The sequence below is a fragment of the Pagrus pagrus genome (genome assembly GCF_965226575.1).
Source record: "Pagrus pagrus genome assembly, chromosome: 13".
In the NCBI taxonomy this organism is placed as follows: Eukaryota; Metazoa; Chordata; class Actinopteri; order Spariformes; family Sparidae; genus Pagrus; species Pagrus pagrus.
The window spans coordinates 10,687,135-10,826,955 of record NC_140197.1 but is presented as its reverse complement, the minus strand read 5'-3'; the positions used below and the strand labels follow the sequence as shown (position 1 = coordinate 10,826,955).

Genomic DNA, 139,821 nt, shown 5'->3' with positions numbered 1-139,821 from the left:
CCCCAAATTATGCAGGACTCAACCTGAAGCGGTTCTCTCGTACTGAGGCGACGCTTTCCTAATTGGACTTATGTGATCTCTCTGTAATAACAGGTTGGCTGCAGGAGTGAGAGATTACAGGAGATGGAGGGAGGGAGGACGAGACACAATGCAGCTGTTTGTCTTCGACAGCGTTCAGCCGGGCGTCTCTCTTCATCCCATCACCGGGATTTGAAGATTTGTTTGTGTGAGTGTGAGGAGTTATTTGAACAGGATCAGGCTTGGAACTGTGAGTGGAACACAATCCTTGCAGAGTTTGGAGGAAAGGCTCGTCCTGATGATAAGAGTGTATAAATGTTATGAATCAGTTGATTCCGCCAAATGTATTTCTCCTCAGTCATGCAAAACCAGATATTATATTACATAAAATGATCCCAGCTGTTCTCTATCAACAGCACTGGTTAGCATCCAAACCTGCACTGGTTAGCACTAAATGTACTTTGGGAAAATAAGGATCATTTTTGGCTGATGGGCAAGTTGCAAATGTACAGTAAAGAACACATCCAACATTTTGGGAAATATGCCCATTTTCAGTACAGTATGGTAAATATGAAACTATAGCTGGTTAGCCTAGCTTAATTTAAAGAAAGGCCATTATTCTGAAACCACAAAAGTCAGAAAAATGACCCACTGGATCAAAAAGTCCAGCAGTCGGTTATTCCACAAAAAAAAAAGGCAATTGCTCCGTTGTTCTGAAAATACACACTCTGGTAGCAGCAACTTTAATAGGCAACTTAACTAAGCGCCAATTTTGTATTGTATGGTATGATTTCCTGGAGTACAGAGAGGGAGTATATTTTATTGTAATGTTGAGAAATATTGTGGGATATTTGATGTGATTTCTGTACATTGTGACTTCTTTGGATCTTTTTGTCGGCCTGTGTGGCTTCTGTAGCCTACTCATGTTACAAAATGAACAGGAAGTGAGATTTCATTGTGAAGTGTCCAGTTGAGTAAACTACTACACTGCCGACTCAATACGTAAAGCAGTGTCATGTTGTCCAAGACTGAAAACGGTCTTTAAATCAACTGATGTAACTAATGTACTTTTAACCTGAGCCATGACCTTTTCCTAAACCTAACCAAACTGCAACTGTTTCACAACGTTAATGTGTTTATAATGTTTACCAATGATGTTGAAGGTCACTGAAGTGACTTTGTCCTTTCCTGCACGTCCAAACACACTTAAATAAGGTAAGGGAAAGAAACTCAAGAGAAAGTGTGTATTTTCGTAGCAATGGGCTTTTGTTTTCAAGATAACGGGCTTTCGGGCCAGTGGGACACTTTCACAGACTATTGGGATTTCACAATAAAAGGGCTGTTGGGAAAATGGAAAGTCCCCAACATAGCTAGCCTGGCTCTGTTCAAAGGTCCAAAATCCACCTACCAGAGGGGATAGTCTTGCTATTTCATAAAGTGAAATATAAGATACAGCTTCACTCCCCACCTCAACAATGTTTGTACAATCCCTCACCAGCTGCCGGCTCTAGCTACATATTTACCTACAAACATGAAAAAGATATTGATCTTCTAAACTCCAGGACAGAAAGCACAAACCGTATTTCCCAAAATGTCGAACTATTCCCACAATGCATTAGTGTTCTGGGTTTCCTCCCGTCTAGATGAAGGTTACAAAGCCAACTCCTTATTTTTTCAGCACAGTGAGCATGGAGGTGGGGTCGGGGGATGGTGGAGAGGTGATGACAGGTGAGAATGGACTACAAAGAGCTACATGATCCATGTTCACCACATGCTCAGTCTGTCTGTGTTCCCCCACATTTTGTTATCAGATGATGAAGCCAAGGAGGGAAGCCAGGGCAAATAAGACCTGACGGGAAAAACTCCTCCTCTGCCTTTCATCTCAGCTGACTTCCCGAAATGACAGATAACAAAAAAAAAGGATTCTATGTTTGTGAAATCACGCATATTTAGATCTTAATCAATAACAACAAACACAGGCATGAGGCTGCATGTGTCCTGCAGGTTGACAGTGCTATACAACACCCATAAATCCCTGTGAAGCTTTGGTTGGCGTGCATACGGCAGAAATCACAGCCGCAGGACAACAGGAGCATCAGAGGCTGAGAGGAGGAGGACAGTCCTGAGTAATGTCTGTCCTTCATCCAGTCTGGCCGGAACTGCCTCCATCCCACAGATGGAGCAGCGAGGGAAGCAGCTTCGCATCACATGATGTTTTCTATCTGAGTCACTCGCTCCTTCATGTGTCTGCTGTTTGCAAATAGAATTTTTAAAAAGGTGAATCACAGCAATGGCCGTTAAGAAAATAAGACAAAAATAGCATGACAGCTGTCTAAACTCTTTTTGGGGAGTTGTTGCTGGATCAGTGTTTGTCTGCGTTCAGTCCACTCTGACCGACTGAGCCACAGAGTAGCCCGAGGTGCACCTACTCAACCGCTGGGGGAAATACGAGCCTGTCCAGACAGGTTAGAGAAGCTGTTTTTGCAGACATTATTGGGATAGTGTACACACCTGTGGCCATGCCCTATTATGAAATTAATGTGCTTTCCTTCATTTTTTTTTTCTGTATTAATTCTGTCTGCCAGATGCTCATTCTTTCCGTTCATGTTTCTTGCAATCAGCCTGAACAGAGTCAGCCTGACGAGAGTCTGATCCAGGAAATTTTCCACTCCATGGTCGTATCATGGCCATCGCTTCCTCCTACCTGCCTCCCTTGAATTGGCCCTTTATCGCCTCCTGCTCCTGTAGTGACCTTTCTCTTCAGTTCAAGCCCTGATGTACCCTGCAGGTGCGCTCTGTTAGTCCACCATGCTCAGCACCGCCGGGCGTTTCACATCCTGTTTTCCACCTCCCTCTGTTTTTCATTTCTCATTTATCTGGGCCTCTGGCACACTCCGCTGCTCGCAAAAAAAGATGTTTCTGGCCCTCTTACGTGCATTCATAACATTTCTCAAGAGACAGATATTTTGTTTCACCGCAAAGACATGGAGAGGCTGAGGGGGTGGCTGGTCAGAACAGGACATTAACTGCATAAGAGGGAGTGAGAAAAGGGAAAAGTACTAAAGTAGCACGGAAGTGAAGAGACGGGGAAGCCCATGAGGAGAACAGAAGAAATATGACTTAAAAGATGGGCAGAGAGAGGGCATAAATAAGAGTTGGGAGGAGAAGGGTGAAAAAAACACTGTTTGACAGTTTGTTTCCATGCAATCACCCTCTCCATCTTTTCCCATTCACCCACTCCTCCCGCCAGTCTCTAAGTTTAGATTCAAGCTGCTTAACTTAAGTGAAAAATCCCCGCCACCAGTGTAAACATCAGTAAAATCTAAAGAGAAAACAGCCCCCTTGTGTTGGTATCTGCCTGTGGAAATTGCACATTGAATATCTGCGTTAGAGAACCCAACCGCTGCTTAGTGGTCCCACAGTTAACAGCCTCATATGACCACATCACTGAATAAGTCTGCGGCTCCAACGCCAAAAACATCAAGACGGCAACAACATGTGCTTTCTCTCTCTCTCACTCCAGCTGGCTCCATCTCTCTGACTTCTCCTGTATCTTATCTGTCACCGGGTTTATCTCCATCGTTATGTCTGACTTCATGTTTATCTGTCTGTCTGAGTCCTGCTGATTTCTGGCACAGCTTGTCTACCTATTCTGGTTTGTTTGCTGTTGGTGAGGGTCTGCTTTCACACAGCTATTCACAGAGTGTTTCGGGAGAGCCAAATGTGATGCGGTGTTACATAACTCTCAGATATACACCAGGGGATGTTGTTCTGAGTGACTACAGCATTGACTTTAATATACAGGAGGGGTTCTGAAGACTTTGTTTCAAGGTAGAATAACTTGCACCTCACGAATATATGTTCTTAAAGGGATAGGTACCCCAAAACACACAAATACAGATTTTCCCTCTTATCCATATTTATTTATTTATTCATCCAGATTGCTTTGGTGTGAGTTGCCGAGTTATGGAGATATCAGCCATTGAGATGCCTTCTCTTGAATATAATAGAACTAGATGGCACTCGGCTTGTGGTGCTGAAAGAGCCAAAAAAAAAAAAAGAATTCAGAAAAAAATGTTTTATGTCACTTTCCAGAAATCATGACCCAGTTACACAAGATAATCCACACCGACAACCTCCAACCACATCGCCGCAAAGAAGATAGCGTGCATCTACTCATGGACGAGAGGCATGTGCTTGTGACCATTAATGCCTCCATTAGCTAGCTAGCTTAGTTAGCTAGCCTCTATGTGTACTTCTCCCTTTTAGTAAATACCAGAAAGTAAAGTTTCTGTCTTCTGTTGCTAGAGTACCGGCAGTGATAGAGTGCCGCAGGGATGACATATTTTTGTAAGCTAACCCGGAAGTTAGCATCGCCCTGGTTCCCTCAACAAAAAGCCTACGGGGTTTTTCAATTGGATGTTGGGTTATTGAAGAAAATTAGCTCTGTGGCAAACACAAGTCATTCTCAGAAAGATAATCATCACAAATGAATACAACTTTTATGATTTTGAAGCGTAATTGCGACCCCAAGAAGTAAGACGCTAACGTCAACGTAAACGTAGCTACCGCTAAGCTTCCCACGACACTATACTATGATCAATTTACTATAAATTAATTAATATACAAGTTGTAAGTAAGGTTGAGTTCATGAGTCTATGTTTTCGGCGTCATAATGTTTAATGTCCCTGACAACTTCTGTAGTCTCATTTAGCCACTTGCAAACGCGGGGCATCAACTGACGTATTTCATGACATATATCAAAAAAGGCTTTTAAGTCCCTGTTAACCGCAAACCTTATTTCGGCATTTAACCGAAAACCCATTCAGAAAATTCCATTCCTGAGGCACTCTGGACAGGCGACTGACATGTTGTTTTATACTCAGAATCATAGAGTTTATGGTCTGTGCAGTATGAGATCACAGCTTCCATTCATGAAAGATAAAGGAATAGTCCCTCCTTCAAACAATGATCTGTGCAGTCTGCTCTCTGAAACAACAGCCAACATACCAAACTAAGTATCACTGCACATGTTTTCCAGAACATATGAGGGCCAAAAGGTGGAGTCAGTCCATGTTGTATCTGTTTGCTGGATGGTCTTTTCATATTGCAAACAGCAGCGAATATTATCATGTACCTGCTACGAAGCAGGTTTGTTGTCCCCGTGCCAACCTCCCCTCACCTTCCCTCTCTGTCTCTCTGTTTACCTCCTGCTTGTTTTCGTCTGTTCCCTCTTTATGCCTCGGTGAAGGCGTGGGAGTCGGGGGAGAGAGTGAGCTAATACCCTGGTCTGATTAAATGGTGGAAAAGAGGACTGATAGTATGAGGAGGGAGGAGATGAGGGCGAGGGCTGAGGGGAGGTGGTGGGTAGAAATGAAGGGGTGGGGGGAAGAGAGGTGAGTATATAAAAGCCTTGCTGTGAGGAATTAGGAAATATTCCTCGGGAGAGAATACACACAGAGAGATATTTTCAAGACTTCTCGCTCCATAATTATCTTTTTACGGTGAGTACATTAAAGCAAATAATCTCTTAAAACTAACAGCAGGTGAAAAGTAGACGTAGTTTACATCTTTTGAACAGGCCAAACGAGGGAAAAACTGCTGATTTAATGCATTAGCTGATGCTCTAGAGATGCATTTTTGTCATTTTTTTAGTATAATGCTGCCGTGCTTAATCCTTACAGCACAATAGGCCTACAGTACTCGTCTGTGTGTGTAAAGAGTACTTCATATGTTACCTCTGTGCTTGTCGAGCATCATGCCTGTGGCTTTTTCCAATGAGGTGGACACATTCTGCCTGCAGGGAAAATGAACCCACCGGGACCCCTGCTGAGAGTCAGACAGGCATAAACTTCATAGACACTTTTGTCAGCACCTCTCTCTCTCTCTCTCTCTCTCTCTCTCTGTCTCTCTCTCTCTCTCACTCACACACACACACACACACACATCTAAAAGTCGTCGCCAGCCTTTGGAAGTTGCTTTTCTGAACCTGGGGCCTGAGGCTCGCTGTTTCTGTGCCCAAGTCTGGGTTCAACTGAAGCCAAGATATGCCTGAGGGGCTGATGTTATGAGATCTGTGTGTGTGTATGTGTGTGTGTGTGTGTGTGTGTGTGTGTGTAAGCATAGGCCAGTAAGTTGTATGTGTGTGTGTGCGTGCGTGCGTGTGTCTGTGTTTATGTATAATGAAAGCTGCTATTGATGGGGGAGAGGAGAGCTGCTGAAACAGAATCTCGTCCAAATCCCACAAACAGTAGATGGGGTTGAAAGCTTTTCTGCAGTGCAGCCATGCAAACTAAGCACGCACGTGTGTGCACGCGTGTGTGTCAGGGGTTCTGAAAAGACATCTGGGATTGCTGTTTGTACAGGTGTCACACACCTTACCGTAGGCCACTTGTGCATGTGATTGAGAGCAGATGTGTGTGTGCAGAGCCACATGGAATACCTGTATCTTTATAATTACCACTTATCTCCCTGCGTAAGTCAACAGCTATTCTCCTATATTACAAACTAAGCCTCCAGCTATTGGATGGTGTTTGTGGACTGGCTCTGACTTCAATCCAGTGCACTGAAAGTGCCTTTAGACATTTATATTAATACATACATATATATGTATATGAATATATAAAACTTTGGTTTGTGTTTGTGCCTCCAGCGTGCCAGAATGTACAGATGTATGTATACAGGGCAGCTCATTATAGAGCAGTTCTAGCCTTCTTATGCACAAAACCACAGGAAACAGATTTAGAAAGTTTGCCACTTACAGCTTGTGGTACTTTGTTGTTTGCCCACAGTTTCACAATCTCAACCACTTTCTCTTTTTCTCTCTTCTTCTCTCGTTTTTCTTCCTCTTTCCCCTCTAACTTTGTGCTGACATGACTCACTGAAGCACCTTTCTCCTCTTTTCCAGCCCCAGGATGAGGAGCCTTCTTCAGTTTCTGGCAATCTTTGCTGCGGCCTCGGTCTGCCTCTGCTATGGTACAGATCCTCCCCGACATCCTCACTTTTAGATCATCATCATTATCCATTCATAACATGTAATATATCCGATTTACACATTTATGATTAACCCGGTTCCATGTTTTTCCCGTAGAATCTCATGAAAGCACAGAATCCATTGAAGGTGATTAAAAGTTGTCTCTCGTTCAAGGAAAAACATGCATGCACTTCTAACAAATCTGACTCAGCTTCAGTCGAACATGTATTTAATCCTCGTTTTACCCTCTGCTAACATTCCCCCACCCTTTGTTTCACCTGACTCAGATCAGTTGCACGATGGGCATGCCTGACCTGATTCAAATAAGGGCTTTTGTCTAGTAAAGTTTTGTGGTTCCAGATATGATTGTGACCCCGAACCAAGCCAACTCATTCATCACGCCGCAGAGGGGCAACGTATACAGCCCACCCAGAGGGAATGGCCTCAACCATCACAACCTCATGAGGTAAAAGACACAGCCGCAGACATGCACACATGGCACATTCCTTTATCTTGTCCATATGTAAGACCACAGAAAATGCACACTCAGGATAGAAGATAATTAAGACAAAACTTAACTAGACCATTAAACATCTGCATATGCTTCAGACATTCGCAGAGCCTGAAGCTGAGGGAAAATGCAGCAAAAGAAAGACAAAAAGTCTGTTTGTGATTACAATTCTCATCCTTGTCCTCACCATCCTCCCCTCTAACTATCTCTGTCTGCCTGAATATCCGCTCTCCCCTCCACTCTCCTCGCCAGGAGGGTGAAGTCGCCAGCGGAGAGGCGTGCAGAGGCCTGTGAGGACTACTCTGCCTGTCGCTTCTACGCCTATCACCACGGCTTCCAGCAGGCCTACCAGAGATACTTTGGCGCCCGAAATACACCTCAGAAACCAGCCGCCGTTCGCCGATACTAGAGTATCTGTCTGTCGAATGCAGAATTATCATTATCGTCTGGAAATGAATGTGCCTTCCTTCATTCCACTTATTACAACTTTTGTGTAATTTATGGAGCTGTTTCTGTGGCATCTTCTGGATGTGAAAACCCATTTTATAATCAGAGAGGCATCCAGCGTGGCTCATATGTTACAGCAGCCCATCATTATACACATATATAACTTCTTGGCTCATCTCTTGTGTAATCTCAGGATAACTTTTATCCACTATTATCACACCTGCCCAGCATTTATCAACTTTATGTGATGTTTTCCGTTCTATCCACTAACCAATACTATCCGCCCATTTATCCGGGCCAACACCGCTGTCAGTGATTATTTTCATTGCTTTCAGTTGAAAAAATAAATGTCCCTTAATTGGGTTTTGTCTTAATCCTGTTTATGCCATTTGTTTACCACATGGGTGTGCGAGAACATGTGGTATTCAGCGCCAGTGCCAATTTCACACTTAAAGGCTAGACTGACGTGGTATACCAGCTAGACAAATATGTAGTCCTTGTTTGTTTTCAGGGATTTACACAAAGGCTTGTGAGTTTATACTGATGCATCAAAGCATAAGCAGCATTTTTCTGCTTTATATACCATTAGTCAGTGGTGAAATGCAACAAAGAACATTTACACAATTTCTGTGAGAGTTATGTAACACCGCATCACATTTGGCTCTCCCGAAACACTCTGTGAATAGCTGTGTGAAAAAAACAGTCCATGTACTTTTACTGTAAATGTGATATTTCCATTGTATGCAACTCACTACTGCGATACATCTCAGAGGGAAATATTGTAATTGTTACATGACATCTTTACAATTTTTCATTCCCTTCCTGTTCCGTGAAAAAACAACAACGTGTATCTCTAAATGTGTTGATTTTGAATGTCTGTGATTAACTGAAGGATTAAGTGTTCCTTTGTGGGTTCAGAAATGTATTATACTACTACAGCTAAATAAACTAATTAAAAACCCTCTGGGATTAGCTGGAGAATGCATCATCACAAAGCTGGAAACTGTTTTACTGAGAAAAAGTTCAATGCTACAAACACATGATGTTCCCATATGATACAATATATTGCTGTACACTAAACTACCCAGCAGTATGGTAAGTAGTTAAAATTAACCAGTGTTGTAAAAGGGAACCCAAAAGTCATACCTGAATAAATGTAAAGATATAGTGTTAAAAATGACTTTGGTAAAAGTCAATGTCACCCATACGAATAGCACTTGAGTTAAAGTTGTAACATATCTGATAGTAAATGTACATAAGAATCAAAAGTACAAGTAAAATTATACACATATTTACACAATGTGCTACTCTGATGCAGCAGACAATCTGCAAAGTAACTAGTAACTAAAGTTCAAACAAACGTAATGGAGTATAAAGAACAATATTTGCCTCCAGATTCAAGTAGAATGAAAGTATAAAGTAGCAGAAAATGGAAATACGTAAATGAACTACAAGAACCTCAAAATTGGACTTAAGTACAACACCTGAGTAAATGTACTTAGTTACAGTCCATAACTGAAATTAGCTCAACCTTAAACATCTACAGCAGTAAAATGTAACATACACATTAGTGCAGCAGTAATATTGATCCAAAAACAGGGAACACTTGACAGACTTGCCCAATGAATAATTTTACTTTTGTTACTGATTACTGATACTGATTTTATGTCCATACTTTTACTTTAGAAAGGTGTTAAATGCAGGACTTTTACTTGTAGTGTAGTATTTAATAGAATTTAATAAGGGACACAGCATTTTGAGTAGTTACTAGGGGACGAACTAGTAACCAATGAGGAACTATCTGCTAGTAAACTATTAACTAATGATTTACTCCAAATCTGATTTTATAGAGTTACTAATGACTAACGAATGAAACGAATGAAAAATTAGTGAGGATACGAAAGGGAAAAGGACACTTGTTCTCTAATGGACAGGTACTCATAAAGTAATGATTCAGACCTCAACAACCACTCAAGACCACGTTACTTGAAGGGGAACAAGTAATAGTACGATAATGATGAGGTAATGAGGGATGACTTAGTATTTACTCAGTATTATGTATGACTACTCGGGTTGAACACAAACAGTAACTAATCTTTAAGTAATTAGTAATGAATTAGTTGTTACTGGTTTTGTGCTGTTCACCAGCTGGTAAGAGTTAATCACAAACCACTGACGAAACACCATGACGAAAGTGGTCAGTATGATCAAGACACTGATATTAATGACTTCATTATTAACTAATGATTCTTTCATGTAGGATCTCCAGGTCTGCCCTCCAGTTATTAATTATTATCTATGATTAAAGTCCTCAATAGGAATAATCATGGAAGTACTTGTTAACTATTCTCTAATTATCAAGTTGTTCTTCATTTGTTTCTCACTCATTTATTTATAACTAATCATTATCTACTCATTAACTAATGTTAACTATCAGTTAGTGCATTCCTCATTTATTAAGTGAGAAATCTGTATACTTCTTCCACCACTGCCATTGGCTATGATTGCATAGTCCAGTGGTTGTCGGTAGATGATAAATGGGGTGGGAAAGAAGAAAAAATGTTCTATTGCACAGATCTCCATTAATTTGTATATATATACACTTGTTTGAGACCCAAAGCGACTGAAGAGGAAATGTGGTGGAGCTGCTGACAACTTACAGACATCTGAAACAGCCTGAAGTAAACACACCTGTAAGCCAAATAGCTTCAGACACACTGGTTTCAAAATGTTTGACTTTAAAAGCCTATCATACGTGTTCAATTTTAAATCTGTATATGCAAAATAACTGGAAACTATATTTGTCAAATACATAGCAGAGTAAAAAGTACAATATTTAACTCTGAAAAGTGCATTGAGTTTGTATCCACCTCTGGCCTGTTGAGGGATTAAACAAGAACACTTATCACTGGAAGCACACAATTGCTGCTGATTTCATTATGTAGTCGAGATCTGGTTTTCTGTAATGTGTGAAGGAATCTGAGCGATGCACCACACATCTGTGTATCAGTGTCCTCACTGCTGCAGACAGTCACACAAAAAGGACAGGTCAGCACATTGTAGATGTCAGCATGGCACAGTCCTCATGTTGGATGCTTGTTTTCCTATGCAGCCACAAGGCCGCAAATGTGCACAATTAAAGTTGTCCTGAGGTTGAATCCTTGATGTCTGTCCTTGAAATAAGACAAGGCACCAGCATTGACCCAGACGGTGAAATTACACACCATATAATACCGTCAGGACCGGTCCAGAATCTAAATATCCAGTCAAAAAAAGCAACAAGAAGAGCAGGAGACATTTTCATATCATAAATTAAACAAGATTAAAGGATTGGTTTAGGAAATTTAACAGTACAGTTTAACTGTAATTTAGTATCAACATTACGAGAATTTAGCCCTTACTAATAAACCAAGCAAATACAAAATAATTAAAAAAGATGACAGAAACACAGTTTCAGTGTTGTGTTGTGTTTTAATTAAGATGAAATGACATGTTCCACTCTGCTCTGGTAGCTCTCCGCCACTTTATTGGCAAACCACCCACTTGTTTTTGTAAAAATATCTTCCCACATTTTAAAATTACCCTCCTACTAATCTTCAAACACTCTGGGTTTGTTTCTAAATGTTGCTTTTCTTTATGAAGGAAATCACTGCGGCCTGCAATAAAAGAGAGAGGCCTCAGATTAAAATCATGTCACATGCTGTGGGACGGTGGTTTCTCCCTTTCAGTTTGCATTACACAGTTTTCTCTACCTCATGCTCTTATTGACCTACGTGTAAAAGTCTGTGGTTGCGCTGTAAAACTCTGACCTCTCCAGGCTGCAGGCTGGCATTGCATTCCTAAGATTTCATCTAACTTTTTATTTGTATCACTTAAAACTCACAGGAAGTATTCTGGTGTTATTTTAGCGTTGCATGCATTTTTTTACTGCTTTTTCTTCGTCTTTGCACAAGATGTAGAAGACGGAACATGCAAGCAATGATTCACAAGGACAATCTGGTGTCTGGTGTAAAATATTTTTCATTGAAACACATCCCAGTCTCTGATATTTATGGCTGTGAGTCGCCCACATTTGTTGTCTCATCACCTATGCTTTAAAACAAATACCCTCCTTTTGGAAGCATTCTGTGTGTGTGTCCATTGATGCAAACGCACATATAAAATCAGTAGTTGTATACATGATGTTTGTGGAGGTGTGTATCTCTGCATCTGTGTGGGAGTGTGATACATGATTCCTTAACCAATCACATGCCCATGTCACAGTGAGGGCCACATCTATAAAGCGAGTGTGTATTTATGTATATATATGTGTAAGAGAAAGAGAAGGAGAGGAGTGACAGAGCTGGAAGTCCGACTTATTGCTTGGTATAATACAGACGGTAAAGAAAGAAGCTGAAAGATGAAGACTCTGGCCATCCTGGTTCTCTGCTCCCTGGCAGTCATCTGTCTGACCTCAGGTAGGAACTGCACAGCAGTGTTTATTAGAAAAGCTCTTCATTAAAACAGTTGTAGAAGTTGCATCAAAAGGAAGGAAGAGGAAAAGGAACAAAAGAAATCATCATTATTCATATTTTTTCCCTCAGATGCCTCCACTGGCTCCCAGCCTGCCAGTGACAACCCTGCTGATGAGGGTAAGACCATGATTTTTGACTATATCATCAGTGTTACATTAAAGGGGCACTATGTAGTTTTGGAGAGGAAATTCAAACTCAGAATTTAAATATTTACAATATTAATTAGTAATAATACAAACGAAATATTTATTTTATCCATATATGAACAAACAAGCTGTTCTCAGAGGAAAATAAGGTCCCCAGAACACTTTCTGAAGCTAGAAGATGGCAGGGTCTGCCAAATACAAACAAAGTAAAACAGTATGAAACTGTGTTGTCCTTTAAGGTCAGTTTGTTTTATTGGTTTGTTTAGGCAGAAGAACATCACCCAATGAAGATCTTTCTCTTCTGATGAAAGTTTCCTCCCCAAAACTACATAGTGCACCTTTAATCTGAGTCCATTTAACTCAACTTTAAATACTGAACTTGAAGATTGGTTAGAAAATGTCCAAAGGTTTTCAGATGCTGCCTCTATTAAGGAAACTTTTAAGTGTTGCTGAAACAGTCTCAACTTAAATCTGATCCCTCTGTTTGACCTACATAAGCAAACGAGACCATCAGTGAGCACACTGGCTGTTTCTGTAGAATTGTTATAGATATCCTTGCTATTTTTATGGCTGAGTGCAGAGGATGAATTGAGGGCTCTCACAGTAGTCTGGTAGCACAGCACTAATACAAAGTTTACTTTGTTTCACCATCGTCATCTTTTGTCCAAAAGATGTTGCCAAAATCAAAAAATGTAAGTTCCTGATTATTAGATTATAATTATTAACCCAATATTTTGTTTAATACCAATCTGAAAAACAGGCTTGTTACTTTAGTTTTTGATGCATCTGAGGGATATCATTGTACTTCAGTGTGTACTTTTGCCACCTCTGCTAATTGAAACTGGAATTTTCCACATGCATTTGGTTTTGGTTGTTTGATAGACATCTTGTGTGTTTACACAATGAGACAAAGTTGAATTTAATGTGCATGATGTGCAGGTATGTTCGTGGAGAGGGATCAGGCCTCCTCAGTGGTGAGACAGAAGAGAGCAGCTGGACAGTTGTCCCTGACTCAGCTGGAGAGGTATTTCAAATCCCCTTTTATACTCACATCACCTATAAGATGACCTATTAGATCAAACAGCATGTACAGTATGTGTACTGATGTGTCTGATGTCCTCATAGTGTTGCTGGGTGATCTCTTGAGACAAACATTGATTATAGTGTTGCCGCTCTGTGATCAACCCTCTTCCTCTCTCTCCACTCAGCCTGAGAGAAGTGTGTGAGGCCAACCTGGCTTGTGAGGACATGATGGACACCGAGGGAATAATTGCTGCCTACACCGCCTACTACGGACCAATCCCCTACTAGAAGCCAAACCACGACAACTGATGGCTCATAACAGCTATCTTTTATTATCATTATTATTAGGATTATCACCTTTGAGCTCTACTTTTTTCTTTATAGTTAAGCCCAAAAGCATGAGAAAAGATTTCCAAAGCATGTACAGATTAAAAAGTGTGAGATGTGGGGGGTAAAGATGGAAGCAGACGTGTGCGAGTGGAGCAGGAGGAATAATATCTTCATGTGAATTTATTTTTCCATCCAATGTGATTCGATAATTTCTCCTTACCTGTAGAGTAGTGTGCTGAAATGTAATAAAGACAAATGAAACTCTGCTGTGTGTTTGCTCAATCTGATCCTGGATGACTGAACACAATATTTACTCTCTAACTTCCTGCTTTGACAAGCTGTGGCCACTAGATGTCCCTGCTGTGACATCCAGTGATGTGAAGAGTCCTTCAGCAGTTGCAGAGAATGAGTGTGTCATGCATACAGCCATGGGCTTACAAGACACCACAATTCATACAATAAATAGCCAATCCATAGTGCATTGTATACTTTTTCAAACAATACAGTTTTACAGTTAGGACTCACTTTTCACTTCCCACAGCTCACATAATCTGTTTTCTTGAACTGTGCAACTTACTGTAGCATCTTTGGCTTCCAGATGAAAGTGAAGTGTGATTCAGGGCACATGTGTCTTTAATTTCCATGTTTTCCAAAAAAGTCAATGAAAGCTTACTCTTAATAGTCATATTTCTCTGCACTACTCACAGCAGAAGCCACCAATGAAGTCACAAGTCGGATTAAGAACAACTTGGCGATGTCAGTCTAGCTGATGTTAAAATAAGTGGATTAGTCATAGTTGGATGTGTGTCACAGACACAGCTGGAGAAGGCCTTATGAATAACTGTGTATTGAAATGAAATATGTACGGAGCTTACTGGTCTGAAAAATGAAGCCAGTGCTGATGTGTGTGCATCTCTTCCTTGTATGACGATTCGATATGCATCAAGATACAATGGCTCCGATATCATTCAGGGACGATACATTCTTAATAGGGAACAATTGCCTATTCAGTCTGATACAGTTCTTAACATTTGTTTACCATAGTCATTTATTTTCCATCATAATTTTAAAAAAGCCATTTCTTTAAAAGTGACGGTACTTCCCTGGGAAGTATGTCTGCTATATACTTCATGAAAGACTGAAGTGAGTGTCACCATCGTGCTACCGATCCAGCTAAAATCCTAATGTCTTCCAACCTTTATACTTAATGATGCACTGCAAACCACGTCAGCGCTGTCGGACATGTTGTTTTTGTTTATCCCTTGCATGCATGGATCCCACTGCAATGGAGGCGGTGCAGTGATGTAACTCTCAAAGAAGTAACGCAAGAGTCTTGCTCTAAGCTTTAAATTTGAATATGAGATATGAGATTTGGTGACACTGTGCAGAGCAGTGCTCCCAGCAGGGAGCATCTCCACTGGTTTCACAAAGAAGTCAGATTGTACGTAAGCTTATGGGGAAATGACCCCACTTCTCACTCGATTTAATACCTCAGTAAACAGCTTCCTAACGAGATTATGGTCTCAATTGCTAGTTTGAAGTCTTCTTCAACACGGCGTGATATTCATTTGGTAAATTATGATCCCATTTGCAGCAAAATAGATGAGCGTCTATGGCCTTAGTTGTTGAAGTGTCTCCTGCAACGTTGGCGCTAGTCAGCCCTTTTCAGCGGCTTTTTGGCCAATTGAGCATTATTGATGGAGGATAATATACGATGGATGCAAGTAGATTTTAAGAGTTGGTTGAAGGACAGAGAGATGTGTGGAACAAGATCTGTTCTGTTCCTTTTTTAATCAGAACTCTTGCTGGACAAAGTGTTCATGGATCATCAGTTACCCAGAGAGGCCTTTTGTTCCTAAACCCATTCAGTGCAGACACAACTCGCTTGTGTGTAGATATATTTGTGGTAAATGTGGAGATGAGTTGTGCAGTGGCAGAAACTGTGGGGAAGAACCCAAGTGTTATCAGAGTGTTAGCTGTCCACAGAGATGGACAGAGTGTCCGAGAAGGCTAAGGAATGAGGATGCAGCTACAAAGGAAAAGATTCAAGAAGTTGAAGTTTACAGTCAGTGCTCTAAAGTATCCAGTCAGACAAGTCTATCATGAACTGTATCTCAGATGAAACTCCTTCCTTGTCCCAAATCACTGTATCTTCTGTCTCTTTACCAATGTAGTGTGACAGATAACAGAGAAAAAGAAACAGTGATAAGATTAGCATGATATAACAACTGTCAACAAAACACAAACTAATAAGACTAGCTACAGCTTGCAGACTGTTAGTTTAGCTTAGCTTAGCTTAGCACAAACACTGGACACAGGGGGAAACAGCAGGTACACATCTAACTTTGCTGTTTCACTTGTAACCTCCAGTAAACAGTGAATTGTAGTTCATGCCAGACTATTTCTTGGATGAAAGCCAACGACCTGGAGCCTCCACTGGTTTGCACACTTTGTTTGCGACACGTTAATTAGTCCGCTTTAGATGGGCTGGTTGGTTTATTTTGTCACCTTTGCACCTGTTTCCAGTCCTTATACTAAGTTATCCGTTTCCATAACCGGATGAAATCCTACACTGTGAACCAGCACTTGTGTTCAGCCAGCATTTCCCCCTTGGAGTTCCCCTTACATTTTGCCATGGGCATGTTTGCCAGACATTGTATAATAGTCTCACTGGTGACCAGAAAGTGATGATGACAGAAGACATGCAGCTGTTTTTTTAGGCTGGTTTCACACTGTGCTTATGCTCTGGTTAGGTTTAAAAAACAACACAGTTAGGGTCAGGAAAACATCATGGTTTTACTCAAAATACCAGTTTTGGTCGCTATGAAAATGGTCACAAATGTCTGCATGTCTCCTTATATCCTTAAATATCCGGTGATGTGACTCAATCTGTGGTTGGCCGTTTGGCAGTCACCCCCTCCACCTCCTGATGTGAATGGTGGCTAATAAGCAAATAATGTGAGCGTGATATGCCACGTTTGGTACAAACATCAACCTGGGACGTGTCTGTGGTTAACTGCTCACATTGTATCCTGGAAACTGGCCATTATATCCACATTGGTCCAGATGGAAGTAGGCTATTTCAATAACTTCTGGACTTGAACTTTGGTACTGACATTCATGTTCCCTTCAGGATGGATTGTAATAGCTTTGGTGATCCTCTGACTTTTCATATATGGCCATAATCAGCTCAAACCTGCTGGCATGATGACAAGATCTTTCCCATCGGCCTCAGCTGTAATTTAACGTTAATGCTAAACTACTCTTGTAAGCATGATCAACATTCTCCCTGCTCAATATGAGCATGTTAGCATTGACACTGAGGCATTTTAGCATGGCAATGTCAGCACTGAGCTCAATGTTCTGCTGTAGCTTTACGTACAGGCTCACAGCTGCTAGTCTAGCTTTAGACTCTTACAGGAGTAGTAAGTATGTCATAAAAAGCAGTGTGCAAGATTCAACATATTACAAATAAAGTGAACTTAAAGCATCAAAAAGTACTCATGAAGAGCAGCCTATTAGTGTTTTTTTTATTATATTACTGGATCATTATTGTGAATGCATTAATGAAAGTCATCATTTTAATGTTCTTTTTGATTGAGGTGATGCTTTATATGCTGTTGTTTAATCTACAATAATGTACTGTATTATACAAGCTGATCATATGCTTTGTATGGAAATACATTTTCCAAAAATTAAACTAGCAACTGTATCTGTATTAATAGAGACAAAAATGCAGTGTTTTCCTCTGAAATGTAGCACAGTAGAAGCATTAAGTAGGTGGCTATAAAAATGCCAATACACTAGTTAAGCACAGGTATGTCAAAAAAGTACCTAACTAAGTTTCACGTCATTACTTTCTCTGAATTTGCAGACAAAGAAAGATCTAAATGTGTTGCATGGTGCTTCCCCATGCCTCTCCCTCTCTCTGACTTCTCGTATAACGTGTTTGTTGTCAGTCTATATTTGGAAAGTCCCACTTTGCGTCATCAGACAAAAAGGCCTTATAAAAATCCACTCCTCCTGCTGCAGAGGGCACTTTGTTCATGTGTGATCCCAGTGCTCAGACGGGTATAAGGTCACCGCGATGGACCTGTTGACATTTAACAAGGAGAACTGTGAGCGGATCAAGGCAGTGGAGAGCTCGTTTCGTGCATCAGGGAGGCCTCTGTCCAAACCAGGTCGGGTTCTGATAGGACAGGGCCGCCTGATGAAGCGGGGCCGTCGGAAGCCACAGCCGAAGGTTTTCTTCCTCTTCAACGATGTGCTGGTGTACGGCAGCATCATTGTGAACGGCCACTGGCACAAAAATATGAAGATCATCCCTCTAGGTGAGCAGCTCATCTACCTCATCTCTTCAAACCACCTTTTATCCATAAAATATGATCCAATTTCACCACAGTCAGTGATAACAAAAGTTGCCTAATTCTGTATGATGATTTTTGCATTGTTTTCATTATGCCATCCTCACTGTCGTTTCAGAGGACATCCAGTTGGAGGACATGGAGGACGGTGTGGAACTGAAGAACCAATGGCTGATCCGTACACCATGCAAGTCCTTCTTCGTGTCTGCCCCGTCAGTGGGGGAGAAGCAGGCCTGGATGGAGCACATCGAAGACAACCGGTTGAGCCTGCTGCAGGGCGGCAGCCGCCAACCTGGCTCCACCTTTGCTGTGACCTGGATCCCAGACCAAGCCGCCTATAAGTGCATGCGCTGTTTCAAAAACTTATCACCGACCAAACGTCGACACCACTGCCGAAAATGCGGCTTTTTGGTGTGCCATTCCTGCTCCAAAGACAAAGTGGTGATTGACCACATCCATCCAACTAAGAAACTGAGGGTCTGCAAGTTGTGCAACTCCAGGGACAAGATAGATGAAAGGTCTCGTCTGAGGGGGGACAGCACTGGACAAGAAAACTTAGAGGAGGAAGATGTGGTAGCATCCAGTGAAGAGGAGGAGGCAGAGGGGATAATCGAGGACTTCCCTGAAAGCAGCTGGCTGGACTCTCGCACGGGCACATGGGGAAACGAGGACATCTATGATTATCCAAGACCAATGCATCTGCGACAGTAGAAAAACATGACCGCATCAGGACTGCTGTTCAGTCTAACCGCTCCTCCACATGTGACCTTTCTCCCCTTTTTGTCTCCACCAGTGTATTATATGGAGATAGATCTGGTGGTAATTGTTGTCAATACCACCTATGTGTTGTTGTTGTGGTTGTTTACTAAACTTTAACTATGAATCATCAAATCACAATATGATCGCTTTTTGTCACGCAGACATAACTGATGTTTTTCAGCATTAACCATCATACTAAACTATTATGTTATAACAAAGAGTGTTGGACTGTTGAATGGATTCAGACCAGTTAAATGCAATAAGCATGGTGGTAGTCTAGTGAGAACTGCTGTCATTACTGTTTTTTACACTGTGCACTTGTAAAAAAAAAAAAAAAAAAAAAAATGCTGTGAAGTAGTCCCAATGTACAAAAAGAGTTTATTCATTCCTGAGAGTGTCACTGGCTGTTTTCATGTGAAAAAATATTTGCACTAAATATCTGTTGCTATGTACATTTTGCTTCGAAATGATAAATGAACAATAAAGCACTTGCAAAACAGGTAAAGGTTTTCTGATGCAGTAATTTGAGTACTGAGGCTGACATTAATGAATTGTGGAAATGATATAGGCTAAATGAAAAAAATATTTGTGAAATAATTCAGGAAATTAGTAAAGCACAACTTGTTGCATAAAATGTTATATCTATCTTCCTAGTTCCATAATCATAGGCTTCTATAAAACTTCCTTCATACATAGAATAACATTTTTATTTCAAAATGCCCTCATTCAAAATCCAGCTTGTACCTTATAATGGCAATGATCCCCAATAATGTCATTTTTTATTTTATGTCACATTTTATCACAGTGGTAAATCAGGCCCCTAAGCTAGTAGCTAACAACTGAGCTCAAGTTAAGCTCTACGGTTACCAGATTTAGCCAGTTAGCTCTTGTTAGCTATAGAAACAACGTCAAAGTAATTCATCATCAACTGTAACTGTGATAAACGCAGCATAAGGACGGGAAAACACACAAATTAGCATCTTCGTTTTATTAACAAGGCTGCACATGCTACCTGCCTGGATAAGTAGCTAGGCCTGCACAGGGTTGTTTGCTTGGTTTATTAGCTAGCCTACTCAACACCAAAGTGAAGAGACTGCGTTAACGACAGCAACTATCTGGTTAATTCAGAGTTACGTTGGCAGGAATTTTATTCTAAAGACGTTCCTCAGATAAAGAACAAAACTATGTGAAGAGCAAAAAGACAGAAAGTGGTTGCTGAAGCTAACAGGAGCTAACCGGCTAAACTGGGTATAATGGTTTTAATGTGGGCAAAAATGATCCATTTAATACAACATTTAATCAATAAAATAAATAAATAAATAAATGCTTGTAAATAAATACATTCAAAATCATACTGATGCACTTGATGTATAAATATGTTGACTAATAGAAACTGAATTAATATCGTATATATATATATATATATAGGTAGGGTGTTGCATCTGAACAGGAGTGACCTGAGCAATGAACTAGTAGAGCATATTGTATTTTGAAGGGAGGACAGTACTTGACTAGCTGACTCACGCTTGGGTTAAAAGGTCCCCTCTTTAAACAAGCACCGCTGGTATGCATGGTGGTGTGTGAGATAGAGCTGGCAGATGTTAAGGTGATAACTGTTGGCTTTGCCAGTAATAACAACAGGGTGTGAATGTTTACGAAAGACATGCTCTGGAGTTTCTTCTGAAAATGATGTCAACATACCAAACTGGGGTTGCTCTGTCTTCCTTGATGTGTCATCATAGTCCATATATCAAACAACATACCTCAATCACTGTTTCTACTTTGGATTCCACCCGAAGGGCAGATTTAAACATTTCATTAAAGGATTAGCAGGCTTTTTTAAACACACGGTAAAAACTGGAACAAAGCTAGAACCTCTCTAATCACACGAGAGCCATTTACTTGACGGTAATGTCAAACCTGTTTGTCTGTTCACACACGGAACAAGGAAATGTATTTTTCTGTTTGTCTTTGTCTGACTGATAATCCCACTTCTGGCGAATGCATTGTCGCCAAGCTGCAGACGGGGCTGTTTTTCTAACATCATGAAATACATCATACACACTGATCATCGGTCATATTAATCCAAAACCCTGATATATAACAGTAAATACTGACAGGGACCAGTTTTCTACCTTATGAGTTTGTTAGCTTTTGACATTTTGAGCACATTTTTCTGTTCATACTCACAAACGGAGTGGAGTATTTCACAGTGTGGCATTTATACTTACTTATACTACTTTTAATTATATTATATTTTACTTATTAATCTAGGTGTTCAAGTTCTGGTTGCTGATCGGTACTGCAAAAGGTCACTGAGGGTGAACAACATGTTCTCAAATGACTTTAGTGCTGTGGATAACAAGTCGATATACCGCCATCTGCTGACTTAAAAATGGTATGAGAATGCAGAGTATGATTAAATGCAAGACTTAAAAATGAGTCCTTGCATGGTGTTCAAGTGTTTTTTGGTGTTTTGATATCTTGCTTTTGAAAAGTTTGTGTCAATATCTCCTGTCATCTGTCTCAGGTGGAACTCTTGGTACAATAAAACATGTTTCATAACTCTCTGTTGCTGTTTTTTGTTGTGATCTACTTTAAGATAAAAGTGTGTGCGTGTACAGATATGGTGTCCCAACAGCAGTGCTTGATGTTGGACTCTTCCTGTTCCAGATGTGCCCTCAGGGGTAGAGCCAGCGGAAGGGCTCTGGTTCGATTCCCCTGGTCTGCATGTCGAAGTGTCCTTGGGCAAGATACTGAACCCCAAACTGCTCCTGATGTGCTGGTCGGCACCTTGCACGGCAGCCACCGCCATCAGTGTATGAATGTATGTATGAATTACTGTAAGTCGCTTTAGACAAAAACATCTTATTCACACAGTGTATTCACAGAGCCGATTCAACACTCTCTGGATTTAAGGAACACTGTGACATCTTATGGACAGAAACTGTAATTACAGTCTGTACAGTCAATGAGATGTATGATCATATTTCTGAAACTATCCCTCATTCATGCTCAGCAAACAGACTGCATGGTGATGTTCATTACTCAGACAGGGACAAACTCTGATTAGAGGTCAGAGGTCTCACTTGACTGATATATTAGTGTGTATCCAGGGGTTCCAGGGTTGGAAAGGCTACTTTAACTTACTAATTACATTTTAAAATGTGTAGTTTATAACACTCATTTTTTAAGCTTTCAGTTTAAAACATTCAAAAAATGAACTAAAATTGTCAACAGAATATGAAAAAACCATTATATTGACATTTTGTCAACAACATATCTGTATTGTGTTGCAGAGGTGTTTACTGAAGTTAGCATGTTAAGCAGCTAGCCCTGTCTGTCCTGTACTGTAATACCATTTTTTACTGGCAATAGCCCCCCATAGTGGTATTAGAGCAGTAAGTTTGCTTTGTTTTAGTGTAATAAATGAACAAAATAAATTCAAAGAGTCAAGAAAGGAAATACTTTGATATCTGACTTTAAGTTTCTTTCTTTTGCTGGACTTTACTGGACAGTCGTGGTTTGTCTTTCCACAGTCAGCTGTGGCTTTGTTGAAATAAATCCTGAGTTCACAGATGTAGATGTGAAAATATTCTGGGTCTGCACATTGTTTTTTACCCACCGCTGACATTTCTTTTTAAATAAGACAAAAATGTCTTCATCAACAAGAAACACAAATGTCAACAATATATATTTGTACTCATTTTATTTATTGGCATGAAGACCTGTGTCTGTAAACTGTGACTTCTTTGTGACCACTAACTTTTCTTTGGTGAAAAACAAACATTTGACACAGTATGTTTAAAAGACCAGAGAAATTAATATCAAACTTGTGTCTTGATAATTTGTATAATTATCTAAACAAATATGTTGCCTATAGTGTCACTATCATTTTAAATGATCATAATAATTTAAAAACACACTTTGTACAGTTTAGTTCACTTTTATTCAAACAGTTTTATTTTACACACTGTGTTTGCACACTTGTCAACAACACTTTACAAAACAGAAATCAAACAAAGATATTTAGGCTTCTTTAGGTGTAAAGGTGTAACTGGGGCTATTCTGTGGGGCTTTTGACTGGGAGGAACCATGTGGAGAGAGGTGATGATTTACTGCTATTGTTCAAGGTGAAGACACTGGATATAATTTCCTGTAGGAGGATAATACTGTATATGCATTTATTGCTTTAAAACTAAGTTAGATCATTTATAAAATACATTTAAAACCCATGAGAAATATAACACGTGTGGCTTACCTTAGTGTACTGATGATTTCTACCAGCTCTTTGGAGGACAATGCCATGAAGGTTACACAGCTTGGACTCCATGACAGCTGACCCAGTTTGATGATGCATTTAGGAACATCACTGATCCACCAGCTGATGTTTATCTGAGATGATACAAAACAAAATAAATTAAAGTTCTGAAAATGTGTTTTTATCCTCCTCACATGGAGTTTAGATCCTTCTATAACTACTCTTTTAGTTTAGCACTTACTGCACTTTACTCACTGGTTGTTAACTGGCAGTGGATGTTTCTGGTCAGGGCTGTAGCTGTTTGCAATCATCTGCAGGTGGAGGGGACTTCAGGTTGCTGGAAGAAGCTGTAGGTGGAGGTTCAGGCTGTAGAGGATGGCAGAGGACGGAGGCGGAGAGTTTGACTACAGTTATCTGCAAGAAACTACAGGTAGAGGAAGCTGGAGGTTGCTTGCAGAGGCTGTAGATGGAGGTTTGGGCTGTAGCTGTCTGCAAGAATCTGCAGGTAGAGGTGGTGACTGCAGCTTACCTGCAGAGGCTTTAGGTGGAGGCTTGTGTTGCATCAGTCAGCGCATATTTTCAGGCTGAATTTTTGCTAGAATCTGCAGGCGGAGGAAGCAACAGGTTACTGGCATTGTAAGCAGAAGATCTAAGACACTTTAGGTGGAGGTTCTGGCTGCACTTATCTACTCAGAAGCTGCAGGTGGAGTAGAAGGTGCAGGTTTCTGGAAGAGGACTTGGAAGTCCATGTAGTAGGAGGACATGGGCTGCAGCAATCTGTCAGAACCCACAGGTGGAGGTTGCTGTGGAGGTTTCTGGCAGTCTGTAGGTGGAGGATTGTGCTGCAGGTGTCTTCCTGCATTCTTTAGGTGGAGGAAACTGCAGGTTGCTGGCAGCGGCTGTAGGTGATGGCTCGTGTCTGTCAGCATGAATCTACTGATGTAGGCAGCAGTGTTGGTTTTCAGTCGAGGATGGAGGTGGAGGTGGAGGTTGAGGCCTCATCCATCTTCCAGAATCTGTGGGTGGGGGAAGCAACAGGTTACTGCAGAGACTGTAGGCAGAAGATGGAAGACACTTTAAATGGAGGTTTAGCGGAGGCGTTGCATTTATCTGCTAGAATCTGCAGGTGGAGCCGGTGGCTGCAGGTTACTGGCAGAGGCTTGTGTCTGTCTGCACAAATCTACTGATGGAGGCAGGAGTGCTGATTTTCAGACAAGGGTGGAGGTGGAGGCCAAGTAATCATCCAGAATCTGTAGGTGGAGGAAGCAACAGGTTACTGGCAGAGGCTGTAGGCAGAAGATGGAAGACACTTTAGGTGGAGGTTTTGGCTGCAGTTGTCCACCAGAATTTGCAGGTGGAGGTGGCGGTGGCAGGTTACTGTTGGAGACTTTAGGTGGAGGCTTGTGTTGCTGTTGTTGGCATAAATTGACAGGTAGAGGCAGCAGGTTTTTAAAGCTGATGATGGAGGGGGAGGTGGAGGTGGAGTTGGAGGCCAAGTAATCATCCAGAATCTGTAGGTGGAGTGCCGAACTGCAGTGCTCAAAGTCTGCAGTTGTAGCACAATCCTCCACCTACAGACTGAGAGAAACATCCACTGCAACCTCCACCTGTGGATTCAGACGAATTGCTGCAACAAATGTCCTCCACCTATAGGTCTCTCCAAGTCCTACATGCTTCCAGATAACCGCACCTCCTCCTCCACCTGCAGCCCAAACCTCCATCTACAGTGTGCTCCATCTTCTGCCTACAGATTTTGCCAAAAATCTGCACTGCTGCCTCCAACTGCAGACTTTGGCAGAGCACTGCAGTTCAGCCCTACACCTACAGTCTCTGCCAGTAACCTGTTGCTTCCTCCACCTACAGATTCTGGAAGACCACCAAGGCCTCAACCTGAACCTCCACCTCCATCATCAGCTTTAAAAACCTGCTGCCTCTACCTGTCAATTTGTGCCAACGAGAGCAACACAAGCCTCCACCTAAAGTCTCCACCAGCAACCTGCAGCCGCCACCTCCACCTGAAAATTCTGGTAGACAACTGCAGCCAAAACCTCCACCTAAAGTGTCTTCCATCTTCTGCCAACAGCCTCTGCCAGTAACCTGTTGCTTCCTCCACCTACAGATTCTGGATGATTACTTGGCCTCCAACTCCACCTCCACCTCCATCATCAGCTTTAAAAACCTGCTGCCTCCACCTGTCAATTTATGCCAACAACAGCAACACAAGCCTCCACCTAAAGTCTCCACCAGCAACCTCTAGCCGCAATCTCCACCTGCAGATTCTGGTAGACAACTGCAGCCAAAACCTCCACCTAAAGTGTCCTCCATCATCTGTCTACAGTCTCTGCCAGTAACCTGTTGCTTCCACAACCTACAGATTCTGGAAGACCGATGAGGCCTCAACCTCCACCTCCATCTTCGACTGAAAACCAACTGCTTCCATCAGTAGATTTGTGCTGACGTAAACGAGCCTCCACCTAAAGCCTCTGCCAGCAACCTGCAGCCGCCGCCTCCACCTGCAGCTTCTAGCAGAGAAATGCACCTCGAATGTCAACCTAAAACCACTGCCAGCAACCCGTACTTTCCTCCACCCAAAGATTGTGGTAGTCACCTGTAGCACAATCCTCCACCTACAGACTGACAGAAACATCCACTGCAACCTTCACCTGTGGATTCACACGAATTGCTGCAACAAATGTACTCCACCTATAGGTCTCTCCAAGTCCTACTGCATGCTTCCAGATAACCGCACCTCCTCCTCCACCTGCAGCCAGAACCTCCATCTACAGTGTGCTCCATCTTCTGCCTGCAGATTCTGCCAAAAATCTTCACTGCTGCCTCCAACTGCAGACTTTGGCAGAGCACTGCAGTTCAGCCCTCCACCTACAGTCTCTGCCAGTAACCTGTTGCTTCCTCCACCAACAGCTTGTGAAAGACCACTAAGGCCTCAACCTGAACCTCCACCTCCATCATCAGCTTTAAAAACCTGCTGCCTCTACTTGTCAGTTAATGCCAACAACAGCAACACAAGCCTCCACCTAAAGTCTCCACCAGCAACCTGCAGCCGCCATCTCCACCTGCAGATTCTGGTAGACAACTGCAGCCAAAACCTCCACCTACGGTGTCCTCCATCATCTGCCTACAGCATCTGCCAGTAACCTGTTGCTTCCTCCACCAACAGATTCTGGAAGACCACTAAGGCCTCAACCTGAACCTCCACCTGCAGGTGGAGGACATTTGTTGCAGCAATTCTTCTGAATCCACAGGTGGAGGTTGCAGTGGATGTTTCTGTCAGTCTGTAGGTGGAGGATTATGCTACAGGTGGCTACCACAATCTTTAGGTGGAGGAAAGTACTGGTTGCTGGCAGTGGTTGTAGGTTGACATTCGAGGTGCATTTCTCTGCTAGAAGCTGCAGGTGGAGGCTCGTTTCGTTCAGCACAAATCTACTGATTGAGGCAGTTGGTTTTCAGTCGAGGATGGAGGTGGAGGTAGAGGTTGAGGCCTAATCGGTCTTCCAGAATCTGTAGGTTGTGGAAGCAACAGGTTACTGGCAGAGACTGTAGACAGAAGATGCAGGACACTTTAGGTGGAGGTTTTGGCTGCAGTTGTCTACCAGAATCTGCAGGTGGAGATGGCGGCTGCAGGTTGCTGGTGGAGACTTTAGGTGGAGGCTTGTGTTGCTGTTGTTGGCATTAACTGACAAGTAGAGGCAGCAGGTTTTTAAAGCTGATGATGGAGGTGGAGGTTCAGGTTGAGGCCTTAGTGGTCTTTCACAATCTGTTGGTGGAGGAAGCAACAGGTTACTGGCAGAGACTGTAGGTGGAGGGCTGAACTGCAGTGCTCTGCCAAAGTCTGCAGTTGGAGGCAGCAGTGAAGATTTTTGGCAGAATCTGCAGGCAGAAGATGGAGCACACTGTAGATGGAGGTTCTGGCTGCAGGTGGAGGAGGAGGTGCGGTTATCTGGAAGCATGCAGTAGGACTTGGAGAGACCTATAGGTGGAGGACATTTGTTGCAGCAATTCTTCTGAATCCACAGGTGAAGGTTGCAGTGGATGTTTCTGTCAGTCTGTAGGTAGAGGATTGTGCAACAGGTGACTACCACAATCTTTAGGTGGAGGAAAGTACGGGTTGCTGGCAGTGGTTGTAGCTTGACATTCGAGGTGCATTTCTCTGCTAGAAGCTGAAGGTGGAGGTGGTGGCTGCAGGTTCCTGGCAGGGGCCTTAAGTGGAGGCTCGTTTATGTCAGCACAAATCTACTGATGGAGGCAGTTGGTTTTCAGTCGAGGATGGAGGTGGAGGTAGAGGTTGAGGCCTCATCGGTCTTCCAGAATCTGTAGGTTGAGGAAGCAACAGGTTACTGGCAGAGACTGTAGACAAATGATGGAGGACACTTTAGGTGGAGGTTTTGGCTGCAGTTGTCTACCAGAATCTGCAGGTGGAGATGGCGGCTGCAGGTTGCTGGTGGAGACTTTAGGTGGAGGCTTGTGTTGCTCTCGTTGGCATAAACTGACAGGTGGAGGTAGCAGGTTTTTAAAGCTGATGATGGAGGTGGAGGTTCAGGTTGAGGCCGTAGTGGTCTTTCACAATCTGTTGGTGGAGGAAGCAACAGGTTACTGGCAGAGACTGTAGACAGATGATGGAAGACACTTTAGGTGGAGGTTTTGGCTGCAGTTGTCTACCAGAATCTGCAGGTGGAGTAGAAGGTGCAGGTTTCTAGAAGAGGACTCAGAATTGCCTTTAGTTGGAGGACATGGGTTGCAGCAATCTGTCAGAATCCACAGGTGGAGGTTGCAGTGGATGTTGTGCTACAGGTGACTACCACAATCTTTAGGTGGAGGAAAGTATGGGTTGCTGGCAGTGGTTGTAGGTGGACATTAGAGTTGCATTTGTCTGCTAGAATCTGCAGGTGGAGCTGGCGGCTGCAGGTTTCTGGCAGAGGCTTAAGGTGGAGGCTTGTTTCTATCTGCACAATCTTGTGATGGAGGCTGCTGTGTTGGTATATCAGCCGAGGCTGGAGGTGGAGGTTGAGGATTCAGCGGTCTTCCAGAATCTGTAGGTGGAGGAAGCAACAGGTTACTGGCAGAGGCTTTAGGTGGAGGCTTGTGTCTATCTGCACAATCTTGTGATGGAGGCAGCTGTGTTGGTATATCAGTTGATGATGGAGGTGGAGATTCAGGTTGAGGCCTTAATGGTCTTCCAGAATCTGTTGGTGGAGGAAGCAACAGGTTACTGGCAGAGACTGTAGGTGGAGTGCCGATCTGCAGTGCTCTGCCAAAGTCTGCAGTTGGAGGCAGCAGTGCAGATTTTTGGCAGAATCTGCAGGCAGAAGATGGAGCACACTGTAGATGGAGGTTTGGGCTGCAGGTGGAGGAGGAGGTGCGGTTATCTGGAAGCATGGAGTAGGACTTGGAGAGACCTATAGGTGGAGGACATTTGTTGCAGCAATTCGTGTGAATCCACAGGTGAAGGTTGCAGTGGATGTTTCTGTCAGTCTGTAGGTGGAGGATTGTGCTAGAGGTGACTACCACAATCTTTAGATGGAGGAAAGTTTGCTGGCAGTTTGCTGGCAGTGGTTGTAGGTTGACATTCGAGGTGCATTTTTCTGCTAGAAGCTGCAGGTGGAGGCGGTGGCTGCAGGTTGTTGGCAGAGGCTTTAGGTGGAGGCTCGTTTCTGTAAGCACAAATCTACTGATGGAGGCAGTTGGTTTTCAGTCGAGGATGGAGGTGGAGGTTCAGGTTGAGGCCTAATCGGTCTTCCAGAATCTGTAGGTTGTGGAAGCAACAGGTTACTGGCAGAGACTGTAGACAGAAGATGGAGGATACTTTAGGTGGAGGCTTTGGCTGCAGTTGTCTACCAGAATCTGCAGGTGGAGTAGAAGGTGCAGGTTTCTAGAAGAGGACTCAGAATTGCCTTCAGTTGGAGGACATGGGTTGCAGCAATCTGTCAGAATCCACAGGTGGAGGTTGCAATGGATGTTGCTGGCAGAGGCTGTAGGTGGACATTAGAGTTGCATTTGTCTGCTAGAATCTGTAGGCGGAGCTGGCGGCTGCAGGTTTCTGGCAGAGGCCTTAGGTGGAGGCTTGTGTCTATCTGCACAATCTTGTGATGGAGGCAGCTGTGTTGGTATATCAGCCGAGGATGGAGGTGGAGGTTGAGGATTCAGCGGTCTTCCAGAATCTGTAGGTGGAGGAAGCAACAGGTTACTGGCAGAGGCTTTAGGTGGAGGCTTGTGTCTATCTGCACAATCTTGTGATGGAGGCAGCTGTGTTGGTATATCAGTTGATGATGGAGGTGGAGATTCAGGTTGAGGCCTTAATGGTCTTCCAGAATCTGTTGGTGGAGGAAGCAACAGGTTACTGGCAGAGGCTGTAGGTGGAGTGCTGAACTGCAGTGCTCTGCCAAAGTCTGCAGTTGGAGGCAGCAGTGCAGGTTTTTGGCAGAATCTGCAGGCAGAAGATAGAGCACAATGTAGATGGAGGTTTGGGCTAAAGGTGGAGGAGGAGGTGCGGTTATCTGGAAGCATGCAGTAGGACTTGGAGAGACCTATAGGTGGAGGACATTTGTTGCAGCAAGTCATCTGAATCACAGGTGAAGGTTGCAGTGGATGTTTCTTTCAGTCTGTAGGTGGAGGATTGTGCTACAGGTGACTACCACAATCTTTAGGTGGAGGAAAGTACAGGTTGCTGGCAGTGGTTGTAGGTTGACAGTCTAGATGCATTTCTCTGCTAGAATCTGCAGGTGGAGATGGCGGCTGCAGGTTACTGGTGGAGACTTTAGCTGGAGGCTTGTGTTGCTCTCGTTGGCATTAACTGACAGGTGGAGGTAGCAGGTTTTTAAAGCTGATGATGGAGGTGGACATTCAGGTTGAGGCCTTAGTGGTCTTTCACAATCTGTTGGTGGAGGAAGCAACAGGTTACTGGCAGAGACTGTAGACAGATGATGGAGGACACTTTAGTTGGAGGTTTTGGCTGCACTTATCTACCAGAATCTGCAGGTGGAGTAGAAGGTGCAGGTTTCTAGAAGAGGACTCAGAATTGCCTTTAGTTGGAGGACATGGGTTGCAGCAATCTGTCAGAATCCACAGGTGGAGGTTGCAGTGGATGTTGGTGGCAGAGGCTGTAGGTGGACATTAGAGTTGCATTTGTCTGCTAGAATCTGCAGGTGGAGCTGGCGGCTGCAGGTTTCTGGCAGAGGCTTTAGGTGGAGGCTTGTGTCTATCTACACAATCTTGTGATGGAGGCAGCTGTGTTGGTATGTCAGCCGAGGATGGAGGTGGAGGTTGAGGATTCAGCGGTCTTCCAGAATCTATTGGTGGAGGAAGCAACAGGTTACTGGCAGAGGCTGGCAGCAGGTGGAAGACACAAGAGGTTGAAGTTTTAGCTGCACTTACCAAAATCTGCATTGGAGGAGGAAGTGGATGTTTCTGGAAGAGGTGGATGTTTCTGGCAGTGGCTGTAGATGGACCTTCAAGTCCATTACTGTGTGCCTGAATCTGCAGGTGGAGGCGGCAGCTACAGTTTCCTGGCAGAGGCTCAAGTTGGAGGATTGTGTTTTAGCTACCTGCAACAATCTTAAGGTGGAGGAAACTGCAGGTTGTTAGAAGAGGCTTTAGGTGGAGGCTTCGGTTGTGTCTGCCTTCAAAAATCCACAGGTGGAGGCAGCAATGTAGGGTTTTGTCCAAGGTCGTAGGTGGAGGTTGAGGTCTCAGCTTTCTGCTAGAATCTGCAGGTGTAGGTGGTGACTGCAGGTTACTGGCAGAGGCAGTAGGTGGAGGCAGGAGTTGGAAGCAGCTGCAGTTGGATGAGTCAGGTTGTAGCTGACTACACAAATTTACAGGTGGAGGTGGCAGTAGATGTTCAGGTGGAGTATGTATCTGTACAGCTGTCTGCTGTCTGCAGGTGGAGACTAGAGCAGCAGATGGCTGACGTAGTAAGAAGGCACAGTTTAGATTTAAAAGTGAGTGGAGGAGACTTGTAGGTGGAGGATGGAGCCTCTAACTCCAGGTGGCTCTCAGAGGTTATGTCTTGGCAGGTGGTGTAGATGGTGTTTGAGGTGGAGGCTTAATTTCTGATGGAGGCTGCATGTACTGATGTAGATGAAGTCAGTTGTGTTGAGGTCTCTAATATTTACAGGTTGGATTTGATCTTATTGAACTATTATTACAGAGTGTCTGAGTGGAGCTGCTGCTCTCAGCTCAGTTGGACTTCTTGGCTCTTTTATGTGGAGGCTGTCCAGGGTTCGGTTCTCCCAAAGTATCTACATCATAGAGGGGAGGAAAGACTCCAGCCCTGTACGAGACGTCCACGTGTGTGAGTCCATCTTGATAGGTTGATGATGTAATGGTGGGGCGGTCGAGTCTCTCCCACAGCTTCTGCTTGATACGTCGTCCCAGCTGTAAACTGTACGGACGAACCCGGCCGTTCTTGTAGCTGTGAGGAGTGGAAGGAACAGAAATGGTATAAAATGTGACTGAGTGATAGATTTTTAAATCATTTGACAAATGTGATGATCTGATTGAAAGAGTCAGCATGTTTGACCCAAACCTACCTCAGCAGGTTGTCTACCACTTCATGGTAGACTCTCTGGTAATCTTCCACTGAGCAGTTGTGTATCTTCAGTGGACCGGAGCGGTTCACACCAGTGGAGCTCGGCTGGTTATCAGCACCGGAGGGCCAGGGGCTGGGGGGCACGTTGGACACCACGGGCAGGTCAGCAGGTGGGATGGTGGATGAAGGCGCTCGGACCTTCCCTGGACCATGAGCAGAAGGTGTAGAAGGACGGGGCGTGGACCTCCGCTTCCTCTTCTGGGGAAGGTTGGCCTTTGTAGCAGATTGCTGGGGCCCTGGGGTTGAATTCACCTGGAGGAGATCAGCAGCACACGAGAGGATGTCAAGCTAGTCAACTTGTTACTTATCAACAGAATACTTTCACAATCTGACAATTGAAACATCTTCATCAGATGAGCTAGTGAGGAAAACTGTGGCAGTTAAAGACCCTTCACATATTCTGAATTCGAAGAGAATATTCTGTTTTCCTCCAGATGTCTAACCTGCTCGTTCCTGCAGCATGGACACTTGCTCCAGTCACCGTGCGCCTTGCGTGCACTGCTTCTCCTAGGCCTGCTGTAGTCGTGGTCTCGCAGGTCGATGGGAAGGTCACACTGCAACAACACACACACAATCACATGTTAGAGTGATGCTCTGTAAGAGCAGTCAACACAACAAGTGGCATTGAATGGACCAGATCTAATTTCTGTAACTTTCCTTTAAAACAGATATTCCTTTTTTCGAGCATAGAGGCTGTTTATCTTTTCAACCAATGGAGCCATAATTTTATCTTCTGAAACAAGATAAAATTGATCTTTTAGAGCAGGGGTGGGGAACCTTTTTCCTATCGAGGGCCATTTCAATTTTCATACAATCCCTCAGGGGCCATGATTTTTTATTTTTTTTTAAGGTAAGCAGCTCACAACATATTTTTATGGCCTTTTTAACTTAGTTGCAATAACATGAATATCATGACCATTAATTAATGTTTTAGCCAATTTGATCCATCTCAGTGTATCTTATTGTTTTAATCCAATTAATGTTTTAATAAATCTGTTCCTGTTGGTTTTATAGTCACTGATGTTTAGTAGTTTAAGCAGTAGATAACTTTATAATGTACCTCAAATCATGAAATTAAAAAAATTCAGCCCTCTAAAATGTCATATATCAGCTTTACATCACTTGAAAATGACAGGTCTGAGTTATATTCCCCCTGAATTCAGTCTATTGAAAGAAAACTCCCTGTTACCACTGAACAACTTCACCTTAGATTGATAGTGGACAACCTTATAATGTACCTCAAATCATTTCAGAGCATTCTGATGTGAAATTTAAAAAAATCAGCAACCTAAAATCTCATAGCAACTTTAAATCACTCGAAAATGACAGATCTGAGTTGTCTCATATAAGGCCATTACATGAGCTACTGACCACGAAGCTAGCCTGCGTCACGTTGTCCTGGTCCGCTCGCGGTTTGGATCAGGCTGCTTGCTGGCCGCTCAAACTCCGTCGGACAGCGACAACTTTATCCACCGCTCTTGTCCTTCAGGTCATCCAGTTTAGCATGTTTCGCGCTGTAATGACGCTCAAGGTTTGCATTTTTCATTACGGCCAGCGCCTCCCCACACACCAGGCACACGGGCTAGCCTCTCACTTCCACAAAGAAGAATTCTTAAGTCCATTTGTCCTGGAAAGAGCGACACTCCACATCAACTTCTCTTTTTTTAGTAGCCATGTTCCGTCTCCACACGTTGTTGTCACCTGTCAATCACTGAGGACACGACGCGATGACAGTTACGCTGATGTTGTGTTCAATGACCTTGCTCATGGCCCGGAAAGACAGACACCAGCCCCGGGGGCATTTAATTGTGGGTAGCCTACACTTATGGATTGCCTCGCGGGCCGGACCAAACAGCCTCGCGGGCCGTATACGGCCCGGAGGCCGGAGGTTCCCCACCCCTGTTTTAGAGGCTCCAGAGCAACAATGAACAGCTGGGCCACTGTTAACTCCCATGTCCTGAACTCTTTGTTTAATAAGTTGATGATCTATCAATGGTAATCGTCTTGTTCATCATTTCAGTCACTTTTCATGCAAAAACATTTCACAGATGCAGCTTTAAAAAAAGAAATCTGAGGATTTACTGCTTTTCCCCATTTTTGTCTTCATAGTTTAAGTTGTTTGGACTGTTGGTTGGACAAAACAAACATTGTGAAAGTGGCTCTCCCTTCTGAGATTTTACTGAAACCATCAATCAAATAGATGACTCAAGAAAAATAATCAGAAGATTATTCTCCAATGAAAGAAATCATTAGTTGCAGTCCTTTATAAAATATCTCAAAATGAGCTCCACTTCAACAAACAACATTAAAATCCTGCTTATCAACAGGCCTACATGAGTAATAGTAATAATAATAATAATAATAATAATAATAATAATAATATCTAGTGATATATCATGCAGCAAGAGTGTGCATTTGTTTCTGAGTTGAGCACTTTAATGGACATTTTTCTAATTATACTTAGATACTTTTACTTGTAATAGAGTATTTTTGCAGGATATATCCCACCTGTACTGAAGTAGGCCTGAAGGGTCTGACTAGCTTACCTGTCCACCACTGCCTCCCACCACATTATGTATAACATGTCAGCTTTGGTCCGAACAGATGTTTAATTTCCATACACTTTAATAATCTTTATTCTTTTCTCTACACTTTATTAGTTTCTGTACGGCAGTTTATTGTCTATACCAGGAGACATGTTACAGTGTTCATATCAGAGAGTCGACGGCAAAACACATAGAAAACAGCATTAAACTGTCAAAATGTTCAAGTCTCACATTTTCCATGTTGGAAGTCGGTTGTGTGTCGGTCTCAGTGGGTTGTTTGTTGTTATTCAATAGAGTGAAAAAATCCTCAGTTGAACCAAAAAGTTTGAAGAAATTGACGAGTGCAATGGGTAAAATGTCGGTTGTGTTGACGGTTTCAGGCTTTGTTTGTTTTTAAATGATGATCTGATAGAAATGATGCACCTGGAGAAAAACATAGCAACCATGGAATCCTGCGCGGCCATGTTGTGCGCGTGTGTTTTACAGCCACATCTCACCTCTGGATTTAAAATTTCATCCAATCAACCTGCAAAAGATGACGTCAACATGTAACCATGAAGAAATGTCCAGCTGTGACTGTGTCCTCTCTCATATTGTCTGATAGAAGTTTGGTTTCAGTCCTTATAGAAACAGCTCCTTGTGAGAGGACTACATATGAAGGCTTTTATTTTGACATTGAAACAACATTTCAGACTTCTTTATTACAAAGTTATTTTTATTACTAAAACTATATCTCAGGTTAGTCAACTCTCAGCTTTTATGGACATTATTTCATTAACATCACAGAGAGCGCAAAAGGTCATCTGTGTGTATTTTATTAATGGAGCCGCACCCACACACACACACACACACACCAAGTCCTCTGGAAACACATTTCATGTTGACTTTGGCCTCTTTCACTTTGCTTTACATTAACGCATCAAGATTTCCAGCAAAAAAAAAAAAAAAAAAGAAATCTTCATCAAAACTATTTATATGTAGTTTTGTTCATTAAACACTTGTTGTCTTCACATAGCAGCAGCATCAGCACGCGCGTCTATACGTAGGCTACATTTCACTCACATGGCACAGCCGCAGTAAATTCATCAAACATTGGCCGCGTTTCCCAGATTCGATCGTTCTTAAGGACTTAAGAAGGCTCTTAAGAAGGGTTCGGCTAAGAAGGAGCGCTAAGATACGGGTGTTTCCCAGATGCGTTCTTAACTGCCTTCTTAGGAGAACCTTAAGATCAAGCCAAAGAAGCTTCTTAAGAAGCTCTTAGTGGGAGCTGTCCACCGCGGTGCTGCTGTGCTGAATCAATCGATGCCAGGCAAATCGATCACCCACCTCTTTATCAGCGCATAAGTGTGTGTGTGTGTGTGTGTGCGCTGTCAGACCGGGCTGTCCAGGCAAAGAGATCCAACGGCCGTTGGATCTCCGCACGGGGCAGCCGGTACTTTGCCTGGACAGCCCGGTCTGACAGCACGTCCAGTGGGGAGAAGTGCTGACGCACGTATGCATATATGTAAACCGTCTGGCTTCGCGCACGGCGACGCTGTTGGTTCGCAGGGAGAACGTGCTGTATTGCAGCCGTGGTTTCTCACACGCGCGGACTTTGGCAACGCAGAGTTGCAGGGGAAGCCTCTCTGGATGAGGTTCAGCTGAGTTTAATACATCTGTTCCCTTGATATCTGTGAAATGCCACAGGGTTGTTGTTTTTTTTATGTGTAGTACTATAAACTCATATATGCAGATGTTGCGGAAAACTTAAACGTGTAATTCAATAAAAAGGTTTTTTTTCATCTACCATTTTCTATTTTTTTTTCTTGCGCCAGTGGTCCGCAGCTATGAGCGCATTTCAACACTGAGCATTGTTTTATTATTTCGCAAAGTGGAGGATATAAATTTCCCTGACGCGCTTGATCATTGAGCATTCGGTCACTAAGAAGGCTGTTAAGAGTGGGTCAGCTCGATCTTACATTTCCTTCTTAGTGAAAGATCTTCTTAAGCTAAGAGCGACTCTGGGAAACACATCCTTCTTTCACAGCGTTCTTAAGAGCACTCCTAAGAAGATCTTAGCACTTAAGAGCTTCTTAACGAATCTGGGAAACGCGGCCAATGACAATTCACTCTGCATTAACTCTGCAAAATGAAAGGAGGAGAGAGGACAGGGCTCTATGTAACCAGATGTGTCCCACCAGCAGTCTAGACCTGTAGCAGTATATGGTTCAGAGCTACCTGAACCAGCCCTAACTATAAACCCTGTCATAGAGGAAGGTTATAAGCCTGAACTTAAATTTAGTTAGAGTGTCTGTCTCTCTGACCCATGGAGAGAGCCGGTTGCACAGAAAATTATGTCTTTCAGATCAGATGTAGCTTTGTCACTGACAGCCTTATAAGTCAGCAGAAGGATTTTGAAGTCTATTCTAAATCCTACAGGAAGCCAATGGAGAGAAGCTAAAGTGGGAGAGATGTGCTCTCTCTTACTACCTCCAGTCAGTGGCCTCACTTCAACGTTCTGGTTTGCTATAGCTCCCATTTTGTTCGCTGTGGCCGTTTCCATCACAGGTTAAAGTGGGTCAAGCGGCGTCTTCCCCAGCACTAAGCCCTTTTTGGAGAACAAAGAGAAAGCGATGAATCTGTGGCACACGAAATGCTGTATTATTTTTTTTGGTCTTCCCTGAAAAAATAAAAATGAACAAAGCAACCTGAAACGTGTTGAGTTGTGTATCCTTTTGTTTTTAATCATTTGTTCTCAATAATAATAATAATAATAATAATTTTGTAACATGCAAATCCTTCAAACCAACTTGTGTTGTCCTGAAGACGGCTCTGTCATCTGGGAGAAAGAGGCCAGACTCAAAAATGGTAGTTTTAGAGCATTGGCTCGCATTACCTCGGAGGGGGAAGGGGTCAAAAATGCACTGCTCAGAGCAAGGAGAGTGTCAGGATGTGTGGAGAAGGGAGACTCAAACGCAGACAGCCAGGATACCAGGTTTAGGACAAAGACACAGACCACACCACATAAGAAAACAAGACAGGAATTCCAAAGTGAAACGGGTAAAACAGAGAAGACGTCTTTGTCATCTGGGAGAAAGAGGCCAGACCCAACCATGGTAGTGGAGAGAGAATTGGCTCGTTTTACCTCGGAGGGGGAGGTGTCACAGATGCACTACTCAGAGCAAAGGAGAGTAGTTGGAGAAAAGAGCCTGCATAACTCTGCTCTCTCAGTCCGTGAAGAAAGTGCTTAAAACCCCCCTGCCCTGACTCTTGTGCTGTAGAGGTGCAGACAGCCAGTACGGAGAATGGATCCAGAGAAAGAAGAGGATAAGTTTGGTGGAGTGACTCTTCTGCTGTAGAGGGGCAGACAGCCAGTATGGAGAATGGATCCACTGAAAAAAGAGGAAAAGTTTGGTGTGAGGACACCGACAATGTGAACTGCATAGGAGAGAGTGGGGTAAGTAGTATATATATTATATATTTTTATTTTATTTTATTTTATTTTTTTCCTTTTTTACTATATGTGCCTTTAAAGCAAGGGGGTTACTGTGATGCATGCCTCCAACTAAAATGTGTACATTTAGTAGTTCTGGATCTTGTGCATCTCTGGGAAAAATCCCTTTGTATCTTAAAATAAACTGTAGAAAATAGAAATATAGCTTAAGAAAAAAGAAAAAAAAAAAGTGCTTTTGCGCCACAGCTTGCCCCCAGTGGGAGATAAGTTGTTCCATTAGAGAAACTACACTGGGATAAATTGTGCCATTGATAACAATAAATATTTCACATTTCCCATTTCCCTTCCTCGCTCGCTTCTTACAACGACCGGAGCTGTTGGTGCCTGTAGTGTGTCCCCCCTCCCCCGCCTCACACACACACACACACACACACACACACACACACACACACACACAAACACACAGAGAGAGAGAGAGACAGGCATGCATGCCTGACCCCACTGCATAGAATCATGCAAAGCACTAAAAATATGTGTGAACTGTTTTCAAAGATGTCTATAATTGTTTAGAAATAATTGTAGAAATTTTACTTCAGAAGTAAAAAAAAAAACGTTTTTTTTTTTACTTAAATGAAATTATCCCTAAAGCCATGTTTCTCTCTGTTCTTTGCAGGATGAGTGAAATGGATGATATGGGGTTCGCGCAAATTACCCCACTGTCCCCTACCACTGAATTGTAAAGTCGTTGGGTCAACTCTGTGCCATATATTTGTTATGCTCTTACACTGAACCAGTTGCATTCACAAATTCATTAGTTCATCTTCCTGACTGAACAACTGTGCTGATTGGACTTAGCTGGTTTTTTGTAAGAGCATAACAAATACATGGCACAGAAATATCCCACCTAAAAGCTGAGGAAAGTGTGGCGGAGCGTTGAGGACAGCAGGATTGCAAAACACTGACTCTACTGCTGTTTCAAACAGCCAGCTGAGGAATAGATCCAAAGAGAAGACTAAAGAGCTCCTCTCCGTGAAGACATGGGCCAGTCGAAGGAATGATTAACTACGGCTGGAAGGTGAGCTAATGAACAAATGTAACTGGTTCAGTGACAGAGCAGAACAAATTCATGTAGCAGAATGACTTGTTGACTCACTGACTGTACTAGCCCCTGTATAACATACTCTTGACATTTTATGTTTCAAACGTTTTCTTCCCCCCCCCCTTTTTTCTGTTTACAGTGTCCACTGCACAACTGCCCTACCATGTGAGGGATGGAGGAAGAAAAAAGTGAAAAAAAAAAAGAAAGTAAGTTTTCCCAAAGATTTTTCCTCTGTTGATGTGTTTGTCTACTGGCAGAAAATATACTATTGTTATGATGCTTTCTAATGAGACAAAGTTTTTGTAAAAAAAATAAAGCACTTTACAAAAAAACTATGCTTTGCCTTATTATGCCTTTCCTTTCCTTAGTGCAGTGCAACACACGGAGAGGGCGGAAAAGAGAAGACTAAAGAGCTCATCGTCTCTTGGAAGACACGAGCCCAAGGAGGGCAAAAAAGGAACACTACAGCTGTGTGAGTTTGCAACAAAAACGGTGAGTATAAATCGTGGAAAAGACTGAGGTGGTAGAAGATTGAGGACGTCGAAGCTACAGACACCAAACCACTAGCCTCTCCAGTCTACGTTGCAAACTACCAGCTAAAGATGGAAGTGTTTAAAGAGGAGAGAGGAGAGGAGCCTAGATTCCTCTGTGTTCCTGTTAGAAGAGGAGAGGAGAGGAGAGGAGGGGAACGGGAACACAGTGGAATCTGGACTCCTCTACTCTCTTCCTTCTCTTTAAACATTTCCATCTTTACAGAGAGCAGCTAAGATTCCAGCGGACGGCTCCTCAAGTCCCCCGGGGGCCGGATTCAGCACTGGAGCTGTCCAGCCCTGGAGCTGTCCAGAATCAGCGCTCCTCTCTGCGAAGACACGGGCCCCGGAGAGGGCGGAAAAGAGAAGACTAAAGAGCTCATCGTCTCTTGGAAGACACGAGCCCAAGGAGGGCAAAAAAGGAACACTACAGCTGTGTGAGTTTGCAACAAAAACGGTAAGTATAAATCGTGGAAAAGACTGAGGTGGTAGAAGATTGAGGACGTCGAAGCTACAGACACCAAACCACTAGCCTCTCCAGTCTACGTTGCAAACTGCCAGCTGAAGATGGAAGTGTTTGAAGAGGAGAGAGGAGAGGAGCCTAGATTCCACTCTGTTCCTGTTTCCCTCCTCTCCTCTTCTAACAAGAACAGAGTGGAATCTGGGCTCCTCTCCTCTCCTCTAGCACTTCCATCTTTACAGAGAGCAGCTAAGATTCCAGCGGACGGCTCCTCAAGTCCCCCGGGGGCCGGATTTAGCACTGGAGCTGTCCAGCCCTGGAGCTGTCCAGAATCAGCGCTCCTCTCTGCGAAGACACGGGCCCCGGAGAGGGCGGAAAAGAGAAGACTAAAGAGCTCATCGTCTCTTGGAAGACACGAGCCCAAGGAGGGCAAAAAAGGAACACTACAGCTGTGTGAGTTTGCAACAAAAACGGTGAGTATAAATCGTGGAAAAGACTGAGGTGGTAGAAGATTGAGGACGTCGAAGCTACAGACACCAAACCACTAGCCTCTTCAGTCTATGTTGCAAACTACCAGCTAAAGATGGAAGTGTTTAAAGAGGAGAGAGGAGAGGAGCCTAGATTCCTCTGTGTTCCTGGTAGAAGAGGAGAGGAGAGGAGAGGAGGGGAACGGGAACACAGTGGAATCTGGACTCCTCTACTCTCTTCCTTCTCTTTAAACATTTCCATCTTTACAGAGAGCAGCTAAGATTCCAGCGGACGGCTCCTCAAGTCCCCCGGGGGCCGGATTCAGCACTGGAGCTGTCCAGCCCTGGAGCTGTCCAGAATCAGCGCTCCTCTCTGCGAAGACACGGGCCCCGGAGAGGGCGGAAAAGAGAAGACTAAAGAGCTCCTCTCCGTGAAGACATGGGCCAGTCGAAAGAAAGATAAACTACGGCTGGAAGGTGAGCTAATGAACAAATGTAACTGGTTCAGTGACAGAGCAGAACAAATTCATGTAGCAGAATGACTTGTTGACTCACTGACTGTACTAGCCCCTGTATAACATACTCTTGACATTTTGTGTTTCAAACGTTTTCTTTTTTTTTCTTCTTTTTTTCTGTTTACAGTGTCCACTGCACAACTGCCCTTCCATGTGAGGTAAGTAAGTTTTCCCAGAGATTTTCCCCGTTGATGTGTGGGTCTAAGGGCAGAAAATATACTATTGTCATGATGCTTTCTAACGAGACAAAGTTTTTGTAAAAAAAATTAAAGTGCTATACAAAAAAACTACGCTTTGCCTTATTATGCCTTTCCTTTCCTTAGTGCAGTGGGCGATGAACGGCGAGGCTGAATGATGCGGACAGCACCTGGGCTCCAGAGGCACAATTCAGCTCCCCTATGCATACGTCTGGAGGACGTCACAAACTGAAAATCACCGACTGTACTAGCTCCTGTATATCACACTCTTGACATTTTGTGTTTCAAACTGTCTGTGTAATGTTTTCTCTGTTTACAACGTCCACTGCACGTCTGCCCATCCTGTGAGGGATGAAGAAAGAAAGAAAGAAAGAAAGAAAGAAAGAAAAGAACAAGTTTTCCTAGAGTTTTTTCCTCAGTTGATGTGTGGGTCTAAGGGCAGAAAATTGTTAGGATGCTGTCTGAACCCCAATGAGACAAAGTGTTTGTAAAAAATAAAGTGCTATACAAAACAAATTTGCCTTGCCTTACCATGCCTAACGCACGGCGAGGCTGAATGATGAGGACAGCACCTGGGCTCCAGAGGCACAAGTAAGCTCCCCTATGCATATGAAATAAAAATAACTCTATTCTTCTGTCAGTTGCAAACACTGAGGTGTGGTTGGATAGTCAGCAGAGGTTCGAGTTGTGGAGTCATCAAGTCATCTCCAAGTCATGTGTCTGTTTTCTCCTCCACTAAACCAGTTAAGTCCACTCAGCACAGTTGTTCAGTCAGGAAGGTGAGCATCTGGTTCAGTGACAGAGCAGAACAAATTCATGGAGCAGAGATGACTTGTTGACTCTACATATCCCACCTCTGAAACAAAGAAAGCTGAGGAAAAAATTTGGTGGAGTTTAGAGGACATTACGAATGTGGGTTGAAAATCACTGACTGTACTAGCTCCTGTATATCACACTCTTGATATTTTGTGTTTCAAACTGTCTGTGTAACCTTTTGTCTGTTTACATTTGTCTGCCCATCCTGTGAGGGATGAAGAACGAAAATGTTTCCCAGAGTTTTTCCCCAAAAAAAGTGTTTGTAAAAGATAAAGTGTTAGATAAAGAGTTTTTTCAAAAAAACAAAAACAAAACTATGTCTTGCCTTATTGTGCCTTTCTTTTCATTACTTACCACAATTACCACCTTTGATATACTGAAAGTGTGGTGTGTGTCTGAATAGATCAAGTTTATAGCAAGTTGAATCGCATCCCACAAAACTTTTGAAAAATAGAAGAATTGGAAGAAGAAGGAGGAGGGGAAGAAGCAGAAGGGAAATGTGAAGAAGAAGGAGAATGGGATGAAGAAGAAGAAGAAGAAGAAGAAGAAGAAGAAGAAGGAGGAGGAGGAGGAGGGGAAGAAGAAGAAGAAGAAGAAGAAGGAGAAAGGGAAGGAGAGGGACAAGGAGGACAAGAAAGCAGTCAAGTGAAGAGACAGTTTTCTCTCAAAACATGGCAAAATCAAATGGTCCTCAATACCATACGATAAACAGCAGCAGGGTAGAAATGACTGGAGGGGGGAAAGCAACGTTGAGTCTCCGCCACCGTCGTCGCCGCCGCCACCGCCACCGCCATCATCACCATTACCACCGACAACCAGCCCACCGGGACCGACTGAGTATTCGCTTGCCCACGCCCGTGACATCGCCTCCACATTTTTCATGTTCATCACCCCGTCGATAGAACACATCATCTTGGAGATGACTAATTTGGAGGGGAGACGGAAAAACATAGACAGCTGGAAACCCTTGGACACCACCGACCTTCGCGCCTACATAGGGCTGCTGCTCTTGGCGGGTGTCTACAGGTCCCGAGGTGAAGCTACAGCCAGTCTGTGGGACGCAGAGAGCGGAAGGTCCATCTTCCGTGCCACGATGCCACTGAGAGTCTTTCACGCCTACTCTAGACTGCTGAGATTCGACGACCGTGAGTTGGGACCCGCGAGACGTGCCACTGACAAACTGGTGGCCATAAGAGAGGTCTGGGACACGTGGGTTGAGCGGTTGCCATACCTCTACAACCCCGGGCTGGAGATAACGGTGGACGAACAACTGGTTCCGTTCAAAGGGCTTTGCGCTTTTCGGCAGTATATGCCCAGCAAGCCAGCAAAATATGGGATCAAATCATGGGTGGCATGTGACGCTAAATCCAGTTACGTTTCGAAGATGCAAGTGTATACCGGGAGGAAGACCGCAACCGGGAGCGCTGCTGCAGTTGGAGGAGGAGGAGGAGGAGGAGGAGGCCCGGAAAAGAACCAGGGGATGCGAGTTGTGCTTGATGTCACGGAGGGACTGAGGGATCGCAATGTCACCTGTGACAATTTCTTCACCTCTTATGAACTCGGACAGCAGCTGCTGAAACGGAAAATGACCATGGTTGGCACCGTTCGAAAGAACAAACCTGAGCTCCCACTTGCACTGCTCCCACCAAAGGGAAGAGCGGTGTTCTCGTCAAAATTTGCCTTCACGTCAACCACTGCTGCAGTTTCTTATGTGCCCAAGAAAAACAAAAACGTGCTACTGGTGAGCACAAAGCACACGGAGGCCGAAGTCAGCAATCGCCACGACAGAGTGATTGGAACCTACAGCTGTAGAAGGATGACGGCTCGCTGGCCCTTGGTCATTTTCCACAACATTGTCGACGTTTCCTCCTACAATGCTTTTGTGATATGGAGAGAAATAAACCCTGACTGGATGCGTCAGAAGCGGAACAAGAGAAGGGTGTTCCTAGAGCAGCTGGGAAAGGCGCTGGTGACTCCGTTGATTGAAGGAGGGAGCGTCTCCTGCGCACAGAAGCATCAGCAGCAGTTGTCCGAGGCATTCAGAGGGCTAGATCTAGATCTAGATCTAGATCTCGCAATGAGGGAGGGAATGCAGCAGTAACTGCAGCAGCCGCATCAGGAGCAGATAACCCGACCGGGGCGAGGAAGAGGAAGAGGTGTCAGTTTTGCCCATGGAAAAAGGACAGCAAAACGCACACCTTGTGCTGCAGGTGTAAGAAATATATCTGCAAAGGCTGTTCGCTTCCATACTGCGCTGAGTGTGCTGCTGAGAATTTTCAGACAGATTGATTGATTGACACGCTCTATCTATCTATCTATCTATCTATCTATCTATCTATCTACATTAATGTAACTTGTCATTGGTCATAGTTCTGTATAAACTTTACAATAAAAACACGAGACAAAAAAATAAAGTTTGGGATTTTTTTATTATTATTTATAACATTTTAGTTTTAATTTTAATCACCCATCAAGGATTCACGATGGTTGCAATTCTTAATCCACGCTCACTGGGTCTAAATGACCCACTATGACAGCAAGAAGGTTAAAAATTTCTATTCAGAGCAGGGGGGGTATTTCTGACCCATCAAGGATTCACGATGGTTGCAATTCTTAATCCACACTCACTGGGTCCAAATGACCCACTATGACAGCAAGAAGGTTAAAAATTTCTATCCAGAGCAGGGGGGATATTTCTGACCCATCAAGGATTCACGATGGTTGCAATTCTTAATCCACGCTCACTGGGTCTAAATGACCCGCCATAACAGCACGAAGGTTAAAAATTTCTATCCAGAGCAGGGGGGGTATTTCTGACCCATCAAGGATTCACGATGGTTGCAATTCTTAATCCACGCTCACTGGGTCTAAATGACCCACTATGACAGCACGAGGGTTAAGACGTTGAGTTTACCCGACGTTGTTGTTAACCACTCGTCAAAGTTACTGTGTGTGTGTTGCAAATAGTAGTATAGCGCCAGTTAAAATGAATGAAGCTTTTACTGGTGGTGGTCTGAAGTATTTTATTCCTCGAAGCAATTCTTTGACCAACAACAACAACAACGTAAGAGCTAAAATAAATACAAATAAAAAGCCATTAGTCCATGCATCTATAATTAGCCTGTGGCATTTAGCTTTACTTTACATAAAATGAACTTAAATTTCAACACAAACATAAATGTACCATAAGCCTTTACCTTGTTGCCACTTTCACCCGGGCTAATAAATCACTCTTGTAGTTTAGTTCAACACCGCAGTTATTTTCCTTTATCTGTGAATTTTCTTATATCCATGTGATGCTTGTTTACCTTCCTCAATTAATTTACCATCCATTCGCTCCTTTTCCGTTTACCAAACCCTTTCAAAATAAAATACATCCGTTTAACAGGAAGTGTCAAAATAATATATCTAAAATAATACATAGTAAATAAAAACCAACATGCACTATGTTGATGTCCTTTACAAGTAGGCTAACAGCAACGTTTCACCGAATCCATTACTGCTACAGACAAAACCGGAAAAACAATATACCGAACTGCCTCAAAAAAAGGTTTGGTATATTGGTGTTAGGTATCTCACTGGTAGGTGGGCAACGGTGGAGCGCACAATGGCGGTGGTCTCATTGACGAAATGTAAGAATTGTGGCAGTCACATTAGTTTGTTTGTGTTAAAAGTGAAGCTTCATGTGTGGACAGAAGAGCAGGGCTGCCTGGGGGCTCTGTAGTCTACGTACGTAAATATCACCACATTTACGTCAATAAATGTTTTACAATGAACCGATCCATCTGCATTAAATTTTATTAAGTTAACATGGTTTTGAATACAGGATTTGTGGCAAAAGCTTGTCACGTCTGCCTATGTGAAAGCCAACAGAGACTACTGATGACCTATGTGATTGTTGAAGGGGTGTCCCAATTCGTAGGGGTTGACTTTCAACCCCTACCCCTTGTAGCTCTGTTTCAAGGGGCAAGGGTTAAGGGCTAGGGGTAGTGGTAGGGATGAAATTAAGAATTGGAATTCAACCTTACTCTTACTGTAGCCTTACTTGTCCTGTACTCTGAAGTTTCAAATATTTCTCACAGAGAGTGTCCTGAAGACTCCAGGAAGGGAGAAGGAAACGGAGGCGAAGATTTCCGAGGCTGTTGCCTTCTGCCTTAAATATGCCCCAGATAGGGTGGGCGGAGGTGGCAGGAAAAGCCAGCTGCAGCAGTGACTGTTATTCTACTGCCACCTCTGTTCAATCTGGGGAATAACTGCACTGTCCTGTTGTTGTTGTTGTTTTTAAATGTTGTTAACTGTTCTTTAAAAGTTAAGTTTTAAATATTCATTGTTTTTAAATGTTTAACCTGTTTTTCCCTAAATGTTAAATGTGTTAAAATTTTGTTAAAATGTAAAAATTTTAAATATTCTTAAATGTTTGATTAAAAAGCCTTTTTGTTAACCAGTTTTAGTTATTTACCCATGCAGCTAAACAGTGTCTTAAATGAATACTTACCAACAAAAGTTTAAACATCAAACTCCAATATTGGTTTGACATCAAAATATAATGTATGTTGGAGTTTTGTCGAAAAAGGGATGACGTCAAATCCCAATGTCGTTTAGACTTAAAGGATAACTACCGTTTTTTACAACCTGGACCTTATTTCCAGCAAAATATATGGTCATGTACTCACCCAGATAACTTTGGTGTCATTCGGCGTCGTTCGGACGAAATTAGATCCAGTGCGCGCGTACCCGCGACAGCCCAGCTTGTTTACCTGTAGCTGCTACTGCTAGTTTGACCCCGGATGTTGATAACGGACGAGCCCGGACTCAGAGGGGAATAGCGCTAGCATATCGTAACAAAATATTGGTGAAATGAACTAGTTTCGTGGCAGATAATGCGTTATAGAGGCTGTGTGTCCATGCCCCGTTACTCGCATTATATGGATATATCGGCGCTACGCTGGATCTAATTTCGTCCGAACGACTTCAAATGACACCAAAGTTATCTGGGTGAGTAAATGACCATATAGTTTGCTAGAAATAAGGTCCAGGTTGTAAAAAACGGTAGTTATCCTTTAAAATTCACATGTTGGGTGGATGTTATATTTTAATTGAAAAGAGTTGACGTCTAAACCCAATATTGATTTGATATCAAAATCCAACAATGGATAGATGTTATATTTTAGTTGAAAATGCAAGTCAGGTAGGCGTCTAGATCCAACATTGATTTGATATCAAAATCCAACGTTGGATAGATGTTATATTTTAGTTGAAAATGAAAATCTGGTCGACGTCAAAACCCAACGTTGATTAGATATCCAAGTCCAACATTGGATAGATGTTATACTTTAGTTGAAAATGAAAATCTGGTCGACGTCAAAACACAACGTTGATTAGATACCCAAGTCCAACATTGGATAGATGTTATATTTTAGTTGAAAATGAAAATTGGGTTAACGTCTAAAACCAACGTTGATTTGATATCCAAGTCCAACGTTCGATAGATGTTATATTTTAATTGAAAATGAAAATCAGGTTAACGTCTAAAACCAACATTGATTCAATATAAAAATGTAACATCTGTCCAACATTGGATTTTGATATCAGATCAACGTTAAGTTTAGACGTCAACCTGATTTTCATTTTCAACTAAATACTAACGTCTATTCAACGTAGGAGGGCAACGTCTCTATGACATCTAATTGACGTCTGGTGCCAGCTGGGCCTGCAGTGGATTGAGGTAATCTACTCATTCAGAAAAAAAGGAATATATTAGAAATAACGATTTTAACACCATCAAGCACATGCAGGTGAGAGTTGTACGCTTCATAATGGTACACATTAAAATAAATCACAACTAGAGGGCTCTCGCTCTCTCTCTCTAAAAAAGAAAACGAAATTCTGTTAAACAAATGTGCATGGTCATTTTATTGTTCAGACCTACAAGTAGACAATCACAGTTAAATAAAATAGATGGTGAATCAGAGAAAAAAATCAAATCTAAAACGTGGGACTGATACACTTGAGTCCTTCACTCTGGTATGAAACTCCACAGAGGTCAACAACAGAACCATTTCACAGGAACAAGCATGAATATAACTGGATATACTGAATAAAACACGTTTAATTTTTGGAACAAAACCAAACAAACAAGAACTGGCTCCACAGTAGAATTTGGCACAAGGGTTGCAGCACAAAAGGTTAGAAAACAGATTATGACTTGTCTGTTCTTTAACATCAACGCCTTGCCTGCGCTGTGTCCCTTCTCTAACGCTACATGAATGAGAGCAGAGCTGCTTTACTCTCCTGTGACTCATACAAGACCTTTGTATGGATCAGCAGCAGCTACTTTTACGCACGAGCCACAGGACGCTTCCACTGCTGAGCAAAGATCCCACCAGAACTGACCTTAGTGAACACAAAACAACCTCAAAGCAACACAATACAGAACACAACATTAGGTTCTGACTCCCGCTCTTACCTCCAAAATACTATCTGAAGCGCAACTTCGGACACTGAACGCATGACAGTACCGCCGCGTTACCCACGACCTCATTACACAGCAGCATCATGGCGCACGGAGGGAGTCCATGTGCTCCACAGCGGCACGGCTGTATGGGGGAGCTGCAGCTTTAACACAGAAACAAATTATCAAACTCAAACTTTGTTCAAATATTTTTAACCTGCATTTGTCTTTTAATGTGGGGGGATGTCCTAGGTGAGCTGCTGCGAGATTGTCGCAGTATATTGTGTGAGGACAGCGTGGTGCCTCGTGCGAGTACTTGGTCATATGCCATATTGGTGCTGTGTAATAATATTGTCCTGGATAACGCGACTGTGCTGTCATGCGCTTGGTGTCCGTGCTCGACGCTCCAGATGATCATTGTAGGTGAACGCGGCACTCAGAGCACGCAGGGCGTCAGAAGAGCCGGTGTCTCCACGCAGATGCCTCCGTGGACATCGCTACACAGGTGCAATATCAGCAGGGGTCCTGTGCCGGAGACGATCAATGAAGACCACAACGAGTGGCTGTCCATCACGTAGAAGCGTGAAAACGAGACCATAAGGTTTCTGACAGACCAGCTCGAATCCAAATCCATGAGCAGAAAGCCATCTCGGTAGCTGGAGCAGCGCACGAATGATCCGGCGAACTCGATCCATGGTTAGCGTCTGCTGAAATCTGTAGAGTGTGGCTTTTTATACCTTTTCATATAAGTCCGGCCAATCGGGGAGGAGCAGTGGGAGGGGCCAATTTCAGTTGTTTCACTGACCAACCACGTAACACGCACAATTAGCCGACACTTGTACTAACTCACAGACAGATTAAATAAAATCAAAGGAGCAGGGATTGATTGACAGGAAGGTGAGGAGCCTGACTGGAGAGGCAAAGGACAATGAAGTGAACCAACCAAAACAAATGGCTGTGATTGGTGAAGTGGAAACTGATCATGCGCTCCTCATTGTGCCATTGTGTACTGTATAGAGATCCTGTCTGTGCTCAGAGTCTGTAGTCTGGATGAATATGGACCATCATTAATAATCAATTGGGATTATTTCACTATACACACTCTGAATGTAATTAGTAATGTAGTTAGTAGTGTTCATCATTAGTGTGGTACAGCTAATACACAGAGGCACGGTGTCAGTTTGGTGTGCTTGAAATGTTTTTATGCACATTTGTTATGAACAGATGAAAGAACAGGGCAACATTACAGTTTAAAGTTTGGACATGGACTTTAATGAGCAGAGGAGACAGATACAGACACACACATTATTACAGTACATTAAGAAGGCATTGTAAAGCACACACCCCTCTATCTTTTCAAACATAAAGGTGTAAAAATCCACAGTTATCCCATCAGATCCTGGTGAAATCCAATGTTTAGGTGCTCATCCAGCATGCCCCAACTGGAACAGATTCTCAGCAAAAACAAATGAACAAAAAATAATTACATCAGTGTGCGAGTGAGCAAATATGGTCCTTAAATAAACTTTTATGTGAGAAGAATCCAGCTGGTTTGCTCACATATTAACTGATACACGAAGTAACTCTGAATTAACATTTCTTTATGTATTAGTGTCTAATAGTTTAAGTCTTAAAAAGAGAAAATAAAAGAGTCCCTACTCTAATTTAACTAATATCCCAAGTGATACAGTTGATCAGAATCTAGGATCAGGTCACCAAAGTGTGACTCAATTTCTTGGTATTGTTCTTGGCTTCACCAACAAGTATCATGTTCTCACTTTCTAATGAGTCATCTAGTCAAAAGTTGTAGATTTTCAGATTTAAATTCATGGTAAAGCAAAAACAGACGAAGCAAGAGTGATACTGAAGAAGTTGATACTGTATATGGAGGTGTCCTCGAGCTGGTCACCTAAAAGTTGTTGTAACTAAAGGCTTAAAGGAATAGTTCACTCTAAAACAAAATTCAGTCATTATCGACTCACCCACGTGCTGATGAGAAGTCCGGTGTAGTTTCGTATTCCTCAAAGTGCAGCTGGAGACCCGCGGTGCTTCCCTCCGGCAGGAGTATGCCATATAACGAGCGTCAATTGTGACCGAGAGGAAAAGGTCCATAAAACTACACAAAAACTTTGTAATATTCCTCCATACTGCTTGTCCGCTGCAATCCAAGTGTCCTGAAGTGGCGACATCCAGAGTTTACTCGAAACGACGTCATTTAGTACATTTTTACAGCCTAAATAGTCACTATGCTATGTTTACACGGAGGCACGTAGTGCCGATTGCACTACGGAAGCCGCGCCGGACAAGATGAACGAGACTCACGATAGATACACACTGGCATTTACTTACTGTTTTGAGCGACCGCGCGACACACAAACACAAGAGGGATCTGCCTGCACTGGTGATTTGAAACTTTGACACTCACAGCAGCATGTAAATACCGGTGTGTATCTATCGCGAGTCTCGTTCATCTTGTCCGGCGCGGCTTCCGTAGTGCAATTGGCACGCGGGCCTTCCTTGCAGCCAATTGCACTACGGAAGCCGCGCTGGACAAGATGCAGTGCAGGCAGATCCCTCTTGTGTTTGTGTGTCGCCCGGTCGCTCAAAACAGTAAGTAAATGCCAGTGTGTATCTATCGTGAGTCTCGTTCATCTTGTCCGGCGCGGCTTCCGTAGTGCAATCGGCTGCAAGGAAGGCCCGCGTGAACGCGGAGCGTGCCTCCGTGTAAACATAGCATAGTGACTATTTAGGCTGTAAAAATGTACTAAATGATGTCGTTTCGAGTTAACTCTGGATGTCGCCACTTCAGGACACTTGGATTGCAGCAGACGAGCAGTATGGAGGAATATTACAAAGTTTTTTTTTTGTTGTAGTTTTATGGACCTTTTCCTCTCGGTCACAATTGACCATCGTTATATGGCATACTCCTGCCGGAGGGAAGCACCGCGGGTCTCCAGCTGCACTTCTCATCAGCATGTGGGTGAGTCGATAATGACTGAATTTTGCTTTAGAGTGAACTATTCCTTTAAAGATGAATGAATAATTGATTTATTCACCATTAGTTACAGCTTATAGTCTGTAGTGGAACATGTTGAAGGTTTGCATTGCACTTGCTTCTACTCCCCTACACACACACACACACACACACACACACACACTGGATTTGAGGCATACTCTGACATCTTATGGACAGAAACTGTAATTACAGTCTGTACAGTCAATGAGACATATGATCATATTTCTGAAACTGTCCCTCATTCATGCTCAGCAAACAGACTGCATGGTGATGTTCATTACTCAGACAGGGACAAACTCTGATCAGAGGTCAGAGGTCTCACTTGACTGATATATTAGTGTATATCCAGGGGTTTCAGGGTTGGGAGGATTACTTTAAAAATGTATTCTGATACAGTTACTAATTACATGTTAAAATTTGTAGTAAGAGAAAAGGAATATCAATAAGATGATCTTTATTCGGTCTGAATATCTGTGTATTTGGATTCACTCAACACCAGAGTGATGTGTGAGACCCATAAAGTGTTGTTATGTGTGCATGGTTACAGACTAGTATATCATCCTTCACTTTATAAACGTTAATCCTGTTACTAATCCCCTTTTTACTGAATGTATCTGTAATCTAACTACATCTATCTTTTTACTGTAACTTTATAATACAGGTAGAATACAGGTGATTTGTTTTGTATCCTAATTTCATAATCCTGTTACATGCATCCCAGTACTCCCCAAACCTGTGTATGTCACATTATTAGATTATTAATGTGTAAGAAGAATTTTATTCCATTGGTCCAAAGGGTCACATAATAAATCTGAGGGATCAATCAATGGTAGAAGATCAGAGGGGAAATGGCACACTGCATGTTTGTAAGGGCTGGTAGGCTGAACATTTGAGGACCACTGGTCAGGACTGAGAGAGGTGGTTGTGTAAATCAGATAATCTGCAGCGCCGCCTTGTGGTGGGACTGTGATACTGCACTGGAATATCATTGAGAGGCCGCCTGGAGGAGTTGAGCCTGTTACCTGACCTGTGATGTATGTGCCTTTGTGTGGATAAAGTATTTATATGAACAGTTTTGTCTATCTATATTTGTTTTCAGGTGTGCAATAATTGCACACAGCCAGTGTTGCTACGCTAATCGAGCTAATGAGAAAATATGCTGCTAGTAGCCTACGTCTTGACCGGTGTGAGGCAGTTTTTTAATTGCTAGTAATTTCAGGTTTATTTCTGTCTTTAATTATAATGAATTTGAAGCGCCTTGTTTCATATTGTTACAGTTAAAGTCCTAGGGTAGTGTTTAAGTTCATACAAATGAATTACACATATTTAGGGCTATGTCTCAGTAACAGGCTATGGGGGAAAGTCAGCTAAACTGCTATATCTCAAAGCTCAAGAGGTTGTACAAAAAAACCAACAACATTTATTTCATATTTCTTTATGTTATATTTTTGCCATTTTGGCTGTATTGTTTACTTTAGGATAATCTTGTAGCCACATTGTAAGTAATACACCTTTGTTTTATTGTGCTGCCTTTCCCTGCCATAAATCTCTTCTCCTATTGGTTTAGGCTTCTGACTGAAGGATTACATCTCAACAGCCTCAACCACCTCAACCAGCGGGCTACAGAGGTCTGTACTGTAGGAAGTGTCTTCATTAAAAAATATAGACTGTGTCAGTACAACAGCAAAAACTGAGCGATTGTCAACAACAGACGTGATTGAAAGCAATGATGAAAATGAAACTGTGACGGCTGCTCGACCAATCTCAAAGTGTGACCGAACTCCCCAGTGACTCACACCCTGATGATGTTGACAACCTGCAGCTTTTGGACTCACGGTTTTCTAAATGGTCTGACCTCCATGAACACACACTTCAGATGGATAAGCCAGCTTATCTAACAGCAAGGGTAAACAGCATTTGCTCGTTGCGAGTGATACACTAACACCCTGTTTTACTTTTATTGAACTACATAAACCAAGACAATTAGCTTGGTCCTGTTTCAGATAAACAGTGTATGTGTTGTATGTTATCTTGTTTAAATAAAAATCCTGACTCTACCTGGGAAACTTGATGGGAAATCAGAGCTCATGTTTCCACTGTTTTTAACACAATAGTTTCAGACCTAGTAGTGCAAATATCCAGTCCACTTATAATTTAAACTCAGTAACTGAAAAGACACGTTTACCCCTCATGTTCTCGCCTGCTGAAGCGTGATAAAATGGAAGTAGAACAATGATGTTTACTTTTTACTGCAGTTTGTAGGTTCGTCTTCCTCTTCAAAACATCTGCAAAAAACTCACCAGGGTCTACAAATACTTTGCACTTTATTTCAAAATTGATCAGCTCACAACATGTACATACAAATAATCCATCATTTCTGTTGCTATTTTACAAGCCAAATCATGGCGACAACATTCACAACAGTGGTTCCTGTGTCAAACATACCAGCCTTTGTTTAATTATCACAATGAATGGAGTTATCGTGTATTTCCTCATTAATTGGCTGTGTGTTACACGCAGTAGCCCTGTTTGACATTTACAATAATCTCTGGTGAAGTAGACGGTGTGTGTAGCCTGTTTTACAAAGTGTAGCGCTCTGAAGAAAAACATAATGTACATTCATATACATCTATAGGCATCTATTAAATGATTTAAATGTAGTAAAAAATAGATTTGTTATATCATTCAGTCATTCTGATTGCACATGATCTGACATTTACTCTTCTAAATGATGAGGCATTTTTGCATGATAAAGACGTAGCCCTTCACTCCTCTACAGGCCGAACAGGAAGCAGAGAGGCTCCAGTGATTAGAAATGATCTTTTAAAAGCCCTTTGCTATTTGCATTTAGGCGCTCATGGATTTTATTCTGCAGAAGAGGATCATGGAGACAGCCATGGCACATATCTGAGGAGAATATACATATTAGTAAAACATGCAATTAAAAAAGCAAAGAAACTACATGTGTACAAGAAAGCATGCTGTGTAATGATATGATATAAAATTCAAGGCATGTTTTAATGCTCTAACGCCTCTGTGTATTCATGCATAAAACAAGGAAGGACGCATCTCTGGATCTCAGGAAGTTGAAAGCGACAGGGCAATAACAGATGTGTGAAAGAACCTGGAGTGAGGCCTCTCGAGCTTTGCAAATAATCAATAATATATTCAAAAACAATTCTAAAAACAACAGGTTATCAGTGTAAAGGAAGCCAGGATCAGTGTAACGTGGTCATGTTTCCTAGTCTGAGTCAAAAGTCTGGCAGCAGTCATCAGATGCTGAATATGGCTTCATTTACAGTCATTAATCAGATTTATCTGATGTATATCAGCCTATCTGAAGGGGTCCTACACATGTAGAGGATGAGAGTCATACCTCCAGAGCTGCAATTCCCAGCGCCACTCCTACAATAACCACCGTGTTGTCATCAATTAGCTGCTTGATCTTTGGGAAGCAACCGGTGATCTGAAAGAAAATAAAGAGTAGACGTAAAACAGGAAACAAGACAAGATGTTTTTCCATCATGCAGGTGGATGATTTTGCCGCCCATACCATGACACCGTCGGCCACTGTTTGATTACACGGGTTATCAGTGCCTGGACAGCACTGTGGTGGGTATTGCCGGTTGTGGTCCACATAATATGGAGACAACTCGAAGTCTGATGAGTTATAGAATCCACAACACTTTAACTAAAGTGGACACAAAGAGAGTATATGTTAAACAAAGCATCAGTGAAATGGCGTGAAAAAGATCTTTTTGTCATTGTTTGGCAGAGATACATACTGTGCTCATCGTAGAATTCCACAGTCCTGTGATGTCAGCATTCTCCCCATAGTCCTTCTTGATGTTCTGAACTGCAGCTTTGCCAACCTTGGTAAACAACTCGTCCGCCTAAAATGCAAGAATACAGAAGCTTTTGGGTCCAAGAGCCAAAAGGTGGTGATAATCCAGCTACCAGTATCATCTGTGTGATAAATTCCCTAGTGTGCTTACCAATGGTCTGAATACCAAGATCACAATCGCTCCAGCAACCTCTGCGATGAAGACCAGCAGGACGATGATAAAAAACTAGGGGAGGGGATCATAAGGTTAAAATTATTTAAATTCATTTTCATTTAAATTGATTTCACTGTATTGTTTACGAGTCTAAAGGTGTGATAGCAGGTGATAATCACAATATTTCTTGACCAAAAGCCTCAGTATTAATATTGTGAGAATATTGTAGGGACTGGTACTTTCATAAAACATTAGCACAGTGAGATTTATAACAAATAATCTTCAGTAATGTGGATATAATGACTTAGAGGGTAAAGGCAAGTATTCAAACAAGTGGAAAAGTCTGGTAAGTTTAGAAAATGACATCTCTTTACTGTAATGCAGCCTTTAAAACCAGGAAAAGACAACACTTATGCTATATCACGATATAACAATATCCAAACTCTCAGGCGGTTTCTAGTCTCGTATCACGAGAACGGTATATATTGTATATATTTCTCAGTCCTAATAGTTATTCATTATTTTGTTTGCACATTTTCTGGAAATGTGGCTACATTTGCACCAAATTAGGATGCAAAGTACTGAGAAGTTTGTATGCACCAATGGTTGATAATTACATTTTAAAGGAAGCTTTTTTTAAAAGGTGAACTTATTTCCTTTTCCTGCAAAGACTTAGATAAGAAGATTGATACCACTCTCGTGTATGTAGGGTAAATATTAAGCTTCTACCAGCACAAAGACTTGAAACAGGAAACCACTGGTTTCTGTTCAAGGGTAACAAAATCTGCCTGTACCTGTAAAACTCACTAATCAAGACATAATCTAGGCTGTATAAAAAACCAAGGTGTGAAAACAGCACTCTTTTCTGTATCTTGCGCACTCAAAACTTCAGGTTACGTGTCTGCTGCTCAAAACGTTTTGACAAACTTTAGGTATTAAAACTACGATAACTTGCAACGAAGGCCGGAGCACTTATATTGGACTTCAACAACAGGGTGCCTTCTTTAGCGTCAACATCAATGATTTTTATGCTAAGCTAACTAGCAGCTTCATATTTAAGTCCAAATATGAGAGTTGTATCAATCTTCTAATCTAACTCTTGGCAAAAAAAAGGTTAAAGGCGTAACAGTGAACTATTCCTTTGACTCTCTTTAAAGCAGCTGAGAACAACCTACCAGCAGCAGCATGCACTTGCTTTCTCTGACGGCTCCACAGCAGCCTAGAAAGCCGATGACGAGCAGGAGTGCTCCTAATGCGATCAGCAGGTAGCCCACATTGAGCACCTGTGTGAGTTCTGGTGGAACATTTTCAATTTTCCCGAGAAAGTTGAAGATGGAGCCGCTGTCCACCTTTACCCAGATCCCAACACCCAGGATGGCAACACCTGCCAACTGAAGGAGAAGAAGAGACAGGAAGAGAGGAGGAGTGGGGAAAGTCATAATGTTTAAGGGAAACTACATCAGTGTCACACATAAAGGTCAGCTGAACTGTCATGGGGAGTCCCCACCCGCCAGCCTGCAAACCCATACTAACCCATCTTAGGGATCTAACTTGAAGGCAAGTTAGAAGTGAAATGCTAAATTGCTGAGGTTCCCTTTAAAGTACTGTTCTTCCACTAATGTATTTTTGCCAAATAAAATGTGAATAACAGCTGGACAGCTGCATCAAACAGAGAGGATGTCTCCAATTCATATTTTGGACATGTTCATTCATCTTTTGCACAACAACCTCCTGCCGATGCACACAGATGTAGCTGGGTTTTTTTCTCTAGAAGATAAAATCATAGTTTTTGAAGTATTTCTAATTGAGCATAAAACTTACAAAGATAATGCCGTTGAAAACAAACATCATCACTTTGAGGAATCCAAAACATCCCATTTTTGCTGCTGATTGTTCGACCTATGGAGGAAAAAGAGGCATTGTTAAAGGTTTTTCAAACAACACTGTTTAGAACTTTTTACCGTTTGTATCTTTAAGTTCCTTTATTCATCCATTATAAAAGGATTTAACAACAATTTTCACACACATCAGTCATTTGTGTGCACAGTGGTAGTCATCTTGATGATGTGTTTCACTATGTCTTTATGCACTGCCGGTAAGGTGACGTATTAGTAGTGGGATTGTTTTTTCTGTGCAGTGGAGAGGAGAGAGCTAGGGAGGGGAAAACACCTGCCACTTTCCCAACTCCTCACCTTGTTCCCTTTGTAAGCCTAATAACTTATCTTTCTCAAACACTCTGAGTGCCCTGAGCCTTTCATTTACTGTCGTGTGTCACCTTGTGTGCAACTTAGGCGAGGGTTTTGTTTAGTTTAGAATTAACGAGAGCAATGATTGAGGAAGTATTTTTTTGAGTTTCACTGAGTCATTTGACATGCAAATGTGGAAAGGAACGCATGAGTTATACATCTACACAGCTGACGAGGAAATGTTTCATCTCTTCACATTTTATATCATGTGGCATTAAAATCTTTTAACATTTGGTACTGACAATAAAATCATAAACAGAGATAATAAGGGAAAGAGTGATGGGAACATGGATACAAATGACGTATATTGAAGGAACAAAGACTGTAGAGTGTATTTGCATAGAAAACTCTGTGGCTGGCCAGCTGATCCATCACTCACCCAGCACTCAGGAACGAGTTCAACTATGATCCTAATACTAATGACCAAATACACAATACACTGGACAAATACATCACATTTAGCTTTCATCAACTCATCAAACACACCCACACACACACACACACACACACACACACACACACACACACTGTATATCTCCAAATCTTCTCCTCCCACCTCCTTTACAACCTCTACTGTCCTAGAGTAACTTCAAGATTCTCACTTACAAATGTGTGTGTGTGTGTGTGTGTGTGTGTGTAGACCTCCCAGATGGGGAACAGTGCCCTTTGTGCTTCGTGACAAAACAGACAAATCGTTATCCCGACGACAATGACTGAGCAGAACCCTATTGTGTATAGCATATAATTGGGACATCCCTCGTGGCCTCTGTCTCCTCAGTATTATTTCACTTTACTGCAACAGTTTTTCTCACTCATTTAACACATACATAAATAGCCACTCAAGAACCCACAACAGGAAGTGGCTTGTCAATTCATTTAGCCTGCTTCTGCTGTTAAACTAAAGCTGGTTGTCATCAAGTTAATCATACATTCGGGGGTCAGGATTGCCCTCAGAAACATGATGACTGGTTGCCTTGACTCCCCAAACTCCCTCTCATTTCACTCCTCTGAGTTTTTCCCACTTCCTTATGGTCAGTGATTGCACTCTGACACCCAGGAGTCAGCCTAGTGATGTATTAACATGCTGGAGTCTCAGAAAGTCACAGCAATGACAGGAAAATGTTATAGATTGCACATCCATTACCTCTGAAAACACAGGTTAAAGAAAAGGAGGTGCTCTTCTTTGGTGTATTATTGTTAGATATGTGAGCAGAGCAGATACATGGTCTGTATCTGTCGCTCTTGGATCGACAAAACCTGAAACATCTCTGAGTGACCAACTTCCATCCAAAACAGAGACAGACAAATCTCAAAGGACGCCATTGAGCGGAATAATTGCAGGCAGGTCTCAGGAGACAAAGGATCATTGTTGGATGGATCCCTCCCTATGTTGGTACGGCACTTGAATCATAACCAAAAGACTTGAAAGTCACTTAGACAAGCTACCGTATAACTTTAAGTCAAAGCCTTGTCTAAGTTTAGTTATCATTTGGCTTACCTTTCACAGGAAATATCCAAGGACGTGCTCTGAGGCTGGGTCACTGCTCACAGTCCTTCACTCTGGTGATGGAGGAGGCTACTGTGGGAGCAGACTGACTGCGAGATAACAGCAGTACAGGAGTGTATTATTCTTCTGTCCTCTGAAAATGACCCACAATATACTCTCTGTCTCCCACTTCCTGCCGTTCTCTCCCTCTGAGTGACTTTTTCTGCTTTCTGCTTTTATTTTAAGGCTGCCGGCTGGTTAGAAGTACTGCAAAGGGAGGGGGAGCAGGTGGGCGTGACCAAAGCTGCTGAGCAATAACACACATCACCATGGAGTTAGGCCGGTCGCCCCTGAGGGAGAGAGAGAGAACACCTGTATGTACTGCAGTCTTTACAGCTTTATATGCGACTCTGTTTGAAGGTGCTAATTTGAACACAGTTTGTAAATATGACAAATTACTTTGTAATTAGGAGCTACAGGCTGGAATATTATTATCTTTCCATCCACAGAGTGAACAACATGTTCCAGTAAATAGTTCTTCCAGAAAAATAATTCATTTTGTAGTTTAACTTGACCTTAATGCTGCCTTTGACATGGTTGATCGTGATATTATCATTATTCAGTTGTTTGTATGATTCAGTCTGTTTGGCCCAGTCCTTCACTGGTTTTCTTCTTACTTTAAAGAGGTCAAATTATGCTTTTGGGGTTTTTGCCTTTCCTTTATTGTGTTATGAAGCATTTTTGTGCATGTAAAAAGTCTGCAAAGTGAAAAAGCCCTTACTGAAAACACTGCTCCTGCACTGCCTGAAACGCCTGGTTTGGAGACGAGACTTTACTTCCATAACTTCCATGTGCTTTACAATGTAACAGGCATTATATAAATATATATTTTCATACATTTATTATGAAATATATACACTCCAGTCAGTCAGCAGACATAAAGTTGCTACTGCTGGAGCTCTGTTATTTTAGATCACACTACCTTGCTTGGCATGACCAACCCTACTCTGTCTCGGATTGGCTACATCCTGCCCGTTGCGCATTCACCAAAGATTGAACAGAGGCAATGTGCTTGCTAGCTTACATTAAGGCAGTACAGATACTGAGCAACTGCCAAGACTGTCGGTGCTGATGACACATCACAGGTACCATGTGATTCCTACGGCATTATACTATTGGCTGACAAACCTTGTTAGAAGCTGGAACCAACTGTCAGAATTCTTGCACAGAATGAACAAAACAATCATTTTGGACCCGACAAACATTGTAAAATTATTAATTCATAACCATAATGATGTTTTAAGGAAAAGAGATACTTTATTCTGCACCTTTCTACAAGCTCTGTTGATGTATTATTATTTTTTTAAATGATTCATTTTCATAAAAATCATCATCAATCAGTATTTTTTATTAACAATCTGTATATCTCTAACTCATTGTTTTAGTTTTGTGGTCCAAAACTGTTTGGCTCAGTCTTCGCACTATCATCCGCCTTGTTTGCTGCCACATCATTCAAATTTTCTGTGAAAAGAAAACTCTGTTCAACGTCTGTATGCTACCTGCCCAGCACCAAACAGCAGACGGACACATTTTGTGACTAGTTGGTGAACATAATGGAGCATTTAGCAGCCTAAGAGCCAGACCAGGAGACCCAAACACAGCTACAGTCAATATTGGATTTAGATTCACCAGGTGAACAGAGGCACAACTTCAAATAAATGCCAGTGTTTCTCCTTATCGGCTGGATGTGTAAATAGGTACCCCATCTACTTTCTAACTCACACAGTAAGCCACAACAATACACAGTATAAGGTGATAATGAGTTAATGTGTCTTTAAGCTCAACCTTACAGAACTAATAGCTGTAGGTTACTGGAGCTTTTCGTTTCTCTCAGCAAATGAATTTTCACAGAATTGCAGTTGTTACCGTTTCTATTTTTGAGGGAACATTTTTCTGCAAGTGCTCATAAGATTCTTCAATTGCCACTTTTTGGACAGAAGTGGGGATTCTCGACTTGAGCCGATTCATGGGCAACAATGACCACTCGTGTTGGCAGGGTGTGTTTTTCCAGGGGACGGCAAGATAAAGGAAGTTGTTTACCTTGATGACGTGGGGAGGTGTGCTCATTTGCACAAACCACAGTAGAATAGAAGGCTCTCTTTGATAATTACCCACACAAATAAAAGGAAGGCTCCAGCTCATTCAAATGCAGCAGAGGCCTCTTGTGTACATGCAAACATTGAACACCAGTACTCATATCTCATCTAGAGAAAGACTGATAAACTTCAAACCTTTACTTTCTAAAGCACTGAATGATTTCTGACCTGCTCACTGACTATGATCCAGTCAGACCCGTCAGGTTATCTGGTTTCTAATTTATATATGTGTGTGTGGTTTGGGTTTGTTGCTTAGCTGCAAGGTTAATGTATTTTTGAGAAACTTTTTTAAATGTTAAACTTATAAAAAAACTAATAAAATGCCAGTATAAATAAAAACGTCACGCTTTGCTCCTTGGACTTCCTCCAATGTCATATTTCTGACATTGTACAGTGTACCATATGCTTCTTCTGAACTTCACAGTGATTTAAAGCAGACATTAAGGAACACAGAGACTGTGACAGGTGGATATTACTAACTCAACTGCAAGACAATGGAGGAGGATAGATTATTTACAGCAGCAGAATACTGATGATCAATCACAGCATGTTCATGGGGACATGAAATGTTTGAGTCGCTGATCAGAGAAGGTGTGGAATGGGCTTATATAAAGTTAATGAATATATGTAAACTCATCAAATATTAAAATGAATTACCAAATTCAGAAGATGGATTTCTGTTCACTGGAGCTAAACCAAACATGTAGTAACAATGAACATGTCCAGTATTCAGCTGACTGAAAGGGTCCAGTACCTGTGATGTAATTTTATGACTAGGTGTTATGACACTTATGCTTTTCATGCCTTTTCTTACTATTTAAGCACACCCCACACTTTGTCACAAACACACAAACACACCCTTGAGCGCATTATGCAAGAGGCAAGAACACCTTGTTTTGTGCCAAACAAATGTGAGAAAAAGAAACAATACAAATACGAGTCATATTCACGTTTTAGTGATTCATCAGTCAACAGAACTGACAGGAAAGGGGGGGAAAAAGTGCATTTTCTTAGAAACTAAAACACAGACACAACAAAAGACAGCAACACAAGAAGACTGAGGTGAACTTTCCTGAGAAACTGTCACATTAAACTCACAGGATTTCTCTTCGGGGCCTGTGAGTCAGGACTCTGGGATCTTGAGAACAGATTTTAAGGAAAAAATATAAGATCAAGACTGCTGACCCACACAACAGATGCTCAATAATAGAAGAACTGAAAAGGAGAACCCCTTCGTTTGAGTCAGTAAGAGCAGTGTGGGGCAACAGATAACACTCACACCTCAATGAAGGAATTTTACAGCCTTAATTTCAAGTATATTAGCACACATATGTAGTGACATCTCACCCACTGACCCAAATAACAACTTGTCATGATGGTGTAACAATGGACCAAGCTATCATATTAAAATGATCTTCAGTGGACCACACCATTGTTAGGCAGTTGCAAAATATTTTTTCTTATCAAACTTTGAAATGACCGTTCGCTAAGCCCACCCCTCCATATTGTTGCTGCACCTGTTTTCTTGGACTTAACAGTAATATTGGAGACAGATTTACCGCTCAAAATTCTTAGAAATCTTCCAGACAATTGGAAAATAAGCTACATGAGTTGGCTAAAAACATTCTCTCCGGTTGGCTTCAAACTGACTTGTTTTAAAACAAGAATCCAGTAAAGGGCTCATATGAAGTCGATGGCTGCATACATGAAAAGATTGAGGCTACATGTTCCTGGCAAAATGTTAGCATCCTCACCAGCTGGTAATTAATGCAGAAGAGCTAGAATTAATGAAGCAGCATTGTTGTTTTGTCTCAGTGTGGAGCTTATTCGTCCGTGAATTTTAAGGATGATAAGGAAAATGTAGGATTGGATTTATTTTGTTATAATGTAAAGGTTAGCTTTGTGTTATATTCATATTTTCAAACAGTGTGTTTCACTTATAACATTAGAAGAGAAAAGACTTCTAAGATGAGAACTATGTTTGGTGAAGTTTAGCTGGAATTGCTGGAAGGCAAACTTTCCCAAATCCAATAAGGAGTACGAAATTACGAATCCACCTTCTGCGAAAGCATGGCCCGTCCTAATCTGCCTGTGACTGCCAAGTACTCATTGCCATCATTGTTTTGGTTGGTTAAATTTGGGTGTGAGGAGTGATGATTGGTTAGGGTTAGGGAAAGAATATAAGGGCAAGATCGACAGAGTGGAGTGGGTCATGCCTTCGCCATGGTGTGATTCATAAGATTTGCTGAACCGAGGCGCTAATTTTAGCTTCACTCTCGCATTGAAGCATCCTGGACTGACTCCCACACAGTGTGGAAATACTACATAGTAGATGTGCTATCATGAACAGGGCTTTTTAAATGGAACCTGTAACACTTTAAAAAACAAAGTAGTATGAAATGCTGCTTCCATTGGAAGTATTGAAGGGTTACTATTGTGGGGAGGAAGCTAGTTAGGCAGCCGTGCTAATGTTTTATTTGTCACATTAGAGCACGAGCCAAAATTTTCATATAAGAAGTATGTTTAGCTCAACAGGTGGAGAAATCTGTTTGACTGAACAGCTGTGTCTACATCTTGTTGTTAAGGTGCAATATGTCAGATCTGGCCAGCTGTCTAATTCATATTTCAGCATTTCACCAGAGTAACCGCTATATGCTGCTAACTGTAGCTGCTGTTAGTAAGTTAGCTCAGTTTGCATGTACGTCTCGCTGTCTAAACTGGGAGCACAGACACCAGGGGAGTGTTCGTGTTTATAGTTCTAACACAGGAGCTTTGTACCAGACAGGTCAGGGCTAACTGGTTAGCATGCTAACTTTGGTAGCTATCTGATCATGATGTCAATATTGCTATTTTCACATTCTGTCGATAATTTTAGCTATTAATTTAGCTGTTTGGGGGTGGGGTTCAGCGAACGGTCAATTGGACATCATCAATCAACAGCAGACAACGTTTTTTTTCCTGCTGTACCAACTAAGTTCAAACCCAGTGTCTGTACTCTGAAACAGCTTGTGTCCTGCACAGCTGACAGACGGGCCCACTTTTTCCTTCATTCACTGCGTGGTCACAGGTTCACATCATCCTGGACATGAGAGGTAAGACAAACACAGCAAAGGAAAGTCTGTCTCATCACTGGAAGTTTCCCTCTGGTTTCAGAGGGCCAACTTGTACTTGCTCGGCTCCTGTCACCAGCGTCTGGACACCTCAGGTTGCCTGCTTGTCTGGGTGGCTCTTTAGCTTGTGGAATTTAACACTGTCCAGCTTCTCGAACCTCTTCTCACAGAACTCGCAGGTGAAGTTGTAGTGGGCCTCTGGAGTGTGTTTCTTCATGTGCCAGTTCAGGGACGCACGCTGGCGACACTGGTAGCCACAGATTTCACATCTGACAGATGACGTGGGTGAGAGAGAAGAAGAGCGACAGTTGTATAGCTGATTATTCGCATCTTTTATTGATGAATTTCTTTATCCTCTTGCATACTCATTCAGTTTCGCTTCTGCATTAGTGTGATGTAATGAACCCGTCCTTAAAGTTCACCCAAAAATGAAAATTTCGTCACTGTCTATTCACCCTCATGCCGCCGACAACAAAATTTCACCTGACAACATAACACTGAAATTTGTTTTCAACTTTAATAACTTACTGCAGCGGTGTTTCTCCTGTGTGGGTCCGCCGGTGAACCTCCAGGTGATTCTTACGTTTAAATGATTTCCCGCACGTCTCACAGATGAAATCTCTGACCCCTGTAAAAAGATTCTGTTACATTTGAAGGTTGATGACAATGAGATTCAGACATGACGAGTGTCCCTTTGTGAGCCCACCTGAATGGATAATCATATGGCGATGCAGGTGGTTTGACAGGTAGAACTTTTTCCCACAGCCTGGATGGGGGCAAACTTTGGTCCTCCCTTTCCTGTGAACGAGGTTGACATGATTCTGCAGAGAGAGGGAAGTGAACCAGACAGATGGTTAGTGTAATCTTAAGCTAAACAAACATAGCTGAAATGTGAGGCATGAATGCTGTTTTACCTGAAAGCTGCTAATAGCGACATAGACTTGACTGCAGCCCTCGTATGGACAGTGGAACATCTTGAGCATCCCATCTGCTTCAATGACGGGACCTCGCCTGTTTCTCTTTGACCTGACGCTGCAAAAACACATGCTGTAGACTTAACAAGAGGACAGTAAGAGGAGCAGATCTCTGCTGTGCACCTCGACCTTACATCCTTCTCAGTGTGTCTGAATGTGACCCAAATTCACCATGCAGTTTATGTTTGCCACTTACCTGCTCAGACTCCGCTGCAGCTCTCTGTCACTACCCAGCTCCAGAGCATCCACACTGGGCTGCAGCAGCTGTTTGTCGCTCAAACCTGCAGAGAAACAGTATGAAAACTGATGGCAAGCATTTTGAGAAATTGGCACTCAATTTTTTGGTTGCCATGAGTGGCAATAGGGCTGCACAATATATATCGTTTTAGCACTGGCAAATTAACTCAAACACATCATTCTACAACTTTTCTGCTGCTTGATACAAAAGAAAAACTTCACTTTCCATGACTAATCTCCAAGAAAAGTCAGATATTACATAATTTAGTCTTTATTAGGGGTTATTAAAGGCTCTGCACACACAGCGCACACTCATTGATAATTCTTGATCAACAAAGCAGGGCTTTGGTGGATGGAAACACATGTATTTACAATTTGTGTGCAACATGAACCCTCAACAGGAAACAAACTTTGGTGCCAAAGAAAATATATTTTAATTCCATTCATCTTAATTCAACTGTTGATCTGTGTCATGTCATCAGTTAGTACCTTCACATGCACACTAGTGTCCCTGATGTGACAAATGCTGGTTTAAATGATGTTCAGGATATGACACGGACCATAAGAAACCTGGTTACTCTTGTGTGTGATTTTACATTATCCAGGTTTCTGCAATAGAGTGTCTTTGACTCCTCAACATCTATCTCATCAGTATCTTTCTTTTATGACCCAATTTATTTGAATTTTATTTACATTTTATAGTTTACGGTGCCTAAAAGATGGCTACATACGTTTAAAAAAACAGTTTAGATATCTCTGACAGCATTTTGTAATATCCAGAGGATGTCAGCCAGAATGTGCTTTTTGCAGGAAACTCATACTCGTCAATCAACAGCAGCATGGTAGAGTAAACATTATGGGTTATTGGCAGAATGTCTCAGAAGCAGATGCAAATCAGCTCTGCCAAAACTGTTCCCTGCAGCAACTCAAACTAGTGGTTGCAGGTTTTATTCCTGCCGCATCTCAAATCAAGGATCAAAATCTGGATTTAAGGCCAATACCTCAAATATGTTCATCAAAATTACCTGGATGGACTCAGAGCCTGAGGACTTTCTACTTTCACTTTAGTTTCAGGGTGAAGAACAGCTAAACTTTTCCATTATATCTCTTGTACATGCATACACAGTGTTCTGGTAAAGAGTCTTATCTCCACGTAGATCGAATGATGTTTGCATGGAACATAAATAACCACCTGGGTAGTCATTACCGTCTATGTTACATGACTCTTGCACAGTGCTGTAAGCAAATTAACTCTGTAAAACACAAAACAGGTAGCAGCCAGTTTCAGTTCATGGCACAACAGCTTATTGAGTCAGCCTGCAGCATCAACCAAACTGTTTGACCTTTCAGATGTCTAAAATGAATGACAAAATTCACTTATGGGGCCACCATTTACATCTCACATACACTTCACCCTACATCCGTTAGGTTTGGTTTGATAGTGTTGTGTTTGGGTAGAGGTTAGCACTCAGTCTGCAGTACAGCCTCTTGTGGGTTTCCTTCCTTTTGTTTATTTTGGCAGGCCCATCAGCTTTTGTTTTGACTATTTGACTTGATACTGGTTGGTTCATGGTTTGTTTAATAAACTTTAAAAGTTCTTTTTGACGCACCTTGACCCCCCATCTTTATGGGGGGACATAACGGAGGGAAGTTCTACATTTGGATTCAGCCCCCCGTATGCGTTTTGAGTAAGGGCCCCAAAAATGCAGTCAGTTCTGAATGTAGCGCACCTGTCATGGAGTCTTCATCCTCCGCTGTTCTTAGTTTTGAGTCAGACGCGCAAACCTGGTTGTAGGTGACACCCCCGATGACAGTGCAGGTGACTTCCTCCACGTTTCCGCCGCCCATGTTGAGCTGGATGCCCTCTGATGCCAGGGCTTCATAGCTGGGGCCAGTGATGATAATTAACTGGGGATGGAAAAGATGGAAAAACAACGGTGACATCTGAGAATAGAAATAGTACACTCCTCTGTGTGTACCAACATCTCTGTAAAGTACTCAGTCACACACCTGTGAGCCTTCCAAAGCGGTCCTCTGGTCAGGAATCTCACAGCTGGTCACCACCGTCTGCAGAGTCTGAGGGTCAAACAGCTCGCTCTGCTCTTGCATGGGCGGCGGGACGGACAGCTCCGGCTGAGCTCCCAGCGGGACTGAGCCGCTCAAGCTCTGTGTCAGCATTAAGTCCTCGTCTGCCTTCTCCAGTTTATCAGCTAAGGACGTCGTCACAGTAACACGCTCGTAACCGTGCGGTACAGTCCTGATCTCTTCCGCTTCTCCGTCTCTCTCTTGCCTCAGATCCTCAGCCTCCTCAGCCTCCTCCTCTGAGGGGACGGAGGAAAATGCTGCTGCAGGGGAGCCTTGTTGTTGCTCCATGACCATCTCCATCTCCCAGACCGGCTGTCCTGTCAGTGGAACATCCTTGGAAGAGGCCTCTATACTGGGCGGGTGGTCTAGAGCTGAAGTCTGTTTTATGGGGCTCATGGGGGAATGTTGTATCTCAGAAACATCCTCATTTTCTTCCACATCTACAGAAAAGCAGATAAAGAACTTGTTGATCAAGGAATTCAGGATGTACCAGCTAATGATACATATTCAAATACTTATAATGTCAAGAATGAAAGTGAATAGCTCTAAATGAGTCAAAGATTAAAGTTGTCACTGCACCTTTGAACTGTTTGTGAGCCTCCTTTCTCCTCTTCCTGCTCACTACACCTTTAGCGACAGGCATGTCCGTCTTTGCTACATTCTCTCCATCGCCCTCTTCGTTCACTTCCCCTTCTTGCTCAGAGTCACTTGCCTCCCTCGGTGGTGAGAAAAGGTATTGCACAAATGAGTGGTCAGAGTCACATTGCCAGATGGCAGTAGTGGAAAAGTTGGGCTGGGGCTCCAGGGCTCTGAGCTGGGGCTCATGAGGGCAGGAGCAGGAGTGCTCCTGGTACCAACACACCAGACTCTGGAGGCTGGAGACTCGCTCCTTCCTGCCTGGGGAACGACAGAAGTCAGACAGAAGTCAGGTCGCAGATAAGTGAAGAACTGGACTTGAGAAGATTTTAAATCTACATGTTAATCCACTTATCAGGAGAGTGAGAGCAACAATTCTTTAGGCAAAATAGCCCATATAATACACACAACACCCTTCTATGGAGGCTCATTTCTGCCAAGTAAAGAGACAAAATGGATGAAAAGTTAGGACTGAAAAAAAATATATAAATACTCTTATGAGACACAAAGTCATATCTGTGTTCAACTTTATAAGTAAAAAACTAAAAGAAACTAAGTTCTACTTCTTACCCGAAGAAAGTCCTGAAATGTCACAATTTTCTAAAGCCCAAGATTATAAAAAATAAAAAAATATTAAATTTATTTTCACGAAAAACAAAGAAAAACAGCATGACCTTATATTTTAGGTTGGAACTTGATAATGTAATGTAATGTAATGTAGTGAAAAAACTCAAATCCATTTTTAAAATATTTGCAGATCTTTTTGTTGATCAGCTAATTGCTTAATCAACAAATAATATAATTTCAGCTCTTATTAGATAAGTCCAAAATTTTACTTTTGGGTAAAAATTGGGGGATGTCAAGACATAATTTTGAGAAACTAAGTCAAAATGAAGTTGTTATTATTACACAATTATAATGTATTCTACTATCTCTAGATTTGATTCAATAAGAAAAATGTACTTAGACATACAAAAATTTGACTTATTTCCTGATATTGATAATTTGAAGTTTCAAAATTTAATACAATGTATCAGCAGATGGTAATCTTTTTAAACATAAACACAACATAAATAAACAAGTCTACTGTTTTTGAGATTTCTGACCAAGCTATATACTGAGCTGGACATTTTCCTGAAAAATCAACTTGTCAGTGCTCTCTGGTGGACAAACTATGTAAAGGTGACACTGTCTGTAACCTCAAAACTATATGTCGATGTAATAGGGGTGTAATAGGCAATAGGGGTGCAGCAATTTACCCAATTCAATTTTAACCACTACTTAAAATGTCACAGTTTTGTAGGCCTAAGGGCTCAGATACAGCCCTGTGTTTGTTCTCACTCTCAAAAAGGGATGTTATAGTATGTTGTTTTTATGAAGTAGCGGTGAGTTAAGAGTTGGGCTTTCTGTGCAATGTAAACCAACTGAAACCAAGCAGGAAAAGAAGAATCGCAATGTTAATAAATTAAACATTAAAGTAATAAAGTCATGATTTTGATTTGGAAAAGTTACATTTTGGACTTCTTCCTTAGATAAGACTAGATAGTTATGTATCCATCTATTTCTCTAGTTAGAATATAATATTTTCATTTTGTCATTCCTCAGACTGCATGTATTTCTTCTCGTTATCTTAATTTTTTTGCTTATTAAAGCATTAAGGCTTCTTAATACTTAAAACATAAATGAAACCATTTGTCTCCAAGCACATTTCTCTTTCTCAAATCACGTTAAAAAATAGCAGAAAAGCAGATTTCATGCTGAGAGCTTAAATAACAGATTTATTGAGCAACCTACCAATGTATAACTGATCTAACATAACCAGCTATTACACACCACCCAAACACATGTGACTGGTGTAGAAAATACTTCCATGTGTCAGTGACACCACTCACCTTTCTTCTGTTTTACTTCTGGAGCAATTTTCTTCCTGTAATGCAGAAACACGTTGATGTGGACAGTGAGCTGTCAGGTTAGAAACAATGCAACACTCAGTGAAGCTGAGGGAATAGCTAGTATATGACAGCAGACCATTTGCGCGGTCTGGTTAACGTAAGGTGACTTTAGCACAAAGAAACAGAGAATAGCTGTGACTGCTTACCCGCAGTATTTCTGCTGGTATTTGTCTCCATAGGTGGAGTTGAGCAGGATCAGATACTCTGCCAGTCCAGCATCACTCAGACTGGTCCGCCTGCGGAGCTCACTCCACAGCTTGTGCGACTCTCCCAGGTACACCCTCCTCACATCGTACTTCTTTCGGGATTCAAGACGCCTCTGAGCTCGGTCGGTGTCTGTGAGCCTGGGCCGTCCTCTGCAACGCCTCATAACACATTTCCCTTGGTGCCCAGCTTGGTCAGCGTCCAGGGAAACTTCCAACTCTGCCAGGCTCTGCGCCATCTTGGCCACAGCAGCTGATGTTGTGATTACCCGGCATCCCGGAAGTTGTCGGACCTAACCGGAAGCACTGTTACAGACTCATTTTTTTTGCTCGTGTTCCCACACCATAGGGTTGTAAACTTTGCCGAAACATTCCCGAACACAGTCATGCATCACATGGCCACATTTCTATCAAAATACTCGTTATAGAAATAGCCAGTGTGTACACCGAGAACCGCAGCGGAACGGTACAGTGCAAAACGCGTTTCCCGACGGACCGCACCAGCACGAACACCATAGTGCATCATGTAAACAGACGCGGGAAGCTTCAGCGTGAACAGCATTATTAGACGACACAAGCACAGCAAAGTGTGAGGCATCACAGCGTTAGTCATGACAGACATTTTAACGCTTGTGTTCAGGACTTTCATGTCACAAACGGATGTGACGAAGAACCTCCAGGCCACTGCTCCATCTGCTCCATCGCCTCCCACATGCAGCACGCTGGTGCTCGGGGACCACAGCATCAGCCGCTCCGTGCTGCTGCTGGCGGCCGTGACAGCTGCCTCCGAGATGGGGATAAAAGTGATGTTCTTTACCCAAACACAAATTCAAAGCCTTCCTGTGTGTCTGCAGAAATGTGTTCCCAACCTGAGCCCAGAGAGTCTAAAGGTAGAGACCACTTTCCTCTCTGTGCATCATATATTTACCCGTTTAAAGAGCTTTTACGTCGTAACTGTTGGATTTATTCATGGTTAATTAATCATTTACTAATGATTTATAGATCAAGCCAGTTTTGAGACCAATGTTTGGGTTGCCAGGTTGTGAAAATCTCCCTGGCTGGTGTTAATCCTCAGTAGCTTGAGCTGCAGGATATTTGGACCACAATTTATTAAATTTTCATCAAAGTTTTCAGCTCAACACTTGAGTGATTTTGGTGACTAAAAACCCTTTTCAGTCACTTATCAGCATTTGTAACTGTACATGTGGATTTGATGGCCAAGTCACGAACATTTATCAATGGCTTTAATTTTAATGACTCACCAGCAAGAGAGAATTTGCCATTTTACCTGGCAACTCAACAAATATAAAGCCAGCTTCAGCCCTATAAAATGATGATGAAAATCTACCAATATATAATTAGATATATCACTCACACAAGCGCAAGTGTTGTTCTTATACATTGGACATATTATTTATTTTTTTTTATTTTTTTTAAAGTTTTTATATCAAAGAAGTAAAGAAAATTGTTGTTTACTGAAGAAAATTGATAAAAACTTCAGTTCCACAAATTTTCAGATCATGAGACAAGCACAATTTTTAGCATTTTACTTGATAAATAACTTGAAAGTATCTATTGACAAAACATTGTTGTCAGTTAGTTGGCTAATTAAGAAACGTTTCTGAACCTTTCTTATCACGGTATGTCAGTTGAGACCACACGAAGCAGAAACCAGAGGATAGCAGTGGTGCTTGACTAGTCTGAGCCTTTGTATTATGTGATAGTGAACTACTTGTGTTTTTTGGATTGATAACGTGGCGTTCTGAGAAATTGTGATGAGCATTTTCCCGCTAATCTTTGACATTTCATAGACTCATTCTACTTCTTTGTGTTAGTTTAAGTTCTATCTTTCTTTCTTTTCTTTTTAAAGAAAATCAAGTTTTCCTATCCCCGGACAGTGGAGGAACTGCTGCAGCAGGTCGCCAGCCTTCATGAGTCCACCAACACATCTCCCTCACCTCCCTCACTCATCATAGTGGACAGGCTGGAGGCCTACCTGTGTGGTCCTGGAGGTGTCAGCCACAGTGGATTTCACCCAGGAGAGCAGTCCCGTGCTGCACACCTGTCTGCGCTGCTGTGCGACACTTCTGCCTTTCTCACACAACTCCTGAAACAGCGCTCCTCGAGCTCGGCTCCCTGCCGTCTCATCGTCTCTTTCCAGTCAGAAGTGGACACTGTGAATGCTAGTGGGGATGCCTTCACCACAGATCCCATCCTTGATGTTCTTGATCGCTATTTCCAGGTACGATGTACTCTGGACCGAGACAGAAGCTATGAAGCTGCAGCAGCTGGACTCCAGGAGGTGTGGAACATTTACCTTTCCAGGACAGGCATCACAGGGGCCGCTAGTACCAAAGAGTGTGAGGACAGACCAGATGTAGCCCAAGAGTGGCAGCTGTTAATTTTCCCTGATGGTTTAATGGAGTTTAAGATGGTTTGACAATGTCTTTATCAAATACTGAGGGGGTAACTGAAAGTCAAGTCAGTTTGGAGTTTTGTTCAGCAAAATGCTATTTTTTTTGGCTCTGATTGGTTTAAAGGGTTCAGTGTGTAGGATTTAGTTACATCTAGTGGTGAGTTTGCAGATGGCAACCAGCTGGACACCCTTTCTCTCACCCTCCCGTATCGTGGCCGTTAAAAATGCAAAAGGCCCTCTCTAGAGCCAGTGTTTGTTTGTCCATTCTGGGCTACTGTAGAAACATGGCGGACTCCGTGGAAGAGGATCAACTCCCTCCCTGTGGATATGACAGGCTCATTCAAAGGCATCAGATTCTTAGTTTTCTGTGATTATACACTAATGAAAAACATAATTATGAACATTACTTTATATCTCTGCCCCTAAATCCCTCTCAACCCTACGCACTGGACCTTTATCTTTAAACAGTTAAGCACTTGCGGTGATGAGGAGACGTACTACAATAAAGACGGCCTTCGTCAATGTTACACTTCATTTTTTAAGTTAAGCAGATCTGATGTTAAATGATAAAACCAGTCTAACTTGTCGTCTTATCTGTGCTGCAGCATGATGTAATCTGTGAGTTAACAGGAACAAAGTGGTTGTAGATGCACAACATTTTAGTACAATTGTTGATGACATAAAGCTTTGTCTAACACATGAGTAATATATTAAACATTGCATAGACATTGAGGAACTGGGCTATTGAACAGTGGTTCCAACATTTTTGGCACAAGACTTCTATAAACTAAGCAAAGTTGACTTGCGATCCCCCTTAAAAGACAAAAAAGAAAGGTCAGAAATCGACACTGTATGTTAAAAATAAATATATATTTTGTATACCATATTAACCTGTTTTCTTCTTTCTCATGCCCTAAATCATCTCATGACTTCTTAGTTTTATGTTGTAACCCTTTGAGGGATACCAGGAAGGAATCAGTGATTAAATGTGTGAGATGTTGGACTAGTGGCTGATGTTACAGTTAAATTATTTTACAAATCAGAAAATATACAAAGTACACGTTTTACTTTTGTCATCTTTGATAAATCATTAATTAGTTTTGAAAAAACACGCAACAATTTGTAAGAGACAGCAGTTGTGGGTTTTGAGCTTTAAAACTTTATTTTCTTTTTGAGTCACACATTTTTTTCAAAAATATATCATCATCATCGTATAGAAATGTAGTTATATAAAACAACTTTAGTCACAAGATATTTTTCCTAAGACACAAAAGCAGGCAAGCATGAGAAATATAAATACATGTTTCAGTTTGACTTTAGAACTGCAATGAATGTAAATGTTTTGAATAGAGGTGTGAAGGTTCGGACACACTTCAAATGCTCTGCTCTTTAGATGGCAGCAGTGGCTAAAAACACAACTTAGGCATGACAAGTCGGAGACTTATTAACAACAACAGTTAGTACTGCCTTAAAACCTTCCTATGAAGCCTACAGTAGTAGTCATTGTATTTATTTGTTCCTGGACTATGCGTTTGGGAAATGGCAACATCTTACTGACATAGTTGTCCTCTGAAACACGTGATAAAATACAAAAAGCATCATGATATTATTTACAAGTACAGTGAGTTTCTTCACATTTGGAAATGACATCGACATAATGCTGTAGGGTTCCAGTGAAAGCTGTGTGATTTAAATTTGAGGGAATTTTAAAGGATAAGATTGGCAATACTCCAGTGGGCGCTGTAGTTTTTAGCAAATATTAGTCAAGAAGTAGTAATTGGCCTGTGAGTTTGACACTAAATAATTAAGCCCCTGTACCTATGTTCATCACAATAAAGGAACATGTCACAATGGTTGACTCATTGGCATGTTGTTAGTTGCTTGGCTCTACAGATGGCAGTGTTGTTCAGCCAGTCTGCCGCTTTAGTACGGGCTGAAATATGTCAGGAAGTGTTTGATCTGCCACCATGATCAGATCTGATTAGCAAATGTTAGAATGCTAACACTTAGCTGCAAAGATAACAAGTAAGATGGCGAACATGGTAAACATGCCTGCCAAATGCTAATGTGAGGCATCCGTACTTGTTTTTCAGTTACAAGTTGGATATATCAGAACTTTCAAAAAAATCAGTTTCCTAGTCACAAATTACAACCTGGAAGTTGACAGGAACTCTGCTTACAAGTCAGACCATCGTAATTAGGGTACCTCTGATGTGACATGAATGCATCACAGAGCTGCTAAGCAAAAAGTTCTACAGTATGTCACAGACGAATAAGCCATGTAAGGCTTTGGCTACACAGGCAAGACTTATAGAGAAATAAATTAATCAATGATTTTGTGTTTTTGTGGGATTTGTTGGCGATACAAAAAATATAGAATATCACCAAGCCTATTCTTTAAGACATATAAGAGGGACGGGGAAAGAGCATTGGCCAGTTATGTTCACAGTCTTCCATTTTAGGAGGTCTACTCTGTATTTTAACCTAATAGCCAAAGTACACTTTGCTCAAATATGAATAAATCATTATAAAGGCACTCTGGAACTTGAATAATAACACCTTGATCTGATCCACAGGATAGGATACTCACAGATCAGTATGCAGACCTTTGCATTGAATACCAGCTGTCATTTCCATGTAATGGTATTGTCCTGTACAGACCAGGGATGGATTGGATAAAGTAGAAATGATGTGTGGACTCTTCCTCCTGAGTCCTTTAGCTTACACCTTTGTATCAGTCAGCTTCCAAATCCTTGTTACACCTCTCTTACTGTTAAAGAGAGGCTATGTAGCTTTGGGTGAATATCCAAATACCCTTCACAGAGCCTGCTTCAAGGCTCAGTCCATGTGCAGCCTATCCAGCTTAGTTCCTTCTCAGCCGTCATCATTGACAGGGTGCTGCCTCGACAGGAAGGGTCTTTTATGAGCAGGGATCTCGTTCCTGTACTCATTGGCGTAGATAACCACTTTTCCAATGTCCTCTACTCTGCTCATGGGGCTGTAATCCATAGAGACCCCAGAGTCTGCCACGGCCATGTAGGTGTACCCAGGGCCTTTGGACATCCAGATATGGTTTGGGTACTCAAAGCTGGACTGTGACGAAAGGCGACCCGACCCGGAGCTCTGCTGCACGGATCCCAGGTCAGAGTGGGATTCACACAACACTGTTTTTCTGGAGGCAAAAAGCACCTCAAGGGGTAAGGCCTCCTCGAGGATGTCATCCAGGTGATCGTCCTCACTGCGGTTGTTGGCATTCAGGGTGACGTAGGCGTCTTGAGACTCCAGGAGAGAGGACTGGGAGGACGGAATGGGGTTCCGGTGGAACGCCCGTAAGCGGTCCATCAGCCACTGGTCGTGTGTTGTGGTTCTCCATCCCTCTGTCAGAGCTGCATCGACCCTTTCCAGTGGCTCTCTCTCGTCCAGCCCTTTCCTGACATCCATTTCCTCCTTCCTGCTTCCGGTCAAAGCTCTAGAGGTCTTCGGTGGCAGTGGCGGGGAAGTCAGTGAGGGGCAAAGGCTGAACTCTGATAGGACTTCCAGGGGAGAAGGGCATTCTTCTGAGGTGAAAAAGGCTGGAGTCAGCCATAAACCTCCGTTGGTCTGCCCCAACCACTCCTGTACAAAAACAAAACAAAGGATTTTGAAACCTTGGTTAAAAGGAACAGACCTCACGATTCAAGTGGTCGCTGTTCGAGTGAGAGAAGCTCAGAAACAATTTACTGATATGCAGGCTAATTAACAAAAGTTAGCATGCTAACACGCTCAACTAAGATGGTGAACCACATGGTAAACATTATACCCGCTAAACATCAGCATGCTAGCTTGGTCATTGTGACAGGTTAGCATTTAGCATAAAGCAGCCTTGTGTGTTAACTACAGAGCCCATAGAAAGGCTGTGGACTTGTCTTGTTCTTACCTGAAAGTCTCCACCATAAACGGTAAAAAGGCCTTGAAACTTGCTGTCAGGTGTCGGAATAGTCGGCCAAATCTTCTTCACAAGGAACCTGAAAGGCGCCCAGATGTTTAAAATACAATTCGACATTTGTGTTTTTTTGCATTAATCTGTATTGCAACATTCTGACAGTGGCAACCAGATCTTTTGCGTGTCTTCCCGGTTTACTGACCTGCGATGGGATAGGAGTATAGTGAGAGACAGCCCAGCGAGGACGAAAGAGATGATGAGAGTCAGGGACACGATGAGAAGATCAAGTTCTGGTGGAGACACAGAATGATCCAATGACAGTCAATGCAAACCATTGGGAACAAACTAAACAAAAGTAATCTAACTACATACAGTGAGAATGTCAGACTACATATTTCCTTCCAAGACAAAACTGTGCTGCTGGGAATATATGACACATCTTCATATAGCTTATGTGAATGAATACTCACGTGCAGGGAGTGTTTCCATGAACACCGGGTCACTCCAGGCACTCCAATAGCCGTTGTAGCTAATCCCGTCCAGTTTTACACGGACTCGCACCTTATACTTCGTACCTGGCTGCAGGCCTCTCAGGATCAACTCTGAGCTGGCTCGTGCCTCCTCTACCTGCAAAACAGTCCTCAACTCATCAATATGGGTCCGTGTGTGCACCTAGCCTTCGACTATCCTGCTGCTTAAAGCTTTATACAGCCTCTAACATATCACTGAGGTCATGCAGGACATTAAAATAACCGTCATACCTGCCCCACGTGGCTGTCCGCTGTAGTGTAGCTGACCTCGTACATCATGCTGTCGTCCATGTACTTGAGCGGTGGAGGCACCCAGCTGACATTCAGCTGGCCTTGCTGGCCCGTGCTGCTCACTGTCACGTTGGCCGGAGGGTCCAGAAGAACTGCAATGCAGAGAGACAGGAGGCAGCTTGTTAGGAGGGAAGTTGAGATAAGATCAGTCCTTTAGAAAACTCTGTCTGCGATAACAATTTTTTGAGGCATTTGAGAGCGGCGAAAACAAGCCGTAAACGCAACATTTTACATTTGCCATCTTGCCAGTTGGCATCTGAGCTGTGTGACTGAACAAAAACAGGTTGTGAGCCCGTAAAACCAAAACTGTAAACTCAAAGACACTAGAACTCCCTGCAAAGTTGAGGGCAACTGCAGTCAGGTGATAATTCTCTATAAGTTTGTCACTACAAGCAACCACTTTCACACCTAGATCCATTGTCAGAAGTAAAAAATATCAATATCAGCTTAAAAAAAAAAAAAAGGTGGGAAATTTAGAGGCAATAGATGCACTCCTCACTGCTCAGTGGAAGCAGTGGCACAGTTTGCACTTACAGACAAGCTCGACGAGAAGGCTGCGATGGTGGATCTGTCTTCCATCTCGATCAACCTGGATGTCCATTTGGACAAACATCTGGGTTCGGTTCAGATGGCAGACGAACAGCCTCCTGCCACCTGCTGCACGGAGGACTCTCAGTGGGCACCTGCTGCTGTTTTCATTTCTGCTCGGGACAGAGGAAGACAGAAACACTGAGAATATACTTACTGGGAATTCTAATACAGGGCTATGCTGAAGTGTACTATTATTTATATATTCAGACTGATATATTGACCTTTTCTTAAATATCAGGCCCCCACAACAGGCTGTTAAACAGTTTTTGAGTCTTAAATTACTTATACAATCACCCTGGTTTATGAATTCCTAAATGGTTTAATTTCTAGCCTATTGCAATGGAAAAAATAAGAAGAATAAAGAAAAATGGTCAACTTTGGACGCTGTTAAAGGCCCACACTATCATTACAGGCACCACACGGCTTACACACTGTTCCAAACTGGATGTGACCTACTGGTAGGTGTATGTGAAGGAGTACTGGTCCACAGAGCCGGCCCTCTCCTCATCTTCCATCCAGAAGCACGTGAAGTCTTTCCTGCCTTCAGCAAAGCATTTTGGGTTTTCTGGTTCCTCATCCAGCATCATAGACACTGACGAGGTGGAGTGAGGGGGGTAACAGACAAGTGTGATACTCATTATATGAGCTTATTTTTTAAAAATCTACCCAACTTCTCCACTTATTTTACTCTAAGTGTTTCTGTTTTGCTGGCACTGTAGATAACAATAGGCCGTCAAAAATGTTATCCTACCTTTATTTTCGAAACCTCGTGCGCCCTGGACGATGGAAGGTGTTCGCATGGCGCAGAAAATCACGTGAAGTGCCAACAATCGGCTCAGGTGATCACATATCATCCTTTTGTCTTCTCTGTGAACAGACAGACTTTGGCCTTCTGTTGTCCGCCTGCATGCCGAGAGAACAACCTGCCTCAAACGCGTCTGCTGCAGCTCTCTGGCGGGGTTGCTTGTTTTGTTGTTTAGATACCACGGATAGCGCAAGGCACTTACGCGCCTGCTTGCGAGCGATAAGGTGTGTACATCCGAGCTGTTTACTTTCTCCAAAAGTGAGCGGAGGAGAGGCGGAGCAAGGTCAGTCTTACTACTAGAGTTTTGACGCTGTTGTTGATGGGCGGGAGTCACGCGCTCATTGATGTTTACGACTTGTTCCTGCAGCTGTGGTGAATGAGGAAGTGAGAGGTGCCGTGCGTAAAAGCGCACGAAGGATGGATAGATAGATAGATAGATAGATAGATAGATAGATAGATAGATAGATAGATAGATAGATAGATAGATAAAAGTAATAATGTTATTATTTTTTGCTTAATAGCTTTGTCCTGAGCATCTGTCTCGTGGATGAACTGTAGCTCACAGCCTGGAGCTGAAGCTGACCCTTTCAGGATGCGATGTTAAGGAGGTGGGGGCGGAGCCCGGCCCCTGGCTGGCCCCGGGCCACTTTAATCCCTGCATGTGCCAAAGTAACGGAAACCACGTAGTACTCACACACCTAGGCAGCAGAGCTAAACGGTTTCTTATCTACTCACTGCACTCACATGTTTTCTTCGTTCGACCAGCATTATCTGAGCTGCAGACGTCCCTGTTTCTTCACCCATGATAAGTGGGCCAGGGGGGCGTAGCGGCCCATCCCCGTCAGTTCAAATGCAATAAAGCGCATCTTTACATCACACGAGAGGGGACAAGGCAGCCTGATCCCTGTGAAGTAGGTGCTGATGTAAAGAAGAGCTGCATTTCAGTCATATGACGACATCCAGCTACAGATGATGACAACACCTTTCAGCTTGTTTAGTTTAATTCAGCTCCACATCGGTCAGTTTAGTGACACTTAAAAACTCCAGCCCAAGTTCAGTTTGAAAGCATTTAGAGGCCCTGCACAGGGAAGGTAGCTGTGTCGTACTGACCAAGGTGGCAGGAAGAGGAGGATGAGGAAATCTATATTGTCGTGGAGGACAATGGCAGAGTGTGGTTTCTCTGGTTCTTCAGATAAAACTTGGAAAAAAAAGGCCTGATGTTCTGGGGGTTAGGAAGCAGGATGCATGGGCATAAATTACACTTTAGATGCTGCCGTCACCACGAACACTACCCACTGGACACTTTGTAAAAAGGAACCGAAGACACTGATTTGCAATTACGCTCTCCCTTTTTGTAATGAATATATTCTTTATTTTCATATACACATCTCAACATATTCAATTTATTCTTGTTTATAAGATACATGTTTTCACAATGCTTCCATCCAACACATTCAGAGCCTGAAACAAAAGGGTTCAAATGATCTTACTGTCCCTCTTTTAGGGCAGGGTCAGGAATGCAAGACATGAAAACAAAAGGATCATAAACCCTAACAAAGAAAAGAGCTCGCCCCAGACTTACAGCTCTGGATGCTACAGACTTATTTGTACAAAAGCGTCAGTCAGTAGTTTCTCCATATGGCAGATACAAGACAAGGTTGTTAAAAATTCAATACCAGTGAACAGTTTAGCACATTCAATATGTATTCAAGCAGCAGCCGCCATTTTAAAGCTCCTTCAGTGAAACTGTCTCGTTTTATATGCTCTCTGCATCCCATTTGAATACAGTGCAAACCTGCACAGTGCATTATACACAAATGTTGTAGTACAAATGTAGTGTTATGAGTGAGTGATCTCGCCAAGAGCCTCCTTAGGACAAACCGAAAGCTCACTGTGGTGCAGATGAGATGATAACATCAGCTATCTGATATCTGTAAACATATATCACTATTCAGCAAGACACGCTGGCAGGAGAGATAACTGACCACAGGCTTGCACAATAGGTGGGAGTGAACTGGCCACCAGTTGTGACCCGGCCTCAGAGCTGTGCGAAGAAAAGATGGGCTCACGGCAACGTGAGGCTATTATCATGGTGCAGAGGTTATGATTGATACTAACCGACAGGCGGTAGTCAGCACGTGGACGCTGATGGTCAAGCGGCGCTAGCTAACAGGAAGTGATAGCAAAAAGAATGTGTCCTTTAGTTGTTTTTTTCACGTTTCAGCAGAAACAAAAATGGTATAAAAGGAAAACAAAAAAACAAAAATTAAAGCACAGTTTAACCAATGGCAAACATAATGTGGTATGAAGACAAGAAGTCATTTTATTCTCTTCACTTACACCATGGGATTGTTACAGTAAGGGGATATAAAGTAACACAGGCTCTTTTAACTGACTCTCTGCGCCAGCTCATTACTTTTTAATAATGGCACTGGCACAGTTGAAATTGACTTCTCCTTCTCAGAGATCAGCGTTTTTTTCCCTTTCTGAGAACACACACATACACACTGTGCTGCTCCAAGAAACAGTCATTATGTTAGTAGCAAAGAAAAAAAAAAGAAGATAATTCAGCACTTTGTAAATCCTCAGTTCTCAAGCATTGTAGGTTTGCCATGCCAACTGTTGGGCCATGCTGCAGTTGAAGTGTGTTTGTGTGTATGTCTTGGTGAAAAGTGAGTGTGTCTGTGTGTGTGAGAGAGAGAGAGAAGGTGTTAAACAAAGACTGAAATAAAGGGGGGAGCGAGGACATGCCACGAGGCAGGTCATGTGACAAATACAAGTGTCAAGAGTGTTAAACGACTTCCTGACCGAAAAGGCTCAACTTTTACCTTCATCACAACCCTCCAGCTGTGTGTGCTCAAAAAAAGGCGCTAAGCCACTCGAGCAACTGTCAACATGAGGTTCATCGTGACATTTTCTTTGTTATCACAATCGACGCTTTCACTTCATAGTAAGTGATGGATGATGAAACGTCAACCTCTCTCTACAGAGGAAACATCTAGGTTACACTGCAAAAACTAGTTTTTAGTCAAAAATATCTAATTACACTCAATATAAGACACATAGAAAGCATCAATTCAGTGAGATAAACGATAAACTTTTTCTATGGGCAGATTATTTTACTTATTTCAAGCAAGAAACACCTTGTATTCATTGTTTTTGGCATTTTGGTGGCATTTTTCCCAGTGTAGACAAGGGATTATAAACCTCTGATGATGGTTTGGAGCAAAGAAATAAAAACATGGAGGTATGTTCTATAGTCCCAACTGAATTTAATTTGGCTTTACTGATTTAGTTTAGAGACAATGGAAATTATGATTGTATTCAACATTTGATGGAATCAGACTGAAGATTGAGAAGACACCACTCTCATGTCTGTACAATAAACAGAAAACTACAGCCAGCAGCTGGTTAGCTTAGCTTAGCCAGAGACATTATACGAGAGGAGACATAGCACCAAAAGCATTTTGAATAGAAATGTCAGTAACGTTTGAGATGGCTCTTGTAAGACACATATCCTGCCCTGTCTCCCAAAAAGGCCAGTCGTTTTATCACAACCAGGAAACATATCAGCTGATTGTGCTGTTGCAATGCAGTTTAACAGTTTCAACTAATTTGGTGTGGCTGCAGGCGAACTTCTCATACAGGATTACCAAAATAATATGAGGTTATCAGAACATTAGACATAAAACTCGCATTTGTTGAAATGCCCTGATGGGATGAGCTGAAAGCATTACGTCATGACACAGAATTGAGCCGTAAAATAAGTTGCTGGCATAAAATTGTGCGCATGTGCAGTAGAAGTATGTCCTGTGGGAAGAAAGCATTTTAAACCTTATTTTTAGGCAAATTTACTTTTTGACAGGTTTTGACAGGTGATTCTATACATGAAGTTTTTGAAAGTTAAGGCTCTCTGCCCATTCATTTAGATAGGGGACTGGTCCTATTATCCCGAAATAATTGCCTGGGAGCGTTGCCAGATTGGCTGCCAAGTGACAAGAACAGCCTAAAAGGATTTTGGCTTAGCTTCGGGAGGACACAGCTAGCCTAGCTCTGTCCAAAGGTAGCAAAATCCTAACATAATGTCTCATTTGTTTATCCATGTAAAAAACATCTTCATGCTAAGCTAAGTTGACCAGCTGCTGGCTGTAGCTTCATGCTTTGTATACAGGCATGAGCATGATAACCTTCTCATCTACTCAAAAGAGAATAAGTGGCTTTGCCCAAAACATCAACAATATTTCATTTTTGTCAATATGCCTTTCTTTGAGACATTCATCATTTCATGTAGGCTGTACAAAACTGATTCATTCATCTCTCCTTCAATCAGTCAAGAGCATGAGGTGTCCTAGATATGATTGGGCAGTTACACCACCACTACACTCTGAACTGTCATTCTGGCAGCTGCTGTGACAGTTTCTATAATCTATCAACTGAAAGGTATATGATGTCCAAAAACAAGCCCTAACATTTCAGAAATGTCATGTTCTATATATAATATTGTTTAAACGGCTGTTCACGAGTGACAATCAAATCTTATGTATGTCTATGTCTGACTGCTGTCATCATTATAAAACTGTGCCAAATTTAATATAGAGTGTTTGCTTAGTTAACTAAGTCAAACCTCAGCACATGTACTGTACGAATTTTAAATAAAACAATGAATGCCAAAAGTGCAGCCATCTATAGACACTATTTGCTAGCTTCTAGCTATAATATTCACCAATGTTTGACTCAGAAAATGAAAGCTCCTGTACAAATGTTTCAGAGACATTTAAAATGCTAATGGGCAGCAGCGGTCAAGGCAGTTGATGTGGTGGGCGGACAGAAATGAGGGCAGGTTTTACCACAGAGCCGATGGGTCGAGGCCACAGAGACAGAGTGGGCCTCTTTAAAAGGAAAAGACAGAAGGACATGCCTGAGGAGGAGAGCAGTCTGACGGCACTGATGAAGATTATCTCAGCTAGCTGTCCTTGGGTTCGACTGCACTGTGTGGCCAAAGCAAAGCAGGGCGGTGCTCGAGTGAAGAGACAGGAAGAGGTGCTGCACTGTCCATGGTTGAGGCACAGTGAAGGACTTGGTCTATGTATGGTGTGTGTGTGTGTGTGTGTGTGTGTGTGTGTGTGTGTGTGCACGTGCGTTAGGGAAAGTGGTCAGAAAGCCGGTGGTTTAGCAAGCACAGCCCCCGTGGCTCTCTGAAGGCGAGTCTTTGAGGCCCTGGTTCCCGTGGTTGGACATGAGGTTGATGTCTCCCTCCATGCTCTCGTTCATCTTCTCACAGATGACGTCCACCAGACGCTCAAACACCTGCTTCACGTTGATGTTGTCCTTTGCGCTGGCCTCGAAGAACTGAAACCCTGAGGGGGAGCAGAACATGATTTCATTTTATTTACGCTGAACAAACACACATAATATAGGCATGTTATAATACACAGAGAAATCTTACATGCATGCGTACAATATCTGTCTGCAGAAGCTAAGAAGCGCAAGTTTAACAACAAGACAAAACTTTAAAGAGATTTTTTACCGAGCTCCTCTGACAGTCGTTGGCCGTCCTCTGTGGGTACGAGCCTGTCGTCTTCCAGGTCACACTTGTTACCGACCAGGATCACCTGAGCATTGTCCCATGAGTAGGTCTTGATCTGCGTCGCCCTGTAAGACAGACATGGACATGATCTATATGGATAAATACACTTAGTGAAACACCAAGGAATCCATGAAAAGGCTAGGTATAGTTACACAACTCACACTAGCAGACTTATGAGCAAAAATATCTCGTACTTGACCACATAGTGGAGCTATCCTTACCAAAAGGTAATTTCTTCTCCCATGGTTGATGACATAACTTCATACCACATTTCATTCAATTCCTGAGACCATTTATGAGATGGTCTAACTAAATGACAAATGGGATAAAACCCTTTAACTCCTGATGTTAGTATTAATGGGCCAACATGTCCAACTCACCAGTCCTGAACTGCGTTGAATGAGTCCTGGTTAGTGATGTCATACATGAGCAGGAAGCCCATGGCCCCTCTGTAGTAGGCTGTGGTGATGGTACGGTAGCGCTCTTGCCCTGCTGTATCCTGCATTCACACAAACACAAACACACACACACACACACACACACACACACACGCACACACACGCACACACACGCACACACACACACAGTATATGTTTATATATTATGTTCCATACACTTTATATTTATTAAATTCTAAAAAGACAGAAAATCCTTAATGCTCCTGTGATCACTCAATACATATATTGGAACCACAAGGGGGCAATATTGTTCAAACTATGGCCCGTCGCTGCAATACTCATCTGTAACAGTCAGCTGAGTTGCCACACTGTACAGTATGTGGACTGGATCCATCATTGTTTCACTCCAGCACCACTGCCTAATTTTACTCCCCCATCAACACCATCCATCACGCTCTAAATAAGCTTGAGCTGGACATTATTCATCACCTTTAAATATATAAAAATCAATCTTGTTACAATAATTTTTTCATACAACCGTCAGCCGGTTTGGTCAAGTATGCATTACCACTCCGAGTGGCAGAAGCTGGCCACATGGCAACTGCAGAAGTAGCCCTTGTGGTAAGTACCCCTGGTTGAGAATCACTGGTGTAGTTAATCAATGATAGTATTGAAAAGAAAAGATAGTCATGGATCCTGTATACTGGGGAAGGTAAGACTGTACTCTCTCTCACTCCTTCCAAACCATTTGGCTTCATTACCACATGAAAATGCCACTTGCTCCACTCCACACAATAAACAAGAGGATGGCATTTACATATGAGCTCCCGTCACTATCATTTCTCATCAAACCAGGACTTCTGGCTTGCATCTATAACAAACACACAGATAACAGAAACGCGAGCTTCACAGAGTCAGAGGAGGACTGTTGCCTCTCTGCCACATTGAGTTTATCAGAAGCATCTTCTAATTAAATGGAGGCCGCGTGTAATGTCACAGTCGACGGCTCAAAATAGTTTGCTGGATGCTCAAAGCAGGAGGATTAAACAGGTGGACTGGGTTAGGTAGACTCTCGTGTTTACTTGGAGTCCATTTGCATCAGGGTCTATGTGTGTGTTTCTGTGTTTGTCTGATATTTTCCTCACATCAGGAGGAGGGGGAGGTGGAGGTGTGGGTTGTCCAGGTAACCCGAGGCCATTGAGGGTTATGAATGTTCCATTACATTCAGGACTGCTGCAGGTGGTCGGCCCAAATGATCCTTCTCACTTTACAAAATGGGCAAGACAGAGGGCAGCCTGCTGCATAAATCCTTCTATCACAGACAGGCTTCGTATTTTCTTTTATTCTTCTCGAAGCCACAGACAATCTACTTTCTGTAGGAGGTTATTTTTGTTTCAGTAAAGTGTCAAATATTCCAGGTCCATCTTTATCTCATCCACACAGAGATGAACAAATATTTGGCAGCGTAATGGGACGTCTAACCAAATAGACTGTCTCCAGGGTTGCTATAATCAACCCCAGCCAGTAAACAAAAGCTGCTCTCTCGTGTGTATATGTATGATGATAGACAGGGAGGGGTTGAAATCAGGCCTCTGAGTGCCCTGACGTCACTGGGACCCTTTTCTTTAAACATGCGTCACCTGCGTTTCTATTAGTGGCACACACAGGATATCGTCCCCTGGGCTACCACACACAACATATGTGTTGATGATGTATTTATGCTAAGTGTGCAAAAGGTGTGTGCATGTTTGTTCAAAGATCAGGAACTTATTTCCATGATACAAAAAGGAGGGATGTAAACAATAAGTGTACACAGTGTGAACACATTGTACATGAATGCTGGAGCTCTGTGATATTGTGCAGCGGCCATGTGGTGTGTGATCAGGCAACACAAAAGGGAGGCTGGCAGAGTGGAATCATTAACAATACTCTTTGTCTGAGGACCTGGTGAAGTCTCATACAGATGGAGTTCACTGGGAGCTAACACGAATTTAACAGGCAGTAAATTTCAGGGTTGATTATTAACACCACATGAGGGAGGACTCGTATTAAGACACGCCTGCTGCTCCCGCACCCTTTAAACACACTGCTCCACTAGCGCTGCCTGCTGTATATCTTCGTTACGTCTCCGTCAGATGCTGATAGGGAACTTCCTCTGCTTCCTGAGGTTAGGAAATACCAGGTCTCTTCGTCATTCAAGAGCACCATCAGTAGGCCGGGCACAGACAAGCTTCTCAAAACCCAACTAATCACACAATTACCCCACACACATTATAGAGTTAGTATGGTTAATTCTCTCAGCCTCCTCCTCAGCTGTTGTAATATGACACCACTGACGCTGCATGCCATTCTAAAGAGACACATGCTTGGTCGGGTAGGTTAGTGTGTGTTTTGGTGTGGGCTCCTCTGCTGCTGATTCATCCTGGTCACTGTTTGTGTATCATACAGTAGCTCAAATATTGTTGGTTCAAATGAATCATCTGTTTGAATAACCTTAGCTATGTATATCAACTGGATGTGTAGTGTACTGTGATGAATGTGTAAGTGGTGGAAAAATATAAGGATACACCTTAAGGTAAAATGTTGAGGACCAGCAATGAGTGGCAGGGTTAAATATTTTATTGAAACCGTCAGAGGTGTTGACCCGGCTTGATCCAGCTGTTTCCAGCTACGGCCCCATTTCCTGTCATTTGGCTAAGCTGACCAGCAGCTTGATATAACTTTAATTGCTAATAATTACCATACGAACATGAGAATGGTGCTGATCTCCTCATATAATTCTTGGCTAGAAAGCAAATATGCTTATTTCCAAAAAAGGCAAATCATTTATGAAGAGGGACTCCTGACTTTTTGTCCTTTTTTTGGCTTAAACCCCCCAAAAGTCATTTCTAGTAATTCCTCTCATCATGTTTTTTTTTTTTTTTAAATTACACTCCTGCTAATGTCTTTCAAAATCATAACCTTGGTTTAAGGAGCTTTATAAAAGTCTCCAGAACCAAGCCGAGACAACCTCGATGACATCACTTCTAAAAGCTTGTTTAAGACCACTAGGTGTGGCCCGAATGCCTTTAAGCTTCTCCTGTTGCCATGGCATTCGATGTCAAAATCAGCGAATACTTCAGGTTTGTTTTGTTAAGTAAAGAGACATTGTGTCAGCTGTACTAAGAAGAGGCATAAGACGAATAAAAAGCAAGAAATGGAGCACTTCTATGGCATTACAGCCTACAAGTTTAGGGGTGTCACGATTCTCAAAATCACGATTCAATTTTAAGGTCATAATACGATTTGATTTTCGATTTAAACATTTTGTTCAGCACTGACAGCTATGCTGTTGTAAGACTCACCCCTGGTTTCCATCAGGCAAGTGATGACGTGATCTATGATGTTACATGCGCGACGCTATTTCACTCTGTCCTCCATGTGACTGCATATCCCACGACAGCGTTACAGAAACGGAGCGTGCTGCCAGCGATACAGTAGACCTCCTGAGATTTCGCTTATTTCGCCACATTCTCCTTGATTTTTGTGCCGGGTGAGTAGGCTACGTACTTAAATCCTTCTGTGACGTAATGCCGATGTAGTGAAGTGAAACATGATCCCGAAACTGTACAGGGTGTTTTATTTTGAAAACTGACCAGATGTAGTATGCTGTTCCTGTGTGTGACTTCCTGGCCGGCACGATCAGCTCTGTTCAGTTTGCCGCGACTACTGTCCACCTCTGTGAAAACATAGACTTGCTGCGTATGGAAACATCAGCATTTAATGGCTGCGATCAGCTCCGTCAACCATATCGCAGCCGTAACGCGGCCAAGATGGTCCCGGTGGAATGTAGGGGTTAGACTTTTATGTCCTAACAATCGTCATTTTCATTTTCAAATTCTTCTTGAAAAGATGGGGCTATTCATAACAACATTTTGACTTTATCCTGGTGGCTTTTCGTAGGCAAGTTCAAATAATATTCACCAAAAATAAAGATTCCATTCAATATAGGATCTTTGGTAATGTTATCACTTCTTTTTTTCTCCACGAGTAAACCAAGAAATAAATTGAGGCTGCTATTGTCTGTACTGCATTTGAATTTGATTGTGGAAAATGAGGACTTATTTCGATCATTTTTCAATTTAAAATCAAAATTGTGACATCCTTATAAATGATGATTGCAAGTTTCAGCAAGTATGGCAACAACCACTCTTGTGGAAGCAGAAAATTGCATTTGGGACTATCCTGAAGGCCACTGAAGACATTAAGTGACTGTTATCATGAGCAAATTGACCTTTATGATTAAAAAGAGAACCACATCCAGTAACTGTTGCTAATTAAAATTCACTTTACTTGCAAAGCTGCCTTTAAGTCGTGACTTCCTCCTTCATGACTTACTGCAATGTCACTCAAAAAAGCCACAAACTCTTGAAATGTAGCAATGACAGGTTCTCAAACCTCATGACAAGATGTGCTTAACAAAAATGAAAAACTGAATTAGCAAAGTCAGTCAGTCAGACACAGACACAACAACTGCAACACACAAAAAACTTAACAACGTTACATCTTCAAATATGGCTGAATCAACACTTAAAGGTGAAACATTATGAGCTACACCAATTTGGTATTTAAGCAGGGCTATTGTATTGTTTCACTGGGAGCTCCAGTCACAAACTATATTATCACAATACTTGTTGTAATTACTGTGTAGCCTCAAAACATATAACTAATTCAATATGAGAAGAAGAAACCGTCCCCAAAAATATACATGTCACTTGTAGTGACAAACCGACATAGTATTATTACCATCGCTGCCTAAGTGTCCAAAACAATCAGTTATTGCAGATTTAATGAAAGGCGAGAAACCTCCACATCCTGAGGTGAGAGTTTCTCACTGTGTCTTAACTCTTTTACTCCAGTTGATCTACCTCCTGAATACTATTATGTAAATACCTGAGTACTTACAGATAAGGGTAGGGAGTAAGAATGGGTATGAAACCATGAGGAAGTCACTTTTTACACTTGCGCAATTCACAGGGCTGAACTTACAGAAGGGCCAAACCCACTATTCTAGACAAACCTGGTCTTTAAAGGTGTTCTGGTGAGCCTTCTATCTCCACGTTGCCTGGAAGAGATTTCTACATGCCAAAAAGCTAACTTTTCTTTTCTTTATCTCACTCTTTTTCTTCATTTACAACTAAAGCAATAAAATCTGAGAGACTGGAGCGCCCACTTTCCTTAACAACAACAAATTTAAATCTGCATTAAGGTCAAGTGTAGAAGAGAGTGAGAGAGGGTGTGAACTTTACATTAAATAAGTATTGCATCTGGCTGTGGTGTGGCTGACCAAAGCTGTTGTTTATGCTGTCAGAAGTGTAGTAACACAAAAACCACAATGTATTGCATCTTTAACCTGCTCACCCAGATCTGCAGCTTGATCCTCTTGTCATTGCGGAAGACAGTCTTGACCTTAAAATCGATGCCCACGGTGCTGACGAAGGCAGAGGTGAAGGAGTCGTCTGCGTAGCGGAACAGGAAGGAGGTTTTTCCAACGCTGCTGTTGCCAATGATCAGCAGCTTGAACATGTAGTCAAAGTTCTGATCGGCCGCATCCTTCTGGGAGGGCTGCTGCTGGAGTCGCGAGTCATTTGATGCCATCTTGAGAGGAAGGAGAAGGAGAAACTCAGAATTCAGAAATGAACTTTACATGCTACATTTGGTACCATAAATGCCATGACTGCAATCAGTCTCTGGGCATGGCTGAGACTGGTTAGAGTCAACTAAAAACTCCCTCCCCAAGTGATCACAAACATCACTCCAAATGAATGGTAATGTTGCTCTCTAAGTGCTGGATACTTAAATAAGCAACTGTTTGTCTACAAATGTTGTTCCTGCTGTTGATTCGTTACTGAGGTACAAAAACACACATGCATGCTTTGCAAGCTTGCATGTTAAACGATACACGTTCCTTCCCCAAATTTCTGTAGTTAAGAATCCGTAGCATTTCCACACAGCTGATTTAAGTTATTTGTGGGATATACAATGGGCTTTGGAATGACTGGAGAGATACAGGCTTTCCTTGTGACGATTCAAAATATATCAGGAAATCAACATAGGATCATATGCTATGCAGCTTATCAGCATTTTCATGTCACTCGTGAGGATGTTCACGATCATCCTGATTCACAAATGTTCCAATAATGGAAATTCACCACAATCCTGAATGGTTTTTTTTATGATCTGTAATTAGATCAGATCAAGTATAGCAATGCGCCAACAAAGGAATTGAAATTCATAATGACTTTGATAAAGACAACAGCGGTGCTGAGAGAATCCACCTGTGTTATCTCCTTTCCTTTCATAAAGGATGGTCCAGTGTACCCTTTGCTAAAGGAGATAAGAAAGGAAGCACTAAAGCACCCTTGCTTAGCATTTAGAGAATTTGACTCTTATCATGGCTGCCACCCTCGGGTCACTTCACTCAGTTAGGAGCCTACTTAAGCAAAGACTATTTGACCACAGGCATTAGGGTTGGGAGGATATACGATGGTATTGTCATTCAGTGATGGCCGATGGTGCAGTTTGTCTCCTATTCATTATTTTCTTATCAAACCTGCCCAGTTAGATGAACCCAAGACACTCGGTGACAATGATGCCAGTGGTGTTTCTTTTCTGCGGGTCACTGTTAGTGTATTTCTCTGAGTTTCTTTCTTTCTTTTGTGCCGTTATTATTTGTGTTTTCATAGTTTACCTTCCTCAGTACAGCTAGCCGGCTAACATTGATTCAACCTTCTGAGGCTGAACACAGCTAATTTATGGACATATGGCGCAGAGAAGAAGACATTTTAAAACCTGGCATGGGGATGCATGTCGGTGGTGGCGGGAGACATATTTCTCGGCTGGGTGAGACTTAGACAACTTAGCTTTTCAGCACTAGAATCAAGCATGCTCAACTCACTGGAATATAACAGAAGAAACAAAGTGTATTTGTTCTACTTCTGATGCAAAGCTCTGCCAGATGTTAGTGAAACCCATCAGCGTCCAACGAGATGTTACGACTCCATTATAATGTTTGTAATCGATTGGAAAAACATAACTGAAAGATAAAATGTAGAATAACTAACACTTATGCTTTCAAATTATGGGAAGCTGGGCCATCTGTCTGTCTGCTTCATTGTAGCCATTCATCTCAGCGTAATCTCTCCTGAGGGCAGGTATGAGATTACCTGCCATTAAGCCCTTCAGCATCAGTCATTCAAACCGTGGGAGGAGGCAGAGCAGCCGCACAGCTTCGGGTGTGAAAAGGAGAGCGCAGGACGAGCCATGTCTGTCCCTCTGAACACACACACAGCTGATCAATCTGAGCGGCTCAGCCCTGACTCGTCTCCGTGGAGACGGGACTAGGACTCAGCTGCCAGCAAGACCCATTAGTGGTCAAAGCAGTCAGTTCCCTCAGCTTTTAACTGGCCAGATGGAGGTCTCCAGAGCAGGATGGAGACATCTATCACACTACAACCAAGGGCTATGGAAAAAAGAAGGAAGGAGGAGACGATGCTCATTACAGAGAATGAGAGGAGACTGTGTGCACACACGTCTACTCCCACAATAATCACAGTGCCGAGGTGTGAGAGGACAATGATATCTTGTATACAGCTGTGTGTCTGTATAAAATTCATCTTAGAGAAGCGATGTAAGGACTGCATGAGTAAGCAAACACCAGCGGCCCTAACCATATTGCTCATGAATTATTCAATATGCACTACAGGAAAATATTTTGCTGCCGTCTGCTGTCATTGTTACTCTTGAGACTTATTGAAAGCCCTGCAATGCTGAAAATCTTAGTAATAATGGGTTGAAACTAACTTTCAGTTCAAGTAAAAACCTCCACATTCTCATTGGGTTTGTATTGTCTTTCTCTCACTGCAGTAACACACATGTAACTTCCAGTCTGCTGTGGCTGAAGCAGACTTTCTACACACAGCAGCCTGTGTAATCGTGCTGGCTGATGTTGTAATGAAACACTGCTTCTTACCAGCAGTGGGACAATACCACAATACTCTTTCACAACTTTTCTTCACTGCTAAATATAAAGCCAAGGTACATGCCCTGTCTTTTTCTGTTCCCTGGGTGTTACATAAAGACCTGTGGTCAAGTCGCAACTCCCAAGTCTTTCTAATCTCTCGAGACTTCGGCTGTAAAAAAAAAAAATCACAAATCACATGATGTCTGTGCTCTGAAAGGGTCTCAAGGGGGTGGGGGGCATTTTTTGTGTAATTATAGATCCCATAGCATGGACCCACCCACTCAAAAATGTATTATTTTCTTCAACTTCCCATCAGCTCTGCTTAAGCCTGAGGTAAACCCAGTCACATGTCCTCCATGTTTACTGTTTGGCCCAGGATGTCTGCAGGCAAAAAAGTAGGCTCATACACAATAAAGACCCTTAAATGGTATTATCGTCCCCTTTTTATAAGCATCTCATTTCAATTACAAGATCTGTTTTCTTGTAACTGTGCACCGTCAAGTTCCCTCTGCCAAGAAACACATGATATAACTTCTAAGAAACACAACTGACTGCGATTAGAAAGCCTTCTTCCATCCACATGCAACACTTTAAAGCAACACTAGACAACAAAACCATGGAGACTGAGCAGCTGTGATGACTTTGATAGAGAGTCACACATCAGCACCTGTCATGATATCAGGACAGTCATCTCTGAGAGGACAGACATCCTCCCTGTAGTCAGTGTGCCATTTCCTGAGCTGCAGCATGGATGAATGAGAATGGCAGCTCCTTTATGCCACAGTGGAGCAGCATTATCTCCAGTAAAAACAAATAAAAGGTCATTATAGCGAATAGAGCCTGTTGCTGGTGCAGCCACTTCCCTCAGCTGGCACTGTTTGCTGATCCAGGAGCCAGCAGCCTGCCTGACCCGCAGGAAATGACCAGTACTGATTAGTTGGCAGCTGTCACATCAGTGCTTTCATTACGGGAAAGGACTGAAATGCAAACACAGAGGGGCAATAAAGCCTCAGATATTAGTTTTATTCAATATAACCTCACTTTATGCAGCACTAGTGTGGCGGACAAAGACAGACCCCAAACATTAGGTATCATTCCGCGGAGAGAAACCTGTTAGCTTAAATAGAAAGAAAACTTTCCTCTGAGTGAAGGACTCGAGCAAGAAGGAAGCGTGAGGCAGGGAAAAAAAGAAAAAAAGAGCTGGAAACTTAAACAAACTTACCTTCTTGTTGAAGAAAGCAGAAGTCCACCTCAGTTCCCTTTCGACTGTGATCCGCGGCTGTCGTCCGTCCGCCGGTGAGATGCCCGGGGGGTGAAGTGGCCAACGAAAGTGTTGCTAACACCTGAAATGTCCTCCTCTGCTCCAGCAACAGCTCCAGCAGCCAGACCTGCTTTCCGTCCTGAGGGCTACCTCTTTCCGTGTCCCGGTGTCGTCGCGGCGGTGGGCAGCTCCCGGATCTGGGTTGAGTGTTTACAGCTGAGACTGTGTCTGGAGCTCCCTCCGTCTCTGAGTTACTGCGGACAGTGAAGCAGCCGCTCAGACCTGAGGCTGTCAGGCTGCACCGCGCGAGGACTGGGGAGGAGAGGGCTGTCCGCGGCGCTTGCGCACGTGAGCGCGCGGGCACCACGCTAACGCACACACCCTACAGACACTACACACACACACACACACACACACACACACACACACAGCTGTGTCTCTGCTGTACGGAGGCGCGTTTCACTAGTTAAAGAATAAAAGTGGATGTCATAATTAGATCGAAATCATGAGATAAAAAGTGATAATTATGAGACTATGTTTTATAAAAATCTAAATTATGAGGTACAAGTAATAGATTTATGATATTTAAAAACAAATGTAATGAACCATCACCATTTTATTTCATAATTATGACTTTTTATCTTATATTTTCGAGTTTTTATTTCATTAGTGTGACTTTTTATCATAATTTTTGACTTTTGCCTTAAAATTGGGACTTTTTATTTCATTAATAAGACTTTTAATCTATTATTCATATCATATCTCATAATCTTGATTTAATGATCTCATAATTGACTTTTTATCTCATCATTTTGACTTTTTGTCTCATATTTATAACTTTTTGTCATACTTTTGACATTATCTCATAATTATGACATTCTATCTCATGATTATAACTGTTCGTCTCATTATTAAGACGTGTAGCCTACCTCATAATCTTGACCTTATGATCTTGTGACTTTTTATCTCACGTTTTTGACTTTTATCTCATAATTTCTATTTTTCATCTCATTATTATGACTTTTTATCTCATGACTATGAATTTTTATCTCATAATTATGACTTACCATGGGAATAATTATTTCATCAAGCTTAGTTTGCATCTTTACTAGATGTATGTCTTTTAAGGCTTTTATTCAAAACAAACACATATTTATCAAACAATATTCATTATTCTCTAAGTTTTTTTTAGGAAGTTATAGTTGTGGGGCCTATATTTCTCCTCCCCTATTTTTCTATAACATTATATACGAAGTCTCACCTGTTATTAGCCTCTATAATAGATATTTCTCCCTCCTATGGTGTCATTCCTTTAATATCCCTATCAGCAGGGAAGGATTAACCTCCAAGGGGGCCCCTGGTCAGAAGTGAGCTATGGCCTCCCTACTGACCCCCCCATCCCTCCCTCATAAAGCTGTTCGCATGGGACTAGTATTATCAGGGGACCTCTATTAATTTGTTACAGGTCTCTGTGATCTTAATCCTGTATGAATCTGCCATGACAGTTTTACATTTGTAAAGTAAAAATTCAACTGCGAATTATCTACCATATCTTACCAAACACAGAGGTCATGTGATAATATGAGTCCTGTGCAGATTGGAATCTCTGTGATTTGGGTTTGTACTTCTTTTTAAACATACCTTGTCAAACAAATATTAATTTTGATCGCAGCTCATAGGAGCAAAATGAAGTCTAGCTGCAAATATTTGTTTATGCTTGTAACAGATGCAGATTGGTTATGTTTATAGGGTCATTTCTAAATCACATGAGCTCCCCTGTACTAGTCCTGCAAATAAGACTAAAGTGAATCTATCCTGTTATGTTTAAATGAATGGTTTGACATTTTTGGTAAGTATGCTTCTTTGCTTAGTTGCAGAGAGGTACAGGAGAAGATTGATACCACTGTCATATTTTTAGCTACTCTAAATATGAAAGGACAGCCAGCAGCTGCCTAGCTTAGCACAAAGACTGGAAACAGTGGGAATAAAACTACCCTGGCTCTGTTCAAACGTAACAAATCCACCTTCCAGCCCCTCTAAAGGGCCTCTTGGTCGCGTGTTGCGAATCTCCACTGGTTGACAAAACTCAGGGTAAAGACACACTGTCGTTTTTAATTAGAAGAGACAAAGCCCTCACTAGAGACACAATGGGAAAGGTGGAAAAAAAAAGGGCAGGTAGTGAACAAGGCCAGAAGAACCGACTGTCACATGGAGGGAGTGAAAAAAATCTTTGCAGTAACCAATCATACCTGGTACCATTATGAACCGAAATAGCAACAGTAGACTAACGATTGACAGCTCGATGGATCTGCCCATCCAAGTGTGGCAGCTCCCAGCGGTTACTGGTGGCACTGCCGCTTTCTGTGTGTTTCTACCCTCACAGTGACAACAAGACTCCAGGAAGCGACTCCACCCAGACAAGAAACACTCCACACAATGTGTTATTGTACACATTAAACAAAATAGATAATGTGTCAGTCTTGAAGTGCCGATAGAGCCAGGCTAGCTCTTTACCCTTATTTCCTGTCATTGTGGTAACCTACAGTAGCTAACCTACTGTAGGTTGGGGTTGGTGGCGTTGGTCATTCATTGGACTTTCACCCAGGAGACCAGTATTTGAAACTGAAAGTTGATGAGTTTAAGTTGGTATTTACACCCATCAAGTCAGCTGGGAAACATACACACACAAAAACAATGCAATCAATTAAATAGCCACAAATGAAGCGAGCTGGGCTAACTGCTGCCTTCGGGCCCCCACACCCCAGAAATTAGGCTGCTCAGTCAATTTTTCTCAGTACAAAAATCTGGCCTCATGTCAATTTACATAAAAGTGATTCCAATTAGTTACACACAATACAATTCAACCGTTTCCTTCATTAGATTGGTTAATTATCTAATCCCTTTGCTGCTGTTAATAGTCCCCTGCTGTGGGACTGATTATCTAATCAAACAGTGAGATATACAGATCTAAATGTTTATGCAAAAGAGAGCAGTTGGTTCATCCCTCGTGTAATCTCCTCTCTTTCAATGTTCCGACAAAGTTGGAACCTATACAGTATATATGACACTCCTGGGTTGGATACTCAGTTATGACTTTCATCCCTCCTGTATAATGTTCAAATACAGCCCCTGCTTTGTACCTGCAATTAGGATCGCAGTGTTGTTGCTGCATAGCTCATCCATCACTGGATCAGACAATAGCAAATGAGGCCTACATCTCTACATTAGAGATGATTGAATTAAACTGCTCTAGACTCCCAGACTCATAATTAATTTAACACACCACATTACTGCAGGGCTGCTCTGCAGTAATATTGGAGGTCCAAATAATGGTCCCTGAACGAGCAGCAGTCTGTTCACAGTGTGTGGTTGCTGCAGTGGCTCTCTTCTTTCTTCCACGTAAACAAGCACTAATTCATTTCCTTGTGTGGGTCAGGAATGAGGGAGGATGGTGGAACTTGTCTGGTGCGAGTCCTAAACACTTCCTTTTGTTTTCTACTTCCTCATGTTTTACTTTGCACACCCAGCAGTGAGGAATTTTCAAACGGTGGGCACTTTTTTCATGGCCTTCACGTACGTACTTGGCTGATCCAGATAACCTATTGCTACATACTACTACTTTTTCGAGGCTTTCTTGAGTAAATGAACATTTCACCTATAATCTCTCTTCAGTTGTACCATGAAGAGATGAGCAGATAAATGTATTCACTGATTTAACACACTTTACTTCCTGATGCCATTGCAGAGGGCAACTTGACGGGACAGAGTGCATTCCCTGAGAGTTTCAGAAAATGGAGTTCATCTCGTTCTTTGAGACACTTGGGCTCACTTCCTTGTATATTCTCTGAACTGATAACAAGGCTTGTTAACACAATGCCAGCAAGATAAAACAAACTGTGTTCAGAGGTAATTCTGTTGGTGTATTCCATACCGTATTTTTATTGACTAGAAAGCAAGAAAATTAAAACAAATCTCATAAAATGGTCACTAAAGTCCTGATCACAGATGGAGGGAAAAAGGCCAAGATGATTTGCATTTGGAAAGACCTCATCCTTTTACTTTCAGTCCCTGCTTTTTATATTGAAATGACTCCATTATAATCCATTAGTGCTGATACTTTAGCCGGAACAAGGACGGTGCATCTCTCATCCTGTAGCTTGTCTGCATTCAAGGCTGGTCCTCTCAAAACCTGATGTGCGTCACTGGTAATTAAATTAAAACCTGCCTCTTCCAAATCCAGGCACTGTCTGTTGGGTCTGGATTCACTCATCAGTGTGAATCTATCAAAGGGCGGTTTCTTTCCAAAGCAATCCAATAAAACAAGTGTTCTGTTTTAGAGCATAAAGATCATAAGACTTCCACTATAGATTCTATTTTTACAGCTTCAAGTGCACTGTTTCTAACATGTATCATCATGCGCTGTCAGTCAATATACAGCATATCCTGCACATGTGCATGATCCACCCTCACCATGTCCTGCATTTATCCAGTATTTATTCTTTATTTCTTTGAACTGCTTGTACTGTTTTCACCATACAGAGCGGCTGACTTGTACATCATATATTGTATTTTTATCATTAGTGAAATGGGTGTTATAATTTATCAACTCCGGCTGTAAATTAGCATCATGACTGTAGGCTCTTGTCCCCTGATTCAAATTCTCTGGAAGGGTTGGGTCACAGCTGAAAGTTGTTATTTATTGCAACAGTGTGTGCTACTGGATAACACAGTCATTGATACTAATGTGTCTGTGACAGGCCAATGCTGGCTGAATTAACTGTACATTGTCGTAAAATTATTTAAGTATTTTGACATATTTCTAAATGTAAACCAAATATTTTATGGGTGTGGTATCATTATATTACATTTAGTATTGATTTAACAGGGACCTATTATGCTTTACCAGTTGTTTTTTTTTTTTACATCAGTGCGTCACCATGTCAAACATTGCCATAATTTATCCTCATATTCACAGTAGAAGTAAAGCTGGAAACACGACAGAGCTGTTCTGAGACACAGTGAGGGGTGCTGGCTCAGGCATGTTTGAGCTGACCAATCAGGTCAGACTGGGTATTCGGGGGTATTTTAAGCCGGATCATTTGTATTATAGTAGTTTGACTGTGTCTAAAAGGTAATCTCAGTGTTTTTACATGTGTAAATATTCTTAATTAAAAATTTAAAAGCCAAAAAATAAACAATATCTTATATAAAATGCCAACTTTGAGTTGAGTCCAGACCATTCACCATTCTTTATTTCTTATCATTCTTGTCTGTATTTGTTGAGTTTTTTTGTGTGGTACACTGATAAGTGTACACATACTTGGCCATTAAAACACATTTTGATAACAAACATACCTGTAGTACCAAATTTAGTGACAAAGTAGAGGGTGCACATCGATTATTAACAGCACTCTGTTTATTCTCCCGATCACAGTGTTAATTCAACAGTGTTGACAAATTTAACACAAATTTCCATGAAAAATAAAACACAATGTTTTGCAAACGAAATGCTGTAGTCAATTCTGTGCTTATCAATGGAGCTACAAACTTTCCCTGAATACACTTGTCGTGTCCAAACATCGCCCCCTGCTGGGGATGCAAGTGAAATACTCATACAGCAACTGAGGTTGTATTGGACTGTGTTTTTAAAGGAAATTTTTACTTTACAGGGGGTATTATCATGAGCCATATAATCAATTATTTAAAAAAATAAATGTTTTTTGGGGGAACTCTTCCTTACTTGAATCCGGGTCTAAGGACAGTGGATGTCGTACACAGTGCTGATTGTAAAGCCCACTGAGGCAATGTGATTTGTGATTTTGGGCTATATAAATAAAACTGACTTGTCTTGAAATATAAAAATGAAAAAAATACATGTTATTTTGTGAGACAGCATAATTAGATACTGACTGAACGGATTAAAGTGCTTAACCAACTGATAAAAATGAATAGCAATGTGAGTTTTTTGGAAGCTCAATGGCAACAAAAGGCATCCTCCCTCATAAGGACACAACATTTCTGCAAACTACATTCACATGGTATCACTCACACATGATGTCTATATACACCATATCATATGAACTGCTATGATGACAGTAGACATCAACTGTTAGATATTCTATACATTGAAACCTGCTCTTCTCTAAATGGTGGATAAATTCAGAGCTGTGTAGATCAAATTAGTCGTAGTGCACATGAAGCCTATCAGGTTGCAGAGGTTGGACAAGCCGTGGTAGCGGCCGAACGTTCTCTTATAGGCTTTGTACTTGGGGTCCTGCTCTTTGAGCTTAGCATACTCTTCTCTCTGGCTGCCCAGGCCAATCTGGTTCCCCAGGCCATGCTCCTTCTCCACCTCCCTCATCTGGAACATCACCTCAGTGGCCGCTGGGCCAAACCACTGGGCGTTCAGACCAGCCATCATCAGCGCCACAAAGTATAGACCCATCTGCAAGACAAGAAGAGGTCACTTACTGGCAAACAACATGGTGGTTATTTACTTGCAATTATGTGATTTTAAAAAAGTATTTCAAATTGTATGTGCGGGTGTGATGTTCGACCTGCACACTCTCGTGCCAGTCCAGCAGCTCTCGGGGGTGGTACACAGCAAACACAGCCAGGCTGACAACACTGCTACCCATCAGACAGTAGAAGTATACAGGGAAGAGTTTACTCTGCACCAGGCCAAAGGTGTGCAGAGTCACCTGCCACACCAACGCAAAACCTGCAGGTAGACACAGACATCAAGGTTGTGATTATTTTTTGACAGATTCTATGATTGCGATATGATTCGCGATTAGTGGGAATGATGGTTTTTGTATTACAACACTACTGAAATCATGATAATGTGACATTTGTCGGGTTCTGTACCAAACAAACATGTTTCCTTACATCTGGAGATCAACGTTTGTACAGTACTTCATTATAAAGCGGTTTTGTCACACATTTTAATTCTTCAAATATTGCACCTTCTGTGATTTGGTTGTTGCACTTATTGCCATTTAGATAATATAATATTTTTGATTAATTGTGCAGGCCAACTGCTGTGTCTGTGAGCATCATACCTGCGATGAAGGAGACCCAGACCTGCATGCCCCAGGTGAAAGAGAGCACCAGCAGGTGTAGCACTTTGACCAAGTCCGTGGGCTCACCCTCTGTTACCATGGTGTCCCTCTGCAAAATACATACGCACAGTTAGTCTTAACTAGCGATCAACCAATATGCATTTTTCGGGACCGATATGAACACTGATTATTTGTAATCAAAAAGACCAATAACCGATATTTGGAACCAATGTACATTTGCAGTGAAAATGAAAATCATTTTACTAAAGTACTGTACTTTAGTACAATGTTGAGGTACTTTAATTGAGTGTTTCCATTTTCTGCTACTTTTATTTGATAACTTTAGTTAATAGTTACTTTGCAAACTCATTTTATTTACTGTTGAGAGATTATTACTTGTGACATGTAACCAATCAGATAGTGTTGTGGGTGGGATGTTCAGTGGGACAACAGACATTGCATCAGAGCCAGTGTTGGATAATTTTCAGAAGGAATCTATTTTATCTGCGATCGCACACCAAAACACTGATACTGAAAAGTCTTAATGCTTGTGTTTAGTTGTTCTAGAGACCCCACTGCTGCATATGCACAGAAACTTACTTATTCAGTTGTTATTACCAATTAAGTAAAACTCCCAAAACAGGGATTTGGATGTGGTAGTGCTGCTAAAAAGAAGTCACAAGGAGAATACATTGTATTTTACTTTGTTTTACAGCTCAGGGCTCTGAGACTCCAACAGGGGAAACGTTAAGCTTATCTGACTCACATTATCGCTTCAAAATCATGCTTATAAGCAAAACGTCATTAAATATCAAGCTGACAAAAACAATTCGCACCATGCTTTTTGAGCTGTTAAAGATGGGATGCAGTCTCCACGAGCAAGTATCAGACAGGAGCACAGAGATAAAGGTGTTGTGTATGTGCCCAGCCTGCTGCTCCACATGTGCAGCAGACCTGATAAGTCCCCAGAGCGAGATAACAGTGCGGAGGCAGAGCAGAGAAAACACATTTCCGAATTCACTGACAATTATAATCTATATTAACATCCCCCGCGGCAACAACTTATCGACATTTAATAATAAAGGTCAAAGCATGAACCGTCCGTAACAGGTGACGGCTGACTGTTGCCCCTCTTGGAACTCACAAGCTAGCCAGCTTTAGCCTCTGAGCTAATGGAGTTACACAAGTTTTACTTCGGCAGCGTTACTTGCTCCATTTTGCTTTTCACGAGTACAAGTGCTCACTATACGTGACATAAACCTGCACTTACCTTGTTTCCCTCTTGATGTGAGTAATTAGGAATGCAAAAAGCTTCAAACGATGAACGTCTGTGTGGTCCAAGGTTCAGCCAGAGTCACTTCCCTCTGCCATGTTATGATACGGACGAGCCCCGCCCCTCGCGGAGAGACGGACCAATGGTAGCCTTTGAACATGAATATATAATATTTCATCTTTTCATCCACTAATTGATTTCTAGTAGATGTTTTCTTTCACAGCCCCTTTCTTTGGGATTTACTTTATACCCAAACATGTTATTCCCTACTTAACCGCATGCTCATACATACTACAATAAAATACATGTGGTAATCAAGGCTTATTAATCTATTGGTAAAAGTCAGATAAGCCAAAAGTCAGAAAGATAGCATACAGTGACTATCTATCTATCTATCTATCTATCTATCTATCTATCTATCTATCTATCCTTAATGATTTGAGGGATGTTGTGTTTGCAACATCACTAGGGGGAGGGAGTTAACCTAAGAAGACGAGATCCGTGATTGGATGTACCAGACTGTCAGTCTCCGCTACTGAGCCAATCACAAATCGAACAAACTCCCATCTATCCAATCAGAAGCGGCTGTAGGCAGATGCTGCATCCGGATCAAGTTGTACACGCACAGCATCCTCCGCTGCAAAAACATCCCTCTGGTAAGCCAGTCATATCGTTACGCAAATGCTAAACGATGTGATCCATAAAACACGTTCGTCGGTTTTGCCTTTCACCTTCAAAGTCGTTAATTAAAAGCATTTTTTAAATCTCATAGTCTTTACCCATATGCTAGCAGCTGTTAGCGAGTTAGCTTGCTAACCCATAACGGTAGCCGTTTGGCGCTAAGTGCAAGTGTTGTTCTGATCCTGTCCGGCGTTAGTTGAGCTGTTCGAGGATGTAGACTGAAAATATGGCCGCATTGAAACATAATTCGGATTTTTCTATATAAATTAGAGACAACATTAATTACTTTTCACGAGGAAAAGGTGTAATATTATCACAGGAGCATGTTAGGTTTGGTCTAACTTAGTGTTATTACCTGCCTTTGATACAGGTGAGCAGTGAGTAAAAGCAAGACGTTACCGTTTTTTACAGTGACATTGTAATGTGTGAGTTATTGTCTTCTATTAATACATTAATTGAGTAACATAACGTTAATAGTTAGTAAGGTGTTTTGATAAAACAGTTTGTATTGTTTAGTAGTTGATGTATGGATGCAAAGTAAGGAAAAGTGACCTACCAACCGTGAAATAAATAGATAAATAAATACAAATTTTTAAAAAATCACAATAATTCAACAACAAACGCACAGGTGCATACACATGGGCACATGGGCATATCTGTTTAATAGAGTTTCTAAGGCAGTTAGGTGTCCAAGTGTCTGATAATGTCCACATCTGAAGGAAACTTTATTATTTAGCCTTTTTGTTGTTGTTGTTGTTGTTTTTCTGTAGATATACAACATTACAAATGGGGCGCAGGAAGTCAAAGAGAAAGCCACCCCCCAAGAAAAAAATGACGGGTAACCTGGACACTCAGTTCACTTGCCCGTTCTGTAACCACGAGAAATCCTGCGATGTCAAAATGTAAGTAGCTCCAAATGTTTTGGAAAAGGAAAGAAATGCATCATGAGCGACACAACTGAAGTTCTGACTGTTTTCCAGGGAACGAACTCGAAATACGGGAATAATATCGTGCAGCGTTTGCTTGGAGGAGTTCCAGACCCCTATAACCTGTATCCTTTTTATCCATTAAAGACCAATTACGCCCACCTGCCGATGAGGTTTAGTTTTGGTTCTGTTTGCTCGTGTTTTAGGTCGTGGAGTATTGAAATAATGAAGTGATGGAGAATGTGTGGTGAAGAGCCAAGGAACAAGTGATTTGATTTTGGTTTGAATCCACAAAAATTGTGTTGAATTTCTTAATATTGCAAGATGGGGCATTTTTGTTTATTTTTTACAATTTTCTACCAACCACTGCACTTTAATTGAATAGAAAGATCATGCATATGCAGGTCATGATTGTTTATCACTAGAGTGTTGTGTGCTAGAGTTCGGCTGTGGATGCACACAATTCTAAACACCATTAATTATTAAAATAAGAGTATTAGATTGTTTAGGCATGGGGGAGACAGTGTGTGTGTGTGTGTGTGTATGTCTGTGTCTTGTCTGCATATAGAATCTTCCTTAACCTCTTCCTCAACAGATCTATCGGAGCCAGTGGACGTTTACAGTGATTGGATCGACGCCTGTGAAGCAGCCAATCAATAGTCAGGTTTTCCTGTGACTCACCTTCTCTCTAACCTCACTCACTTACATTTCACCCCTTCGATTGGTCCGCTGAATTAGGTCCTGGTCGGCTAGCACAATGTAGCACGATTTTCACAAACATTAAAAGCATCATGTTTGTAGTGTAGGTGCATGAAAGGCTTAGTTGAACTTTGCTTCAGTGGGGCTCACTGAGCATGACACGTTCCTCTGGCAGGGCCAGGGGGTCGCCATCTTGTGTTGTCTACATCACAGTTCTCAATGTAAAAGTTTTCATAGGTCAGTGATTAGCGTTTAAGTGTTTTGTTTTGTTTTTAGAATAAATTATGATGTTCTTCTTCAGGGATGCACAATATATATCGGACTGATAAATGGGAAATTTAACTGATTAGGTGTTATTCAGATTATTCACATCATAGCTGATGAATAGAGCTGATAATATGAAGCCAAATTGCCAAATAAAGGTCAGGAACTTCTTTTAAAAATACACAAATGTGAGATTATCAGTTGTCTTGGGCCATGAGAAACAGGTAATCATCGGTCAATATCTGTATTGTGCATCCCTAGTTGTCTCTTTGTTTTGTCTAATTTGTCATATAATTGAGTTTGATATGTTATATATTTCCACAAGTGTTAAACATTCCATCCATTTCAGTCCTTTTGATTATGAATGAAGAAAATAAAGCTTTTATTTAGGTTGTTTTAGAGTTGTATTTAGTATTGTTTAGTTTTATTTTGTCTGTTTTTATCCCTGTTTCTAATGCACTGAAATATTTTGTTGGTTTGACAATTTCTTTTGAATCACCAAATCTTTTCCAATCTTTTGTTTTTGGGACAGTATATGTATTGTACTGGTTTAGGGCTGCAACTAACATTATTATTGTTATTTTCATTATCGATTAATCTGCTGATCGTTTTCACAATTATCATTTAATCCAAAGCAACTTCAGGTTCAAAGTGATGTCTTCAAACTGCTTCCTTTGTCCAACCAGCAGTCCAAGACCTAAACACTCTTCATTTACTGTCATAAATGACAAGGAACCAGCAAATGTTTCACATTTTTAATCGATTATCAAAATAGTTGGCACTTAATTTTCTTTCAATCAAATAACCGTTGCAGCTCTAGATTTGTTTATTTTCCTTTTGTAAATCACAATCTTGTAAATTCTATTACACTACTTCTGTGTAATACACATCCACTGTGTATTTTTAGGTAACAGCAGTAAAGAGAAAATTCAACCTGAACCATATTTTTTAAAGTGTTTTTTATTGCACAAATGTCATGTTTAGTGAAAGGCATATAGAAAAGAAAAAATCAAGGTTAGCAAAGATGTAAAGTTTGAACAATGTTGAAACAAAGCGAACACATTACGGTGAAATGTTACCATACATTTACTCAACATTGTTGCTATTCTGGATATCGCAGGGAACAAATGATAATAAAAGGCACTGTTAAAAAAAACCCCAGCATTCCCACATTTCATTTTATTAATGTTAAGAAGATTAATGGATTGAAGATGCAGTAAATGTGTGTGCTTTTCCCCCACTAGATGGCACACTGCTACATGTTCTAAATCATGGCTGAGATGCCTTTGCTCCTGGATGACAATGAACAGTTCAAGAGCTGAAATCTGTTGGCCTGTTCAGCACATGAACACAAACATGAATTCTGACAACAATGCAGAGCCTCTGAATCAGAATATTTTTTACAAAGAAATGCAAAGTGTTTGAAATGTCACACCGGACCAGTGTCTGAGCCTTCTAATGTGTTGAAATGAACCCTCTAACAGCTAGTGACACCTCTGACCTCACAATAACATTACATTCAAGACAATCGGTGGGTTAACAGTATGATGCAGAAGTCTCATGTCTATATTTAGCATGAATCACTTAGCAATTATCAGCGGGCGCCAGCCATCAACTGACAGTGGCGGAGGAAGTACTCAGATACTTAACATGAGGAAAACTAATAATACCACAATGTAAAAATGCTCTATTACAAGTACAAGTCCTGCGTTTGAAGTTAAAGGTCCCATATTGTGGAAAGTGAATTATTTAAACTTATTATGAAACAGGTCTAGGTGCTCTATAAATACTGCGACAGTATCAAAAACGCTCAATCCACATGAAAAATGCACACAGCCTGTATTCATAAACTGCGTCTATAAATGAGCCATAAGGACTTTTGTGAGGTTGTGATGTCACAACTATACAGTCACCGCCTCAGCCAGAAGCAAAAACTCCGGCAGAGCAAATGGAGAAACACGTTGGCCGGTGCCTGCTCAGGCTTGTAAGAGCTGACAAATCAGAGCAGACTGGGCTTTTCGGGAGCTGGGCCTTAAAGAGACAGGTACCTAAACGGACAGTTCAAACAGAGGGTGAATAGAGGTGTTGCAGCGATGGACAGTAAGATAATATGTTCTTTTAAACATTAAAGCATATAAACATTTTTTAGTAGACACCCAAAATAAAAGTCTGAACCTCAAAATGAGCATAATATGGGACCTTTAAGTTAAAGTACATAAGCTTTATTAGCAAAATGCACTCAAGTATGAAAAATGTAACTACTGAATGCAGAAAAAAAATGAAACCTGTAACCATATCTATAAACTCATTTGAATGTAAAATCTTATTTTGTAAACTAACTAAGTGCAGTGGAGTCAAAAGTACAATGTTACCATCTGAATTGCAGTGCAGTAGAAGTATACAGTGGCATTAAATGGGAAGTACCTTAAATATATACTTAAAATATTAATAGTCAACATTTGAGTAAATGTACTGAGTTACATTCCACCACTCTCTACTGCACACAAGGTGAAGCCAGGTAAAGTGCAAATGAAGCAACAGCACTGAAGCCAAGTTTCACTGAGGCAAAGGGATGGAAGATAAAACTACAGGACAAAACTACTGGTGACTAAGTTTTACCCGAGCTTCAAACTAAATATCACAACACCTACATTTGCTCTTTTTAAAAGCAGTGTCTGACAGACCCCTCTACTTTTTCTAAATACTTCCTCAAAATCCAAAGACTCGTGCTGCACACAGGCCATGTAAATTAGCCCTGTAAAAATGGTGCGATGGTAATGGTAATTACCAATGGTAATGGTAATGGTAATGGTAATTTGGTGAGCTTGTGAACATGACCATTTGTCAGCGCAGGTGCTCACAAAACAAAGCAAAGTCCGCACACAGCTACAAGTCCTCCTGCATCATCCGCCCTCGGTCAGCCTGTGAACCTGGAACTTCTGTGTCATCCCGAGGAGTCAAATCCGCGGGGAGCTCCAATGTGGACGTGGACGTGTTCCAACTGGGTCAAGGTTCAATAGCACCAACACAATCACCTGTTTTCTTTAAAGAAACTTTCAAATTCTGCTTGGTCAGTGTTGTACTGGAAGGGGAGGGGGGTGGAGCGAAGGGTATAAACATTTGTAAATCTCTAATTACAATGCAAGTATAAAAAGCCATAGAAAAAAAAAATCTATAAATAGCAAAGGTCATTAAATCTGTGGGGGTATTTTTAGCGGTGATAAAATTCAGAGCAATGAGATACAGAAGTTAGCCACTGCACGACATTTTTGACGTATGGTCAGTGTAAACACTATTTTTTTCTTTTACTCGTGGAAAGACGACCAGTAAATTCCTAAGAGTAAAAGTACTGTTTAGAAAAAGCTGGGGGATGAAGACGACAATGACATCAATCAGTGTTAAATAACAGTCTGGAAGGTTTGCTCGTCACAGAGACAGTTGTGTTTGGTTGTCTGAAGTTAAGAAAAGGAGGGAGAAGGGGATGGGGGCAGGGTGAGGCTGTCCGTGGCTTCCTTAGTCAGAGTACTGGTTATAGCCGTCAAACTCCACCTCGCTGCCGTTGTTGTAGGCCTCGGTGGGGTTGGTGCAGTACTTGTTGTCGAATACCTGGCGGGGAAGGCCGTAAGTGGTCATGCCCTGCTGGGAGGCCACTTTGTTGGTGCCCATCTGCAGAGAGATGGTGGTGGTGTCACAGTTCTCCAGCTCCAGCTTTTTGTCGAAGATGTGCCTCCTGGTTCCCGGGGCCGTCATGCCAGCCTGGTGGACAGAGAGCAAGAGGAAGGGACTTTGAAAAACATTCTACAGGCCAAAACCAACAATGAGCTGATCCTTCTAAGTGCTGTATCATGAAGACATTTCACCTCTCATCAGAGGCCTCTTCAGTTCTAACTAACTGGATGGGAGTTGCAGGCTGTTAAACTATGTGTGGGAGTGTCCTTACAGAGTCGTTAGAGCCACTTGTGGGTCGTTGACTTAACCTAATCGGCCTTCACGTGGGTTGCTAGGGCTAGGTGAGCCCAGGTCGGAAGGCCGGTTAAGTCAAAGACCCACAAGTGGCCCTAATGACTTTGTAAGGACACACCCACACAGAGTTTAAAAGCCTGCAACTCCCCTCCAGTTAGTTAGAACTGAAGAAGCCTCTTGGATGAGAGGTGAAACGTGCCTTAAGAGGATCTTATTACTCATATCTCATTCCTCTGTGCCGCAAAGCTCCATTGCTCTCCAAAAACTATTAAAAACACATCACTGAGTTGCATAATTGCGCCGGGTGACATGTTCCTTCATTATGATGGACATGGGAACTGTAGTTTATTTTCTGTCTGTCCAACATACACTGTTGTTCTGATGGAAACACTCTCCGGAGCAGTGGCTGCCAGACATTTTCGACTGATGTATCCCCAAAGCCCTGTCAAATAAGCTCCAGTACCCTTTCATGTGCACCACCAGTCATGTTCCACTGATTTCAAACACTGTTGCTATCCATTTTAACAATTTACTCAATTCTTTCAGCTCATCTATTTTAATAACACATACATTACTTTTAGTTATCTACTACTCTTCATTTATTACTTTTGGCTCGGTGTCAACTGTTTATCCATTACTTTAAGCCAACTATTTCAACATATAAGTTGAGCTACACAGTCTTACTACCCACCCCTGGCAACTCCTCTTGTACCTCCTGGGGACAATAATCTGGTTAGAACTCACTGTGTTAGAGCACCAAATATGGATAAATCTGAAGTTGAAAAGAGTTAAAAACAAATTTGCTCACTACTGCTGTTTAAATGCACGATATGAAACATCTGCCGCGAGGGGTCTCTCAACCGAAGCAAAACAAAAGCAGGAGTAGCATTGGATCATGGGATTTGTTGTCTTTATTGTTAAAAAAACCACCATTGCTGATAAAAAAAAAAAAAATCAGCACACAAAAGTGACTCGACGTGACTCAGGTAGAATAATAGGTAATAATTTAAATTTTTATTTAGGCTACATTTAGTCTCAATTTGCTGACTTCCTTCCTCACTCTCTGACTCTCTCACAGCAGTTATAGCAACACGTGACCAAATGAAATGCACTGTCACCTTGAACAAAATTACAGTTTTCTCTGGGTTTGAATAGTGTTGAAAACATTTGGAATAATCAAAGAACACAACTCAACAAAATCCATCACAAAGGTCTGGTTGTTTTTAGATATTTGAATGCAGGAAAGTTACTTATTAGTACCATTTTCTAAGAACTACAATGCTGTTGTAGGAAATATGTCAGGTTTTATAGTATGTCTTGAGTAGGAACCTATGCAACACACATCTGTAGTTTTGGTCTTTTCATGAGATATGAGGACAACAAGAAAGCATAGAACAACACCAGCCCTATCCTTTAAATCAATGTATCTAAATGCTTATTAAAAGGAAAATGTGTGGTGCATCTTCAAATCTGAGATTCTGTTTGGATCATCAGCGCATGAAATGGATGAATAAAGGCATTTGTCACCTGGCTGGCTCCCTTGTTGGTTCCCATCTGTAGGCTGATAGTAGATTGGTCCAGTGGGTTGTCCATGGCCATCTTGGAATCGTACAGATGGCGTCGTGTGCCATAAGAGGTCATGCCCTTTTGGCTGGCGAGCTTGTTGGTGCCCATCTAGAGACGTAGCAAAATGGATTGAATTAAACAACTGAGACATAGGTATCACTTTGGGGCAGCATATGTACGCCTGTACATAAATCCAAGATCACACTTATGCAAAGCTCCCATTAATCTGTTATCATTAGACATCAATAATCCAAAAGCAGAGCAGGTGAGAGGAGATGTGTCTGTGATTCAGCATGAGTCCAGCAGGGGGCACAATGACAACCCAGTGGGAAGTGACTTGGCCAGCAGAACATGCATCTACGATCCCATATGAAAGCATACTTATAAAAGTAGTTGATTACAGGTTCAGCATTTCTGCTGCTCTGACCTGCAGGCCGATGATGTTACGTCCCTCCCTGAGCTTCTCTGGAGCGAAGCGGCGCTGCTGTTTCTCGGCATACTTCACTCCTAAGTCGTACTTGGAGTGGAAACCTTTGGACTTGGCCTGAGACAGAAGGGAAAATGGTGGTAATAGGGTGTATTATTCATAACCACATTGTTTTTATTATATTACTGCTGTTGCCATATTGTAATACTGGTCCACGCAACACAAAGCACTCACATAGGTGTCTGCGGCATGTAAATAATTAGCACATTATCATCAATGCTCTTGGTTTCCTAAAACTCAGTACTCCGGTTTGTGTTGATTGCACCTGATTCTCTAATTCAGTAGCATTCAGTGGTGAGCAAAACAATGATATCAGCCCCTCCTGTAATAGATGGCACTAGGGTAACTGTGTGTGTGGTGTGTGGTGCGTGTGTGTGTGTGTGTGTGTGTGTGTGTACAGCCGCCCTCACCATTCCAGCCAGGGCGATGAGTGTGCTCTGGACCTGAGTGTGGTTGACATTTTCAAACAGATCGTTGGCCTCGAAGAGGTCATGTGGCTTCAGGCCGTACTCTGTGATTGCACGGACAAAGTTCCCTATGTTTTCCAGCTGAGGAAAAGGAAAGCAGAAAGAGAGAGAAATGGAACAAGTTGAGGACAGCATCTATTTGGCATGTTACATACAGCCTGAGCAGTTGGCTTGCGTTTCACCTTGGACGCAACTTTTTTTTAATCTATCCACCTCCTAGCCCAAAATATGGACGCCACTTTCCGTTTCCCATGATAACAGGACGCTAATTCTCTTTCTGTGAGCGACTGGTACCGCGTATCATTCTTTCAGAAAGATCGAGGTTAGCAACTTTATCGAGCAAATCCTACAAACACTATTATTATTGCTTAGCCCACTAAGCTAATGATTTTAAAGCCCTGAAAGTGCTGCCAGTGGGTGCATCAGTTATTATAATATATAGTTGCTTACACTAGTTCTGCCGAGCACCATAAGTATCATGCATGAACATTTTCCCAGTGACCTCCTTGGGGAACTTTAACCTTGGATTAAAGGAAACTTTTAAACTTTGTGGAAATATGTCAATTCACTGTCTTACAAGGGTTAGATGAGAAGATCGATACCACTCTCAGATCTGTAAAGTAAATATGAAACAACCGCTAGCAGCCAGCTAGCTTAGTGGAAAAATAAATACTGGGAACACAGGGAAACAGCTAGTCTGAGATACAATATGTTGATTAGCTAGCTTCCAAGGCGCCGGTGGGAAAATATTGTTCCGAGCCAGGCTAGCTGTTTCCCCCATTCCCAGCTTTTGTGCAAAGCTAAGCTACGCTAACCGGCTGCTTAGCATTGACCAATAGGCATATTCCCCAAAATGTTAAACTATTGATTTAATGTTGTGATAACAGTTTGGTGTGGATATTATAAAGAAAAAAATAGATCATAATTAATGCATGAAAACTGAATTAAACATTTTGAAAATATCTCAAGGCTTTTTATTATTCTCTGCGTCACCCTTACAATATTTGGCTCTGTCTGGAAGTCTGACTGTGTGTGCATTCATTTACAAGTGTTAATTTCACATGGGAGAATTTTTGGAGAGAGCTTCAATCAAGCCTTAAAAGCACTGCTTGCTTTTTCAGTTCTGCAAAAGGCTAATAAAAGCCATGCCGAGATGGGCTTCATTTGATATGGCAACTACTTTAATGGAATGTAAATAAGTTCTGTCTGTGTTGTCAGTGCCAATACGGTAGACTCACAGTTCCACATCTGGAAAACGACCCTGACTTTCAGACTTGCAGGACAAATAAGGCGTATTTTCTGCCCATAGAGCTGTTGCATTACCTGGTGCCAGTTTTGACTGGAGTTGTTGATCTTTCTCACAGAACCTGGCTGGAGAACATTAATGAGTCTACGAAAAAAGAGACACAAAGTTCAAGAATTTAAGGGGAGGACTTGAGCAATAATATTACAGAAATAACTAGGATTAAAGGTCCAGTGTGTAAGATTTAGTGGCATCTATCAGTGAGGCTGCAGAATGCGAAGAAAAAAGCACACAAAAGGCTTTCTCTAGAGCCAGTGTTTGGTTTGTCCATTTTGGGCTACTTTAGCAACATGGCGGACCAAATGGAAGAGGACCTGCTCCCTCCATATAGATATAAAAGGCTCATTCTAAGCCTTTAAATCCTTCACACTGGACCTTTACGGTTCTGACGTTTCTGTGCCACAAGCACCCTCTCGGTGTCCATCCACTCACTCGCACAACAGGACTCCATCCTTCAGACTCTCCATGAAGGTGTCCCCGATCCTTTTGCCCGTCACATCCTGAATCCACAGCCTCAGCTCCTCTTCCTTCTGTGGGTCGTACTTCCCTGCAAGCTGAGGGAGAGATGGAACAGAGGTCAGAGATCCAATACAGGATTGGACTTTTTTAATATTCAGTTTTGTTCCAAAACCACAGCTGATCTCAGCTCATCAAAGTCTCCATGGGCAAGCCCAGTCTCTCGTGGCATGCCTCGAGTCCTTCTAGTGAATTTCATTAAAAGCACAAAAAAAGAAGCAGGACTTATGCAGTCAAGTGAAGACAGGGATAACATATCCTGTGGTATTAAGAAATGGAAAACCGATGAGCAGAAACTAATACACAATTTGCCCCTTGCTCCTTCCAGATTGTTTAAATTTAGCATTTTCCGTATCACTTTATTTTACCGTTGTGTAATTTCTGCATCATTTCCAAAAAGGTTTCCTGGCAACAACTACGAAAATTTGGTACTGATTAAAAGGGGAAAGTAGGAATGTCCTTGAAAGAAAATCATTAAGTATTACATACTTATTGGACATTTTATTCACGTTTGTTTTTCACATTTTTGTATGTTCAGCTTATCTTCAGCACAATGAACACTCTCCAGGCTACAGCAACAGTTAACTGTAAATAAATAGTTGGAAGTACACCCGAGCAACTGAAAACTGTTTGCCCTATAACCAAATATATAGTTAGGAAAATTTCTAGTACATTATTTGTACACACCCATGAAACATAGTGCTACCCTTTTTAAAAAAAGGACCCACAATGTCATTTAAATGCTACAAACAAAACTTAGATCCTAAAAAGGTACATCTACCTCCGCTCAACATTTCGTTCATGCCTGATGTCAGGTTTTCAGTTACTAAAATAACTCCGGCCCCCCCCCCCATTCTGTTCTCATAACTGTACTGTCTTAGAAAGTCTTCCTGTATAATAAAAAAATACTTTGAGATGAGGGGTATAAGCAGAAGAGGAAGGAAAATGAAAATGAAAAAGGCCTGTGGACATTCCTGCATGGAGAAACACGCTGGCCTCTCTCCTCTCTCCATGTATTTCCTTATTGGCACAAAGACGCTGCCCTTAATACTTTGAATTCTGGCATGGTTTAAGGCTGCCCCCCCCCCCCTCCACCTCCCTGCACACACACACACACACACACACACACACACACACACACACACACACACACACACACACACACACACACACACACACACACACACACACACACACCCTCATCCCCTTTTCCTGAATGTTCTGCAGATAAGTCTTCACAGTCTGGGATCAGGAGCCAACACAAACACGTATTTCAAAGCAGCAGGGATAGCGTAGCTTCCAGTCCATCACACCAAACTTGGGAGAAACAGCTTTCCCAGACACTCCTCCCTCTCCCTATGACTGTCCTGCTCTCCTTCCCCGATTGGCCGAGCTCATATTTCTCTTTTACTCTCTCTCCCTTTCTCCCTCTGGGTTTTCCAGAATCTGGCCTTTTACAGAGAGTTGACTATTCAAGCAAACCACGTCTGATAAAGACCGGCCAAGATCGACAGGTCCCGCTTCCAGTCTAGGTGGGTTAGGTTGGGCTGTTCTTCTCATTGTAGAGCTCAGAAATGAAGTCAGAACTGATTGTTTTCTGATCTTTGAAAGCAATCTTTTAGTTATAAACACGAAGCACATAAAGACAAACATCACAGTGCATAATCAGAATAGCCCATGTATCACTTTAATGAACATCTTTTGTGATTTTCTTTAAAGGCAATTGATGGACTAGGGCTGATAATGCTGGATATCAAAAAACTGTCAGGTAGCCAGCTGTAGAGGAAGTCCTTAGACCATTTACTTAAAGAGAGACTGTGTAACCTTTGCTATAGAGCTGTGGCAGTAAGTGGCAATTACAGAAAAATGAAAAAAAGGTCCAGTGTGCAGGATTTAGTGGCATCTAGCAGTGAGCTTGCATATAGCAACAGCATAAAGGACCTGCTGCTTCTGTAGATATAAAAGGCTCATTCTAAGCTAATGAAAACAAAACAACTCTTAGTTTCAGGTGATCATACAATAATGAAAACATAATTGTGAATATTAAATTTCCATTTCTGCACCTAATTCCTACACGCTGGGCTTTTAATCCATGTCAGAAGTTTCAAGGGGTGATCTCTCTTTGGTGGAACTACTAACCACTCACAGACATCTAAAACATTAAATAGGACCCCAATTACACGCCATTACCAATACAAATATTATTATTATTATTATTATTATTATTATTATTATTATTATTATAATATAGTATAAAGTATAATATTTCTCCCAGAAATTAAGGTATTAGATATAAAGCACCATCAAATGGAAATACTCAATAGTAGAAGTACCTCAAATTGTACTTCAGTACAGTACCTGTGTATTTGTGCAAGTAGCCTACTGTAAGCTGGCACTGAATGTCTGGTCATATTCTTAATCATGTTTACTCATTTTCTGAATCAGTTAGCCCTTATTCATGTTCTTGCCGATTTTAGGCTGTATTCGATTCAGGCAAAATCCCTGTACAGCTGCTTGTGCATTTGATTTTTTGTTAAACTGGCAATAGACTGTTTGTTTTTTTTCTTTCCATTTTTTCATTCATTGTAAAATAAATGCTGATTGCACAACGTAATGGCTCCAGAATAATGATCCCGTCTGTGTTTAGATTGGTTCTCTATAAACTTTGCTTTCACTGTGCTATTCCGTCTGCCACCGGGCATGAAATCTCCCAGGAAAATGAAGACTGACTGGCAAGTCAGTCAGGCTGGCAGCCTGGCACCATTGCTATCTGCTGTCACGTCACCATTGTAGAGTAAATGAATGAATAAACTCACATTCAGTCCTGTGTTGTTGGTAGTTACTACTCTGAGAAAAGAGAGAAATGATCCAGTTGCCGTTATGAAAGTGGCACCAACAATAGTACCATTTGGAAACACAAAAGTTTGTCTGTTCCAACTTTAAATGAAAAAATAATCTTGGTTGAATATACAATATATGATATGTCTATATACCTTGAAGTGAGATATTGAAAAAAGGGATGGTTTTTGGTGGAGAAACTTGACACTACTATCAAAACCTCTTAGCTGACATCCCGCCTTAAAACAAGACTATGCAACTTTTGTTAAAAGCTAACAGTTAAGCTAACATTACTTGAACTGGTCATACCAGATCAAGTAAGACTGTAGCAGCAAGAGTGTGTTTTATTGTTTTATTGCTCATTTAATTAGAATGATTTATTTCTTCTTTAAAAAGTTACATAGGCTCTCGTTAAGTACTGCTGCACATGTAGAAGCTTACAGGCCATTTGCAGTATTGCTTTTAATTACCACATGAGGTCCAACTACAGAGAGAAAGCCATGAGTATAAATATATCTGGCTGTTTGTAACTGATAAGTGGAAATCCCTCCTTACACAAACAAAAAAAACTGGGTGTCATCATGCACTGTAATGTGTGAGCTGCTGGCATTGACTTCGTCTGCGCCACCTATCTCCTGTCCACCTGTGTTCTGTCAGAACAGTGTTTTGTCATCCCTGACTCCGATGTAAACTGTTTAGAGAAAGGACACTTTCTCAAGTTCCAAGTCAGAGCCGGTCACTCCTTAAAAGGCCATTAGATTATGCTGATGTACCTGTCAGTTTCTCTGCTGCGTCTCTGCTGCTCTCTGAAGTCATGCTGCTGGAACGTACCATCTCTGCCTGACCCACGAAGCCCCGCGGCTCAAATAAACATTTTATTACCCGGCTAACATTGTCTCTACTCCACAGAAAAGAGACTGTACTTCTCCGCTTGCCCTTGCGTGTAAATAATCGACTTGGAAGCGGTACGGCCATGGCAGCAAAATAACAGCCAGAGTAGCGCCAACATCTCAAACCCTCAATTCTGACTAAGACCCTGCTGACTGCTGAATAGCAGTAATGAAAGGAATGTGGGTTTCACAGAGTGCAGCGCACCTCAGTGCGAGATTAAAGCTCTGCTGAGAGATGGCACTATTCAGGGGAGAGGCGACATCCCTCCAGGACAATAATGATAATGATGATGATGATCCGGGAGCTGGAACAGTCACAGGCTGACCTTTCTCATCCTGAACAGACTGTCAGCAGCTCTGACTCATCCCACTGTACAGAGTCACTACTGTCATGATAGAGGCAGCAAAAAAAAGCCCCAAAAAAGTCTATTTACAATCACTTCTCGTCAGTTTAAATGCTACGAGTGTGCATTATACCACACAAAGCAGTGGTGGAATGTAACTAAGTGTATTTACTGAAGTACTTCAGTCCAAATTTGAGGTATTTCTACTTTAACTATGTATATTTATTCTACCTGCTGCTCCACTACATTATAGATTCATATATTACACATAATCATATCAAATCAAAAATCTGATGATCTGCTTCTTTACAGATTAAACAACAGTGTGCAAATTAGCTCTAATTAGCTCCATCTTGATTCCTGGCAACATCTAAATGATGTTTAAATGTAACACATCAAAATTAATAATTCAGTAGTATTATTATAATAATATGACAAGAAAGGTTGCACACTGATAATAATACTTCACTTAAGCAGCATTAAGATGCAGGCCCTTTACTTGTAATGGAGTAATTTTACATCGCAGTACTTCCACTTTTACTTAAGTTAAGGAATATCTTCTCCCACCACTGACCACATGTCGCTCTTTTCACTAAAAACACACTCAAACGGTACTGTAATCATTCATAATAGTTTATGGTAAGTCCCTTTAATTTTGTGTATCAACATTTAAACTAGGGATGCAACAGTACCATTTTTCCCTTCCCAGATACCTGAAGTTTGCGTATCGGCCAAAATGAGCCGATATCGGTGCGTTTTAAAGAAAAACATATCTGTATTATTATCATTATTTTTTATAAGGGTTCTATGTAACATATTTTAGCAATTAACATATATTGATCACCTTTTATTGGCCAAATCAAATTGAGGATGAGCTCAGGAGTTTCACACCCTGAAGAAAGAAGCTGCTCTGTAGTCTGGTTGTAAGGAAGTGGATACTTCTGTATCTTTTGCCAGACGGCAGCAGGGTGAACAGCCTGTGGCTGGAGTGGGCGTAATGTGACATTAAAAATGAGACCTTCCACGTCTCTCTCGGTCACCTATACAAGCCTGTGGACGATTTGTCTAAGTTTGGGTAGGGTTTTTTCAGCGACAGCCCAAAGGATGTGGCTTTATGAACGTCCTCCAGTGCCTTTCTCCGCTCCGCTAACAGAGAGCTACAGTAGCTGATGTTAGTTTAGAAATGGAGTCCTCGAACATAAAAAAAACAACTGGCTTCCAACACAAAAGAGAAGTTCCCTTTAAGAGCTGTCCTGAATGGATGTTCTTGAAGTTACTTTACTGTTTATATATATTGGCTACCTGGGCAGTACAGGTGTACGGGACACTGCTGGGAAGTAACAGGATCCGGTTTCAAATAAATAAATGATGTGGTGCTGGATTAATGCACAGACTTGTGAATGTGCTGATGCCGGATGCAGCACTTTAGGCCGTATCGGGGGCATTTCCGATACTGGTGTACTGGTAAATCTAAAAAACCTCCTTATGCTTCTTGGCTCTACATGCCAACAAGCTCAGGTTAACAAACTTCACAAAAATCTTACATTTCTTCATATTTCAGCCAGTTGGGTTTCTCACTGCCAAGGAGATCAATGAGTATTATACACGCAGCACAAATCAAACTTGTGCTGCTCTCTCACACAGACTCAGTGCCCTGACCCTTTATAATCGCACAAATAATTTGGCCACTAAGACCTACTTTCACCTCCAAAACAAACACTTCTCTCACTGCGTGATCTATTATTTAAAAGCAGGAGTGTGTCACCAGAGCCGTTTCCCAAGCACACAACCTGGAATCACACGGGAATGAGATCACATTAAAGCCTCGTTTTAATAGTTCAAGCTGGCAAATGAAATATCTGATTTAAGGTAAGAGGTACAGACACTCGGCACATTTTTGGTAAGTTTGTGCACCAAGCCTGTAGCCAACTACAACTGTGCCAAGGTTTTATCCAGCAATATGACATACTTTCTCCATATAAGGACCTCAATACATAGTATCAACAACAATTTGACTATAACCCCAGTGTACAGGGGTTCTGTTTTAAGGGACTTATCCAAATATGGCCACAGTTAGAGTGTTTGCAGTCTTCACCATCATGCTGTGTAGCCTTCAATGACCCTTGACCTCACATGAGGAATCAATTCTTCAGCTACAACGTGTCTCCATCCTGTAAATAAACGTCACAACGACACAAACAGTGTGAACCTACCTTGCTCTTGACCTCGGCAGAAAGTCCGAAGGCTGGGCCGCTCCTGAAATGTGTTGACATTCTGTTGTTTGGACTATTTACAGTGGAGCTGAGGAGGGCTTTAAAAATGGAGAAGCAGGTTACAGCTCTGTGTCCGAGGCAGGGGAAACAGAAAAGTCCCGAACAAATCCGTGGGTACCTGTTTTATTTTTTTAAATTTTATTATTACTACTATTCGTCGCAGTCGTGCTCGGACCTGCTGCTGAAGCTGTGGACAACTTTCCGACACTTTTCTGAATCTTTTTTAAACTCTTCCCATGTGTGTGCGCTCTGATTGGCCGCGGCCGCCGTCCAATCCGGACGCAGCCTCCTCGTCGGTGGGAGTGATGTCACCGCTCGGGTATTAGATTTAATCAGTGTCACTTTTTCCACCTCCAGGCAGTCAGGGATGCTTCTCACCGCTGTCGCACTCTGCTGAAGTTATGTCATTGTCATGTTCAGTCAGTGATTTCACAAGTGTTTCCTGATCGATGAGGAAATGCACATTTTATTTCACTCATGGTAATATAAAGATCATACAGGCCTAAAATAAAGACAATAAAGATTATTTACATAAGTTATATTTTAAATGCATTTGAGATTTTAGGCAATGTAATGAGGGGATACTATGAGGTCAGAGTAGATAATGAAAATAAGTTCATTTAATCACATTTACAAGTACAAGCATTTTCTTTTTTTTGTTTGTAATTATGCTTTTAAAAAGTGATATTGACAAAATTGGTTATTTCAAAAAGTGGTGGGGACATTACCCCAGTGTCCCCAGTGTAAATAGTTATAGTTATAGTTAAACCTAAAAGTAAAGCTAGAAATATTACAATGATAAAGAAAAAGATATAAAATGGCTGTTGCTAGTGCTTACATGATGTTAATAATAATGAGTAGGCTATACATGAAATAATATTAAATCTGTAACAATAACAACAACAACAACAACAACAACAACAACAACAACAACAACAACAATGATAAGAATGATAATATAGGCCTACCTACAGTTAAAATTTTTAAATTTTAAACATAGTCTGCAGCTATGATTGCATTTCTACATAGGCACAGCAGTGTTTGAGCTACATGTTGGCACCCATGCTAATATGCAGCCACAGCAAACATCCAAACATTTACCAATATCTGCTGGGACTGATTAGTTATGCAGGTTTTTTTTGTCATAAGTCAAAAGTGTAGGGCAAATTTAAAATGTTAAAATGAATGTATCATTCAGGGCCCTGTAGAAAAATGTATAAACAATCCATTTTATAACCCAAAGGTAACCACTAACCAAACAAGTTTCCCCTCTGTGGCTCTGGATGAGAAGTCAGGGGATCACTGATGTCAGTAGAATTTATCACCTGGGAACCAGGACCCATGTCTGAACCACCTGTACTCTGAAAAATAAATGAATGAATAAAACTTTGATCTGTTGGTTAAAGAGATCACCACTGTCAGTATGCTCCATCCTCTGAATGATTTGTGTTAAGTTATCCTAAAAGTTAAGATTTACATTAATTGTTTTTCAACTGTACATGTCTGAAATGTACCGATACTGCATTTTGTCTGCACAGGTCAGCTTTCTCTGAATCAGCTGGAGGACACATTTCACAAGCTAGTAGTGAGTTAGAAGGTCTGACAGGAGGCTCAGGTGTGTGGAATTACAATGTTAGAATGCATTGAAACAAAACATTCTCACCACAAGATCCATTTTATAGTTATTGGGAATCTTTCCATTGCATCCCAAGGTCCTCCTCAGCAGATGGAGTCACCCATGTAGATGAGAATGTCAGCTCATATTAGCACAACAATGAGTTCTTGTCCATGTTGAAAGTTCAGCAGAAACAAAAAGAACAACACCACAAGCCCTATTCAGAAGTTTTCTTAAGCTTTCCATCATATCAAAAATGACCATTTCCATCTTGATTTTTAAGCCAACATTGATTAGAAGTCCTCAGTGCTCAGGCGAATGGAAATCTCAACATCTACAATTCCAGGAGAAAGTCTGTCTGCTGAAGAAGATGGTGGGAAATGGTTGAAAGCCAACCGCTGCCATGTTTCATTAAAACTGAAAATACACTATGGATTATCGCTCATTATTCTAATGTATCATTTTCCAATTTATCGGCCAAGGACTCCAGCACTCAGAGACATTTATCCTGTAAAATGTACCATAATGTGGTTTCATATGGATAATAATGTCTGAGTAGAATTCCGTCTCAAAATCCACAGTTAAGGTTCTGTCTGAATCCTAACATACTGACTAGAAATAGTGCAGTACCCCTTTAGTGCTATCTTTGGTCTCATATAATCGTAATAAAAAACATACAGTGTAAATAAAATCTATACATCAGTACAGTGCTGTGGGACTGATGCAGCATATTTGAGATGTGACAACTGTGTGTGGAAGCTACTGTAGAGCGCCTGACGTCACTCTGGGAACAATGAGGTGGTTTTCCTGTTTTACTCCGCTGCGTTACTCCTCTTTCCCCCCATAGGCAGGCGGCTGACAGGGAAAGGAATGCAGCAGATTCAGGGGGTCTGCAGAGCAGCGAGTATGACGGGGACAGAGGAGGCGGCTCCCCAGACAGCATGATTCACCCTCTGCTTTCTCCTTTGTGTGTGTGTGTGTGTGTGTGGGTGTGTCACTAACAGACACATGGAGAGGAACATTCTGGAAAGGCAAGGGATGGATGAAAGACAGAGGGAAACATAAAAGTGGTGCAGAATGGGATATGGTGGTTGACAATGAAAGAGTGCAAACGTCAGATTACTGGATTCAATCAGTCAATGCAGGATTTATACACACACAGCTGCAGAGCAGTGGTCTGCATGAGAGACTTTGACCGACCACAACACTACAGCAAAGTTCACAGTGTAACACTGCTGCAGCTGTGATGTTTCAGTGCACTCAGAATGAAAATGACCGAGGACTGGAGAATAAAAACATACATCACATGAACTTTTTCTACTGGAAATACAGGAAAGTTCAACTTCATTTCCGGGAGTTCAGCACCTGAATAATATTGATCCTCCAGCATCAAACACACTCCAGAACATGTAGCGTGATGGATAAAGGGAGAGCAGTGGGTGTAATAGCAAGATGTTCAAGGTTTTATCCACTAATAGATCTGAGACATGAAAGCTCAGCCCTGTGTTTCCCAGCAGGGGCTTGTAGGGTGATTACCGAGAGAGGTAAAACGGAAAACAGCACGGTGCACTCCAAGGTCGTGACCTCTGTAATGTGTCTGGGACTTTGGGGGGTTTATGAACTGGGAGGACGTGTGCTGTATGTTCTGTAATTACACATGATGGGATTTTTGGACTTCACCTTGTGGAAGGTGAGAGTTTTCAGGCAGAGATATCGAATCATAGGTAATACAATTTTAAAAAATCAGTATTTCTCCTGTATGCTGGCAGTGTGAAGAAGGCTTTTAGACAGCTTTGTGACAGTCATGTGGGAATTTATGCATGATATGTAAAATTTATGAGGAAAATTATAAAACACTCCAATTTTTGAATAAAATTGAAGTGTGCTCACTTGTGCTTAAAATTTACCATGCAAGTATGTTTAAAATGTCTTAAAATGTTAACGTGGGATGTATAGGAATTGCAGTCTAAGTTAAAGGGTTACTCCACCAATTTTCAACAGTCTTGGGGAGTACTACTGCATGTGTGAAGGAAGTAGTAGAAAGCCTAATCTGATGAATTACCTACAGTGATGTCACTGGTAAAGTTGCATTGTGGGTAATGTAGGAACTTTAGTTTAAAAAAGGAAGAGGGATGTGTGAAATTGAAAAGGTATTCTTCTTGATAATATGTTTTTAAACTGTCCATAATGAGTCCAACAGTGTAGGAGTGCAATGCTAGACCAGTGGACTGCTTTTTAAAACCTGGTGCCTACATTACCCACAATGCAATTTAGCCAATGAGTGACATCACTGGAGGCAATTTATCAGATTACATGCAGCTTCCTCTGGAGCTACAAAAGGCTTTATACTAGTTTTTTCCGTAGTAGTTCTCCCCAAGACCTGTAAACACACTTCAATGTGTAAAATGAGAACTTTGCGTCACTTTTAATTCCTGAAAGCATTTATAAATTAATTTTCAAGTTTAATCCTTGTAGGCAGTTGATTTGTCAGTTTGTACGTGAACACTGACAGTAGTTCGAGAGAGAGATATGAAAGCAGTTAAAGGTAAATTGAAGTGCTTACGGTAAAAGCTATTTAAATTTCAGTGCCGAGAGAGTCAAAGTGTGTTCACTGTTAGTAGTTGAAGTGTCATTATGTAGCCAAGTGATGACAGTCAAATGTTAGCTGAAGTGTGACCCAAGAGTGAACATGAGTTTACTTAAATTTGAAAGCAGGTGAACTGTCAGCAGTTAAAGGTAAATTGAAGTGCTTACGGTAAAAGCTATTTAAATTTCAGTGCCGAGAGAGTCAAAGTGTGTTCACTGTTAGTAGTTGAAGTGTCATTATGTAGCCAAGTGATGACAGTCAAATGTTAGCTGAAGTGTGACCCAAGAGTGAACATGAGTTTACTTAAATTTGAAAGCAGGTGAACTGTCGGTTAAAGAGTAAGAACGATTGATTATCAGGTGAAAGCAATTGAAACATAGGACGTAAAGATAGTTGACTTGAGGGCCCAGCAGGCTGTCGTCCGATGTCGGGGCGTCAGTGAGTGTCTGTGGCGCTAGTTGTTCGATGTGTCCCACACTATTGGCACTAGTCAGCCCTGCTGGCAACTGTATGGGTCGATGGATGAATGAGCATCAGAGCCCGTTTCACAGATTGAATGCAATTTCTCCTTATTTTATATTTGCAGCTTTTTATCAGACATGATCAGAAGTAGCTGTAGTGATTAAGTGGTGACAAAAAACGCTGCTTGATCACAACAACGGTTTGTTTATCCGCAGTCTTTAATCTCCCAGTTTTTACTTTTTGAATGACAAATAACGTCCACCACCCCCTCATGGTATGGAGAGGTATTTCCTCTTATGCAGGCGCAGGACGTACGAGCTAGTTTGCCGTTGACTGCAGTTTTTGCAGTGGCTTCGAGTCCAGGTTTTTGGTTGAGACACACGCAGTTTATACTTACACATGCTGGGATTTGAAAGTTTGTAACTGGAAATAGTAAATAAAAAAATATAATAATAAGTGTGGAGAAGGCTTATTATTATTATTATGATCTAAAATAATGTTAAATTTGTTCTCGTTCTGTTTCACATGTGGAAACTGGACTCATGACCTCAGCATTTTATATAATCCTGGCTGTGGCCCGGATGAGCTCAGTGCACCAATAAATTGCTAATAATCAACTTAAAGAACAATAAAAAAGAATACAGAAACATCATTATCAACCTTATAAACATTTAACCTTCCACCTCATACTATTACAATGTAATAAAAGTTTTATATTTGTGATTTTTTAACGTTTCTAAGATGATCCTGAAGAGTTCAGTGTGTTATCAGAGCACTGCGGATTACCTTAAACAGCCTGTTAATAGAGAATCAGCATCCAAAAATCTGCACAAGCACAGAGACATGCTTATTTGTGCACAGTCCTACTCCCCTCACACAGTCACACAGTCACACACACACACACACACACACACACACACACACACACACACCAAGCGAGGGTCTTATAAACATTTCACAGAGAGAAGAAGAAGCACACACATGGAATTCGGACACTTTATTTGGGCATGATGGGAGAAGGGAAGGGCCTGAGCCGACGGGGAGAGGGATGGAGATGTAATGTCTTGTGAAGGAGGAATCCCTCACACTAAAAATAACAGACTACAGTCAGATATTTACTGTGCAGTGGGCTTTACTGTTTACGTTGGCGCTGCGTTCATGTGACACTGGTGTGTGGCTAATAAGCTGCTTCTGGGTACATTTATTGCAAAACGTCTTCTGGATGGCAGCGGATGAGTAAGGAGGGCTCATTTAAGGGGAAAGACAGTAAATGTGTCACAGTTTAATCATCTGAAGGGAGAAAGTCTGTGATAATGTGCTTTGTATTTACAATATTTGTTACTTTAATTAGCCGCTGCTGTTTTACGAGAGCACGTTTTTCAAAGAGGTTAGTCCGGATGGCAACATTGTGAGCAATCAGAACAAAAGAGCAGTTTAACTGTTTGATGATTTACAATTTCTGGTTTATAACTGGACTAAATATCCTGTCCACTCATGGCACATTCAGAGAAAGTATTTCAGAGTGAAGAGATTCATCAGTCGAACATCTATAATGGCAGGATTGAATACAGAGATATGTGTGACGGAAGAATGAGGTTTGAAATATGACAAAATGCAGACAGAGAGTTTCGAGGACTAAAACAGTTTTGGAAGACAGATGTAAAATCACAGGGAAGGGATGGAGAGGAGGGGATGGAGGGGGAGATTAGTGCAGTTTCACAAACTCAGAAGGGCATTTCTACAATAAGCTGCTTCTCCCTCCACCCACCCACAGACCCCTCTCCTCACTCCACTCCGTCTGGCTATTTATGGTAGGAGTCCTCAAGATCCTGCGTAACTCAGAGGAGTTCTGAGGGCTGAGTTCATGGCATCGTAATTCCAACCTGTCGCTACAGTAGGACAGGAAGCTTCAAACAAACCTGGATTTGGTCAATAAAAACCAGGAGCAACTCAACTCAGACATATTCAGTCACTAACACAAGCTAGTGTGCCCACCTTTTGGATGCATGCTCATATTTTGGTATTTATTCCTTAATTATTATTTTATTATCTGCTTCTTCAGCATACTTTTATTTTGAAACTTTATCCAACACTTCAAAATGTTTGTAGTTTCTTCTTCAAACTTTATTAACTTAGACTTGAGAGGAAATTTCATACGCTTCCATCACTTACCCTCTCACTGACACTTTCACCTTTTGGTATCAGTGCGACGCTTCACTAACTTTTATTCTTGAACTGACAGTTCGACTGCTTTCAGATCCAACCCCTTGCAGTGCTCACCCTTTAAGTGTTTTTAGCGTTTTCATGTCAAATTCATTTCAACAGCGCTCATCCTTTACTCCCGACCTGCTCTCCCTGCAGTCAACCAACGTTCCCACTGCGATCATCTGTTCGGGGCTTCCACTTCAGTCTCTTTCAGGTGTCAGGTTTTCTCCTTTCAACAACAGGTTGAAGGAAACTGCTTTCACCACAGCTGACGCTTCAGCTGACATTTCAACTGTATTCATCTGTTACTCTTCATCTGCTTTCACTGGTTACATGTGATCTAACATTTTTACTGCATTCATCTCTTACCTCTTCAACCGAGTGTTTAAGTGCTTTCCCCACTTTCACATCAACTGATAGGCCGCTTACGTGTGTTCATCTCTTTCTCTTCAACTGACAACTCAACTCCTTTCAATACTTACACTCCGAAATGACACTTCAAACCCTTTCAGGTCTCAGATCTTTACCTTTCAAGAACAAGTTGACTGAAATTAAACTTCTTATCTCTTCTCGCTCCCATAACTTTCAGGTTTACTACACAATTTACTTTAACTGCTTTTATGGCTTGTACTTCAGCTGACACCTCGACTGATGTCGTCGTTCAGTTCACACATTTGTACTGACTCAGATCTATTTCAGGACTGTCAGTTTAATTCATTTGAACTCTCGAACTCTTGAAACTTCAACCTTCTTCAGCACATTTTAACTGCTAATTCAGTTTCTTAGAAATTTATAATTTGTCTGCCACTTCAACTTATTTCTTTCCTTTCATTCAGTGTTTTATACAGGTTCTTGAAAGTTAAAAAAGCACATAGTCTGCGCCAACGGGAGCCCTTCTCTCCCACAGAAAACACAATTTGCATAATTTATCCCAATATTCACGGTTCAAGTGAAGCTAACTGTAAGCTATAAAAGCAACAGAGCCAACTGGAGACACAGTAAGCGGTGCTGGCACAGGCGTGTGTGAGCTGACCAATCAGAGCAGACTGGGTATTCAGGAGCGGTGGGTCTTTAAAGAGACAGGAGCTAAAACAGAGCGTCTCAGACAGAGGGGAACCACAGTGCTGCAGCACTGGACAGTATGAGAAAACTGATGTGTTTTCTGAGCATTAAAGCATGTAAACCTAAACCAGAAGTAACCCAAAATAGAATTATGAACCTGAAAATTAGCATAATATGTCTCATTTAATATTTCAACAATTTTCCTGTGAGCTAATGCGAGCAAATGTTCACTTTCTTCACAAAACATAGGCTTTTCTAGTCAGAACTACCCGAAATCGGGTAATTCTCCCTCATCCATCTACCTTGTGCCACCAGAGGACTGGTAACGTGGCACGAAATTAAAACTGTCCCTGCTTTCAGTTCTTTCTCACACATCCTAATCTTGGCTATTACTCACAGGCTGGGACAAGCTCATGACATCTTTGGCTGAGGTAGGTGGTGATAGTTAGGTGCCGCTTGTTAACAACTTGGTGTAAAAGTAATTTCGATCAACACTGGCTGAGGTTATAAGTACCTTGTAAAATCGGCTCCCTTTATAGCCTCTCCAAAGACTGGAATGTTGTTGGGTTTTTTTTCTTTGTGTTTTTGTTTCTTCAAGTCTGGGAAAGGTCTTCAGCATAAATTCCTCCTGAAACCTATAATCTATTTATTTTTCATAACTATGTTTTGCTCAATTTACTGACTTGCTCATAAGGAATAAACTCAAAACACAGTCATTGGACCATGTAAAGAGGGAAATAGGGAGACTTGACATTTATAGACGTGAATTCATTAAGTTTAATGTCTTACAAACACAGCTGACAGATGGTAAACACAGATGAGAGGCCGTGGCTCTCTTGCAGTATCAGCCGCGCAATGAAAACAGCAGAAACACAGATGTACACTGCACATTCTTCTCTTGGTCTGTAATGCAATAGCAATTGTGTGGATTTGGGTGATGACAGGCAGTGTGTTTTTGTATCATGCAGGTGTGTGTCTGTGTGCACCCGACGTGCAGGTGACGATTTTTTCATCCTGTGCATGAGTGAAGCTGAGCAGCAAAGTCTACACCATGAAAGTGTGCTGTATAGTAGCACAAGGAAATTTTCATTGAGTCTCTGTTATGTGACCATGTTTGGTAAAGCTCCTCAGGCACGGTCTCTGACCAAGCCCCTTGACCGATTGGTGCGTGCACACACACACACAAACACACACACACACACACACACACACACGAGATGGCTTCAATCACAGACCTACTGTGGCTCAGGACCCCCTCCCCCCTCCAAATCTTTCACTCTTCACCCTCCTTCATATCTCTCTTTCATCCTATTTCAGTCAGTCCTCTCACTTCAACCTTTCATCTCATTTCCAAACGTCTCAGTCTGGACTTCACCTCTCCTTTTTTGTTGAATAGCTCCATCACTGACACACAATTTAAAAGTAAAGTAAAACATGAAGCAGCGCTGCCAAGTACCAGTAGCTGGCCTTGGCTTGCCTGCGTAAAACTGTCATACCACCAGCACACAGCTGACGAATGACTGGAGCAGTTGAGCATGCTGCTGTCTGGATGCTTTACACTGAATAGAGCAGGTCATTCCCATGCTGACATCACTGTTCAGAAACTAAGGGAACAGATGAATTAGCGAAAAGAGTGAAAAGGAAACTAAGATTGTGTAATAAGGATAAACATTTAAAGCAACCACCAGGAACTTTCACTTCTTGAGGATTCTGGCGGCCCCTGTGGACAAAAACAGTACGAGATCCACCGCTTCATGAAGTTCTGGATCTGGCTAGCATGCACATTTGTTTTAACGAAGAGACAAAGCTGTTTTAATTAGGCATAGCAATAAAGTAATGTATATATTTGTGGTTATTTAAGATTATAACAGTAATATGAAGATGGTTAAAAAAAAAGTTAACTGTTTTACGACAGAGCAGCTTCTTTCCTCAGGCTGTGAGGTTCCTCAGTTCACCCTCAGCACTCCTCCATAAAAATATTTCCATTTTGTGACTCATCCAACCTGGAGAAGTCTGAATCTAACCTACTGGCAGGCAGTAAGAGTAATGTCATAAATACATAGAAATAACATTTTCTAGCTAACGGTCTTGTTATCTTATACAGGTCATATTGAGGCATCAGTATCAATTTGAGACAGTTTTATAACCACTTAATAGAAGTCCTTTTAGTAGGTTTAAAAGGTGCAATATTTAAGATTTTTAGTTCAAATAGTAACTAAAATGATCAACAGAATGTGAAAATAGCAAGTTCTACGTCATAACCTCATATATTGTGTTGTACAGATATCTACTGAAGTGAGCATGCTAGCCCCAACAGTCCAGTCCAGACAGCTAAATGCACAGCAAACCGGGCTAACTAGGTAAGAGCAGCTACAGTTAGCAGTATATAGCAGTAACTCTAATTCTTGGAATATGAATTAGACAGCTGGACAAATCTTACATATTGTACCTTTCACTGTAAAGTCAAAATGAATGAGTCAAGCAACCAGTTTCTCTTGTCTTCAACTTTATTGAAGAGCAACACTTTCAAGTAAGTCTCAGCTTTCAGCACTACAGTTACATGATCATTAGTAGTGGTCATTTTAGACAATAACAATCCAAGTCACAAGGTAATGCTCAGACAAGGACCCTAAGGCCTGTGTGTAGTGTAGGCTGATTCACATTAAAATCTCCAGAAAACAAAGACAGATCAGATCAAGAAATTGCATTGCTTTAAAAGACACAACAGAAATAGACAAGGGAAGGAACATAAGCCACACTGGCAAGACGTTCAAAAGAAAAAAAGAAACAGGCAAGTTGTTTGATTATCAGTTTGTCAACAATTTTTCCAGTTATTCTTAAACATAAATGTCATCCATGTGACACTGAAACTCAATCCATCCCATTTCATTGTACACTTAGGATTTAACTTGAAATCAAGTATTTCAGAAGAACAAAAATGGGGGGAAATATGAGTTGCCTATAAGTACCACATGTAACCTTGTAAGGACACTGTTGAAGTACCAGATTCAGATGCAGCTTTGTTATAATGCAACTGTCATCCAGATGAAACAAAATACGACCAAACCAGAGGTTTAATTTGTACACTGTGCATCTGGTTTCAGGACTTTATCACAGATAGTGTATATACAGATTTGTATACACCTTTATGCTTGTTTTAATATTTAAATATATTCATTATATAATGAATGTTGGCCTCTCCAAAGAAACAAAGGCAATGTGGTTATTCTAACCTGATACAACACAGATCATAGCCTTACAATAGCAGCCTTATCATATCCATCAATCATTAATTCATTCTGTGGATTTTCAAACAGCCCCAGGGTGTGAGATACAGCACGGACATCAGATCTTGAAATATAATCTGTAGAAAACCCTGACGAATACAAAAAACTCAGTTTGTCCAGACAACCAGGCAACATTCTGTTATTCTTATAGATGTAGGTTTTACTTTGTGCACAAGACCTACATCAGAGATTCTTCCCAGTCTAAATTCAACGAAAAGGATGCCGCTACAAGACGTGTATTAGCATTGCAGCGGAGCCAGTCTCAGGACATCTCCCACACTGTAGTCTAATCATCATAGTGTCACGATTGAACCATATTACAGTTTTATTCCACAAGTATTCACAGCTTCGAGTTTAGAAGGCAGGAGAAATGAGATGTTAGCCTCCCTGTCAACTACCTGTATATCTTAAAGAGCTTAGATTAAAAAAAAATATAGTTTGCTTTCCATTCTCATCACCTTGGACACTGTGAGCTCATCTTAATGCCACTAAATAACCCATCACAACATTCATAGAGACGTACCCCTGCATTCAGGAGAGCACAAAAAAAAAATCAGCACAAAACAGGCTCCCCGAGAGGGATCAGCTTTGGATTATAATACTTGGCCGGATTAATCATTGTGCAGGCAGATTACAAAAATATATACAGACAAGTATACATACGGAATACAGAGGAGATAATCACTGGATATTACATTAGAAAGGTCATGCTAATCCAAATCTGGCTGCATCGCATCCACTGTTTGTGTAAAAGGCACAAGATACTGTAGCCCCTCCTCTGTGGTGACAGACAGAAATACAGGAGGTCGCTGAGTTATTGCTCCACAGGGAGTGTGCTTTATAGTTCCACAGTGAAAACACCACCAGACATTCTCAGACTGTTATAACCATCTATCCAACTGGAGATATAAAAACTTATAAGGGCAACTCCACCGATTTTAGTCATCAAATCCGTCTACGGTAAAGAAGTACTATTGTATTATGCAAAAAATGTTTTAATAGTTTGCATAAAGCCTTTTTTGTCTGCATTAAGTCCGATAAATCGATGTCACTGGAGTCAGTGTCACCTGGGAGTGGACAAGACAAGTTTGAAAATGGGAAAAAAATAAATAAATAAAAATGGTGGTGTGGAGTTTAGTAGCCTGCTCCGCCATCATTGTGTGAGGCTCGCAGTAACATACTTGAATCTCCAACAGAACTCTCAGTGATTGAGTTGCATTGTGGGTAATTTGGACACCAGGTTTTGACAAGGGAAAAGAGTGCATAAGATGAAAAAAACACATCTGTTCTTGTGTGCATTTTCAATGTTCGCATGAAAAAACTGACTAAAAACACTGAAACCTGGACAAAATCTTGTTTTCCACAGCATTGGTTATCCACTGTGAGTCCACAGGAGTGTAATGATAAATCGGTGGAGTACTCTTTTGAGCAAAAAAGGAAACGGGAGTAAACATGCCGCCTTGTCCTCCTTTCCAGTTGTGTGACCAGATTTGAAACATCCTCTTGTATCTCTGCCTGTCATGATATCACCTATGTAGTTATTATGTACAGCAAGAACAATTAATGAATTTGTAAAACTGAGTGACGCCGACTGGCATACACAGGATGTGGCAATGATTAGTGAGTTAGCCATACAGTGTGCAGAAGGTACCTGCATAGCTACTGTATGTGTATATACTGTACAGACATGCAGGGAGAGGAGAAAAGAATCAAAAATACATGCATTCAGTATCAGAGAGGCAAAAACATTGACTGTTTGGAAGACAAACCCCCTTTAAGCATTTGATTAATGCAATAATTAGATGTTATTCATCTATCTTGACTATTCACTAAGGCATCACAGAAATATGTCAGTCTTACCATGCTCTATAATGATGATACAGTTTATACAGAAAACAAAAACACATGCAGATTGCCAAATTGCTTCTGACAGATTGGTAAATCCAAATTCATTAGATACTAGAAATGTTTGAAAAACAGCATATTGCAAGCATTCCTCTTGCTGACATTTTGCAAAAGGAAGAGCACCGTGTCAGTGTTTTAGAAGGGCACCAGATACAGTGTATGGTTTTGCACACTATGCTCTGCATATGTGAACTTGTTCTACTCCATTCCTCAATTAGGTTCTCAGAGTCACTGAGAACAAAAGGAGCTAAATGGAGATATAAATGCTTCCGGGGTTGTTTAATAAGAAAAATACACTGACTGGACACAGTTTGGTGAGAACAGTGATGCTGCTCTGTTTCACTGCATTGGCTGGGATAAGCTCTGGAGACGGTTAGAGGGGGAGAGAGAGAGAGAGAGAGAGAGAGAGAGACAAAGAAGTCCCTCTGAATCACAACAGATAATGTCTTGAAGGCTAAAATCACTCTTTACATTAGAAAGTAAAACAAAAATGCTTATCGTCTGATGATTACTGGATTAACCAAGTCTTTGTAAGGCAGGGGGAGAGGTAGAACAAAACCAAACGTTCAAGCTGGATGGTGGAGTATCCAGTGAGGCAGAGGGTTGCAATGGATGTAATATGAATTAGACATGTTACTGCAACTGCTTACGACTTCAGGCTGTATAAAATAAAAGAATCAAGAACTGCACAGTGATGCCAACACCATGAATACTGAAAAGGCAAAATCGTCCTGCGAGGAGCTAAGGGTGTTGGAGAGAGTATCCCTCTCTCTCCTGCATGCATACTCCTAGTTTTTTGACATATTATCCGAATTGTAAGGAGGTTGGAGGGGCATGGCTGGTGATACAGGCAGGCGCCACTTGTTACAAGGAGGCCACAGCAGGTGATACTGTAGAAGAGGCATTATGGTGTTTTACTGTCTCTTTTTTGTGAGGTCTGATGAGTTAAGACAAGAGCCCTATAGATTTCACAAACACTGTATGGGTCTGATGGGAGAGTTCGTCACTCTGTCGGCCACGTCTCCTTGAGTGTGGACGGAGTATGAACAACAGAAGAAGCCTCCGGTCGTTCAGGAGCAATAGCGAGCCAGAGATGGTTGTCTTCTGAAGAGGCTAAGCTCTGTTAGACTTTGAGATCTTAGTCCTTCACAATTATTGCTTTCCTGTGTTTAACAGGCACTTCAGAGGATTGGGCTTTGGCTGAAGTCGAGCATGAGAGGAGACTGAGGGGATGGTGGTAAGGACGAGTGACAGACAGGGTTTAAAGTGTGCTTGTGAGCTCTACCTTGTCGTCTGCGACCGAAAGCTATCACCCAGCAGGATACTCATTCGTCAGTGAAAACACTGAGGCTGCAGAGGCTGGTGCTTGAGTGAGTCAAAGAGCAGTGTCCTTGCCCTGTGTCGGGAACAGAACCTGAGGACTCTTAGCCCGATCCACTAGCCGACAAGGAGAGCGAGGGCTAGGATTGGGGGATTCGATGCTAGGATTGGGAGGGATGCTGAGGCTATAGCAAAAGAGAGAGGCTGTGAGGTTCCTGGATGTCCAGCCTCCCTCCCTGCTCATGTCTGTGTCTACACATCCTTTGCTCTACATCGCTTTAGTCTGTGTGGTTGTTGACATGCTTCCCATCCGAAGAAGACGAAGCCTCTGCTCCCTCTTTGACCTTACGTCCTCCTCCCCCCGTCAGGACCTTGTAGCAGCCGCGGGTAATCTTATACATCCAGACAGTGTTTAATATATCCAGGGCGATGCAGGAGGTGATCCAGGCCACCTGGGCGCCCAAGCCCAGCCGCTCAAATTCTGGAGTGCCGAAGGTGGCGAATACACTGGCCCAGTAAGATGGCATGACAGCAATGCGTACCAGGAAGAACACCACGGACATGGCAACGCCATTTAACACCACCAGTCGGTGTGAGCGGGGGTACTTTAATGCCTCATAGAACCACCTGGAGGGAGAGGGTGATTAAGAAATCTCAGAGTGGAAGATGTCAGCCATGTTGTAAAACAAAGAGATTGCTTACTAGTAAAGCCGACTCACCTTTGGTTCACAAATGGTGTGGACAACTCTGAAATGAGGCGAAAGTTGGCAAAGTAGGGAAGCACGCCACGTGTCTGCAATGTTCAAACACACACACACACACACACACACACACACACACACACACACACACACACATATAGGTGAAATGACAAATACGTTATAATACAGAAAACAGCCCAGTGTCTCCAGTCTCTGTTCAAGATTATACACTGTGGGTCTTGAAGAGTAATACTCACCAGCACATATCCATATGCATAGAGCGCCGCCAAGTGGTGACAGACAAAAAAACTGTCCCCCATAGTGCTCCAGTTACATGCAAGCAGCACAAGGTCTAGAGGGCAGAGTGACAGGTTGGTCAGAAACATTTGATTGATGGTGTTTGATCAGTGGGATGGTTTATGTACACAAGCGTCTTTATCGGCAATGAGCAGCAACTGCACCAGTAGTGAAAACACAAATTGTATCAGACAATATGGAACATAGTGAGAGCTGACATGTTATGTAAAAAATCTCAACTGTGGTTATAACCTTCAATTTCTAAAAAAAAGTCTTTGAAAATCAATGCACTTGTATAAAAGATATTAAAGGGCAGATTGTTGGACCTCTCCTGTAGCTGATGATGCATTCAATCTAGCATTAACTGCACCAGTGCTAAATTCAAGAATGGGATGAGTTAAATAAGTAGAAAACACTTGTGTCAGAAAATTTAAGTAGGATGTTACCTGCATTTTTTAAAACAGTTTGAGTGAAATACACAGGTATAGCCTAAATAGTCTGTGAAGAGTTTTTTTTAAGTGAATGCATCTGTATATCAGATATTAAAGTGCAGATTTCCAGATGTCTTACGGCTGACCAGTGCTGTTGATGACAAGCCTGGCATTGTTGTTTCTGACTATAATCTACTTGCTTCAGATTTAAGTCTTTTTCCTTTCTGTGTTTACACCACACACACAGCCTGACTGCCCTCATGGATTGCGTACTGGAAGGAATGATCAACAGAAGTGAAAACAGAAGGAGCTCACCATAAAGGAGGTAACCACAGGTTATGGCTACATTTAGTTTGACGAGACCGGGGTCACCCCTGTGGAAAAGCAAAGAACACAGTTTATAAGTACTTTCAGCACAGCTGTAACTATACAGCCCTCTAGATAAACAAGCCAGAGGAGGAAGCTACTTACTATTCCAGTAAAATCTGAAGCTCTCACACAGCGCTCCCCTGATCAATAATCTACTCTTGTAAAGGAGAACATGACGCTTTGCAAACTAATTACTGAACCCAACTCACTAATGTAGAGAGGTCATTCAAGGTTGATTGTCTAATGCTGTTGAGCTTTTGTACACGGCTAGGTCTTGATTATTAAGAACAGCATGCTGTCTGTGTAACATATTAGAATATCTATGTTAATTTTTTTTGGTCTGTGAATAAACAGTAATCAGTAGTTCAGTTCAGAGACCCGTGAAGTGCTCTGGTGACCGTTAGGTGTCCTTGCAAATAGCATCTGTTCAAAGTAACAATGAAGGTGTCTGTGCTTCAATAGACATCTGATCCTGGTATCAGTCACGAGTATCGTATGGCCAATGACTGGCTGATTGCTCGTGTAACAGAACCCCACAACGCACATACTGTATAAACATACACACTCAAAAGCCCAAGCGCACACACACCTGCTGTGTGACAGCACACCTTACCCACCAGATGACTCTGGGCTTTTATCCTTTAAATTTTATTCTGAAAATTTCACCTGAGATTGTTCAGCACACCATCTACCTTTGCTATAAGCATCTTGTCTGCATAAATATATGGGTTCATTGAAAATATCCTGCATGCATCTGGTGTTACATCACCAACAGCCATAGGTGTGTTAAACAAGCAGCTTTTCCTTAACTCAATGTCAATCTCATCTGCACCTTCTTTCTCTCTGATTATGTATCTAATCTAATGTCTGTTTCACAAGAGAGTGCTCCTCCTGTTAACGGATCAGTTGTATCACTTTACAACTGCACTTACACTGAAATGCAGCGAGCAAATATGAGCTTGGATAACACCCAACCTAACTGATAGTGTGGTAGTCACAGAGTCCAAAGGCTCCTTGATAATCACATCAGTGTGATCCTGCTCTAAGTAAATTAAATGTACAGTGAACCCATGCTCCTCTCCCGATATACAGTTAACTGACTGGAATTTGGCCTGGAAAGAGATGGAGTTTTTTTGGTTCATACAGGAGTTGCTGCATCAGCCCTGACTCAACTGGTCTCATGTAAGAACCTACTCATGTGAACAGATTTGCTCTAAACCAGTGATTTTAGAAAACTTTTCACATTGATTAATTTTACTGTACTTATAACTCTACTTTCCACTGCACTGGGACAATTATAATAGCATATATCCTATAAGAATTAAATGCCTTGTGTGTACATCCCTTTAATGTTGACTCTAGTGAAGGTGGTTTGACTAAAGTATATCTGCTGGGTAGCTTGTGAACTTTCCCCACAGGGATCAATAAAGTTTAATCTTAATCTATGATATTACATCATACATTATTTGTTGATTATATGCAACTATGAAGTTTTCTAAAAAGTGTAGTGGAGTAAAAAGAGCAATATTGTCCCTGCATTGCGGTGGAGGGGAAGTATACAACAGCAGAAAGCGGATATACTCAAGTAAAGCACAAGTACTTCAAAATTGTACCTTATTACAGTAGTGCAGTAAAGTACTGAGTTACTTTTCTCCAATGGACCTTCCAACAGCTCTGTCTTAGTCTTACACAGGTTGTTCAGCATAATATCACCTGTAATGTAACTGTATTATTATTTGATCTTCTTTTCAGCCCAAGATGAAAGTTTACATCAGGGAAACTTGCTAAAATCTTTGGACTGAGACACATCCACCAACAGCTGATTTAGAGCTTTGACCAATGACAGCTTGCGGCAAAATACTGACTAAGACCAGAAATCCACAATGTCACTGCTGCCATTACCCAGGTCTACAAACCAATCAGATTATGACAGTGTAAGACAGAACTCACTGGCCGGTGCTATGCTTTGTGAGTGCCATTGTTGAATGAAGTTTAGGGAAAGACAGCACACTCACATGTGCACATAAACCAAAATAATGGAGTTTGTGGGAGAACCTTGCAGAGCTGTGGAGGAGCAGATGGATGACTCAAGGTGGTGACGTGCCTCTGCTCTCATACTTTTTTCTGTTTACACATTTGTTCTGGTTGTGCTACTATTCACCACGCTTTCATCACACAATCTGACATACCTAATATTGATATTGTACGGTCACAAACAGAATGGGACAAGATTTTAATAGAAACATCTTGCACAGAGTGACATGTAATAAACCTATGTGATTGTTGTTGTCACACAGTCTAAGAGTACCTTTAGAAAGACATTTTATAGCTAAAACTTCATTTCTATTTCGTCTTTATTTCTGTCCTGAGACGGCTGTGTGATGACATGGTGCTGACAGCTGTAATAATAATTCTCTCATTTTTCCGGGTCCTTTCTCATGACTACTGACACTACAACATTTGTCTGCTGATTTGTGACAGCAGGAGGTGCGAAATTTGTCTTTTAGTTCTTGAGTAACATTTTTGTGAATTAAACTTGTGCACAAATGGAGCAGAACATTTTTGCAGGTGTCTGTTTTTAAAATGATTACAGATCACAGCGCGCAACCCTTGAATGAACAGGTGATAAAACAAGTGATTTACGTTAAGTGATTTTGGTGAATCTGAGTTGGAATACTCTGTAAAAGTAGATCTTGAAATGTCTTGGAAGGTAATGAATGTGTAAAAAATGTGTTCAAATATTACATCTAAACTAGGTTGACCTCAACTCTACTCCACCCTGAAATTTGGTCCCTTGCTCTCCTCAAATGGCCCTGTGCATGTTAAGTTCAAGTCCAGATAAGCCAATCAAAAAAAGACAGCAGAGGGAGGGGCGGTCAGACACGGTGCTTGTTAACTGAATGGATTATGATAACAGCCCGGGCCCCGCTGCCAGCCAGACTGACACTCTGAAAGAGCCTGAGCAGCAGCTGAAAACAATGCAGGTTTCTAACAGGACGGCTGTGGCCACTCAAGCACCGTGGAGAGAACAATGCTGCTGTGTGACGGGTCTTAATGATGCTGCAATACAATCAGATTGACTGGAGAATTTATGCTTGCACCACTCCAGTGTTGCAACTAGATGAGCTTTCAGGCATTAGGATAGCGCTGGGGATTGTTTAGGTGCTAGCTGGTGAGGGGGGTAAGATGAGGAAATAACCAGACGTAGCCAACTGCAAGGCTCAATTTGGAACACCAATAATATGCCAACACAGAAACTTTTCCATTTCCATTTATATAGGTAGAGATATTGATATATTTGAGTAAAAGATACCTCAGTCTCTGTAACTTGTACTGCTATCTTTATCTTTCCAAATAGAGGACCACAATAGAAATAAGTTGTCCTAAAACTTAATTGTGTTATCTTTGGCAATTTCAATGAATATGTGTTAGCGCTGGGAAACACATTGATATTGTGATATGTGACTATGTATCATCTTAGATCTCATGACATGGTTTTAAAGGCTGCATTACAGTAAAATGTATTTTATTTAAACTTATTTGAGCCCGACTGTTACATCGGTTGGCCAAGAATATCAGGCGATACTAGTCCATCACAGTAAAAGTTCCCGTTTCAGTGCATTTTAGTCAATAAAGTGTATTGTTTATCTGTAAAATATCCT

General features: G+C 41.7%; 13 protein-coding genes and 2 long non-coding RNA genes across 20 annotated transcripts in view; 6 read left to right on the top strand and 9 right to left on the bottom strand.

The window, feature by feature from the left end:
* The first annotated feature begins 5,452 nt into the window (after positions 1-5,452).
* Positions 5,453-8,910, top strand: mgp (matrix Gla protein). The gene is made up of 5 exons (XM_084370846.1): positions 5,453-5,522; positions 6,926-6,993; positions 7,109-7,138; positions 7,352-7,457; positions 7,755-8,910. The coding sequence occupies exons 2-5, from the start codon at positions 6,933-6,935 to the stop codon at positions 7,909-7,911; spliced, it is 354 nt and encodes a 117-aa protein (XP_084226972.1). The 5' UTR covers positions 5,453-5,522; positions 6,926-6,932; the 3' UTR covers positions 7,912-8,910.
* A 3,360-nt stretch (positions 8,911-12,270) lies between these two features.
* Positions 12,271-14,228, top strand: bglap (bone gamma-carboxyglutamate (gla) protein). Its single transcript, XM_084370862.1, has 4 exons — positions 12,271-12,406; positions 12,533-12,580; positions 13,549-13,633; positions 13,818-14,228. Exons 1-4 carry the CDS (start codon positions 12,349-12,351, stop codon positions 13,918-13,920), a joined length of 294 nt encoding a protein of 97 aa, XP_084226988.1. The 5' UTR covers positions 12,271-12,348; the 3' UTR covers positions 13,921-14,228.
* Positions 14,229-17,716: 3,488 nt separating this feature from the next.
* On the top strand, positions 17,717-19,508 carry LOC311267955 (pleckstrin homology domain-containing family F member 2-like). The gene is made up of 2 exons (XM_084371225.1): positions 17,717-18,293; positions 18,445-19,508. Exons 1-2 carry the CDS (start codon positions 18,050-18,052, stop codon positions 19,035-19,037), a joined length of 837 nt encoding a protein of 278 aa, XP_084227351.1. The 5' UTR covers positions 17,717-18,049; the 3' UTR covers positions 19,038-19,508.
* Positions 19,509-22,982: 3,474 nt separating this feature from the next.
* LOC311268044 lies at positions 22,983-29,698 on the bottom strand. 4 transcript variants are annotated; one of them, XR_014623907.1, is made up of 6 exons: positions 29,200-29,698; positions 28,024-29,107; positions 23,876-24,362; positions 23,588-23,770; positions 23,347-23,480; positions 22,983-23,241 (listed from the first exon to the last, which is right to left on the bottom strand). It is a non-coding gene; the product is annotated as an uncharacterized lncRNA (long non-coding RNA). The 4 variants fall into 4 exon arrangements; XR_014623908.1 differs by having other exon boundaries at positions 23,602-23,770; XR_014623909.1 differs by having other exon boundaries at positions 23,602-23,760.
* Positions 29,699-29,847: 149 nt separating this feature from the next.
* LOC311267849 (uncharacterized protein) lies at positions 29,848-34,869 on the bottom strand. 3 transcript variants are annotated; one of them, XM_084371092.1, is made up of 7 exons: positions 34,729-34,869; positions 32,395-32,505; positions 31,893-32,203; positions 30,736-31,774; positions 30,328-30,650; positions 30,160-30,235; positions 29,848-30,077 (listed from the first exon to the last, which is right to left on the bottom strand). In XM_084371092.1, exons 1-4 carry the CDS (start codon positions 34,735-34,737, stop codon positions 31,540-31,542), a joined length of 666 nt encoding a protein of 221 aa, XP_084227218.1. In that variant the 5' UTR covers positions 34,738-34,869; the 3' UTR covers positions 29,848-30,077; positions 30,160-30,235; positions 30,328-30,650; positions 30,736-31,539. The 3 variants fall into 3 exon arrangements, with proteins under 3 accessions (XP_084227218.1, XP_084227217.1, XP_084227219.1); XM_084371091.1 differs by having other exon boundaries at positions 29,848-30,235; XM_084371093.1 differs by having other exon boundaries at positions 29,848-30,235; positions 30,384-30,650.
* Positions 34,870-40,844: 5,975 nt separating this feature from the next.
* LOC311267854 lies at positions 40,845-42,254 on the top strand. The gene is made up of 3 exons (XR_014623883.1): positions 40,845-40,963; positions 41,129-41,159; positions 41,325-42,254. It is a non-coding gene; the product is annotated as an uncharacterized lncRNA (long non-coding RNA).
* Positions 42,255-53,809: 11,555 nt separating this feature from the next.
* Positions 53,810-59,412, bottom strand: tspan34b (tetraspanin 34b). Its single transcript, XM_084370415.1, has 8 exons — positions 59,224-59,412; positions 57,301-57,378; positions 56,655-56,870; positions 55,477-55,551; positions 55,267-55,374; positions 55,035-55,172; positions 54,858-54,947; positions 53,810-54,388 (listed from the first exon to the last, which is right to left on the bottom strand). The coding sequence occupies exons 2-8, from the start codon at positions 57,355-57,357 to the stop codon at positions 54,329-54,331; spliced, it is 744 nt and encodes a 247-aa protein (XP_084226541.1). The 5' UTR covers positions 57,358-57,378; positions 59,224-59,412; the 3' UTR covers positions 53,810-54,328.
* Positions 59,413-62,307: 2,895 nt separating this feature from the next.
* znf653 (zinc finger protein 653) lies at positions 62,308-70,845 on the bottom strand. Its single transcript, XM_084371349.1, has 10 exons — positions 70,508-70,845; positions 70,302-70,336; positions 68,353-68,670; positions 67,699-68,213; positions 67,419-67,596; positions 65,648-65,732; positions 65,392-65,509; positions 65,184-65,298; positions 65,006-65,105; positions 62,308-64,746 (listed from the first exon to the last, which is right to left on the bottom strand). Exons 1-10 carry the CDS (start codon positions 70,801-70,803, stop codon positions 64,569-64,571), a joined length of 1,938 nt encoding a protein of 645 aa, XP_084227475.1. The 5' UTR covers positions 70,804-70,845; the 3' UTR covers positions 62,308-64,568.
* Positions 70,846-70,894: 49 nt separating this feature from the next.
* swsap1 (SWIM-type zinc finger 7 associated protein 1) lies at positions 70,895-73,866 on the top strand. Its single transcript, XM_084371351.1, has 2 exons — positions 70,895-71,454; positions 72,435-73,866. Exons 1-2 carry the CDS (start codon positions 71,176-71,178, stop codon positions 73,002-73,004), a joined length of 849 nt encoding a protein of 282 aa, XP_084227477.1. The 5' UTR covers positions 70,895-71,175; the 3' UTR covers positions 73,005-73,866.
* A 250-nt stretch (positions 73,867-74,116) lies between these two features.
* On the bottom strand, positions 74,117-79,360 carry epor (erythropoietin receptor). The gene is made up of 8 exons (XM_084371350.1): positions 79,066-79,360; positions 78,771-78,906; positions 78,258-78,424; positions 77,664-77,815; positions 77,373-77,529; positions 77,105-77,192; positions 76,897-76,984; positions 74,117-76,595 (listed from the first exon to the last, which is right to left on the bottom strand). The coding sequence occupies exons 1-8, from the start codon at positions 79,166-79,168 to the stop codon at positions 75,855-75,857; spliced, it is 1,632 nt and encodes a 543-aa protein (XP_084227476.1). The 5' UTR covers positions 79,169-79,360; the 3' UTR covers positions 74,117-75,854.
* A 2,057-nt stretch (positions 79,361-81,417) lies between these two features.
* rab3db (RAB3D, member RAS oncogene family, b) lies at positions 81,418-94,761 on the bottom strand. The gene is made up of 5 exons (XM_084371613.1): positions 94,329-94,761; positions 90,505-90,741; positions 85,087-85,205; positions 84,647-84,771; positions 81,418-84,476 (listed from the first exon to the last, which is right to left on the bottom strand). Exons 2-5 carry the CDS (start codon positions 90,739-90,741, stop codon positions 84,289-84,291), a joined length of 669 nt encoding a protein of 222 aa, XP_084227739.1. The 5' UTR covers positions 94,329-94,761; the 3' UTR covers positions 81,418-84,288.
* A 4,840-nt stretch (positions 94,762-99,601) lies between these two features.
* tmem205 (transmembrane protein 205) lies at positions 99,602-103,095 on the bottom strand. Its single transcript, XM_084371128.1, has 4 exons — positions 102,699-103,095; positions 101,429-101,537; positions 100,925-101,088; positions 99,602-100,812 (listed from the first exon to the last, which is right to left on the bottom strand). Exons 2-4 carry the CDS (start codon positions 101,526-101,528, stop codon positions 100,510-100,512), a joined length of 567 nt encoding a protein of 188 aa, XP_084227254.1. The 5' UTR covers positions 101,529-101,537; positions 102,699-103,095; the 3' UTR covers positions 99,602-100,509.
* A 171-nt stretch (positions 103,096-103,266) lies between these two features.
* On the top strand, positions 103,267-106,210 carry elof1 (elongation factor 1). The gene is made up of 4 exons (XM_084371129.1): positions 103,267-103,357; positions 104,153-104,284; positions 104,363-104,433; positions 104,904-106,210. Exons 2-4 carry the CDS (start codon positions 104,169-104,171, stop codon positions 104,966-104,968), a joined length of 252 nt encoding a protein of 83 aa, XP_084227255.1. The 5' UTR covers positions 103,267-103,357; positions 104,153-104,168; the 3' UTR covers positions 104,969-106,210.
* Position 106,211: 1 nt separating this feature from the next.
* Positions 106,212-120,109, bottom strand: cnn1b (calponin 1, basic, smooth muscle, b). Its single transcript, XM_084371127.1, has 7 exons — positions 119,859-120,109; positions 113,490-113,611; positions 113,078-113,144; positions 111,698-111,835; positions 111,228-111,344; positions 110,762-110,908; positions 106,212-109,027 (listed from the first exon to the last, which is right to left on the bottom strand). Exons 1-7 carry the CDS (start codon positions 119,916-119,918, stop codon positions 108,785-108,787), a joined length of 894 nt encoding a protein of 297 aa, XP_084227253.1. The 5' UTR covers positions 119,919-120,109; the 3' UTR covers positions 106,212-108,784.
* A 10,229-nt stretch (positions 120,110-130,338) lies between these two features.
* Positions 130,339-139,821, bottom strand: part of tlcd4b (TLC domain containing 4b) — a 19,230-nt gene continuing 9,747 nt past the window's right edge. Inside the window, exons 4-7 of the mRNA XM_084371235.1 lie at positions 136,106-136,164; positions 135,320-135,414; positions 135,081-135,154; positions 130,339-134,988 (exon numbers count right to left, since the gene is read on the bottom strand). Of these exons, the coding sequence (XP_084227361.1) occupies positions 134,640-134,988; positions 135,081-135,154; positions 135,320-135,414; positions 136,106-136,164 (577 nt within the window). The 3' untranslated portion in view covers positions 130,339-134,639. The remainder of the gene's footprint in view (positions 134,989-135,080; positions 135,155-135,319; positions 135,415-136,105; positions 136,165-139,821) is intronic.

What these genes read in the sequence shown, in the direction of transcription:
- swsap1 (XM_084371351.1), top strand. Translation starts at nt 71,176, where the DNA reads ATGACAGACATTTTAACGCTTGTGTTCAGGACTTTCATGTCACAAACG. An exon ending in TGAGCCCAGAGAGTCTAAAG is followed by an intron (nt 71,455 to 72,434) that starts GTAGAGACCACT and finishes TTCTTTTTAAAG; the next exon opens with AAAATCAAGTTTTCCTATCC.
- LOC311267849 (XM_084371091.1), bottom strand. An exon ending in CATGCTGCAGGAACGAGCAG is followed by an intron (nt 32,204 to 32,394) that starts GTTAGACATCTG and finishes GATCTCCTCCAG; the next exon opens with GTGAATTCAACCCCAGGGCC. An exon ending in GTGGTAGACAACCTGCTGAG is followed by an intron (nt 31,775 to 31,892) that starts GTAGGTTTGGGT and finishes CACTCCTCACAG; the next exon opens with CTACAAGAACGGCCGGGTTC.
- mgp (XM_084370846.1), top strand. Translation starts at nt 6,933, where the DNA reads ATGAGGAGCCTTCTTCAGTTTCTGGCAATCTTTGCTGCGGCCTCGGTC. An exon ending in CTCGGTCTGCCTCTGCTATG is followed by an intron (nt 6,994 to 7,108) that starts GTACAGATCCTC and finishes TTTTTCCCGTAG; the next exon opens with AATCTCATGAAAGCACAGAA. An exon ending in AAGCACAGAATCCATTGAAG is followed by an intron (nt 7,139 to 7,351) that starts GTGATTAAAAGT and finishes TTGTGGTTCCAG; the next exon opens with ATATGATTGTGACCCCGAAC.
- bglap (XM_084370862.1), top strand. Translation starts at nt 12,349, where the DNA reads ATGAAGACTCTGGCCATCCTGGTTCTCTGCTCCCTGGCAGTCATCTGT. An exon ending in AGTCATCTGTCTGACCTCAG is followed by an intron (nt 12,407 to 12,532) that starts GTAGGAACTGCA and finishes TTTTTCCCTCAG; the next exon opens with ATGCCTCCACTGGCTCCCAG. An exon ending in TCCCTGACTCAGCTGGAGAG is followed by an intron (nt 13,634 to 13,817) that starts GTATTTCAAATC and finishes CTCTCCACTCAG; the next exon opens with CCTGAGAGAAGTGTGTGAGG.
- tspan34b (XM_084370415.1), bottom strand. Translation starts at nt 57,357, where the DNA reads ATGGGATGTTTTGGATTCCTCAAAGTGATGATGTTTGTTTTCAACGGC. An exon ending in TTTTCAACGGCATTATCTTT is followed by an intron (nt 56,871 to 57,300) that starts GTAAGTTTTATG and finishes CTTCTCCTTCAG; the next exon opens with TTGGCAGGTGTTGCCATCCT. An exon ending in CAGTGGCCGACGGTGTCATG is followed by an intron (nt 54,948 to 55,034) that starts GTATGGGCGGCA and finishes ATTTTCTTTCAG; the next exon opens with ATCACCGGTTGCTTCCCAAA.
- epor (XM_084371350.1), bottom strand. Translation starts at nt 79,168, where the DNA reads ATGATATGTGATCACCTGAGCCGATTGTTGGCACTTCACGTGATTTTC. An exon ending in CGGACAGCCACGTGGGGCAG is followed by an intron (nt 77,530 to 77,663) that starts GTATGACGGTTA and finishes ACTGTTTTGCAG; the next exon opens with GTAGAGGAGGCACGAGCCAG. An exon ending in CATGGAAACACTCCCTGCAC is followed by an intron (nt 77,193 to 77,372) that starts GTGAGTATTCAT and finishes TGTCTCCACCAG; the next exon opens with AACTTGATCTTCTCATCGTG.
- cnn1b (XM_084371127.1), bottom strand. Translation starts at nt 119,918, where the DNA reads ATGTCAACACATTTCAGGAGCGGCCCAGCCTTCGGACTTTCTGCCGAG. An exon ending in GTAACATCATCGGCCTGCAG is followed by an intron (nt 110,909 to 111,227) that starts GTCAGAGCAGCA and finishes CTACGTCTCTAG; the next exon opens with ATGGGCACCAACAAGCTCGC. An exon ending in CCAACAAGGGAGCCAGCCAG is followed by an intron (nt 109,028 to 110,761) that starts GTGACAAATGCC and finishes TCTGTCCACCAG; the next exon opens with GCTGGCATGACGGCCCCGGG.
- znf653 (XM_084371349.1), bottom strand. Translation starts at nt 70,803, where the DNA reads ATGGCGCAGAGCCTGGCAGAGTTGGAAGTTTCCCTGGACGCTGACCAA. An exon ending in AGAAGTAAAACAGAAGAAAG is followed by an intron (nt 68,671 to 70,301) that starts GTGAGTGGTGTC and finishes GTCGTTCCCCAG; the next exon opens with GCAGGAAGGAGCGAGTCTCC. An exon ending in CCGCTTTGGAAGGCTCACAG is followed by an intron (nt 67,597 to 67,698) that starts GTGTGTGACTGA and finishes TTCCATCCCCAG; the next exon opens with TTAATTATCATCACTGGCCC.
- elof1 (XM_084371129.1), top strand. Translation starts at nt 104,169, where the DNA reads ATGGGGCGCAGGAAGTCAAAGAGAAAGCCACCCCCCAAGAAAAAAATG. An exon ending in AAATCCTGCGATGTCAAAAT is followed by an intron (nt 104,285 to 104,362) that starts GTAAGTAGCTCC and finishes ACTGTTTTCCAG; the next exon opens with GGAACGAACTCGAAATACGG. An exon ending in GTTCCAGACCCCTATAACCT is followed by an intron (nt 104,434 to 104,903) that starts GTATCCTTTTTA and finishes CTTCCTCAACAG; the next exon opens with ATCTATCGGAGCCAGTGGAC.
- LOC311267955 (XM_084371225.1), top strand. Translation starts at nt 18,050, where the DNA reads ATGGACCTGTTGACATTTAACAAGGAGAACTGTGAGCGGATCAAGGCA. An exon ending in TATGAAGATCATCCCTCTAG is followed by an intron (nt 18,294 to 18,444) that starts GTGAGCAGCTCA and finishes CTGTCGTTTCAG; the next exon opens with AGGACATCCAGTTGGAGGAC.
- tmem205 (XM_084371128.1), bottom strand. Translation starts at nt 101,528, where the DNA reads ATGGTAACAGAGGGTGAGCCCACGGACTTGGTCAAAGTGCTACACCTG. An exon ending in CTGGGTCTCCTTCATCGCAG is followed by an intron (nt 101,089 to 101,428) that starts GTATGATGCTCA and finishes GTCTACCTGCAG; the next exon opens with GTTTTGCGTTGGTGTGGCAG. An exon ending in ACTGGCACGAGAGTGTGCAG is followed by an intron (nt 100,813 to 100,924) that starts GTCGAACATCAC and finishes CTTGTCTTGCAG; the next exon opens with ATGGGTCTATACTTTGTGGC.
- rab3db (XM_084371613.1), bottom strand. Translation starts at nt 90,741, where the DNA reads ATGGCATCAAATGACTCGCGACTCCAGCAGCAGCCCTCCCAGAAGGAT. An exon ending in GGATCAAGCTGCAGATCTGG is followed by an intron (nt 85,206 to 90,504) that starts GTGAGCAGGTTA and finishes GTGTGAATGCAG; the next exon opens with GATACAGCAGGGCAAGAGCG. An exon ending in TTCAACGCAGTTCAGGACTG is followed by an intron (nt 84,772 to 85,086) that starts GTGAGTTGGACA and finishes TCTGTCTTACAG; the next exon opens with GGCGACGCAGATCAAGACCT.